Source organism: Coffea eugenioides, chromosome 6 (genome assembly GCF_003713205.1).
Source record: "Coffea eugenioides isolate CCC68of chromosome 6, Ceug_1.0, whole genome shotgun sequence".
Lineage (NCBI taxonomy): Eukaryota > Viridiplantae > Streptophyta > Magnoliopsida > Gentianales > Rubiaceae > Coffea > Coffea eugenioides.
The window spans coordinates 28,107,270-28,236,133 of NC_040040.1; the positions used below are offsets into that span (position 1 = coordinate 28,107,270).

A 128,864-nucleotide genomic window follows, 5' to 3' on the forward strand; every position below is an offset into this window, starting at 1 on the left:
GTAATGAGCACATTTCTGAAGCTCGGTTTTACCCTGCTTTGAAAGCGGTTGATCTGATTGAGAAGAACTTTTTGCAGCATGTTCCTGTGAAGGCACTGAAAGCACTGATAGAGGAGAGGATTCCACTTATTAAATCCCATATTGAGAAGAAGGTGTGCACTCAAGTTAATGAATGGCTAGTTCTTATAAGGAGTAGCGCAAAGGATATTGGTCAAACTGCAATTGGACATGCTGCATCAGCGCGTCAGAGGGATGAAGATATGCTATCTCGTCAAAGGAAAGCTGAGGAGCAGAGTTGTTTGGGACTGGGCGATTTTACCTATACCTTAGATGTTGAAGAAATCAATGAGGATTCTGTGTTGAAGTTTGATCTTACTCCTGTTTATCGGGCATATCACATTCACAATTGTCTTGGAATAGAAGAGCAGTTTCGTGAGTATTACTATAAAAACCGGTTATTACAGCTGAGTTCTGACCTGCAGATATCCTCAGCACAGCCGTTTCTTGAATCACATCAGACCTTTCTGGCTCAAATTGCAGGTTATTTTATCGTTGAGGATCGGGTATTGAGGACGGCAGGTGGCCTGCTGTTACCTAATCAGCTTGATACAATGTGGGAAACAGCTGTGTCTAAAGTGGCTTCTGTCTTGGAGGAACAATTTTCTCACATGGATATTGCAAGCCACCTTCTCTTAGTCAAGGATTATGTGACTCTTCTGGGTGCAACCCTTAGACAATATGGCTATGATGTTGGCCCCATCCTTGAGACCCTTAACAGTAGTCGCAGTAAGTACCATGAGCTTCTTTTAGCAGAGTGCAGGCAACAGATTACTGATGTTCTGATCAATGATAGATATGACCAGATGGTAATGAAAAAGGAGTCAGACTACCAGACAAATGTTTTACTGTTCCATCTTCAGACCTCGGATATAATGCCAGCTTTTCCCTACATTGCTCCATTTTCTTCTATGGTACCTGAATGTTGTCGTATTGTCAGAACTTTTATCAAGGACTCTGTCAATTTCTTGTCTTATGGGTGCCAAATGAACTTCTTTGATTTTGTTAAAGAATACCTGGATAAGCTCTTGATTGATATTTTAAATGAGGTTATACTTAACACGATTCAGAGTGGCTCCACTGGTGTTTCTCAAGCAATGCAGATTGCTGCAAACATAGCTGTGCTGGAAAGAGCTTGTGATTATTTTCTTCAACATGCAGCCCAACAATGTGGGATTCCTGTCCGATCTGTTGAAAGGCCTCAAGGTAGTTTAACTGCCAAGATTGTTCTGAAAACTTCGAGAGATGCTGCTTATCTTGCTCTACTTAGTTTAATAAATGCCAAGTTAGATGAGTATATGGCACTCACGGAGAATGTGAACTGGACAGTGGAAGAAGCACCACAACAAGGCAGTGAGTACATGCATGAGGTGGTTATATACCTTGACACTGTGATGTCCACTGCTCAGCAAATTTTACCTCTAGATGCTTTGTACAAGATAGGGAGTGGTGCTCTGGAACATATTTCTAATTCTATCATGGCAGCCTTTCTTAGTGACAGTGTGAAGAGGTTCAACGTTAATGCAGTTATGGTCATCAATAATGATCTGAAGACGTTGGAATCTTTTGCAGATGAGAGGTTTCATAGTACTGGTTTATCTGAAATATACAAAGAAGGTAGTTTCCGAAGTTGCTTGGTAGAAGCCCGACAGTTAATAAATCTTCTCTTAAGCAGTCAGCCTGAGAACTTCATGAACCCTGTCATAAGGGAGAAAAATTATAATGCTTTGGACTATAAAAAGGTTGCTATTATCTGCGACAAGTATAAGGATTCAGCTGATGGACTCTTTGGAAGCCTCTCAAATAGATCTTCGAAGCAGAGTGCTCGAAAAAAGTCAATGGATGTGCTAAAGAAAAGACTTAGGGATTTTAATTAGTTAGTTTTAAAAGTCTATAAATTGGTAGAGCAGAAATATCTGTCATCAATAGATTCTTTCATTATCGCTCCTGATTCGTCACACCCAAAAGATAATGGTGTACATTGATTTGACTTTTTGCAAATTTGTCTAATTATATTTTCTTATAATCTCTCTCCCTCCCTGTCTATGTGCGGTGCTAGCGTGTGCCTCATTATAACAAAGTGGAATAGGTGTCTATGCTACTGTTTAGGGTAGTCTCAAATTTTTCAGTGGATGAGAGCAGTTATGAAGCAAACCAAAGGATGACAATGGTTAGTATTGAACATATCCCTAGCGGTTCAAATAAATTTCTTGTTCTGACAATATTTTGTGATACTGGTCTCTTGTAAAAGCTAACAAGCTGGCGTCTACTATATTTTGCAAGTAGTTGAAATTTGCATGCTGCCCACAGGAGTTGCAAATGCTTGCTTTGTTCCATAACCTCTAGTTTGATATATATACTTCATTGTAGTTTTTGTTTTGCTCACATATGAAAATCTTTTGTTCTCTGTTAAGTTTTTTGTGTTTTTTTTCTCCTCTTTGACTTCTTTTCTCTCCTTGGGGGTGCTTGATATGAGAAAATCTATAGGAAAAGAAAAACAAAAAAGAATTAGCATTGCTTCTTGAATATGTATTACAACCATTTTGTTTCCTGGGAGTCATATAATGATAGAGGAAAAAAATCCATGATAAAAGATGGGAAAAAGGAATTGAGTTATGCTACATGTTATGGCAACTGGAACTAAATGTTTTTCTTTTCTTCTGTCTTTAAGAGATGCTAAAAATATTTATTCCAAATGTGGGTTGATTATCCTAGTGGTAATGATTACGATTACCATGATTTTCATCTGGCCATTATGGATGCGAATTCATTTTAACTTGTTATTCCTCCAAAAGATTGATCAATGCATGAGACCTTTTCAGAGAAACCATGAGTTTAGTTGTTGATACTCTCAGATGCAGACATGCATTAATTAACAGATGCATTGCCGTCAGCGTTGGAAACAAAGGAAGTTTTCTTCCATCTTTCATGTAGAGTCATCCACGTGATTGTTCATCCTTGCGTGCTCTTTCTGCAGGTGAGAATATATTTGTGCAACCTTCCGATTTAACATTCATCATACACAGTCTTAGCTTAAAAGATATTGAATTTCTATGCCTTCCTACAGAGTCTCTTCCTGTGGAGGATTAATGTTTTGGCAATAATTGCAGACTGAAGTTTGAAGGAACTATGGAAAAGAATGAGGTTTTGTTTTTGTTTCTTCAATAACTCATAATTGAAGTCTAAGTGCTCAATTTCATAAAATGTATTGTGACATACTGGACCTGAATTGTCTAGTCGGTCTTTTAGTCTTTGATTGGATGAAGTCATAATGTGACATGAATTATTATTATGTATTGATTAGTTCAGGCGAATTGAAAGTCATACCATTAATTGAGTATCCAAGATGAGGCATTAAGGCTTAACGACTAAGGAAGTGCTGTTGCTGCTCCTAATGCAAAGAAATACTATGTGATTACCTCTTTACTCTCTTTCAAATTAATCTCTGATTTTTCAGTATGACAGGTATGAATCTCACGTCTCTGTGGCGCATACTCACTTCATACGGTTAGTCATCTGCTTATTCTTCACAATTTGTCTTGCTGCATATGAAGTTGAACAACCCTTGTGTTCTGGTTGTGTCGTTTTAGTGAAATTAAATTCACGCTATGAAAGTACTCACAGAAGGCAAGAGGCATAATGCTGTCATTGTTCCTTTCTGTATCTCTTTTTTTTTTTTTTTTCAAATGCTCCTAGCCATTGATGGCTAAGACTGGCAAACAATTTTCACCCTGGTCAAGTTAATAGCCAAAGCAGTAGAACCTGACACAATATCTTCCATGCCTATAGCTACCAATAAAGAAGGATGTGTTATGTGTGTTATGTGTTAATCAGCGGGGGAAATCTCACTCTATTCTTTTAGTTGCAAGAAGTCATTGGAATGCTTCATGAATGAGTTGTGTCTTCCTTTTGGACTTGGCAAATCAAAAGCTTTGTTGTGGCCTCTTGGTCAAGTACCAGAAGAACTTCCTTGTTAGCAGGCGGCTTTGTAGTGAGGAATGGGAACTTCCAACTAAATGGAAAAAACAAGTATTTATTAGATAGTCTTCTGAATACGGTTGTCCCTATGTCAATTGATGCATATACATGCATATATTCATGTAAGTACGCAAAATCACAGTCTGACTAACATCTGCTTGAAATCATAATCACCATGTTTGAAGTATTTAATGTAAGTTCTGCTACTGATAATGGCTTGTTGTATAGCTAATTGGCAAATTTTTGATTACCACGTTGAATTTGTGCTTGAAATAATAAAACGTGAAAGGCAGAAACAAGTATTTAGTGGTTGATACAGCTGTGGCCATTTTTTTTTCCTTTTTTTGTTTATTATTCAGCTCTGGCTATTTTCGTTTCTTTCCTTTCTCTTTTCTTTTTAGTTCCACCAATCTGAGTTTGGAAAATCATCGCTGGCTTGAATATTTTGGTAGGAATTGCTGGATTAATGTTTTACTAAACTCCTTAACTTTTTGAGAAACCAAACATATGAAATTAGCAACCTGATTGTTTGGATAGCATTTTTCTGAATTACGTTAAGTATTATACAATTCAGGTAGCATTTTTGTACACAATTCAGAAAGCATTTTTTCTGGTGACTTGGGCTTGGTGTAATGATCATATTAAATTAGCAACCTGAGAAACCAGACAAGTTGCTATCTACCAACAAAAAACAGAGGACATGGAGGAAGTAGCAGTAAAAAAGAATAGGCCTATAATGCGGAACTGATGAATGATCCGTCGCATTTATTTGTGTAGTGCCTTTTTTAATTGTAGGTGGAGAATGCCAGCATTTGTTGATATGCTCTTACTTCTGAACATTGCTTTACTTTCTCCTCAAATTCGCATGACTGATTTTAGTTGCTTTAGTTGTAAATGTCTTTGCAGGCCTCTAATTGATTATTTAGTGTCATTGAATGTTATGCAATTAAGCAATTACCACCAGTGGACCAGGATTGAATTACAGGTGCCTTTCTTGTGACTGGTGACAATGAGCCTTGTTTAGAGAAGGCTTTCTCATTTTTCAGGTGCATCATTCACATATAAATGAGCTGAAAATCAACCAGTGCCAAAGTCTACTACTGACCAGATTACTATATCTAACGCAATTATTGTTCTTTTGTGTTTAAGGAGGAACTACGAGGTCTTCTTCCATGTGCTTGTGTGGCAGGGTCATCTTAGCTGTCTTGCTTCCGCCATGGGCGGGCAGTGAATACCAATAACATCACTTTGGTACGTAAGTTAAAAGGAAAAATCATTTTGGCTTTTTCAGGAACTAAGATATCGCATTCCGTAGTCATGCTTACTTTGCTACAAATTGAGAGGTGGGTACGTGAGTTTCTTCCCCGTGTCATTTGTTCTATTCCAACCTGTTAAGCCTAATATATGAGAGTTGATGAATTATTTCCCCACGATCATAATTGTAGATTCTATTGCTCTCCTCTTATATATTTATTATCCTTAACGATATGCTAGGCAGAATAAATTGCCATCAGTTTCATGATATATAAATGCATGAAACAAAGATTCAAGTTTTACTGAACAAGAAAGAGTTGGGTTTTATGTTTTAGACTCTTGAACTTCAGTTGAGAATAGAAATAACTAGAAACTATTATTGGATGACAAATACTTTTGTGTGCTGATCATCTTTCACCTAGTGTGTTTGCTTTTGAGAAACAAATTTGAGTCTTCTGCATGCATTTGTCTGTTTTACCTCTCCACTTTTCTCAATTCTTCTTTCTTAGAATTTCCTGGTGGTACTAGACACGAAGGTTGAGAATTCGATTTTTTATTTGAATGTAGCCTGATGATGGTGGGGGAGCATTGAGCGGGATTTATTTGGGATTAAGGGACTCTTGCGAAAATATACTCATTTATGCTATGGGATTACTTGGTGGGACTAATATGGTTTGGCCCAAATTGGTGCCGCCCAATTCTATGATGTAACATAAAGCCCCATTTGTGGTACTTTGAACACGTGGATATATTTCAGGTCCACCATTCATTTTTTTTCCCTTTTCGAAAGAGGTCCATCTGCTTTTCTGTATTTGAATCCTAATTAATCCTATCTGCATTCATGCAATGAGTCAGTCTCTGGACATTGGTCTGTGATTATTTTCTGTTTGGTTGACCATTGGAAGTTCACTAGAAGTTATTGGAAGGTTGACAGCAGTGGCCATTGCCCAGTTGGTCAGTGAATGGAGAAAAGAAAAGAGAACAGAAAATGTAAAGACAGAAAGGGATAACACACACTAGGCTGTAATAGGAATTCCAATTAATACTTGTTTGCACCCAAAGGCAAATGCAATTTATTTGTCAGATGCCTGAATGGCCAAATCCAATATTGTTCACAACCATCCTGGTCAAATTACTCAAATCCTGACCAGGCATGTTAGAGAAATTGGATTTGGGCATAATTGACAGACACCTCTTAATTCCTAGGCTTGGAGATCCTCGGATTAGTAGGTGCTTCTGTCATTTTACTAGAGATAGAATAGGATATATAGGTCAGATAACTCTTGCAATAGTCATTCGCCGCTTGAGTCTGTGCAGTTATGCTGTAGTTTGACTGGAAAATTCAGGGATTGACGGCTAAACTCAGAGGATTATTGTGTTTATGTTTGTTCTTGAGATTGGACATATTCTCATGCTTCCTATCAAATCCAAATTCATCCATAATATTTTTCATGGGGGCAAGATTCCTCCATAATGTGAGCAATGAGACTCCAACTCATCGGAGCCTTTAGCCTTGAAGTCTATGCACTGGTTTCTGTTATATTACAGCATTCTTTGCCTCTGCTATTTCTACTCTTCTCAGTAACATGTTTGAGCTATGAACTCTGCTGCTGTTTTATGTCTTTCGTCTACTGTTCAGGTAGCATCTAGACCACAGGAGTAACATGAATTTAAATTTATCTATCCTATTAATTTGTGTTTCTAATCAGAGTTACCCGTCAGGGCTTTTTAAGCTGATTATAGATGGGAACTCTGGAATCCTGTCTGTAGCCTTATCATATCTGTGTCATTAAACGTTTTGTGTTTAATGAAGAAATTCAGCTGAAATCAATATGAGAAATATTTATCTGCATTTTAAAAGATGCATTATGAGAAATATTTATCTACAGATAATTATTGCTTCTTAAACAAGCACACCACAAATATAAATTAATCATCAAATTGAATCTCAGGAAACTTTATTTTACCATGGAGAGGTATATTAGCTAAATGGTAATGTGAATTTTCTTGGCTGCTGAGTTCAATTAAAATTTCTCATTTTTTTGTGTTCCAAAATGTTCTTCCATGCAACATAAGTTTATGAGATTCTTATGCCTATATCAAGAAATTCTGTCCTTGGGGAAATGCGAAAAACTAGTTGCTTGCGAGGACAACAATTTGTACTAAACTAGCAAAGAAGAAAAGTTTACATGTTAAAGCAATGAAGTTGAATTTCATTTTGTGTTTACGAATATGATTAAACAGTGGATGGTGCTTTTGCACCCAAAAATTACTAAGCGGTGGAAGAAATTCTTTGTGTGTTCTTTGGTCAATGATACTAGTAAACAAGTTTAACTTGTCTTTTTCTTGGGTTTAATTATAATAGCTCACTTAATGGTTTTGGGACCTACTAGATATTTCGACTAAGATTGGGATATTCAAACATGAAACAATCAATAAGAGACAAAATAAATAAATTAATAAGAGTACAATTTCATTGTCTAAATGAGCACACTTGCTAGGAACAATTTCACCATATTATATTGAAGTTAGTCATCTCTCTTTTATTTTGTTGCAATTGTGGTAATTCAAAGAAATAGATAAATAAAAGTACCGTAAATATAATATCACCCATCGATGAGAGTCTTTTTTCCTAGAAATGTAGGTGAAATATAACGGTAGTTATTCTTAAAATTAGAACAGATCATTTTTTGGTTTTTTTTTTTCAAAAATTATCGTAGCATTTTTATTGGTAAATATAACTTCAAGATAAATAAATGATTGAAACTTTTCAAGAATATATTATCAAAAAAACAATGTGAAACAAAGGAAACCCTAGTGTATGAAAAGAATCATGAACTCATTGTGGGCGTGTCCATAGAGTAATTCACAAGCCAATATCTGGCCAACACATAAACGCACGCATGAACACATAAATCCAAACCAAAAGTTTAGAAACCTGTCCACTTTTTCTCATGATTTTATCATCAAGACAACATTAACTGATTGTGTTATTTCTTGGTTTTTTTTTTTTTTTTGGCCCCATCTTCTGAAAACACATTCTACTCTCTCATACTATCAAGTTAGTAATAATTATGGAACGAAAGGAACATGCTCAATAAAGTGGATAGAAAGGTCTGTCAACTAATCAAATACTGACCACTAAACGTGAAAGATCTGTCAGAATTGCTGGCCTGCCCAGTTCACATTTCAGCAAATTGTGATGTAGAAATCAAGAGATTCAGTTTTTTTTTTTTACAAGAAAACTCGCAACCGCTATCCGAGAGTGCACGTTGGGTAAATCCCGTCCTGTGCAATAGCCCACCAATCAAACGGAGGAGTAAGACGTACTGGGTAAATTCTGTGTAACGGATAGATGTCCCAATAGAGGTTCGAACTCGGATTGGTAGGAAGACGTGACATTAACTCTACTATTTCGACCAAGTCAAGGGACATCAAGAGATTCAGTCTAACACAAAGTGGTCATGAAAACAACCGCACACCTTCATTGTCATCTTGCTGGAAAGTCTCGAAGAAAAACAAGAAGAATTGGTTCAGTGGGGACTTTAGTCCAAATATTCTTTAATTGTGAGACTCACGGGCTATCACAATTGAAGTGGCGGTGTCATCTTTTCCAGCACATGCATCCATGGGCAGAACAGATATGGAGGTTTTGTTCTTTTTTGTTAGGTTATCAATTATTTGTTTCAGTTTTACGTAAGCAATGATGTCATCTGAGTACCTTAATTTCTTCCTCAATCTATTATTGTGTGAGGAAAAGAGACAGACTACTTCTCTAGAAGGAACAGATATAGCTGTTTTATGCATTAAGAAGAAGAAAAAGAAAAACGTCTTTGAAGATGAAAAGTAATTTTTTTGTCAAAAAATAATTGCTTCCATATAAAATTTAACGCCAAATATTGTTTTGAGTTGCTCAATTTTTTTTTTTTTTGGACAAACCCGTATATTGGGGATGAAGGCCAGACTATGTTTTGTTAAAGTCTTGAATAGATAAAAGTTGAATTAGGAGTTGCATGCAAGTTTTGAACTTTCTTTCGGTTGGTTCTACTTTGGGTCTATACACAAATTTCAAAGCTGAAAGAGTTGCTTTAATAAGCAGCACCAAGGTATATTTTAAGGAAACTCGAGTGCCAAATACAGCATTTGCTGAATATCTCTAATTTTAATTGTAATACTACACATTCAACTTTCTAGTACAATTGTACTCATTTTATCAACTTTCTAGTACAATTTTACACAATTCTACTCATTCAGGCTAGTATTATATGAATAAAAAGTAATAATTCGTAACAGGTCAATTTTTTTGTATACACTCACATTTATTGTATCTTGTATTTAAATAGTTTCATGATTTAATGTAGTTTTTCAAATAAACACTATCTAACCAATGGCCATTGGATTCTTTCATCCGCACCTTATATGAAATTTTAAACAATATTGTCCTTTTGAATTTCGCCAATAGTTTTGTTTTGGACAGGAGATTATCTGAAATATTATTTGGAATAATTACTGTATCATTTTTTGTGATGTGATGTATGTGAGATAAAAAGGTGATTGAGAAGATAAAAAGGTGTGTTGAAAATTGCAAACAAATAGTTTTTGACCAAATAATGGCTATCCAAACAAACTTGAGGCTTTGATAGAATGGAAATGTTTTTGTTTGAGTTCTAGAAAATAGAAAACAGACTAAACGGACCATAGTCGAGGTATACACGTAATGCATAGGTTAAATTCAGAGGATCCATCAGAAAAATGCAATTAAGGGAACCCTGCCAAGCTGCCACTTCAGTGTTCATAAATTTGCTCATTCATCTCAATTATTTGCTGCAAGAATTGATTTTTTTTTTTGGGATTTTGTCTTTTTCTTATTGTCCTACCAGTTTTTGAGTGAATTCATTTCCAAGGGTCAATTGAACATTGTTAAAATCTAACTTTGTAGCTTGTCAAGTCAGCACAGAAGAAAGTGACTTCCTTTAGGGAGAACAAGAATCCGTAGGCCAAAGGTAAACAATCCAGGCACATGTAAACAAAGGATCTTAATCTAAGCTAACACAATTAACCAAATCAACCAATAGAAAAATCCTAATTGTAGAGCCTTGTCTTTAACTATCATCTGATTTCTAGTTTAGTCCCTAAATTCTAGATTGGAACAATTTAGTCCCCAAATTATACTTTGATTCCCACGTTGATCTCTAAATTCCGAATCGGGACAATTTAATCGCCTAACTATACTACGATTCTCAATTTGGTCCCTAAACTTATTTGTTCCCTCTAATCTTAGGATTTTCTTTTGGGTTATCGTTTAATCCTTGTTACTGCTCACTTGACTCGTGTTTCGTTAGTTTTGGGAATTCCATTAAATAATTGTCTTTAGTTGGGATGATATATGTAATTTAGAGGCTAAAGTGTCCCAATTTCTAGTCGAGAGACTAAAGTGAAAATTGAGGTATAATTGAAGGATGCAAAACAGAATTAACGCAATCTTTTAGCTCGGAGTTGAATGATTACAATGATCCGACATTGCTGTTGTATTGCACGTGATACATCTGTTCTTGGTAGAAGCTTTTCTTAAGCAATGGATTATTTAATTAATTAACTCATACCAGTCAGTATCAGGAAAGCAACAAAGATAGGGGATTCAAATTAAAGGGGAAAACAACAAAGATGATAACAATTAATGGCACAAATGTCCATAAAAATGACTAATATATTAATCAATAGACAGCTTAGGGAAAAACAAACAAATTAAGGACCGCAAGAGAGAAGAAAAGGGAAAACAAGGCCATTGGAGTTAGTAAATGATTTGAATGATCCAATGTATGTTCTTACAACACTTGGAATAGGTTCCCAATGTTTGGAAATTGAACTATTTTTGTCACTAAAGTTTCACTGAAATATATGTAGTACCCATAATTTTAATTTTGACCAATTAGTATAATTGATGCCATTGTCCTACACCACATCCATTAATAAAACAAGAAAAAGTACGGAATATTGCTAATTTAATTCCCTCAAGTTTTTATCTAAAGTATCTTTATTTTGTGATCTTTTATTTTATCCTATTTAGTCCTTTCACCTTTTTTTTTCTAATGCTAAAATAGTCCTTTATTCACTAAATCCACCAGTGAACTTTTTCCAACTCGAAATCCAGCGTCGTGAAAGGGTGTGATCAAAACTAATAAATGATTCTCTTTCCAAAAAAAAAAAACTTTACTTTCTTCTTATTTGTCTTTTTATATGCTATGTAGTTTCTTTCTTTCTTTTTTTTTTTTTTTTTACTTTCTTCAACTATTTTTGCTACTTTCTTTTGAAACTACATAATTAACGAGTTTAACACACTAACAATGTTATATTATTAAAATGATAAAGTATATTATTTCAAATTTAAAATTTGATGCAAGAGGCTTAAATCTTCCCCTATAGTTTTATTCTTGATGAAAATTACATATTTACCCTTGCATGTGCATGGGGTTGGGTACCTGCGTTCCGGCCTGCTCTCATACTCTATTCAACAACGTGTACGGTTATGATCAAAGCTTCAAATACTCTCTTTTGAAAAATAATAATTCTCAATTATTTTTTTAATATCTCTTCCTTTTCTTTTTTTTTTTGAAAAAAATTTCCTGAACTATTTCTCATAAATGAAGAAATCATATAAAAAAATAAAATGCAAAAGTAGTTGATGAAAGTACCAAAGCAAATTACATAAAAAACAAAAAGATGAGAAGAAAGTAGAATTTATTTTTTTCTTTGAAAGAGAATAGTTGAAGTTTTATTTATACCCTTTAACACCATAGGTTTGGAGGAAAAAGTTTCCGGCCGAGGAGGAACAATTTTGTTACTAGAAATAAAGTGAAAGGACTAAATTGTATACCTGGAACTAAAGCTTCTTTAGATTAAAAAGTGCAAGGACTAATAGAGCTATTTGCACCACTTTTTCTTGTTTTAGTAACATGAGTGTTGGTAGATAAGGTCCAAGTGGAAGCAAATAGCGTCAATTGTCTCAAACTTCTTCAAAAAGAGATATTGTAGGTACTAAATGTGTTTCCAGTGAAACTTTAGATATGAAAATGGCCTAAATCCCAAATATTGGGGGACAAAAAACGTTATTTTCCTAACACATAATTTATTAGAAATTTGTTGCACAAATTTAAAGCATGTTTTTTTTAACCTTGTTTTTGTTACAAGTGTGAGGAAGCGAAGGAATAAAGTAAAGTAATTTACTTTTTCCTTTACGTGTGTTTGTTTTGTAGGAGTCACAAAATTATTTGGCACTTTTCCTCAGTTTCCTTTATTTTCTGTCCTACAAAATTTAAAAGATTTTAAAGGAAAAATGTTACTAGCGAATAAAATTCTCCAATACTGCCACTAACCATCTATTTTCTCTTGTTTCCTTGTCAAACAAACATGAACAGGAAGATATATTTTCTTTCTTTTACCTCACTTTCTCAGGTAGTAATCCATCTAGTCAAAATAGAGTCCATGCTTCGAAAATTTAAAAGCTAGTATTTTCAAAAACACTACAATCAGTGGAGATGTAGAAAATAAAGATCGAAGATGCAAAATTGGTACATTCATAAAACAATTGAGAGGCCACATTAAAATTCTCTTAAGTATCTTATGAAATTATTCAACCATAATTAAAGAAATTCTTTACAACAAATAAGGAAGGAAGTAACTAAACGTCTTGGCAGATATACCCCAACTTAGAACTCAAAATTAAAATAAATAAACTGGTCTATTTTCCCTTTACAATTTTGGTTTTTTCCAGCTTCAAAAAGCCAACAGAAACTGAGGAAACTGGTTGTTGAGAATATCACATAACAAATTGCTCTACACCGCAAGCTAAAACAAGGTTTAAAAAGCTGAGAAGAATTACATGAAATTTTGACATTGAACTTCAGATGTTACATAAAATATCATGCGGTCATCCAAATTTGCTCCATTGCCATGTCTTAGAGCTATAGATATTGGTATCTTTGTCTACGGCTAGTAATAATGGTCTCCGTCACAATTGATTGTGGAGTATTCAAGTCGCATTCATCAACTACAAGGGCCTTTACACTTGGAGAATGGAGGCAGGGCAAGAGAGTTAGGATAGGATGGGGATAGTAGATGCATGCTGAGGATATTTGGTATCACATTTCAATTTACTTTTTCCAATTGTGCATGCTCTTAATAAAGTGAAAATGATAGTAATTATCTGTCCAAAAATTATTTACTTACATCACAAGCACATCGTCCAATACAAAATTTTATTTTTTCAATCACTTTTTTATCTTATATATATTACATTAACAGAAGTACTATAATAATTATTTCAAATAATCTACTATCCAAATAGTAGAAAATCCAACACAACGTGATGGAGTACTATAGGGGAAGGAATTTATACGTTGTCATTGAGTTGCCAAACATGGCTAATTAATTGCCTTGCTAACTGTGTGATTAAGGATGATATAGTGGAAATGACTCCCAAAAGAATTTCTCGAAGAATTTGAGCTAGTCTTTGACTGCATAAAGAACTAAGACATGTTCTAGTAAGTTGCAGTCAAGGACATGTTACTAATTGACAAAGTTCTAGAAAGGCTACTAATTATATACTTGATCCTTCTATAAGATTTTAGGGATTGCTCAAAAAAAAAAAAGAAGGTATTATGTGAAAATTAATTAAATGTGCTTTTAAGAATGACCTAAATGGAATTTCTTCAATGTAAACATCCAACTTATTAACATATTGTACTAATGGACCATTGAACTGCGCAAATCTTTTGTAAATATATTCTAAGATTGTGTCAAGGCTCGCCATTGTAAGTCTACTGCATTAAATACATTAAATAGAGTAAATGGTACGAAAGGTCATTAACTTTTCTAAAATTGCACTATTTGGTCATCAAAAAATTTTCTTTTGTAGCCAAAAAAGACACCGAACTCATAAAAGCATGATTTTTAAGTCACTGCATTGAATTTTAGCATTAAAACAGCCGGACTGTACACACATAATAGTACGCTTAGGTATTTAGGGGTAAAGATCTCTTATAACCTTGAGCGCAAGGTTTTCTCTCACAAACTGTTCTAGAAATGTTAGAAGTAACTTCTTACCTTATTATAAAACCTAATTGGAAGATATAAAGGAGCCTTCTAATTAGGTTTTATAATAAGGTAGCAAATTATTTTTAATTTTATTGATGCAATTTGCGATAGAAAATTCTGCGCTAAAAGTTATAAGACATTTTTGCTCTCGAAAATCTAGGCATGCTTGTAATGTGGATGCATTTCCAAATGTTTCAACACCGAAACGGACAGGATGACCAAAAAATTACTTTTTACAAGTTCAATGACCTTTTTGGTGAAGAAAAAAAAAAACTTCCAAACAGTGCAATATAAAACGTTGAGATATATTTTGAACCATTTACTACTTATGACTTATGACCATTAACCGTTTGAAATGCATCATTAGGTTTTGCAACGTCTTGTTTAATTTGAAACAAAGAATTGCAAATTTCATATGGACCATCACATGTGAATACATATGCGCGCACGTACAGTTTAAAGCTGCCATGCAAAAGTGTGTGTTAAAACAGATGCAGCGGAATGGAAGAATAAACAAGAACAAGCAAGAACAAATTTGGGGAAAATCAGATTTTTATTAGGGTTCGGAATGTATTAGATATTATTTTGCAGAATGGATATAAGGTATATATATACAACCAAATAATCAAAACGGACTGGACCATTAGGCCCAACCCGAATAGCTCAGCAGAGGTCGAAGATCTGATTCAAGACATTTCAAAAGTGTGATTCCAACAGCAAAATAATGGAGTTTACACTACAAGAAGTTAAATCTGGCTATCACAATTGTCACCAATAGCGTCAAGAACCTCGAGACAACCACTGAGCCGGCCACCAAAAAGGGACTAAGTCCCTCTTTGAGCTGTAGGTCGAGGTTCGAACTTCACTTACAGTAAAAAAAATTAAAGAAGGTGTTAGAATATCCCTTTGATCTAGTAAAATTTGTATACTAGTTAGGCTCTTACACAGTCTCTTGAAGCGCTTTTCCTTGTAAAATAGAATAAATTAAATTATACAAATGCTATCGTTATCCCGAAAAAAAAAAGGTTAAGAACCTCGAGAGTCTAGACTCTTAAGATGAAAAATCAAGGTGCGTGCACGGTAAGCATATCACCAACAGAATGATCTGACCGCACTTAGGTTGTTTTATACGGCTCCTTTGGCTTTGGCTTTGGATGGTCTCTAGGATATTCAAGTAAGATCTCAAACAAATGGAGGACTAGCCATAGTAATTCAAGAAGCATGAGATTCACAAAAAAAAAAAAAAATTTCTATTCCAGTTCTCTCATTTGTTGGGATAGCCATTTTGGAGAAATAAAGTTGATTTGGGAAAGTGAGAGACTACCATTTTAAGAGAGCTAGAGGGCTAGAGAGAGGCAATTCCACAATTTTTATTGGTCATGGGAAATTTTCTATATTTATCTCTTATAGATTTGAGACTAATGTAAATATATGCTTAGAAACGCAAGGCTTTCTTATTCTCCTTCAAAAAGTTTCAGAAAAATATGGCTACCAAGAAAGATAAAATTGAAGGAACAACAACTTGTGAGTTTACCACTTAATGCCACTTGATGAGCCAAAAAACTTTTTAGATAGACTCAGCCTGTCAGAAATCTTGATTAAAAAGTTTGTGCCATATAGACTGGAATCATAGATTTTAAAAATTTACAAATACTTTTTTATAGGAACCAACTCATGATGATATGATTCAACATGAATGTTAGCCGGTTTAGGTCTCAGTAGCAACCAGTACGATGTAAATTAAGCCAACCTATTTCTGCTACAAATGATTTAATAAAGTACACTTTTGTCTTGGTTATTCTGATTTCTTTGATTCCACTACATCTTAATGATTCAGATCTTAAGGAATTTATTCACGAAAGGAAAAGAAAAAAGAATGACATGGAAAATGAATCCCTATTCTAACAGTGGATTAATCATTGAATTTGGTCACAGATAAAGAAAGTACTAGTGTTCATCCAATATATAATTAGCAAATATAGCAGTACTAAATTCCTTTGTTTTGAAAAAAAAAAGGAGAGAAACTAATTTATTTTGAAAAGACAAAATTTGAAAAATATGAGACGGCATATCACCAGCCAATCAAGCCAATTTACAGTCCCCACTCCCTGTCTTATTATTTCAGTTCTTTATCATTTGTACGGCCGTGGGATGCATATAAAATAGTGAGTTCCACTCCCACTTAGAACATGGAGAGCAAAATGGAGTTAGACAAGAGAATGAGTGAAAATGGTGAAGAGGAGATGAGAGAAACTACAACAAAAAAGAGGCAACTTGGTGGAATCAAAACCATGCCATTTATCCTTGGTGAGTTTAATTTCTTGATCTTTTATGCTAGAACTTTTTTCTTAATCGTCTTTCACTCAAGGGTTGTGCTACATATGTCTATACATCACAGCAGGCAGATTTGCTTTTAATCAAGCTTCTGATTACTAGAAGATTTATGGTACAAGTCCCAGACACTTTTTTTTTTTTCTTTGTAGTAATTTGGAACTGAGTTTTACATCTTCAGTGTTATCCAAATTATTAGTAACGATATAATAAAGAGTGGGATGGAAATTGTCATAAGAATTCTCTTGGGACATGAATAACGTGATTTCAACATGATATTTGTATTGAATAATTTACTTCTGTTCATACGTTTCTTATAAAACAATAATACATGCAACATCAGTACATATATGGAAACTGGCTGATAATGAGATGGTAACTATAATGGAAGACATCCAGAAAATGGCATCTTGATTTCGAATGTACTCTTTTGATAGGTTAGATCAGAAAACTGATAGTCTATGTTATAGTTTGAGCAAAATTGCTCTACTAAAATTCTATGACATGGAATGGTCCTATACTATTCCATTGTGCTAATATGCACTTATTGTAAAGCTTGGGACCCTTGCCCTTATACTGTATAGTTTTGCTAAAGATATAAAATCTCCTGACATTTTGGTTGAAAAAAAACATAGATGGAAATTGAAATACACTGGAACTAAAAGATTCCTCTTAGATTGAACTGTTTATTAGATATCGAAAAGACAAAAGAATATTGACAACCAAAATGAAATTACATCTTGGCATCTATGTAGACTACGAACATGTTCAGAAATTTGACCTTTATTCATTGAACTGTCCAAATAGATGGGTTATAATTCGAGAATCCAAAGAAAATAGTGAGGCAAATTGACAGAAAACCTTTGTGAGATTCCATTTTAGAGTTCTATAATAATCGTCATATCCCCAAAAAAAAAAAAAACTAAAAACAAAAGGGAAAGCATACTGCGAGAAATTCGTGTTCGCAAAATGAAGCAGTAGATGCAGTTCACTTGGCTTTTTGCAAACTTAAAAAGGGCCTGTTTATCTGTGCAAGGAAAAATTTTCTTTTGAAAGCATTAAATGAACAAAGTAATTTTACAACTTAATAATTTGAAAATTTTACGTAAGTAGATTATTTCACCTATTATCTTGTAAAATATTAACTCAAAATCATCGTGTTGATTGTTAGTTTATGGATTTTTTTGACCAAGAAGAATGAAAAGATTTCATACAAGTAAAACATTTCTACTGATGTGCTTAAGAAATGATGGATTTTACTCACGATGCTATTTCGGAAATAGGTCTTCCTCTACGCAAATTCAATAATTCAACAATATTCTAACTGTTAACCCATAAATATAGGATGAACCTTAACACTTAATTAGAACAAGCTCAAATGCACTGTGATTTGAATTCCAAATCCAATTTCTGCAATATCTACTTTGGTTATTTTACCGCTAGATAAAAGCCAAATATATCATTTAATTTGGATTGCATTTTCTAAATTTTTTTTTAATAAAAAATTGCTATAACTCTTTTGAGAATATATTATATGAGAGGTAAAATAGTATTTAAAAACATGTAAAATAAATATTGATGAAAAACGAAAAATTTATGTCATGCAAATTCAGATGCTAGAGTGGCTAGCTACTATAAATAAAGATAACTGGTATTTTTCTTTTCTTGTCTTTTTTGTTTAAATTTTTTTTTCTACTTTCGGTGCCAGAAAGACTTTCCCATTACCCTGAAATGGGTGTATGATTTGATTCACGGGGACAGTTTAATAATGCATAAACCTACTAAATGACAAAGAAGCAAAAGGTATAAGTCAAGCCGCAAAAAATATGTCCCACCCATCATGTCCTTATGCTCCTTATAATACTCTCTAATTACTAATAATCAGTGGACAAGATTTGACAGCACTGATATCTTCTGATCTTTTGAAGGCTATACTTAGCAGTTTGACAGACATTTGTTAATCTTTTTTAGCATGTAACCATAATTAAGGATTGATTAATTTTATAGTTGCACCAAATAGAGATGGACTGAATGGTTACTAGCCAACTACTAGCTCATTCAGCCACTTTCGATCTCGAACTCTCGTAGAATAATTTAATTCCAAATCCCATTAATTATAATGTCTAAGAAAGCATGAACATGCTATCTTTAATGTGTTTTGATTCAAGAACAAAGCTTGTTAAACATATATTTTGGGCATCCATTTAGAATTCTAAGGCACAAAAATTAGTAGAGCTCTAATTCTAATTCTAATTTTACCACATGATAAAACAATAGTATTTTCATACTATACTATAACTATTCTACGTCCTATATATTACAAAATTCTTTATTATATATAAGATGAACCAAGGTAGCACAAAATTTGTAATCCAATTCAAAACCTCGAAAAGTATGGTGACGAAGACTTTTTTTTTTTTTTTTTGGGGGGGTAAGCTGGTAACGAAGAAGTAAATCTTAGATCAGAATTATTACCTATTTATTCATCCACTCTTGAACCAAAGAATCCGAAAATCCTAATATGCCATGGAGGATAAGACACATAAATAGGTAGAATGTCTATGTCTCAATTATATTAGCTTTAGAATTTTAATTGGGCTCTCTCAATTGGACCAAGTGTAATATGGAATTGATCCAAAAAAACCATTTACGTAGCCCAGCAAGGTCAAAATTTCAGCTTTTCTTTTTAATTTTTTAATTATTTTTTAAATGTTGTAGTTTGGTAATTATGTGAACATAAGATGCAGTGTATTAACCGTCAAAAGGTTTTAAATTAGAAAAATGTCTAATTATAAACTCGCTTGGAACAAGAATTCACAACATAAACTCCATCAAACGAAGCCCGTGACACTGAAACCTCAATCCAATTTAGTCTTAACTCATTGGGAAAAATGGTTTTAAATTAAAAAAATGTCTAATTATAGAGGTCATAAATGCGAGTTCTTAAGCTTAGATGATAAATTGTACCTCAATTAACTAAACTAACTAGCAGTTCCTATTAAGTAACGATTTCCACCAATCTCATTAATAAATTTGTTATCTTTTTCCCTCAAAAAACCAGCAATTTCAGTTGTGAACTGTGTGAATTGAGATGTCAATTGAGGTAATTAATAGCAATTTGTGATTAATCATGGCAGCAAATGAAGCATGTGACAAATTTGCGGCCACTGGTTTTCATGCAAACATGATCACGTACCTGACCAAAGAGCTAAACTTGCCTTTAGTCAAAGCCTCCAATACTCTCACAAACTTTGGTGGAACCTCCAGCTTCACACCCCTTATTGGTGCTCTAATTGCCGACTCCTTTGCTGGCCGATTTTGGACTATCATTGTGGCTTCCATCATTTATGAACTGGTCTTCTTGATCTCTACTCTCTGATATTTTGCTTTTCATCAGTCCGTTTGTAATTTTTTTTTTTTACTCTTATTGAAACTTACAGAAACAAAATTAAAATGGGGTGTTTGTGGAAAACAAATGACAATATAATTAAAAGTGAGACAGGAAGTGAGATAGGAAATGGAATAATAAATTCTTTGCGAGGTGTAGGGGATGATAAAACTTTTAGTTTGGCCGGTAGAGTTTCAAACTTTTACTTTAGCAAGTAGAGTTTTTTTTTTGGTGATAAAATGATAATTTCATTCATAAAAGTTTAAAACTGCACTAACGGGCAAACAAAGTGTATATTCATGCAATAAAAGGTTTAGCCAAATTTAAAGAGGGATTCAAGTGATCCTCGACTCCATTCACTTGGAAATTCTATTTGACAATATATATAAACAATACGGCTGTTTAATTTAAAATTAGGAATGTAAAGGTAATGTGTAGAAAAGGGAGGCGGCAATGGTACGAGTTATGTTAAATTAGTGGTGCATGTAAATACAATTCAAGATAGAATTTTCTGAATTTAATCATTCCTAGCTCCCAAAAAAGGAAATAAGTATTTGTGTAGGAGTATATAATTTTTAAAAATTTCCCTTGATAACTCTTGCATAAAAACAGAAACTTTTGGACAAACAATAACTTTAATACATGAAAGTAATTTTTTTTTTTAATCTTGGGGCAGCTGTCCCTCCAACCATGCAACTGCATCACTGAGCTATGCTTGAATAGGTGTTAGCAAAAAACCACTTCGCTCGTAATTTCACAATTCTTTGTCATGATAGGGTATGGTGTGTATTACTACTTCAGCAGTGCTGCCACAACTACATCCTCCTCCATGTCCGACTCAACAAAACTGCAAAGAGGCCTCAAACACTCAGCTTTGGGTCCTATATATTGCTCTCCTCTTGACATCTTTAGGAACTGGTGGCATTAGGCCCTGTGTTGTTACCTTTGCTGCTGATCAATTTGACATGAGCAAATTCGCAGCTGCATCTAGAAGCTGGAATTTCTTCAATTGGTACTATTTCTGCATGGGAATGGCCACACTATTGGCTCTTACAGTGGTAGTTTATATCCAAGATAATGTTGGTTGGGGCTGGGGTCTTGGAATCCCTACAATTGCCATGGCTTTATCTATTGTAGCTTTTGTTGTTGGCGCCCCTCTTTATAAAAAGGTGCAACCAGGTGGGAGTCCATTGATTAGATTGGCACAGGTAATTGTTGCAGCTTTGAAGAAGAGGAATATCGTGGCACCAAATGACCCTAGTCAACTGTATGAGAACAAGGAGTTAGATGCTACTATCTCCTCCAATGGAAAACTTGTTCACACTAATCAGTTCAGGTGTGCTATACACATTCCCTACTATGGTATTATAGCAATTTATCTGAATACTGAAATCAGCAGTTACATGACACAATATGTTGGAAATGGGAAAAAAAGACTTGGAACACAAAAATGGTGAACAAAGTTATGACTCACTAAATCTTCCTCATATCGGTTTGCAATTTCTTGTACTTTAAAAGAACAAAGTAGTTAATTAGGCTTTCATGGTGTTTTGCATATTTTTTCTTTTATAAAGGAATCGTCTTACTGGTTTTATTTAATTATTTTCGCTCCTTTCTTTTTCGATGGGAGTGGAATTAAGCAAACTACTTTTTGTCTGGATTTGGTATGCTAGAAAACAGCCCATTTTTTATTTAATGTATCTGTTGAAAGTTCAGGCTTCGAGAAAAGAGTGTTAGGAGCTAAAATTTCCATGTAGATTACATTAGGAGCTGGATGCCTGGAGATATTTTATTAGATCAAAGGTAGACTATTTGGAAAATGCACCTGCTAATAGTAATCAGGACTACAGACTTTCTAGGTTAACTACAAGCTTACTGTTAACATACAACTGTAAACCTGTTTAGACTACTCGGTAGAACATATCTTCACTATATTAATTGAATTAATTTCATGCTTAATGGGCTGCTCTGTTAGCAATTGTGTTGGGACATTATGCAAGGGAAAGAAAATTTCAGAAGAGAAGAATATAATTTCTTCCAATCCGATTAGGACCCCTAACTTTAATTGCATACAGAGTTGAAATACTTGGATATACTTTTCATCAATCAAAGCAAGTTAGACACTATAACATACTGATGCTTTGTTGTTGAAGGTTGATCTTCTGAATTAGTTTCTCATGCTGACAGAAAGTACATAATAGTGAACATATTCAGACCAGTCAATTTCTCTGAACCTCATTGTGCCAATTTTCTTGTCTGAGACTAATCTAGATTTCTGTTGATATCTTTCGATGTTCCACAACAATTCTTGGTGCCATTCTGTCCATAATTATATATTGCACTCTATCCCAGGTGGGCTGATCGAGCAGCTGTATTGACTGATGATGACATTGATGAATCGAACCACCCAAAACTATGGAGAATATCAACAGTACATAGAATTGAAGAGCTGAAATCAGTAATTCGAGTTTTGCCTATTTGGGGAGCCGGGATATTACTAGTTACTTCCCACTCACATCTCGGCAGCTTCACCATCCAACAAGCTCGTAGCATGAACCGTCATCTATCCCACTCCTTTGAGATTCCTCCAGCAAGCCTGTCCATCTTCAGTATCATTACTGTGCTAGTTGGTCTTGGTTTATATGAGCGCCTTTTTGTCCCATTTGCTCGTCGATTTACAGAGAATCCTGCGGGGATCACATGCCTACAACGTATGGGAATTGGATTCACGATCAACATCCTTGCTACTATTGTTTCAGCTCTGGTTGAAATGAAGCGAAAGGCTGTGGCAGCAGATCATAATCTCTTAGACAAGCCAACTGCTACTATACCAATAAGTGTCTTTTGGTTGCTTCCACAGTTTTGCCTCCATGGAATTGCAGAGGTTTTCCATTCTGTTGGGCACTTGGAATTTCTTTATGATCAGTCCCCTGAGAGCATGAGAAGCACAATGGTTGCACTATACTCCCTGGCAGCATCATTTGGAAATTATATTGGAACATTTGTGGTTTCAACAGTTCACAAGTATACTGGTATAGAGAGAAATTGGCTACCTGATAGGAATCTCAACAGGGGAAGGTTGGAGAATTATTATTGGCTGGTTACAGGAATACAAGTAGTTAATCTCATATACTATCTCATATGTGCTTGGTGCTATACCTATAAACCATTGGAAGAATTGATTGAAAGCAGTGAAGATATTGATATGGAGCTAGCAAACGATAAGACATCAACACAGGATTCTAAAGTGATTACTAGAGAAACAGAATTAGCAATACAGCAAACATCTTAGGACGGGTTGTATCAATAACTAGTTAGATGTATTTGGTGGAAGCATCAATTACTTGTATGGCTCTGCATTGTACATTTTAGTTCAATCAGTGTAGTTCTTATAAAATGATTCCATCAATTTGCCATAACTAAGATTACTGAAATAGAATCTCTGAAAAAACTGTTTCAGCTAGGCTGTTCTTTGATAGAGTTTCTAATTTCCTTTTAAGTGTTGGGATCTTTCCTTTTGCGAGTTGAGAGAAGGTGCGTATTGTATTCGCGTCACAAAATTCTGATAATTAATTCGTTACAACTTTCAGATGTAAATAATGTACATTATTTAAGGCCATGTTCGGTTAGGAGTTTTGTGTTAACCATTCAATATTTATCACTTGTCTGATATCATCTACATCATGTATCGTATAGTTGTTTGTTATACTTTGTACTTATTTTATAGATCTTACCCATTGTACTCATTTATAGTGTAAATAAAGATGACAACAACCTTCAGAGTGAGCACATTTCTTCTTCATGGTATCACGAGCATTGCCAGTTCCTTGGCTTTTTTTATTTTCTTTTTCTTTCATCAAGAGTTCTCTTATTAAAGATAGTTCAATCTCTCAGTCTACTAAATCATTTCTTCCTTCTCAAGTTCCACAGATCTCCACCATAAAGAACTCCACTTCTCTTGAATTAACCTTCATGAATTTTCTTACTTGGAAGCGTCTTGTTACTACATTTCTGAAAAGCCAAAAGATGTTTGGTATTGTTGATGGATAAAGTCTTTGTCCAAATTCATCAATGATTCATATGATCTCTGGGTTCAATGTGACACAACTGTACATAGTTGGATTGATCCTACATTTTCTCTTAATGTTCTTGAAACACTTCTTAATCATGGGTGTGAAAGTGCATGCATATACTGCATGGAACACTTTGGAACGTCTCTTTCTTGATCATGATGCATCCACTATGATGGATTTGAAACATAAATTTCAAAGCTTCACTAAAGGTGACCTAAAAGTGGAAGACTGTCTTCAACAGTTACACTTATTGGCTTGTTCCTTCATAACTGTCGGAAATTCAGTAAGTTATCTGATGATTAGTTATTCAAACTCTTCAAGAACTTATATATCACAAAATCCTGTGTTCCACTCACGAACAATGCATATTGCACTGCATTATCACTTTGTATATGCAAAAATTGCTCTAGACTATCTTCAGGTCTCTGATATTCCTATTACTCAACAACTTGTTGATATCCTTGCTAAAAACTTCCAGCTGATTAATTTCATGAACTTGCTCTAACAAAAACAACTCGAACGTGGCTTTTGGTTATTTGTTTTCAATTTGCTTAATGTTCGAGCATGTTTGGCTTTATGTTGACAAGGGAATACTCAGTGCATGGAATTATGCTTTCAATCTTGGAATGACATAGATGAAGTTGATTTTATCATTGTATTTTAAATTCTGTGCATGCTGTAGAAAACTTACAGTTGTGTGTGTTGTGTTTGACCTTTTCAAGTTATTGGGGATGACAAAAGGATCGTGCGCCCTACAATTGCCGGTACAGATATTAATAGAAGAAATGTGGATACAAATAATAAATATTAAAAACACCAGAGACTCGTATGTTAGGTGTGGTTAACTGTTTTGTTGAATGGACTGTACAATTGCTGACCAATTGCTCGGTGCATCCATGGAGAAGATGTGTGTAAGTTGATTTTTTTTGTCAACCCACAACATCTACAATATTTTTATTTTAATTTATATTACAAGAGAGTTTTAGTGTCTAACTGAATCAATAGAAATTAGAAGTAAAGCAACCTATTTTCAAACAAAAAGGGTACATTACTACTCACTCTCTACCTCCAGATTTTACTGCAAATGTAAAAAATTAAACGTCGACAGTTTTTAATGAGTACCAAATTTTGTCATGTTTTTACACGGTAGTGTTTTAATATCTGCATTTGTTAAATTAATGCATATATGAGATGGTATTACGGTATTGTCAAAATGGGTATCTGCTTTGGATCCCCCTCCCCCCTAAAATAATTAGCGACCATATTAGCTTGAGCGACATCCTTTCTTTTCATATGATAAGCTGCAAGATTAGCTTGAGTAATAGCAAGGGGACCAAAATAAGACCAGCTAAATGTGAAAATTACAGAATTGGGGTTTTTCCCTTTATGTGTCATGATCCCTTCTGTCTTATCGGCCCTAATGAACACAGAAGTCAAGAATTCCCACTTAGCAGCCTAGGTGACAGAAGGAGGGAGTGAAGTGGATCAGCCTCATACCTGAATTCAAAACAAGTGAGAGACAATTATTTACCAAATTTTAGGCTAGCAGCATAATTTTTTCCTTAAAATACAATGACATGGTTAAATTAACTTTAGAATAGAAATGTGTGCAATCCTAAATTTGGAAAAATGGTTACCCCTAACAATTGTTCTTGCCTTGTACCATGAGCGTAAATGAAGATATTAGGTGGTAAATGCAAATTTCTCTTCTTGCATGTGGTGGTAGGGGCAGAAAAAGAGAAGGATTGCAAGAATGCATGAGACCTTGATTCTAAGGCCTACCAGTGCATGTATTGGTAGGTCGTGTCATGGTTACAAGCATAGTTTGCCGTGCTATTCTCACAAGGATCCACAACTTGAAAAAGCCACAAAGGGGATTAAAAGGTTGATTTTTCCTAGGATGACAATTGATACATTCCCAAACAACAAAAGACATTCTTAATTTCCTTTTAAAGCTAAAATCATTAACTACTAACAAGTGGGCCGTGTCTCTTTGTGCTTTTCTTCTTCTTTTTTTTTAATAAAAAAAAGGTTTGAATAAGTTTGGTTTGATTATCACCACAAATCAGGCATGTACTAGATCATAGATCGCTTATAGGGGTGCTTATAAATTATTCATCAACATAGTTTTCGCATCGATAGCAGAATTCAAATATCGACAGTAAGATTCAAATACATATAATCTTTTATGAGGGAGTAAAGGGCCTCTACAATTGCCATTGTGGAGTCTGGTTTGTGACCTAGATATGGTCATGCTCAATTAGCTCAACCTCAACTATTCGTATAAATATTTAAAAGAAAATTTTCTTTTCAAAATTCACAGCTTGGATTTAAGCCACGTTTAAATCACCTTTATTTGGGCATGAATTGTTCTCTATTATTGGCAAATCACCAGCAATTAATGATACTGGATTGGAGTTGCTACCCTCAAAATAAGTCAACAAAATTCCAAGATCCAACATGTATTGTATACGTACTTTAATCCCTTGATACTTTCAATTTCCTGCAGACAATACTTCAGATATACATAATATTTCCTACACATCCGACAGCTTAAATTTAGAATGTACCACCAAAACCATATCCAATAAAAGGATATCATGAACACCTATAGTACCATTTCCAACTTAAATCACACATGCAACTTTTTCAAGCCGATTTATTCAGTCACAATTGATCATTTCCTAATGTGTATTTCCTCTACAGAGTAAATCGTACCCAATGCTCATAATCAAAACTCTGATAATATTAAAAATCATGAAAATATTTTATTTCCTTTAATCCTGTATTTTTTTTTATCTCATTTCAATACTTAAAATCCCTAATATCTCCAACACTATTTCACATACTTTTAGATCATATGACCTGAGCTCTGGTATTGCTAAAAAGTCAAAGCAATCTCTTATTTCTTTTGATCTGGTTTTCCATTTCCTTTCAATTTTCAAAATCATTAATATCCAAACATCATTTCTCACACTTCCAGATCATAAAACCTAAACTCTGATACCACTAAAAATATCACGCCCCGAGCCCGCACACGCCCGTCACGTGGCATCCGCTGTATCCTCAAGTATCGTTCAAGAATATAAGGCAACATCATACTATACTAAACTTTAAAAGTACTAAATAATATAACTAGGTAAAGTGCGGTACAAATGTCTAAAAAGGTAATCTACGAATATCCAATAAGTTCGTACAATTATCCTCAAATCGAAACAACAGAAACGGATGTAAATAAACTAACAACTAGAAGTAGCTAGCCTGCCAACTTCTATTCATTTAAAGCTAATAAAAGTCGTCCTCAGGGTCTTCTACGTAAACCAACTCATATTCTTCAAAATCTGCAAGGATGGTAAAAAGTGGGTAGAGCGACACTCGCTCAGTAGGTAATATCCACTCCTCTGTTGGACCATGCACTCATAACTTTATAGATACATATATATAGATATAAATCAAAATCATTGGCACATCGTTCACATCCGTAAACATGAAAGCAACGTTGTTTGTAAAACAATCAGGAGTAACGAGTGACAAGTAATTTAAAAGCATCTTATTAATAACTATACATGAAAAATCATAAAATCATAAAACATTTCGTAACAATTCATAAGTCTCTTCATATCAGTTTGTAAATCATTTCATATCATCTCATAACTCATTTCATATTAGCTCATAACAAGTATATGTAATGATCGGCTACTAAGCACTCAACCTAGAGATTAAACCCCTTCTAGGTGGGCGATCAATAGGTTTCATGACTACTGATTGGTCTCATTTCATACATTGGTCAATGGGTCGGATTTTATACCAGACTACCATGACCTTGTCAATCGGTCGGACTTTATATCAGGCTACCATGACTTTGTCAATCGGCCGGACTCTATACCAGGTTACCATGATCTTGTCAATCGGCCGAACTTTATACCAGACTACCATGACGATTAGACAGGACTATAGCCCCTACTGTCTATTCCATGACCATTTTGAGTTTTACTTGTCAAAAATTCATTTCATATGTCACATATATAGATCTTTGATTTCATAAAAGATTTAGCTCGTTTGGTATACAATAATGTATCAAAATATTTCAAATAAGTCACATGGTCCATTTTTGTATAGGAAAATATAACTTTCATAAATATTCAAACAAAGCATTTAATCAAATACATTCCTTGTCCACGCAACAAAATAGTATTAAAAACAAAAAAAAATTCATTTTGCACATTTGAAATCTCAGAAGGGTAAGTACCACATACCTCAAACTCCTCTCTTGAAGAGATTCTTAATGCGCCCTTAAACTTGTTTCAAACCTATAGTCAATAACATATATACCTTAATTAGTTCTCATGTCTTACTCTCAAAAGCACTTATTTCTTTCTTAAGTAACCCTATAAAATATGTTTCGACTTTCTATAAAATATACTTGAATAGCTTCCTGAAAAAAAAAGAATGTTTGCCCCTTCTCGAAAATTTTCTGATTTATAAGGTTTTCCTTTATAGAAAATTTTCTTTCTGTTTAGCCCTGAGTTAAGTCCATCCATTAAAGAGTCTTGTTTATTGGGTTTACAATTTGATTAGGCTCTTAAAAGCGTCATTGGTTCATTTAGTCAAACCTGATTCTTGTAAAATAAATTCTTAGGGATGTCTAGTTAAAATTGGGTCATTGTTATAAATTTGGACTTATCTTTACATTATTGTTTTCGATTAAACTTTGCACCTTTTGTAAAGACTTGGAATTATTCAAAGAAAAGAAATGATTTAGTTAATATTCATTCCTATTATCAAACCTCAGGCCATACTTAATTGTACCAAACTTTAGAAGCTATTCTGTAATTTACCCAAAGAAAACAGTAAACTTTGAAAACTAAAACCAATTCTACAATGTTCTCCTTCCTCCCATCAACTTCTACGATTAATGACCCACCGCCGAGCTGTGATTCAATCATGAGCAGGCCAAAGAAATTTAGTCATGTTTTAGGCGGTTTATCAAAGATGGTTTCTTCTTCTTCTTCTTCCATTTTTTTTTCCTTATCCATGCTTCTATTCTTCGTCAATCCTCCAGCTCTTTTTTTTTTCCCCTCAAAGTTACAATTCCAATAGTCATCATCATGAACAGTCAAATTAAAAGCCGTTAACCATGACTAGCCAAATTTACAAGATTTTGTAGTCCGTGTGGTCTTATCTATGCTTTGAACTTGCTGATCGAATATGTTAGTAGTTCCACTACTTCGGTCAAACATCCTAGCCTCTCTCTTCTTTTCTTTTAGACAGAAAAAGCGAAGTAAAATCCACTGGTTATACTTAACTTGTCCAAACCCGAGGCCTGACTTGAGTAAATGTTAAGCCTTAAAATTTTTGAATCTTACTGTCGATATTTGAATTCTGCTATCGATGCGAAAACTATGTTGATGAATAATTTATAAGCACCCCTATAAGCGATCTATGATCTAGTACATGCCTGATTTGTGGTGATAATCAAACCAAACTTATTCAAACCTTTTTTTTATTAAAAAAAAAGAAGAAGAAAAGCACAAAGAGACACTGCCCACTTGTTAGTAGTTAATGATTTTAGCTTTAAAAGGAAATTAAGAATGTCTTTTGTTGTTTGGGAATGTATCAATTGTCATCCTAGGAAAAATCAACCTTTTAATCCCCTTTGTGGCTTTTTCAAGTTGTGGATCCTTGTGAGAATAGCACGGCAAACTATGCTTGTAACCATGACACGACCTACCAATACATGCACTGGTAGGCCTTAGAATCAAGGTCTCATGCATTCTTGCAATCCTTCTCTTTTTCTGCCCCTACCACCACATGCAAGAAGAGAAATTTGCATTTACCACCTAATATCTTCATTTACGCTCATGGTACAAGGCAAGAACAATTGTTAGGGGTAACCATTTTTCCAAATTTAGGATTGCACACATTTCTATTCTAAAGTTAATTTAACCATGTCATTGTATTTTAAGGAAAAAATTATGCTGCTAGCCTAAAATTTGGTAAATAATTGTCTCTCACTTGTTTTGAATTCAGGTATGAGGCTGATCCACTTCACTCCCTCCTTCTGTCACCTAGGCTGCTAAGTGGGAATTCTTGACTTCTGTGTTCATTAGGGCCGATAAGACAGAAGGGATCATGACACATAAAGGGAAAAACCCCAATTCTGTAATTTTCACATTTAGCTGGTCTTATTTTGGTCCCCTTGCTATTACTCAAGCTAATCTTGCAGCTTATCATATGAAAAGAAAGGATGTCGCTCAAGCTAATATGGTCGCTAATTATTTTAGGGGGGAGGGGGATCCAAAGCAGATACCCATTTTGACAATACCGTAATACCATCTCATATATGCATTAATTTAACAAATGCAGATATTAAAACACTACCGTGTAAAAACATGACAAAATTTGGTACTCATTAAAAACTGTCGACGTTTAATTTTTTACATTTGCAGTAAAATCTGGAGGTAGAGAGTGAGTAGTAATGTACCCTTTTAGTTTGAAAATAGGTTGCTTTACTTCTAATTTCTATTGATTCAGTTAAACACTTAAACTCTCTTATAATATAAATTAGAATAAAAATATTGTAGATATTGTCGATTGACAAAAAAAATCAACTTAAACACATCTTCACCATGGATGCACCGAGCAATTGGTCTGCAATCGTATAGTCCATTCAACAAAACAGTTAGCCACATCTAACATACGAGTCTCTTGTGTTTGTATCCCTTTATCATTTGTATTTCTCTATTCCTTCAAAATGTGTGAGCGAATAAATTTACAGAATTGATAGGTGAGGGGACCGAAACTGCAATTTGCCCATAAGTAGAAGCAATCATCATAACCAGAGAAAACCACCTTTGACTGAAGTTAATGGAAAGTACACTAGCGTAACTAACTGCTGCTCACAGCTATTAAATGGAGGTGTGCCAGAAAGGCAGCAGCTCCACTTCCCATTTCCACCTCAAAACCTCAAATCAAAACAAAGCAGTAGTTCCAATATTCATAATCCTTCCCACTCAAATTAGTTACTACTGCTCCTTTGCTATTGGCAATTAGGAAGATGTCAAGGCGATCTGGGGCGAAGGTATTTTAGCTTTCGAGTTTGGATGGTTGATTAGGAAATAACCTTGTTGATTTTAAAGTGTGGCTAGTACGAACAGTGACAGATCCGAGATCTAACTGTGATTTGTTAATGAAGCATTGTGCAAAGCTTGTCTTCTTGTTCTTTCGTGATTTCTTGTCAAGCCCTTCTCTTTGTTTGCCTGGTTTTTTTATTTGTATTGCAGAGAAACTCCAGAGTCGAAACTGTTGTTTTATTCACATTCTTTCTTTTTGAGCTATTCACAATCTTTCTACTTGATGCTTTTATCTTTTTTCTTGCAGGTTGAGTGCAAAGATGGTTGGTGCAAGTGATCTCTCTTGCCTCTGTCTATCTTTAATTTATCCGCTTGTTTCATTATATATTATTTGAGGTAGATAGATCCACCTGTATAGAGGCTGCAAGATTGGTAGTTTGGGAAGTGATTTGCTGTGCTGCAGTTAATGTTGTTGAGTCTTTTGTGCTGTAAGAACTCTCCTCAGGGCACCCCATGAACTGCGAGTACTAATGCCAATTTGTTTGATTAGTGATGCACAATTGCACAATTGCAGCTGAAGACTTGAGACCTCACATACCAAATGGATAATTAATTCGATGATGAGTTATGGTACCTAATAGATCAATGTTCCAAGTTTACTTGGAAATTCATGTGCAATCAAACTCTGAAGAAAAAGACAATCAAGTTCATAAGTTTTCTAATTTGTGTTTTGACAGATCATCCCCTTTGAATGGCATCGGATGAGAATCAAAGTGCTACCTTATCTTCGTTGTGTTTTTTATGCATTAGAAAAGGGATAATTGCACAAACCTCCCTTGATGTTTCTAAAATTTTCACTTAGCACCCTTTAATTTAAAAAAAAAAAATCATTTGTCTTCCCTATTTTTAACTTTTTGTAACATTGACAACCTTTTACAAAACATAATATTTAAAAACTCAAATTTTGGATAGCGGAGTTATTTTCATTCCAAATGTGCCCTTTGTTGTCTTACTTTTTTTTTTCTTTCAAAATTGAAAGCATGTAATAAAAAGCTAAAAATAAAACAAACGGTACAAATGTGTAAATTTTGATTGATACAGTATAATCTTAGATATTTTAATGTACCAAAAATTTATTTTAATAATATATTCAAAGTGTTTTCAAGTCAAAAAAGATTGTTCCTTTATTATAAAATGCTTTTGGTTAATTTGAGGAGCTTTTCAAAATTTAAAATTTTTTAACAAAATTTCTAAATTCCTTGTCTAGAGTGATGGCTTGTAAATCATAAAAAAGGCAAAATATTTATGTTCGCAAATGCATTTGAGGTTTTCTCAAAGATCGCAAATTATATGAAATTAAGGATTTAAGAATTGTGTACAATTTTTTTTGAATTTTATAATTCTTTGACCAGATCAATGGCTTGAAAACTCGAATAAGATAAATTCTTAACTATAAATTTAAAAACATATTTGAGGTGTTTTGAAGGTGAAAAATGCTATTATTTTCATTGTACAATTCTTAGGCAACTTTTGTGAATTTTCCAAATTACTTAGATTTTCAAATTTTTAGTAGATTTTTTGTGCAGACTAATGACGCAAAAATTATTAATAGGTCTTTCAACCTTGTTAACACTTTGCAATTCCTAATTAAAAAATCACATTGGCCAAGTGTTCAAAAGTTAAGAGATTAACTAGTTTTGTTATGTCAACAAAATGGTTCACAAGAGAAGGGCAAAACACTGAAATGAAATTATATTCTCTATCTACAATTGAGTGTTATGCAAGTGAAGGCAAGTGATTTTTAAAGTTTAAAGGTGCTAAGTGAAATTATCACAAACTCATGGGAAGTTTCTGAATTTATTCCTGAAAAAAATTACGTCGGGTTTGCGGAGACCAATAAGTACTGAGTTTAGTGAGATCTCAAGTTGCCTGAAGGATGGACTATCATTGGCAATCGGCAAATAATGCAGTATGGCAGGGCAGTTGGCTGACATGTTCAGAGCATTGCTGCGAAGTAAATTGAAACGAAGGGAAAACCTTATACGCAGGCAAGAAAGTCATTATCCGTATGAACAATATAATCCAAAAAAGAAAAACCCAAAAAGAGTTAATCCATTTTATTTTTTCTCCAGAAAAAATATTAACCTAAGAGATTATTGTCAAGTCATCATATATATATATATATATATATATATATGCATATTTTGGGGAAGATTTCTCTTGCAATACTTGTCTATCTAAGGAAGAGTCGCGCATTCTTATATGTCCTGCTTCGCCATAGTAAAAAAAGTGATTGTTCATATCAACAATAGAATCTGAAAAAAATGAAAAAGAGTTAATTCTTTTTATATTTTTCTCCAAAAAAATATTAACCTAACATATTATTATCAAAGCCATGTCCTTGTGTGCGTGTGTATATATTTTTTTGGGAAGATGTTGCTTTTTTTTATGTTTCTCTTACAACACTTACCTATCTAAAGGAAGAGCCACGTGTTCTTATTTGTCCAGCTTCGGCCATAGCCAAGAAAGGGATTATCCATACATTAATATAATCCAAAAAACAAAAAAAAAAGTTAGTTTTTTTTTCCTTTTATTATCCAACCATGTCCTTGCCTTATATATATAGATATATATATATATATGTTGCATTTTTCTGTTCCTCTTTACCACACTTGCCAATCTAAGAAAGAGCCACGTGTTCTTGTTTGTCTTCGACCAGAGCCAAGAATGCTCAAAACCAAATTTAAAGCAGAAGAAGACGGAAGGAGCTTTAACTTTTAGGGTGCGTTTGGTTCAACAGAATTGGAATTGAATTGGAATTGGAATTCTATAGAATTAGAATTCCATGAATTGGAATTCCAAAACATTGAAATTCTTTTGTTTGGGAAATGCATAGAATTGATACAGAATTCATTTAGAATTCCAAATTCTTTGTTTGGATGGGAGAAGAATTCATTAAAAATTAGAATTGTTTCCAACTAACATTTCCTTACATAAAAAATTTCTTTTTTTTTACTATATAATAATTTTTTAACATTTAGCTAATTGTTACTAAAGCTTTAAGGAAAAAGCCAATTAGTGCCTTTAATAATTTATTTTTTCTTGCATTTAACTAATTGTTACTAAAGCTTTAAAGAAAAAAAAAACAAATAAGTTCCTTTTCTGCAAAAAAAAAAAAAAAATTCTTGTTTTTTTTAATTAAATTATATTAAATAAAAAATTGCTTCCATTCCCACTTTTCATGCTCGTAACCTTCCATTTCCGTTTCAGGCTGGATAAGATATTGTTTCCCCAATTTTATGATAGCACGTAGAACTATATTAAAGTATCTTCTAACTGTCTCACCTGATCTTATGAAATTAAAATTGACAGTGCGATTCTTAAAGTTATGAGCAAGAACATAGAGAAACATTGCAACTGCTTCTTCAACAGTAATATTTCTAGTATCCCTCAACCCACAATGCTCTCTTAAATTTGTACATAAAATAGTAAAATAATGTTTATTGAGTCGAAATTGCTCTACACAAACTCTATTGTTTCCATAGTAAAGACGCCTTAGATATATTTCATGTGCTACTTTAAAGTCCAAATAAGGCTCCTTTACTATATGTTTCTCATGCCACCAAACTACTAATGTGGCTACTGTTACCATATAATTTGCAACTACCACTTTTCTCTTTTTTGTTTTTTGCTCGTCTCCTTCCTTATCGATGTCAATATCCAAATTCTGCAATTCAAAATCACGACAACAATAAGAAAAGGTAAGTCAAAAGACCAAATTTTAAAAAGTGAGTCTGTGTTAAATTCTACATAGTCAATTGAAGCTAAAATGATAGCTAAATAAACCTCTGACATAATAATCTGCAATAATATTTTTGCCTTTCGTGAAATATTACATTTACAGCTTGTGAATACAACTATTGACAGAAACAAATATATTGGCTTATACACCTTTAATACTTTAGAGATCGCTTAGGAATTAGCTTTAGTATTACAATTTTGTAATTCATTAGTTTGTGCAAGTTGTTGGTAAACATAATTATTAGCTTCTGTGATTCATTGCTATGATCAGGTTAGTGTTTCGATTTGGTACTGCCCACTTTGCCTTGGAAAATAAGCTTGGGAAACTATTACACTCAATTCTGCGCGTTACAAAACAAAAGATTAATTATCTTCCCCTTGAAACTCCTCTATATGTGTGTGTGTGTGAGATAAAGATAGCTATTTACAATTTCCTAACTAGCAATGAATTGCAGGGAAGGCCCAACTGGATAACAAGCACACCAAAGCTTCTTAAAAAAAGCCAGAAACTTTGGTATTATTCCTGCCTATTTTGCTACAAATATGTCAGAGTAAGGCCAGATTGGGAGATTAATTGCACTTCCTACCAATAACGCATTCATGTTACACCACATTAAGAATACTGTGATAACCATAAGCTTTAAAATATGCTTAACAATTGATTATATAGAGAAACATACACCAAAGAACTGCAGGACAACCGTTCTAGTTAGTGTCAAAATTGAACCATTATTACCAGGCTCAATAGTTGAAATATGAAAGCCAGAGATAGAGCTATAATTTTCACATCAAAAAACCTATTCACAGCATTCTAAGCACTTGAAAATAAATACCTTTATAAATACCACACATACAAGGAAGACTGGAGTGACGATCTTCAGCCTTTAAGCATGTCCAACTTCATGTCAGCCCGCAACTTTGCTATCAAGAAGAATGCACCGACCTCACTTTAATGCAGGACAAGGTTAAACAAGCCTTCCTGTAACATATTAGGAACAATCAAACACATTTAAATGTACATTAAGAGAGAGTGTGTGTGAGAATTTATGACAGCATTAAATAGTCCAAAACACACATTCATCACATTCCATGTCCATTGATGAGAAGTTAGCAGCCTTGAGACGAGACATAAAAATTTTTCAGGCCCTGACCCGACAGCAAATTTTTCCTTTAAGAAAAGAAACAACAAGACAACAAGATAAAGTGCTCTATAAATTGAAGACAAGCAACCATTGTAAAGCACAAGTGCAGGCAAGCTTTAGCTAAACATGTCTCTGGCCTTTGTCAGGCAATACAGGAAGTTCAAACAAGGTTTAGAAAGCTTTTATTTTAAGCAATGAACAGATATGAATTATAAAACTTCACCCTAGAATTCTTCAAATTATCTAAAAGACTCCTAGTAGGATGAATTGTTGCTGAGGTAAATGACTCTGTATGATTAATCATACAGAGGAGGCAGGGGAATAAACGTATATATTTTGAAAATTTTGTCAAATAAATTTGTTGCATATGACCTGCAGAGATTGAGCCCCAGAGATCCTGAACTGCCCTGTTGTTCAAGATGGCGTCCCAAATAGCTTTCTGCGGGCAACAGGTTATAGAATTGGTTTCATTATCAACCAAACCAAACCCCCCCTCTCTTCCCTTCCCTTCCCTTCTTGGCTAATCATAATTTTCTTTTTTTTTTAAGCAAAAAATAATTATGTGCTAGAAAGATGCTGGAAAGATTAAAAGATTATTCTGATAGTAGATTATTTTGATGCTGGAAAAATTAAGAAACAACTCTTACCAACTTGGCTTGTTATTTCCTTAATATGATGGGTGTTTAGCTCGAACCACTGGTACTCTATTCGAGGTTGCCATGTGTTAGTACATCTTTAGGCTCAAAGTTCCGCACAGGCCATTTCGATTTGGGGCAATAGTAGCGGCAAAATCTCAGAGACCAAAAGGTGTTCCTCTGCTGTTGGAGGTCAACTTTGCGTTCGCATTATCCTTCCTGGGTGTCTCACAAGCCCTAAATGTGTCTGAAATTTGGGGTGGACGAGTGGTGAGAGTGGCGAAGGATGGAGGAAGTGGCCAGAGAAATGGAAGGCAGGGGGGAAGACGGTGGTGGGAAAGGTAAGATATTAGGGTTGCAGGTGGAAGTGATGGTGGAGAGCAGAGCACTAGCGGCTGAGGAAAATGGTGAGTTAGATAGGTAGAAAGGGGTGCTAATATCCTTTGACCCGATTTTAATTTTTGACCCATACTAGATCCGCGTGTGAACCCATTTAGTTGTGGAATTGGAATTAGAATTCTTTTGATCGAGTAAAGAATTCAATTCATAGAATTGGACTCCTATAGAATTCAGATTCAATTCTAATTATGTGAGGGAAGTAGAATCCAAACAATGGAATTGGAATTAGGACCCCAATTCCAATTCTAAATCCTAATTCCATAGGGAACCAAACATACCCTTAAGAACATTGGCTTGCATTGGAAATAAAATGGCAGTTTCTTAGACGTTGGAACCAGAGCATGACCATTAGTACATTTTTAGTTGTTGGGAGAAATAGGCTTTAGCTTTTTTCCAAGGCTGCACTTGCACCAAATCATTTCAGACTTTTATTAAATTTAATACGCAGAAATTTAATCCCTCTTTCACTAAGTACTCCTGGAAGACAGCAACAAATCACCCAAGTTTTAAAATGTCAGCGACCGTAAAATTCTTCACGGTGACTTAGATAGCAAGTCAATAATGTTGCTACACGAGCCTAGTACGGAGTATATTACAATCCCCAGTACGTAACGTAATTGTACAACATTAGCAACGATAGGTACAATACATATATAGTACATTGTTGTTTGGACTCCTATAGAGCAGGATATTAAAACCGAACAACCCATACCGTCAGCAAACTAATCGAAGTGAAGTCAGCTCCATGAATTTCTGTCTATCTAATGTGATAATTGACCGCACCAGTAAAGTTCCTTACGGGCATTTTCTTTGAACATAAGAAGCTCCATGTTCCTCGAACCTGTTAATCAAGAGACAAAAGACTTAATATGGGGAGAAAAAAGGAGAAAAGTTTGAGTATTGAGAGGTAGAGTGGATGCAAAAGCTTACTCAGATTTTGAAAACCACATTTGCTGAAAGGAACCAAGTGACGCCAATATACTCCCACCTATCCAAACACTGAATGCGACAAGTTAGTCAACGCTTGGTATGCTAACATGAATGCAAAGAAATATCCTCTTCAATCATAAAGCAGAAGCAATTTGGTCCAAACATGCAACTTCGGAGGAAGCACTGAGGCAAGGAATGCAGGAATGAAACAAAAGCATATCTGCCAGTTACCACCATGATTTACCCTCTCCATATGGCGAATTCCTAAGTGACACGTAACATCAATGCTGTAACCTAATGGCTTTTCTATTGAGCCACCTCCCAAAGAGATGCCGATTTATGTAAGAATTCACAATGTTCAACCAGAAAATTTGGTGCTTGAAGAAATGAAAATAACATGGGAAGGAAAGGACAACAGCAATCTACATCCACCCATCAACACAAGCAGAAGATAGAACACATTGATTTCCTTTTTTCATTTTTTTTAATTTTTTTCCCATCAAGCAAGTTAGTCTACCTGAATCTCCTTTCCGTTGCATTTCCACTTGCCAAAACTTTCACTCTAGCTGCTTGAGGAGATTCCTGCAAACGGTAGACCCAGACATAAGAAAAATCTCAAGCATTAACTAAAACCACTGGACAAACTTGAATTTTCACGTTGCAATAAGCTGTGTATTCTCTCAACATTAAGCATTTGATATCAGAAATAACCAAATAGCCGCATGTCTGATCTTTCTTCCTTCCCTTTCTTTCATCTTTTCCTTCATCACACAACTTTGGGCTTCTGAGTTTCCTTTTTATTTTCCCTCTCCTCTTTTAGGGAGAGTACCAGAACAAGGACTTCTTTTTCTTTTAAATACAGAAATCTGACTGAAAAAAACCTACCTCTAGCAAATCTTTCTCCAGACGTTCCTTTAACTGTTGCATGGATGCAGTGCCACCAGCAAGCTGTGTAAGGTTGAAATCAAATCAGATACTATATGATCCACTCTTCTAAGTACAAGATATGTTTCCTAAAGACAACACAAAAGGAAACTATGCAAATACGATGATCTGGGGGACAGAACAGAAACTTGAGTGGAAGGCATCATCTTTAAGAGTCATTGAGCTAAACAAGCTTAAAAAGAAGTTAGCAAAAGCTAAATATAACAGCAGGAATCCTTGATGTGCATCTGCACTGGAAAAAGGACAAAAAATAATATCCTGCTACTATAGGAATATCATCAGAGTGAAAAAGTAGAAATTAAGTGAGATGTCTGAGTTTGTGGAGAGGGGCAAATTTATTGGGACACAGCCAATTTATGCATAAATACTATGAAGAGAATATATGGGAAGCTGGAAATCCAAGGAAAAAGGGGAACAGCTGCAACATGAAGCACTACATACAAGGTTTACCTCACTAAAATTGCAGAGATTTTAGCTAATCAACAGGGGAAAAAATAATTTACTGTCGACAGAAAAAAAAAAGTCTAGATAACAGCCTTATACATTTTGGTGTAATTAAGGTACTTATTCACATTGAAGGGTTGAAAATTTACCAGTATACTGCTGAAGAGTTCTCTCCTAATATCCACATCACACTTATTTATGCTCTCCAAGACCTGAAGAATTTTAGAAGGATATATTGTAAAAGTAAAAAGAGAATAATGGTAGCTAGATCCCCAGCTCATGGATAAAAGTGCAAAATGACAGGAATTACCATTTGTGGCAGGCCACGAACAGAAGAAGCAGTCTCGGCAAAATTCTCCATACCAGGAATAGTCTGACAGATTAGATCATGTCAGTAAATGGAATTTCAAATCAAACCAAAAGCAATCAAGAGAATTCAAAATGCATCATATGTCAAAAAAACTCATCAGCATCATTTGTCAAAATCCATCATTTGTTTCTCTAGTTATTTGATAATTTGAACCAAGACAGTAGATTAGTTAATCTAAACTCATCAGTATAAAGGTCTCTAAAAGTAGCCCATGCAATGAGGCATATGTTTAGGCAATTCCGGCCAGTGCTAAACAAGTCTAATATAGCAGCAAACCTCATCGCCTCTTGTCTTTATAAGCAAGATTTATTGGACAATGAATGTCCCAACAAATGATGAGAAAGACCTCCTAAAGGCCAGAGCAGGAAACTGCCACAAGCCCTTACTTAATTCTTTGCTAGATGTGCATTTTCAGACCATCTTCATTTTCCAATGGCAATTAATAAAGTCCTAAAAGCCTAGCCAAGAAAAGGATATCCATGTTGAGCCAAACAATTTGAGCTATGATTCTCCAACCGTGCATGGTTTACGAGATCTGCATACTTAAGAATATTCTAATGACGCTTAAATTTCAAAGCAGAGAAGAAAGGTAAAAGTTTAACCTGCATACGTTACGACAAGCTCCACATGTTCTGAGAACATGAAAATAACTAAATCCAATTGGAAGAACTTTTAAGGCTGAAAAATATAAAATTACAAATCTAACTATAAGCTTCAACTCTTAGGGCGGAGAATTGGTCAAACAAATTTATAATTTTTAACATGCATATCATTCAAGGATTAGATTATCTTAGTAAGCTCGTGCTGTGCAATATATATAAGTTCAGGATACTCTACTAATTTTATGTGATGTAGATACTTAAACTATTTGTCAAGTCAGTGAAAGACAAACATGATGAAAATCATAGGGGAGAAGGGAGAGTCGAGAGGTGAAGCATAATGCAAAGAAAAATACATTTTTTTCTTTCAATCTGGGATACATGTACGCTATACTTCCCCCTTGAGCAAAAGCACAAAAATCTCTTAATACTAAGCTCAAAATAATAGCACGTAAAAAAAAAAATACTCCAAAAGGCTTGCAGATTATGTAAACCTGAAGAGTCAAATTTGCACTCATGATTATAAATGGAAAAGCGGCATAGGAAAAAGTTTCAAAACCACCTGAGCCAAGGATGGGTTGAAAAGAATATCAGGTGCCTTGAATCTGTCGGCTCCAATTTCTATTGTCCTGGATTAATAAACAATGAACTTAGATGAAAAGGAAGTGCCAGTAAGAAAATAGAAGTACAGAGAAAGCTATGAGATGCGGTAAGACCTAGATTATCAATGGCCTTGTTATATATCACCCCAGGTAAATCATGAAAAAGTTAATGGAACAAGAACAACTCATTAAGATGTGTCACTTACAGATTCTAAAAATGTCTGTATCCTGTAAAAAACTTTCAAGATAGAAACAAGGCTTTAATTACAAAACTTACTGTCCATCAGGAAGCTCATAAGATGTCATTGGTATGTTCGAGTATGAACTATCTGAAAAGAATAAAAGACCAAGATTATTTGTAAGTGTTTTTGTTATTGCACTACAATTAACATGATGAAACCACTATAAATAGGAGCACATCTTACATGATCAACTAATTATAATGCATTAGCAAGATTCCTGAACAAAGATAGGAAGGAAGTCGGCAGTGGGTCTGCCGGATTAAATAATAAAGCAAAAGATTATGGCATGTGCTAAAGAGAAGCATTAGGCTTTTTGTTGGATCATGACGACTTGTAATACAGGAATGTTTAAGTTTGCTCTATCCCTGCCAAATTTTCACAAGTGATATTATTGGTAGCTGCCCTTGTTCATGTAGACTTTCTAAGTGCTCAGACTTGGCTCTTACTGTGTCCAGGCTCTCCCCTGAAAAATAGTATGTACACTTTCTATACTCTTCTATCCTAGGTTATATATATTCCCAATAATGAGTCAATAAATGCAAGATCAAATGAAGTTCAAACAATGCACCAAAGCAGTACTAACCATCATATGGAGTATCAGGAGCTCGACATACACATTCTTTGATATCACTAGCAATTACTCTCTGTTAAAAGAAAGTCACAATTAGTAGCAGAAGAAAAAAGGGTACAAGTACAGAATAAATGTAGATTTTGGTCAGTCAGTAACCTGGCAATAGAGTTTGTAACTCTCAGTTGTATTTGGAAAATCAAGATCTACTGTCTGTATGACTCAATGAACAATCCATACAATGTAGTAAGAACCACAAGCATAGTAATCAGTAAAATCAGTATAATATTAAGCCTTCAGAGAAAAGAAAGTAGAAAGTAATTACATTAGCTTCAGTTTACAACCTTGTTTAGTATTTACTTTAACAGCATTGCCTATGAAATACATGAGCTTGTAAAATAGTAAATATCTGTAATCACTTGATTCCACACTGGAAATGTCAAAAATATAACCAGTAAGCTTTTCCATTGTTTAAGCTTTTAAGAAGACTTGCTATTTAACATCATAAGCGTAGGTTAAAGGTACAGCCACCGCATGCTTGCACTTCATACACCTGTTAAAACTAAAATAAAGGCCACATTTGTGGAGCTTTTTAGAGATAAAAATAAAGCAGATCATTCACTGGAGACCAGATTAGCATTTTGCAAGGCTGTACAATGAAATTGTCGAAGATATTATCTCCTATGATTATGGGAGATATTATCTTCCATAATTATCTCCCATGATTATGAGAGATATTACCTCCCATGATTATGGGATTTTATTGCTTATGATCAATCAGGTTTGAATAGATAGGATATGAGTTGATTATGTAATCCCTAAAATCATGGTTCTATTACCTTAAGTGGTGGCAGAACTATGATAGGGTTGTCCTATAAATGCCTACCTTGTAAGCATATTTAGGGTGTGGGAAAATAAAGAAAAGTAGAGTTTTTTGTTCATTTTTCTTTTCTTTTAAAGTTTACATGGTATCAGAGCTCCGACTCTGTACCAATCCCTGCCATGAACTACCGAGCAGCCATGACTGGATCGACTGCTCACACAAGAGAAGACTCATCCTCATCTTTAGTAGTTATCCAAACTACAGATTACTCCGCTTCAAATTCTTCTTCCCTACAAATAACCGTTCATAAATTAAATGGTTCCAATTATCTGGAATGGGCTCAATCCGTAAAACTGGCTATCGATGGCAGAGGTAAACTCGGCCACCTTACTGGAGAAATTCAACAACCAGCTGCTGAAGATCCCAATTTGAAGAGATGGCATTTAGAGAACTCTCTAGTTATCGCTTGGTTGATAAACTCTATCGATAGGAAAGCCACACTTATTTCTGCCCACAGCCAAGGATGTGTGGGACGCTGTCCGGGATATGTATTCCGATATAGAGAATTCATCTCAAATTTTCAATCTCAAGACGAAATTGTGGAAATCAAGACAAGAAGATAGAGATGTTACAACCTACTACAATCAGATGGTAACTTTATGGCAGGAATTGGATCTTTGTTATGAGGATGAATGGGACTGCCGTGCAGACAGTGTTCGATACAAAAAACGGGAGGAGAACGACAGAGTCTATGTCTTCTTGGCCGGACTAAATCAAGAACTTGATGAGGTGCGAGGTCGTATTTTGGGCAGGAAGCCTCTCCCCTCCATTCGTGAAGTATTTTCTGAGGTCAGAAGAGAAGAATCAAGGCGTAAGGTGATGCTAAAGTCCAAGGCAGAGGATGAAGTTGAGACTTCAGCATTGGTTTCTAAGGGGACAGATTTGGACGGAGATAAAAGAAGGAAGCCTTGGTGTGAACACTGTAAAAAGTCGTGGCACACAAAGGACACGTGCTGGAAATTACATGGGAAACCATCGAATTTCAAGAAGAAAAATGGAGGTGATAGCAAGGTGTTGCAGACTGTGAATGAGGATTCTCAAAAGCAACAAATTGACTCTGAGACACCAGCCTTCACAAAGGAACAATTAAGCCAACTGTACAAACTCTTTAAGTCTCCACAATTTTCAGTCACTGAGCCAAAAAGCTTCACTCCTTTCTGTTCTTTTGCTAAAAATGGTAATCCTTTTACTGTTGCTCTTTCATGTAAAACATCAAATGCATCTTGTCCACGGATTGTATGGGTTATTGATTCTGGGGCCACTGACCATATGACTAGTTTGTCACAATTATTTTCTACCTACAGTCCATGTGCAGGCAATAAAAGGGTCAAGGTTGCTGACGGATCATTATCCGTCATAGCTGGCATAGGTTCCGTTGTCATCTCTCCTACTCTAACACTTCATAGAGTTCTTCATGTTCCAAAGTTATCATGCAATTTGCTGTCCATAAGTAAATTAACTAGGGATCTCATGTGTCGGATTAATTTTTTCCCCTCTTTTTGTGAGTTTCAGGAACTGACCACGGGGAGGATGATTGGATGTGCTAGAGAAAATGGGGGACTTTACTTCCTTGAAGATGGATCAAATATGACAACACCAATCAAAAACACATGTTACGGGTCTGTCTCTATTACTAGTAATAAAGAGATTATGTTATGGCACTTTAGACTAGGACATCCTAGTTTTTATTACATGAAATACTTATTTCCAGATTTGTTTAAGAATAAAGATTCATCTTCCTTTCAATGTGAAATCTGCGAATTGGCTAAACATCATCGGTCTACATTTTCTATACATCCTTATCAACCCTCAAAACCGTTTTTTCTATTACACACTGATGTTTGGGGTCCCTCTAGAATTTCAACTTCATCTGGAAAAAAATGGTTTGTTACATTCATCGATGATCACACAAGAGTTTGTTGGGTGTATTTGTTAAGAGAGAAATCAGAGGTTGCAAGTGTGTTTCAAAAATTCTACAGCATGGTTTTGACACAATTTCAAGAAAAAATCAAAATTGTTCGGAGTGACAATGGAAAAGAATATTTCAATAAAATTTTGGGAAGTTTTTTTCTTGAAAAAGGGATTGTGCATCAAAGCTCCTGCAATGATACCCCACAACAGAATGGGGTAGCTGAAAGAAAAAATAAACATCTTTTAGAAGTGGCGAGGGCATTACTTTTTTTCAAGAAATGTTCCTAAATATCTATGGGGCGAAGCAATTTTAACTGCTACATATCTCATAAACAGAATGCCCTCAAGAACCTTGAATTTCCAAACTCCTCTGAATTTTTTCAAAACAATTTATCCCATGTCTCGATTAGCATATGAAGTCTCATTAAAGGTGTTTGGGTGCATAGCCTTTGTTCACAATCATGAACAAGGTCGAAGTAAGTTAGACCCTCGAGCAAGAAAATGCATTTTTGTTGGATATGCACCCACGCAAAAGGGGTATAAATGCTTTGACCCCATTTCGAAAAAAATGTTTGTAACCATGGATGTAACATTCTTTGAAGATAAACCTTTCTTTGGAGATCCTCTTCAGGGGGGGACTCGGTATGTAGAAGAACCTGTAGAAGATGATGATGTTTTTCGTATTGAAAATCAAATTTCTGATCAAAATTTTGTTGATAGGAGAATTGATTTTTCTGATTTTTTAGAAGAATCTACAGCACAATTTCCTCAACAAGAATCTTTTCAAGATAATAATCCTGAAAAATCAAATGACACTCTTCAATTTGCCCGTCAAAAGAATTTTGAAAAACGTGAAAAAATTGATCAGGGATTAGAAGAGGATCTCTTGTCTTTAGTGCCAATAACAGAGTCGAATTCTCTTAGTGAAAGAGATGGGAATGTAACTGAAAAAACCTTGAAAACCTACGTCAGGAAAAATCATCGAGGAAAAGATAAAGCTCCCCCTTCTCTTCACAACAAGGAATCCGAACCTAGGGCAGTTTTTGATGTTTTTGAGTCATCAAATAAAGTTTCCTCTGATTCAAAGATTGCTGATCTGGATCTTCCTATTGCATTTCGAAAGGGAGTGCGTTCTTGTACCAAACACCCTATGACTAACTATGTCTCTTATGAAAAGTTATCCCCTACCTTCTTGACATTTACTTCACAACTTTCTTCTGTGGAAATTCCAAAGAATGTACAGGAAGCATTACAAGTTCCAGAGTGGAGAAAGGCTATTGAAGAAGAGATGTATGCTCTTGAGAAGAATCAAACATGGGAAATAACAAACCTGCCACAAGGGAAAAAGACGGTAGGGTGTAAATGGGTCTTTACCATCAAGTATAATTTCGATGGGACATTGGAACGGTACAAAGCTCGATTGGTGGCTAAAGGGTTTACTCAAACCTACGGGATCGATTATCTTGAAACTTTTGCTCCAGTGGCAAAATTAAACACTATTAGGGTGCTTCTCTCAATAGCAGTAAACCTTGATTGGCCACTCCAACAACTTGATGTCAAGAATGCATTTTTAAATGGTGATCTGGAGGAAGAGGTGTACATGGATTCTCCCCCTGGATTTGAAGGGAAGTTTCAGTCTAGAGTTTGCAAGCTAAAAAAATCGTTATATGGTCTCAAACAATCTCCTAGGGCCTGGTTTGAAAAATTTACTAGGTCGGTAAAGGATCAAGGCTATATCCAAGCTCAAAGTGATCACACCATGTTTGTTAAACACTCCAAGGACGGGAAGATAGCAGTACTCATTGTGTACGTGGATGATATCATCCTCACAGGAGATGACTTAATTGAGATGGAACGGCTGAAGAAAAGTCTTGCTTCTAGCTTTGAAATCAAAGATTTGGGAACACTACGATATTTCTTAGGGATGGAGGTAGCTTGGTCCAAGAAGGGCATCGTTGTGTCCCAACGCAAGTATGTTTTGGATCTTTTAAAGGAAACAGGGATGAGTGGATGTCGACCTGCAGACACTCCTATGGTCCGTTTGGATTGAGTGTTTTTGCACCCGTTTTTGAAAAATTGTTTTTCACATTCCAAATGCTACAGTAAATGTGTATTTCAAAAACAATTTCAAAAACACCATATCCAAACAATATATAAAAAACAACTCCAAATATATTTCAATTATGTATATTTAATTTGTATATTTTAATAAGTATATTTCAATTTGTATATTTTAATTATGTATTTTAATATGTATATTTCAATTATATTTTAATATATTTTAATATGTATATTTCAATTATGTATATTATATATATTATATTAATATAAATATATTTATTTCAATTATGTATAATATTATATATATTATATCAATTGAAATAAATATTATATATTTATATAAATACATTTATTTATATATATATATTTATAAATATATTTATTCAATTTTGTTTTATAATATATATTAATATGTCTATTTCAATTATGTATATTATACATAAATTATATTAATAATAATGTATATTATATATATTATACATTTCTAATATTATATATTTATACATACATATTATAAATATTTTATTTTATTTATAATATATTTTTATATATTCATAATATATTTACATAAATATTATATGTTATATAAATTATATATAACATAATATATAATCTATTATACATTTATATAAATGTAAATTTATACATAATATATAAATATTTATGTATATTTATATATACATTTATATTATGTATAATATATAATATAATACATTTATACATTTATATTAATATACATAATATTAATACAATTATACATTTATATTAATTATATTAATACATTTCTACATAATATTAATATATTTATAATATATTAATTTATACATTTATATAATATTCATTTATAATTTATACATTTTTAATAATATACACTTATACATTTAAATATACATTTATATTATGTATTATATATAATATAATACATTTATACATTTATATTAATATACATAATTTTAATTTTACATTTATACATAATATCAATACATATATACATTTATATTAATTATATAAATACATTTCTACATAATATTAATATATATTAAAATATATTAATTTATACATTTATAATATTCATTTATAATTTATACATTTATAATAATATATACTTATAATTTATAATATATACTTATAATATTCATTTATAATTTATACATTTATAATAATATACACTTATACATTTATAAATATATTTATATTATGTATTATATATAATATAATACATTTATATATTTTTATATGAATATATAAATATATTTATTTATAAATATCTATAAATGTATTATAAATGCATAAATGCATATTTATATAAAAATATAAAAATTATAATTTATAATTTATACATTTATATAATATTCATTTATAATTTATACATTTATAATAATATACATTTATACATTTGTAAATATAAATGTATTATAAATGCATAAATGTATATTTATATCAAAATATAAAAATTATAATATTCTAAAAATATTCAAAAATATGTTTCAAAAATACCTCTAAAAATAATCCAAAAAAATCTACAGTAAAAGTTTTTCATATAGTTTTTGAAAAACAACCCCAAAAACAACTAATCCAAACGGACTTGTTTTTCAGATTCAAAATGCTACAGTGATGTTTTTGAAAACAAGATGAAATATTGATACCCAACACTAATTAAAACATGATGGACGGCTGAACTAAAATGTCTTAGTGGCAGACACAATTCTAGGTAAATTTCCAATGGAGTTTAGGCTAAAGTAAATTCGTAAAATGCATAAATCAGGAAATTGAGTCAGAGCCTTACTTGTTCAAGGTGTGAAGATGAAAGATTATCCATTTTCAGAAACAGGCGCCTTAGGGTAAAGTCCTTCGCTATCACTGAACCCACCCTGGTGGTCACTTTTGTCTAAGCTTCCACCACCGTTACTCCCAGCACCTCCCTCCCGACAGCTCCATCGCAAGAAAACGTAATCGGCCTCTCTGAAATCATCAATAGGACTCCACTTGAGGTAAGGCTTAAATTTTTTCCGTTTTCTTTAATATGCCTGTATATATATGTCACCGGTGCTTCGAAATATTAATTCTTTTTGCAAGCTTTAAGTCGATATACTTGTTATTGAGCTCTGCAATCGGAAAATCATTATGTTGAATTAGAATTTTGTCTACTACTAGGTTATCTTGTTGGATTTTCACTGGATTTTGAAAATATACTGCTTGATTTCGTCGGCATTATGAACAATATACTGGAAATCTTGACCTTGACACAATTGAGATGCATATCATCCTTATATGGTAGAGATTTTACTTCACTTTTGTGTGGTTCATATGGAGCAGACTCGAAAGGTGTTCTATCAAATGTTTGATTAATCTTTTCTTTTCTAAGATACTAACCGAATTCATTACCGTTTTCGAATTTGAAATTGGTTGCGGAATGAATTCGGTTATGGCCAATTTGAAATTGAAAACGGTTTAGATTTCTATAAGTCGAATAACCGAATTCATTGCACCGAATTACCGATTTTGCACCGAATGCACACCCCTATTGAGGATAAGAAGAGCAATTCTTGCATAACAGATTTACAAAGTTCTTTTATTTTCCACTAAATTGCTAATTTCCAAATGTGTAGAAGTTAAATTTGGGGATTTTAACTTTTTATACCCTGGATGCTGAATTTCTTTCGAAATGAGAATTTGTTGCCTGAGAGCGAGCTAGAATATTCCGCTGAGGGAGCTAGAATGAAGTTGCTAAACCTTATAGAGGGATACTTGTTGGAAAATTCTGTTACTCTCTGCAACTCTGCTCATTTAGTTTTCCTTTATTGTGCAGAGAATAGGACTATATGCTGCACTTCACTGTATAAGGTCTTGTGTCTGGTGAGATAAGAGCCCTAATAAGACTAGATCTAATGACAAAAGTGAAATCTCGCACCATTTGGAGGATTTTTCTTAACAGGCTGTTGATGAGACCTGGGCTTTTGAATCATGACATCACTGAAATATATTTTCTTTTCCTAAATGAAAGAATGTCTAAATTAGGCTCACAATTCTTACTGAATAAACATATTGTTGGTTTTTCCAAGCTGATATATCCACGCAACGCCCTATTTTGGAATTCCTAAAATGATACATTCTGATGTGTTGTGCTAATTCTTGATGAATAAAGTATCAAGTGGTTATTTTGCCTGTCATATGTTTAACTCCGCTTGACCTGATTGGAATTATGACTCGTCTGGAAATTTAGGATTATAAATGAATTCAAGTACCATTTTGCTACTGAACTACTATGAGCCATCTGAACTTCAACTTCTATTTGTTTTTTGGTGGTGCAAACAAGTGTAGAGTTCCCTTTTCTCCTTCTAATATTAGATCAATAGCTGCCCTGCCTTCATTAACATGACAGAAGAAATCCATACAAAAATCTACAGTAACATGACAGATAGGGGTGAGCAGATCCGGTTCGTACCGAATTCATAACGGATTTCAAATTCAATTCGGTAATTTGAAATTGGGTATTTGGTAATTCGGTTCCAATTCGGTGAATACCGAATTCACCGAATTCTAATATGGTATAAAATAGGTAATGAGATTATGAATTTGGTAATAACCGATTTCGAATTCAAAATTCGGTAATTGAAATCGGGTACCGCATTACAGCATTCGAATACCAAATTGATATATAAAATTATATAATATATAGATAAATGCTATTTAGTATTAGTATATACTACTAATACTTTATTATATTATATAGGTAAATGTTATTAATAATAATTACTATATGGTATTATTATCATATCATGTACTTATAATTCTAATAATATATAATGATGTACAATATATTTATATTATTTTAGTATTTATTAATTGTTATATGACTACAATAATGCATAGTAATACATTACAATATAAGATAACTATAATACTTATTATTTTATACATGAGTAACATGGCTAGAATTAGATAATAATTAATACATATATGTATAATACTAAATATTAAACAATAAACATAATTAGTAATTAGAATTTAGATATTGGTAATTTGATACATCATTCATGTTTGAATTATTGAATATTTGAATGCGTAATATATAACTTGCAAGTATTAGTGTACTCTAAATTTACATTACATATTCACAAATCTTAAGGCTTTAAGTATAGATAAGACAACTAAGCAGTGTAAGTGAATGTACATGAATTGCAAATCAATGTATTAGTGTATTGACTTTCACAATAACATATGTAAATAAATAAGTTTAATTTTGATTTGAAATAAATTAAAAGTTTGTAACTAACATAACTTATCACTAATCATTGTAATTTGTAAGTTTGTAACTAATATTACTTATTATTAATCATTGTAAATTATAAATTCATAAATTATTACTAACCATTGTACAGTCTAAGGTTTATTATAGTTTAAATTAATCACTTTTTATGTGTTCCTTAAATCATAGACTAAGGATTGTAGGTATAAGTGATCAAATAAGTTAAAAGTTCATATTATCTATTTACTAATCTTAAAGTTTTAAGTATAGACAAAATAACTAAGCAGTGTAAGTGAATACATGTGAGTTGCAAATCCAGTAATTAAGTTTTATTTTGATTTGAAATAAATTATAAGTTTGTAACTAATGTAACTTATCACTAATCATTGATTCATTGTAATTTGTAAGTTTGTAACTAATATTACTTATGATTAATCATTGTAAATTATAAATTCATTGTAACTACTAACTAAATTAGTTTAAATTAATAACTTTTTATGTGTTTCTTAAATCATATACCAAGGATTTTAGGTATAAGTGATCAAATAAATGCCAATTAAATCACAAAATGATTTGAACATAAATAATGTGTTCAATTATGAATAAATTTGGGGATCAAATTAGTAATAATTTTTAAATCATTGAGGAGCATAATGAATGTATTATAATTTAGGAGCCCTAATTTGTAAATTTAAAATTACAAAATCACTTCATTTGGAAAAAGTCCGATTTCATCTTCAGCTGATGAAAATTGAAAAGTGAGAAAACAACCATTGCAAATTTGCAATATTGCATAGTGCCGTGACTGCCGTCACCTACGGCTTTCACAGCACTAACACTCCCAAGTCCCAAGTCCCAATTCCCAAATCGAAGCTGCTCTCTGCCTCTCCGGCCTCCGCCAGTCCGCCGCGCTCTACGTCTCCTGTTGGCTGTGTCCTGCCGTGCTGGTTCATCTCTGCCGAGTGTCGAAGACGAAGCACCAAGATCTCACTAGTTCATCGCTGGTTCATCACTGCTCATCTCTGGCTCACTTAGGTAAGTGCTCCTCTGTTTTTGGCTCTGTGTCTCTGGCATTAAAATGGGCCAAGATCGACTAGGAAATTTGTTATCCTGAATTGATAAGGGGACGAAATCTGAGCTTCCAATTGCAAACTCTAACTGTTGTAGTAGTTTAGATTAGGTGTTATATAACATAAGCTTTGTAGTTTATACACAAGAAGCTCTCTCCAGTTGTGCAGCCTTTAAAAGTTAAGGCCTTGGGGAAAAATTCCACCTTTTACCCGTTAGAAAAATTAAAAAGGAAAAAACTTGCTAAAATGAAAATTTTACCTCCTTGTCCGTGGAGATTCTCAATCTCTGGTGCACATCTAGTGAAAGTACGGCTCCAGAAGTTGTACCTAGGATTCTGGATATGAATTTTCTGCAATGTGTAAAAGAGAAACATCTAATGGCTTGCGGGGGTTGGTAGTTGCTGAACTATAAAGATTGGTTTATATATTCTCTTAATTTGCTGCAGGTTTTTTTTTAAATAATAGATGAATTCGGTTAGACCGAATTCATTACCGTTTTCGAATTTGAAATCGGGTACCGCATGAATTCGGTAATGCCCAATTCGAAATTGAAAACGGTTTAGATTTCTATAGGTGCAATAACCGAAAAAACCGAATTCAGCGCACCGATTTACCGCATTTGCACCGAATGCTCACCCCTAATGACAGATGAAAGTTTTCAAAATGTTAACCTTGTCAAGTTGATCAACTTCTGTTTTCCCATTGAATAGAGGCTGCTTCGCTGAGCCAGATAAAAGATTTTAATTATCTCAAGTAAAAAATACAATAGTGCATAAAACTACGCTCACCTGTACCACAAAGTAACCACCAAGTTAGTATATGGTTTCAAAGGACGTGCTAATCCAAAGTCACAGATCTTCAACTCACCACAATTATTTAAAAGCATATTTGATGTCTTTAAATCTCTGTGCAAAACCCAGTTATTGTGAAGATACTTAACACCCTCAAGGAATGCACAAGGCTTTGGGAATTAACTCCACTCTAGCTAAACGGTTGTTTCATTGTCTCCATTAACCCCTTTAGATCTTTTGGTGACAGTTTCAGTTCCCAAATACGAATAGTTTAGACAATTGGACATGTAAGTTTGATAACTATGTTAACTGTGTGTGTGTTAATTGTTGGATATTGCTCTTATGTTAATTGTGGTTTACCATTTATATCTTATTCTGTGCATAGGTGTGTGTGTCTTCTATATATAGAACGAAGCTCCGAAAACAAAGAAAGCAAAGACCAAACTCCCCAACCAAATCGGAACTCCGCCCAATTTAGCCTTGCAACCATGTACGGCGGAGGTAGTATCGTTCTATCTTTCTCTTTCACGTAGAACACACACTTACAGGCTCAGGCACTCGCTAGCACAGACTTCACTATGTACCAGTTTAAATTTGTTTAATTTATGTGCGTTTTTCTCTGCTATGTATAAAAAAAATAGATGAGGTATCAGCTATAGTGGTGGACTTAGGCTCACACACTTGCAAAGCTGGTTATGCTGGCGAAGATGCTCCCAAAGCCGTCTTTCCTTCGGTAAGCCATTGCTAGTAGTCTATTTCAGCTCAATATATTTGCGAATTTACTGCATTTATTATCATGATTTTGCAATGTGGCTAGAATTTTACTGTTCTGGAGCTGAATTTTTCTCCAAGTTTGAATTTTTTGTTTTACCTTCTTTTGCACCTGATTTATGTTAATCTCATTCGAGTTTCTTCTCAATTTAACCATTAAAGTTTGATTTTGATAGTCGTCGTTCTTCTTTTTCTTTTGGTCCTCGTTTGTCAGATGTGAACTTCTTACACTGGGAGATTTTAAAGGTTGGAACGTGGAATCATGGTTACAAGGAACTGAACCTACAGTTTAAGAAAAAAGAACTAACTATAGGACAGACCAACCTAAGAAGTTGATTGTGAACATATACAGGGGGATTAAGTTGTTGTGTTGTTTTACTTTTGCCATTGTGGATAGTGCTAATTTTTCTTCAATTTACTTTCTTTTGCCTCTTTAAGGAGAATTTTTTTTGACAAGGCAGTCGAATAAAATGGATTTTATGCATGGAAGGAAAATTGAAGTGCCAACTTGCTATAGATTGCAAGGGGATCTATGCTAAAGATTGAAGCTTTAAATGCCGCCCATATGGCAGAATTATGGACTTCACTTTTCTGATATTCACCATATTGCTACACGAGGGGTCTTTGAAGGATAAGGGTCTTGTTTTGGTAAAATGATGCATCAACTATTTGATCATTTATCAGGTTGTTACATTGGTTCTAGAATCTTAATGAAGACTTCTCTTTATCGTGAATGTGAAGCTTGATGTAGATTAAATACAGGATAACTGATGCTTCTAAAACATACTGGTGAATGTGGCGTCTAATGGATGCACAGTAAACAGCTGACATAAGATTTGTATTGTTTAAGGTTGTTGGATCAATTGATCAAATGGAAGTTGATGAGCCGGATAATCCAGACAAGAATTCTGGATCTGTTCCAGATTCTAAATCCAAGGCTAAGCGAAAGTTATACGTAGGATCCCAAGCCTTGGGATTCCGCCGGGATCACATGGAGGTCAGTCAGAAGAACATCTTTTAGATAGGTTTTGGCTTGCACATTCAACCTCTTTTCTTATTGAGCTTGTGATATTCTATTTTCTCAGGTCCTATCTCCAATTAAGGATGGGATAGTTGCTGATTGGGAAATTGTTGAAAGCATATGGGATCATGCCTTCAAGTAATCAAATTTGCATATTCATTTTGGTTCAAATTGTATACTAAGCATATGGAATCTCTGTGCTGCATCACCTGCTTAGTAGTTACAAGGGATGCAACAATGGTTTGCTTACTAAATGGATCAGACCTTAGCAATAGGGAAAATTCATGAATATCATGTTGGCAGGGAGTAATAGCCAATTCAACTTAAATAATTTCAACGCATCCAGCTCTGTTCAAATCTTTAATAGTTTGGTTCTCATCTTGCAGGTCATAGATAACATATGTAACTAATCTTGTACTTCTTCTCATCGTCAGAGTGTCAGACTGATACCACTTTAGTGCAATAATTGTGCAATAATTGTTTTCCGATTCTAGAATTCTTTTAGATTTACTAGAAGACAGGAGAAAAGGGGAGCTTTTATGTGCTGGTGTATTGTCTTCAGCTATGGATAAATACATCCCATCCTTTCCATTGTCATGCACTGTTTGTGGAAAAATGTGTTTTTCCTTTTTTCCCTTAATTGTGCATCTCCGCATTGTTTTTGAATGGTACAGCCATCTCTACCATTCAATGAATATTATAATTCATAATTCATACTATTACTTGCTTTGTCATTTGTAGGGAATGCCTCTTGATTGATCCTAAGGAGCATCCCATGCTGCTTGCTGAGCCATGTGCTAATTCTCAACAGCAGAGAGAAAAGTGAGATGATAATCAGAAATTCAGAATCCCTTAATGGATCCTTCTTTAGTCCTTTATATGCCTATATGTTTTATTACTTGCATGACATCTCTCATACATATGACCTGGAAGGTCCTTTTGCTTCTTGCTCCAAAAGATTAGTGTTACTAATTTTCTAATATAGGGGTGATGCTTGATTTATAAGTTAAAATTTTCTCATATAATTTTGGGGGTTATGGGTGGATAAGTCTGTCTTTGCAAGGTAAGCTCTGGTTATTTTTGTCTCTCTTCTTTTGAGATTTCAGTTATTTGAGATGTAAGTACTTTTCTTCCATTTCCCATAATTTTGAGAGACATAAGAAAGGAGGTGGTGGTATTCCATGTGGCTGTCTAAACAAGAATGCTTTTCTTCTTGGGTTTGTAGCACCCAAGTAGAATGCTCTTCTAAACAAGAATGCTCTCCTTTTTCCATGTTCTTGTATGCAATACTATGTTTTGTGTTTTTTTTTAAAAGTGATTTTAGATTATTTGGTGTCCCTGTGTTACTTCTATGAGTTGGCTTTTGGAAAAGTTATGTCCAATCTCTGGCACTAAAGAAACTGACTAGGCATCTGACAGGTCAGCAGAGATTATGTTTGAAAAGTACCAGGTTCCGGCATTGTTCTTGGCTAAAAATGCAGTGAGTTCCTCTATTCAGTTTCCAACTAGCACTTGTAGCTATTTATGTCAATCTGTGATGAAGTATGCTACAGCCAGTGTTTCCCTTCATATACTTCCAAGAAATAAATTTGTCTATGTTTTGCTAATTATTGGCTGCTATTTTCAAATGCCTGGTTTCCCTTCATATGCTTTTAAAAAATCATTTTGTCTGTGTTTTGCTAGTTATTCACTGCAATTTTCAAATGCCAGGTTCTTACGTCCTTTGCATCTGGACGTGCAACCTCTTTAGTTGTTGATAGGTAAGAGTTTTCTTATGCATGCCAACTACTATTACTGTCCGTTCAATGCAGTATTTTAAATTCTAGTTTGTGTTATAACCGCACTATCCTACTATGTTCCATGTTAAATTTGTTTACCCATTTCCAAGACGTTGCTTCTATATTTTGGCATGCATACTTCTTTCACCTTATTCTCGTCCTTTTCTATGACTCCTGGAGTTCGTAAAAAGATGCAGACATCAGATATTGGTGTGACAAGTAGTGGTATCTCAGGTGGTTTTGTTAGAAATTGTCTTCAACAAGCACAACCTCTTGATCTATAAATCATTCTTGTCTAGTATTTAGGATCATTTTGAGAAGCGTCATGCAGAGTTTGCTTGAAAAGAATAAGATGTGAACCTTCACTTTCTCTGTTAAATGTTTGCTGGGGAAGCACAAATACCAGAAAAACAGTCCCATGGTAATTTCAGCATGCAATTCAATCCTAGCTCTGTAAAACTCCTGAGGAATAATTTCTTACTTTAATTTTTTCATGCATTTGTAGTCCTTAGAGTGTTTTGCGGAAAACAAAAGAACAATCCCTTGATCTTGTGTTTTCTTTTCTCTTTACTACTGTGCTGGATCATATTTTGTTTTCTACCATAATGAAGTTGCCTTTTGTCTTATTTTTTCTTGTCGATCAATTAAATTTTATGCTTATTTGACCTTGATTAAAATGGGCACTTATTGGTTGTGCTAATTGATTCAGTGGCGGAGGATCAACTACAGTTGCTCCCGTACATGATGGATATGTACTTCAAAAGGTACTCCTGTTGATCTATGTAGAAACTGCAGATGGATACTAGCACTGACTTTGACCTTACTATGTTGGAGGTTTTTGGTAGTGAGATCATTGTATATCCAACTCCAGTGATCCTCTTTTAATTTTGTTAATGTGTTAATCCATGTCTTTTGTAGCTTTTTTTTGAGCTACTTCTTGTGGAACAACTTGGATTTTTAATTGACTAATACCTTTTTGTCCTGAGTTTCATATTCTGTTGTCCAGTTGTTGTCTCGGAAATTCCCAAAAGGTGTGATGTTTTAAAATTAATTCCCAAAAGGTGGTGTTTTTCAAACCTCTTCCCAAAGGGTGAAAAACATACTTAGTGAATGTGTTGTTTCCTTAAAAGATGCATTCGCATAATACACTCTTTTATTTGTTTATGCATTTTTTCCCTGGAAGAATACATTTATTGAATGCATTGTTTAAAAGACGCATTCAGTGAATGCGTTGCTTCAGAACTCTCACTATTTGAGAAATCTTCTTCAAAACTACCACAATTTGGAAATTTACTTGGTCGTTGTCTAGTTGTACTGTTGATTGATATGCACATGGTAACCATTGCAAATGTGAAGGATCCTGATGGTATTGCAACAAATTTAGTTTTTTTGATGCTTGAAGCCTTATTGCAGTACATGGTTTGATTTCTGAGTTCCAAAGGTGAAATAGCATTAATACAGGTGGAGCTCTGAGATGAGATATATTGTAGTCAAAGAACTACTGGTCAGTAAAAAGTGGAGAATTGAAGTTCATTTTTGGGGGGTTGTTTGTAGGCAAAGTCTGAAGAATTGAAATTTTGTGATTCACGTAGCAATAGGGGCATATCTTGCATGCTAGTGGGCATAAGACATACACATTCATATGTTTCTGCTGTTTGAATAAACCTGTAAAGCCTTCCCTACACTGTTTGCTCAAGGCTTGTCTGCTTTCAATTTGTTTCTAGTGGATGTTCAATGGTTATACTGAATGAAGTACACATCTGGATATCTAAATTCATTAGACTATTGCAAACAATTAATATGAGCATTTATTTGGATGGAGTATTCCTTTCTAATTTACACCTTCCCAATTCTTGTGAAGATAGCCCAGTTTATAGTTTTCTTCGTCTTTTAGAGATATTTTCTAAGTTTCTATTTTTTTGCATAGGCCGTGGCAACATCTCCTATTGGCGGAGAATTCCTTACTGATTGCTTGATGAAAAGTTTGGAAAGCAAAGGCATTACTGTGAGTTCTTTCACTGAATGAATAATACTTTACGCTCTTAAATATCTGATCATGATTATCTGACTATTCTTTCCTTGTACAATCTCTTGGTTCTCCTATTTTCATTTCAGATAAAACCTCGCTACGCATTCAAAAGAAAGGACATTCGGCCTGGAGAATTTCAGGTGATTTTTCCTGTTATATTATGAATGTTTTTTAATATTTTACCTCCCTATTTTAAGAATTCATTCTTTTTTGTATATCACTACCACAATTGTAGTCATTATTCTGGTCCTGGAGAAATTGTTTGGAAATTTCTCTTTCTAACCATCTCTTCAAGCCCCTTCCACCTTCTGCAGTAGGTAACTAAATAAGTTGATAGTCTGTACCTAAAATTAACAATAATGTTGCTTTACGTGCTCTCTCTTCCCCTTTCTTTGAAGTGATCATCACAATGAACTCCACCTCAAGCCATACTAAATGTTGTCTTATAGTGTCTTTATTTCATTGTACAGCCTTGCAAAATGCTAATCTGGTCTCCAGTGAACGATCTGCTTTATTTTTATCTTTAAAAAGCTCCACAAATGTGGCCTTTATTTTAGTTTTAACAGGTGTATGAAGTGCAAGCATGCGGTGGCTGTACCTTTAACCTACGCTTATGATGTTAAATAGCAAGTCTTCTTAAAAGCTTAAACAATGGAAAAGCTTACTGGTTATATTTTTGACATTTCCAGTGTGGAATCAAGTGATTACAGATATTTACTATTTTACAAGCTCATGTATTTCATAGGCAATGCTGTTAAAGTAAATACTAAACAAGGTTGTAAACTGAAGCTAATGTAATTACTTTCTACTTTCTTTTCTCTGAAGGCTTAATATTGTACTGATTTTACTGATTACTATGCTTGTGGTTCTTATTACATTGTATGGATTGTTCATTGAGTCATACAGACAGTAGATCTTGATTTTCCAAATACAACTGAGAGTTACAAACTCTATTGCCAGGTTACTGACTGACCAAAATCTACATTTATTCTGTACTTGTACCCTTTTTTCTTCTGCTACTAATTGTGACTTTCTTTTAACAGAGAGTAATTGCTAGTGATATCAAAGAATGTGTATGTCGAGCTCCTGATACTCCATATGATGGTTAGTACTGCTTTGGTGCATTGTTTGAACTTCATTTGATCTTGCATTTATTGACTCATTATTGGGAATATATATAACCTAGGATAGAAGAGTATAGAAAGTGTACATACTATTTTTCAGGGGAGAGCCTGGACACAGTAAGAGCCAAGTCTGAGCACTTAGAAAGTCTACATGAACAAGGGCAGCTACCAATAATATCACTTGTGAAAATTTGGCAGGGATAGAGCAAACTTAAACATTCCTGTATTACAAGTCGTCATGATCCAACAAAAAGCCTAATGCTTCTCTTTAGCACATGCCATAATCTTTTGCTTTATTATTTAATCCGGCAGACCCACTGCCGACTTCCTTCCTATCTTTGTTCAGGAATCTTGCTAATGCATTATAATTAGTTGATCATGTAAGATGTGCTCCTATTTATAGTGGTTTCATCATGTTAATTGTAGTGCAATAACAAAAACACTTACAAATAATCTTGGTCTTTTATTCTTTTCAGATAGTTCATACTCGAACATACCAATGACATCTTATGAGCTTCCTGATGGACAGTAAGTTTTGTAATTAAAGCCTTGTTTCTATCTTGAAAGTTTTTTACAGGATACAGACATTTTTAGAATCTGTAAGTGACACATCTTAATGAGTTGTTCTTGTTCCATTAACTTTTTCATGATTTACCTGGGGTGATATATAACAAGGCCATTGATAATCTAGGTCTTACCGCATCTCATAGCTTTCTCTGTACTTCTATTTTCTTACTGGCACTTCCTTTTCATCTAAGTTCATTGTTTATTAATCCAGGACAATAGAAATTGGAGCCGACAGATTCAAGGCACCTGATATTCTTTTCAACCCATCCTTGGCTCAGGTGGTTTTGAAACTTTTTCCTATGCCGCTTTTCCATTTATAATCATGAGTGCAAATTTGACTCTTCAGGTTTACATAATCTGCAAGCCTTTTGGAGTATTTTTTTTTACGTGCTATTATTTTGAGCTTAGTATTAAGAGATTTTTGTGCTTTTGCTCAAGGGGGAAGTATAGCGTACATGTATCCCAGATTGAAAGAAAAAAATGTATTTTTCTTTGCATTATGCTTCACCTCTCGACTCTCCCTTCTCCCCTATGATTTTCATCATGTTTGTCTTTCACTGACTTGACAAATAGTTTAAGTATCTACATCACATAAAATTAGTAGAGTATCCTGAACTTATATATATTGCACAGCACGAGCTTACTAAGATAATCTAATCCTTGAATGATATGCATGTTAAAAATTATAAATTTGTTTGACCAATTCTCCGCCCTAAGAGTTGAAGCTTATAGTTAGATTTGTAATTTTATATTTTTCAGCCTTAAAAGTTCTTCCAATTGGATTTAGTTATTTTCATGTTCTCAGAACATGTGGAGCTTGTCGTAACGTATGCAGGTTAAACTTTTACCTTTCTTCTCTGCTTTGAAATTTAAGCGTCATTAGAATATTCTTAAGTATGCAGATCTCGTAAACCATGCACGGTTGGAGAATCATAGCTCAAATTGTTTGGCTCAACATGGATATCCTTTTCTTGGCTAGGCTTTTAGGACTTTATTAATTGCCATTGGAAAATGAAGATGGTCTGAAAATGCACATCTAGCAAAGAATTAAGTAAGGGCTTGTGGCAGTTTCCTGCTCTGGCCTTTAGGAGGTCTTTCTCATCATTTGTTGGGACATTCATTGTCCAATAAATCTTGCTTATAAAGACAAGAGGCGATGAGGTTTGCTGCTATATTAGACTTGTTTAGCACTGGCCGGAATTGCCTAAACATATGCCTCATTGCATGGGCTACTTTTAGAGACCTTTATACTGATGAGTTTAGATTAACTAATCTACTGTCTTGGTTCAAATTATCAAATAACTAGAGAAACAAATGATGGATTTTGACAAATGATGCTGATGAGTTTTTTTGACATATGATGCATTTTGAATTCTCTTGATTGCTTTTGGTTTGATTTGAAATTCCATTTACTGACATGATCTAATCTGTCAGACTATTCCTGGTATGGAGAATTTTGCCGAGACTGCTTCTTCTGTTCGTGGCCTGCCACAAATGGTAATTCCTGTCATTTTGCACTTTTATCCATGAGCTGGGGATCTAGCTACCATTATTCTCTTTTTACTTTTACAATATATCCTTCTAAAATTCTTCAGGTCTTGGAGAGCATAAATAAGTGTGATGTGGATATTAGGAGAGAACTCTTCAGCAGTATACTGGTAAATTTTCAACCCTTCAATGTGAATAAGTACCTTAATTACACCAAAATGTATAAGGCTGTTATCTAGACTTTTTTTTTTCTGTCGACAGTAAATTATTTTTTCCCCTGTTGATTAGCTAAAATCTCTGCAATTTTAGTGAGGTAAACCTTGTATGTAGTGCTTCATGTTGCAGCTGTTCCCCTTTTTCCTTGGATTTCCAGCTTCCCATATATTCTCTTCATAGTATTTATGCATAAATTGGCTGTGTCCCAATAAATTTGCCCCTCTCCACAAACTCAGACATCTCACTTAATTTCTACTTTTTCACTCTGATGATATTCCTATAGTAGCAGGATATTATTTTTTGTCCTTTTTCCAGTGCAGATGCACATCAAGGATTCCTGCTGTTATATTTAGCTTTTGCTAACTTCTTTTTAAGCTTGTTTAGCTCAATGACTCTTAAAGATGATGCCTTCCACTCAAGTTTCTGTTCTGTCCCCCAGATCATCGTATTTGCATAGTTTCCTTTTGTGTTGTCTTTAGGAAACATATCTTGTACTTAGAAGAGTGGATCATATAGTATCTGATTTGATTTCAACCTTACACAGCTTGCTGGTGGCACTGCATCCATGCAACAGTTAAAGGAACGTCTGGAGAAAGATTTGCTAGAGGTAGGTTTTTTTCAGTCAGATTTCTGTATTTAAAAGAAAAAGAAGTCCTTGTTCTGGTACTCTCCCTAAAAGAGGAGAGGGAAAATAAAAAGGAAACTCAGAAGCCCAAAGTTGTGTGATGAAGGAAAAGATGAAAGAAAGGGAAGGAAGAAAGATCAGACATGCGGCTATTTGGTTATTTCTGATATCAAATGCTTAATGTTGAGAGAATACACAGCTTATTGCAACGTGAAAATTCAAGTTTGTCCAGTGGTTTTAGTTAATGCTTGAGATTTTTCTTATGTCTGGGTCTACCGTTTGCAGGAATCTCCTCAAGCAGCTAGAGTGAAAGTTTTGGCAAGTGGAAATGCAACGGAAAGGAGATTCAGGTAGACTAACTTGCTTGATGGGAAAAAAATTAAAAAAAATGAAAAAAGGAAATCAATGTGTTCTATCTTCTGCTTGTGTTGATGGGTGGATGTAGATTGCTGTTGTCCTTTCCTTCCCATGTTATTTTCATTTCTTCAAGCACCAAATTTTCTGGTTGAACATTGTGAATTCTTACATAAATCGGCATCTCTTTGGGAGGTGGCTCAATAGAAAAGCCATTAGGTTACAGCATTGATGTTACGTGTCACTTAGGAATTCGCCATATGGAGAGGGTAAATCATGGTGGTAACTGGCAGATATGCTTTTGTTTCATTCCTGCATTCCTTGCCTCAGTGCTTCCTCCGAAGTTGCATGTTTGGACCAAATTGCTTCTGCTTTATGATTGAAGAGGATATTTCTTTGCATTCATGTTAGCATACCAAGCGTTGACTAACTTGTCGCATTCAGTGTTTGGATAGGTGGGAGTATATTGGCGTCACTTGGTTCCTTTCAGCAAATGTGGTTTTCAAAATCTGAGTAAGCTTTTGCATCCACTCTACCTCTCAATACTCAAACTTTTCTCCTTTTTTCTCCCCATATTAAGTCTTTTGTCTCTTGATTAACAGGTTCGAGGAACATGGAGCTTCTTATGTTCAAAGAAAATGCCCGTAAGGAACTTTACTGGTGCGGTCAATTATCACATTAGATAGACAGAAATTCATGGAGCTGACTTCACTTCGATTAGTTTGCTGACGGTATGGGTTGTTCGGTTTTAATATCCTGCTCTATAGGAGTCCAAACAACAATGTACTATATATGTATTGTACCTATCGTTGCTAATGTTGTACAATTACGTTACGTACTGGGGATTGTAATATACTCCGTACTAGGCTCGTGTAGCAACATTATTGACTTGCTATCTAAGTCACCGTGAAGAATTTTACGATCGCTGACATTTTAAAACTTGGGTGATTTGTTGCTGTCTTCCAGGAGTACTTAGTGAAAGAGGGATTAAATTTCTGCGTGTTAAATTTAATAAAAGTCTGAAATGATTTGGTGCAAGTGCAGCCTTGGAAAAAAGCTAAAGCCTATTTCTCCCAACAACTAAAAATGTACTAATGGTCATGCTCTGGTTCCAACGTCTAAGCAACTGCCATTTTATTTCCAATGCAAGCCAATGTTCTCAAATTTGGTTTTGAGCCAATGTTAAAGCTCCTTCCGTCTTCTTCTGCTTTAAATTTGGTTTTGAGCATTCTTGGCTCTGGTCGAAGACAAACAAGAACACGTGGCTCTTTCTTAGATTGGCAAGTGTGGTAAAGAGGAACAGAAAAATGCAACATATATATATATATATCTATATATATAAGGCAAGGACATGGTTGGATAATAAAAGGAAAAAAAAACTAACTTTTTTTTTTGTTTTTTGGATTATATTAATGTATGGATAATCCCTTTCTTGGCTATGGCCGAAGCTGGACAAATAAGAACACGTGGCTCTTCCTTTAGATAGGTAAGTGTTGTAAGAGAAACATAAAAAAAAGCAACATCTTCCCAAAAAAATATATACACACGCACACAAGGACATGGCTTTGATAATAATATGTTAGGTTAATATTTTTTTGGAGAAAAATATAAAAAGAATTAACTCTTTTTCATTTTTTTCAGATTCTATTGTTGATATGAACAATCACTTTTTTTACTATGGCGAAGCAGGACATATAAGAATGCGCGACTCTTCCTTAGATAGACAAGTATTGCAAGAGAAATCTTCCCCAAAATATGCATATATATATATATATATATATATATATGATGACTTGACAATAATCTCTTAGGTTAATATTTTTTCTGGAGAAAAAATAAAATGGATTAACTCTTTTTGGGTTTTTCTTTTTTGGATTATATTGTTCATACGGATAATGACTTTCTTGCCTGCGTATAAGGTTTTCCCTTCGTTTCAATTTACTTCGCAGCAATGCTCTGAACATGTCAGCCAACTGCCCTGCCATACTGCATTATTTGCCGATTGCCAATGATAGTCCATCCTTCAGGCAACTTGAGATCTCACTAAACTCAGTACTTATTGGTCTCCGCAAACCCGACGTAATTTTTTTCAGGAATAAATTCAGAAACTTCCCATGAGTTTGTGATAATTTCACTTAGCACCTTTAAACTTTAAAAATCACTTGCCTTCACTTGCATAACACTCAATTGTAGATAGAGAATATAATTTCATTTCAGTGTTTTGCCCTTCTCTTGTGAACCATTTTGTTGACATAACAAAACTAGTTAATCTCTTAACTTTTGAACACTTGGCCAATGTGATTTTTTAATTAGGAATTGCAAAGTGTTAACAAGGTTGAAAGACCTATTAATAATTTTTGCGTCATTAGTCTGCACAAAAAATCTACTAAAAATTTGAAAATCTAAGTAATTTGGAAAATTCACAAAAGTTGCCTAAGAATTGTACAATGAAAATAATAGCATTTTTCACCTTCAAAACACCTCAAATATGTTTTTAAATTTATAGTTAAGAATTTATCTTATTCGAGTTTTCAAGCCATTGATCTGGTCAAAGAATTATAAAATTCAAAAAAAATTGTACACAATTCTTAAATCCTTAATTTCATATAATTTGCGATCTTTGAGAAAACCTCAAATGCATTTGCGAACATAAATATTTTGCCTTTTTTATGATTTACAAGCCATCACTCTAGACAAGGAATTTAGAAATTTTGTTAAAAAATTTTAAATTTTGAAAAGCTCCTCAAATTAACCAAAAGCATTTTATAATAAAGGAACAATCTTTTTTGACTTGAAAACACTTTGAATATATTATTAAAATAAATTTTTGGTACATTAAAATATCTAAGATTATACTGTATCAATCAAAATTTACACATTTGTACCGTTTGTTTTATTTTTAGCTTTTTATTACATGCTTTCAATTTTGAAAAAAAAAAAAAGTAAGACAACAAAGGGCACATTTGGAATGAAAATATCTCCGCTATCCAAAATTTGAGTTTTTAAATATTATGTTTTGTAATAGGTTGTCAATGTTACAAAAAGTTAAAAATAGGGAAGACAAATGATTTTTTTTTAAATTAAAGGGTGCTAAGTGAAAATTTTAGAAACATCAAGGGAGGTTTGTGCAATTATCCCTTTTCTAATGCACAAAAAAACAACGAAGGTAAGGTAGCACTTTGATTCTCATCCGATGCCATTCAAAGGGGATGATCTATCAAAACATAAATTAGAAACTTATGAACATGATTGTCTTTTTCTTCAGAGTTTGATTGCACATGAATTTCCAAGTAAACTTGGAACATTGATCTATTAGGTACCATAATTTATCATCGAATTATCCATTTGGTATGTGAGGTCTCAAGTCTTCAGCTGCAATTGTGCATCACTAGTCAAACAAATTGGCATTAGTACTCGCAGTTCATGGGGTGCCCTGAGGAGAGCTCTTACAGCACAAAAGACTCAACAACATTAACTGCAGTACAGCAAATCACTTCCCAAACTACCAATCTTGCAGCCTCTATACAGGTGGATCTATCTACCTCAAATATATAATGAAACAAAAGTAGTTAGAGAGTCAGTTTCCTCCGAAACTAAATGAACCATTGCTCTAGGGGCAAATTGCACATTCACTAAAACCTCTCGTGGCTTCAGAGAACTCACATCACCATCATTTAAACAAGAGGATAAATTAAAGATAGACAGAGGCAAGAGAGATCACTTGCACCAACCATCTTTGCACTCAACCTGCAAGAAAAAAGATAAATGCATGAAGTAGAAGGATTGTGAATAGCTCAAAAAGAAAGAATGTGAATAAAACAACAGTTTCGACTCTGGAGTTTCTCTGCAATACAAATAAAAAAACCAGGCAAACAAAGAGAAGGGCTTGACAAGAAATCACGAAAGAACAAGAAGACAAGCTTTGCACAATGCTTCATTAACAAATCACAGTTAGATCTCGGATCTGTCACTGTTCGTACTAGCCACACTTTAAAATCAACAAGGTTATTTCCTAATCAACCATCCAAACTCGAAAGCTAAAATACCTTCGCCCCATTTTGATTGTTCTGTTTTCTTTTTTCGTTTGTTCCAAATTATAATCCACTCTCTATTTGAGGGATATAATTATCTTTTAATTTCTCTAAAATATCCTTATTCAATGTAGGTTGTTATTAGTATAAACTACCTAATTTAATATAGATTGTTATTAGATATAACCTACTCCATTTAATGTAAAATGAGAATTGATTCTTTCTTGATCATTAATTCAAGGGAAAATGACATGTTTCATCCCTCACATTTCACAAAAATATTCTTTTCGTCCTTTACTTTTGATATGAAACAATTTCGTCCCTGACATTTAAAAATTAAAGCTATTACATCCCTGAACCTAATTTTCAATCTGAATCAAACCATCCAATAACCCAGTAATAAATTTCAGAGATAGAATTGATAGGTCATTCGGTCAATTTCATCATATTCACGTGACATTTATCAAACCAAAAATATAAAAATTATAACATAAAGACCATTATTTGTCTTGGAATAATAGGATTTTTTTTGGGTAAATCTTTTCGTGCACCATTAGTATATTCGCTTGCGAGTCTAGATGCGTATCATAAATACACAATTTGGTGTTTAAATTTAAATTGAAATGATATGGTAGGTACATAAAACCCTCACTGTATACAATGACAATATAGGAAAGATTAATCTTTCTTTTATATGTTACAATGACAATATAGGTTCATTAAATTTCACATGAATATCACTTTGAGGTAACCAAGAGATCTACCAATTACACCTCTAAAATTTGTAATCAGGTTAGATAGGTGATTTGATTCATATTGAAAATTAGGTTCAGGTTATATGAAACCCGCCTCGACCGCTTTCGGAGCCCTGGTACTCTCAATCGGAGCTTCGTTCTCAACCAAGTGATACTAACCCGCCTCTGCTCCATGGGTCATGCATCCCATTGGAAAATATGATATTACTGCCAAATCTTTTCGGCACCAGGTTAATCCTCTGTACCAAAGAACATGATGAGTGAGAAAATGCTCGAATTTTTTTTTTTGTAAAAAAAAAAAAACTTGAAGATTTCTTAGTTCTTACCAGCAGCAAGAATTTTTTAACAGAACATCAATCATTCACTTGCTTAAGTAATGGGACAAAGTTATTATCTAGTGATGACTCACCATGCCACCGAATTCAGTGGTGATCCAATGTTCCCGAGGCCATACTCCAAATTGTTTGTTGCAATCATCAGCAAACTCCTTGTAGCTGTAGGGAGATGGGGGAAACATGCTACAAAGGGGATTAAAAGGTTGATTTTTCCTAGGATGACAATTGATACATTCCCAAACAACAAAAGACATTCTTAATTTCTTTTTAAAGCTAAGATCATTAATTACTAGCAAGTAGGTTGTGTCTCTATGTGCTTTTCTTTTTTTTTTTAATACAATAAAGGTTTAAATAAGTTTGGATTCGATTATCACCGCGAATCAGACATGTACCGAGATCATTGGTCGCTTATAGTAATGCTTATAAATTATCCACCAACACAATTTTTGTATCCGCAGTGAATTTCAAATATCGACAGTAAGATTCGAATACATAATGTTATACGAGTAAGTAAAGGTCTCTACAATTGCCATTATGGAGTCTGATTTGTGACCTAGATATGGTCATGCTAAATTAGTTCGACCTCAACTATTCGTATAAACATTTAAAAGAAAATATTCTTTTCAAAATTCACAGCTTGGATTTAAGCCACGTTTAAATCACCTTTATTTGGGCATGAATTGTTCTCTATTATTGGCAAATCACCAGCAATTAATGATACTGGATTGGAGTTACTACCCTCACAATTATAAAAACAAGTTCAATTCATTCCAAAAATTAAAAAAAAAAAAAAAAAGTTCAATTGATTCTGGTGCCTCATTCTAATTCAAGAACATCCAGTTAACGTTGTATGGTCCTTCTGCCCAACAAATCACTCCTTTGGAGTATTTCTTTTGAGCCAAACATCTTTAGGATGAAGTGCATCTCTCCAATAACCAAAATTTAGACATGACAATATGTTGCTTTATCCCCAGAACTCTATATCTAGTCTTGCTTGCTGTCTGCCTAATACTCCTGTAACCACTTTTGGATAATCTCCACTTCTTGCCTCCTTTGGTCGATGAGCCACTCTGGATCTTTGTTTGTTGCAGACCTAAAATCAACATGGTGTGCTCCTGATTTCAAGATACAATGGCAACAGTCAAGCGATCAGTCATGGCTAGAAGTTAGAACCCTTTAAGTAACTGGTTCTTGATTTACCTTTCTCAGTTTCTAATGCCACAATGCTGGATGATATGTTCTTCAGCACACTGAAAAAGTAATCGCAATCAAATTGCATTCAGCAGATGTCCTCAGGTACTAATATTAACAACAAGATGGCAAAGGAGTCGTTGAACAGTTTGTCTTACACATTTGAGAGTTTAAAATATCAATTTACCAGGAACAAAAAAACAGTAAGGTGCTTTGTCTACTTGATTATTCTCAGGATGTAGAATTGATAAAATTTCCAGATAATGGGCAGTAAACCAAGTGATACTAACCCGCCTCTGCTCCATGGATCTTGCATCCCATTGGAAAATATGATATTACTGCCAAATCTTTTCAGCACCAGGTTAATCCTCTGTACCAAAGAACATGATGAATGAGAAAATTTTCGATTTTAAAAAAAACAAAAAAAAATGAAGATTTCTTAGTTCTTACCAGCAGCAAGAATTTTTTAACAGAACATCAATCATTCACTTGCACAAGTAATAGGACAAAGTTATTATCTAGTGATGACTCACCAAGCCACCGAATTCAGTGGTGATCCAATGTTCCCGAGGCCATACTCCAAATTGTCTGTTGCAATCATCGGCAAACTGTAGGGAGATGGGGGAAACATGCTTCCATTGGAGCATGTCATTGGCATAACCATTTCTGTAAGTTTTTCATGAGTTACTTCAAACTACAAGAACGCTCCAGTAGGTTAGCATTGTATTTTGTCTATTGCCTTAATTTGTAACAAACCCTCAACCTTTACTCACACGCCCACCTCTACCCTGGCGTGAGCTGGTCAAAGAGATGGCAGCAACAAAAATATGCTGCAAAAGGTTAAATTTTTGGATTGATAAGCATCTGACTGGAATTGTATTGTGAGCAGAAATTTTGATCAAGAGTTTCAGCAGGCAAGCTCCCTTCTCCACACAAATACAAATATACCACTCCAAATTAAAGCAGGCTGAGACTGTTGAAGGTAAACGGCAAGATGAAAGTCAGCAGAGGAAGTTTAGGTTAATGGAGGATAATGCCAACGAAATACAAATGCTCATTTAACTCAGGATCTACCGAGTCACATTTTCTTGGCCATTTCCATTTAGATACCTGATACTCGATTAGTATATGGAGATAAGTTGGAAAGCAAAGAGCTGGAGGAAACACCAATCTAGTGAGAGGAGTCATATTTGGTTTTGATCACTTATTGTGTTGCTTAGACACCCATGACAACTCTCATCCACTAAAAATGCACAGAAAACTACCTCTGATAGCCATGTAAGCATGTAATAGACAAATCCCTTAATTTCTTATAGTTCAAAGCAGTCAAGTCGTTCAACGAAATCAAGCGAGAGTGACAGACAAGAATAAGGAGAAGCTTATAAAAGGTTTGATTAACCTGCAAGTGCACCATGAAGGAAACATAAATGGAAGCTTCTCGTTGCAACCACTTTCAAGAATTGAGGTAGGCTTTACCTTTGGATAATCAAATTTATGATACCAACAATCATGGCATCAAAACTCAAAAGTTTTCTTGTGTTTTATTTGGTTTACCACACTGGACCAATTTACTTTCTGGTAGATTAAAATCTAACCCACAAGGGGAAAGGACAATCAATTGCAACAGGTGAATCACTTTCCTGTAATTGACTGAATGTGCTCAATATCTATTGCATCACAACCTAAGGTCCCAATATCATCTTGAGATTTAGTGAGGCTTCCAATCTTTTCCTTCATGGTATTAGAGCTGGTCAATCAAGCATCAAACTAACTTTTGTAAACCAGACTTCCTCTGACTTCTTTTTCCTAAATTTCATATATTATATAACTGCCCCATTAATGAAGTACCTCAACAAAGAAACTTAGTTACATCTTCACTATTATACAGCTTTCAACAGCTAACAACAAACTTTCAATTCTCCATCAAGCTTAAACATGAAGATTTTATCCTGAATAAAAAAAGAGACAAACAGAAAGAACTCTAGTATGTCACGGCATTCTTTTCAAAAGAGAAGCAGCATAATTATATCTATTTCCCTAATCACTCGAGCCATGTAGAAAATCTATTTCTCATGCAGAAAAATAGGATCTTTACCTGCAACTAATGCTGAAAAAAATACTAAACCCCACAAATCCAAACTGATCTTATACTCTGGAATAAAAAGCGTAAAGCAAGACACAAAAGGGTGCATTCCATTCAAAGTATGACCTTAGCAACTGGATTTGCATGTGATTGATAATAGTTTTGAGCTCCAGAGTCACGATACATAAATATGCCACTTTACAAACCTGTTTGCTTCCTGCATAAACCATGCAACTACATCCTAACTATTGCATGTAAAGGCCCTGCATAGTGACTCCTCAAGATAGTTGCATGTGCACCAAAAGCATGGGGCTATGCCACTATGGTACCAAAAGTAAGGAGCCCCCACGTTTTTGGTGCACATGGCAGCCATCTGGGTGGGACTCCTAAGTAAGAATCTCCCCTATTGCATAAGGCAAGATATGGTCAGGCTGCTCAATTCCGGAATGAGTGTGGATTTTTTGCTAACGCAAGCAGAGAAGGGATGCATCTGCATTCTGCCAATGTAGATGGATACTGCTTGGAAGCAGCCAGAAAACATCGTATAGGGCAATATAAAAACCATGCACCTAACTCCTAGATTCCCACGCAAAAGCCTAGTACACCGTCACGACCAACCACCCAACACCCCCCCCCCCCCCCCAACCAAAAAACAAAAAAAAAGTTTTGCTTTTTTTTTGTTTTGGTTTTTGGTCTGGGGTGGTTGGGGCCTTGGGGGGGGGGGGGGGGGTTGGGGTTGGGGTTGGAATGGGCATGAACTGCACCGACATTACATTATGAACGCTCAACGAGGGTAAACTGTTCTTGCAAATATCGATCTCAACCCACAAAAAATATTGCGGGCATTAAGAAATCTAGAACAAATTTTAAAGCCCTCTAATTTTCAGCCCAGATAAACATGCAAGATTTCCATTCAATTCGAATAAACACAAGACTATCCCGAATAAAGACAAAAAGAAAATCAGAAGCGATCTAAGGTGTCCCAATTCCACAGTTCTTCAGATATTAAAAAAATGTGACAAATGCTAGCTCAAATCCACAAAATATCAAATTTGGTCATGAAATCATACAGGCGTGACGAACAAAAAGGAAAAATTATTCCAAAGCTTGAAACTTCGACCAATAAATAGCATACCAGGAGCAATCTTGAGAAGGGAAGGAGGAGGGGCGCAATCACAAATACAAGGACTGCAAGAATTCAACGATGCAGTTTTCAAGCTGAGACTTTTCTTGAATTTCCAGTAAATTGCAGGCCCAGATACACAGAGCTGAAACCACTGCAAATACAACCAAACAGCACCTTCCACAGTTCCCAGATCGCCTTGACATCTTCCTAATTGCCAATTGCAAAGGAGCAGTAGTAACTAATTTGAGTGGGAAGGATTATGAATATTGGATCTACTGCTTTGTTTTGATTTGAGGTGGAAATGGGAAGTGGAGCTGCTGCCTTTCTGGCACACCTCCATCAATGTTTTCAGAACCGGACCGGACTGGCCGGTTCAACCGGTTGGACCGCGAACCGGCCATGTCACCGGTCCGGTCTAATGCTAAAGCCGGAAGTTCATGGAAAACCGTTGAAACCCGGATGAACCGGATGAACCGTGCGAACCGTTAAGTACCGTGAACCGGCGATTTTTTAAATTTTTCAACAAAATATCAAGAATGGTGTAGCTAAGATTTGAGCCTTGGTCTCCAAGTTTAAATATGACAATCTTACCGCTAGACTGTAATTAAGTTTGTTGAGAATTCTACTTGACTAAAAAATATATTAAAACATCAAGTTATTCTCTTATATTTTTTTTTTCAATGTTTTCTTCTTAACCATTTTTAGCCCAAATATCCACAACAAGATTTTGTCAAGTCTTCACCATTATTATCAGGTTATTATCTTTAGCAGATTGTAAACAAGTTGAAAATTTCAACTTTTCTTGTTTTCCAACATTTTAGTAAGTTTAATTTTTTTCTTTTCAAGGTTTTTTTTCTATATTATTATCTTTAGTTGATTTTTTGCATTTTCTTCTTTTTCCCCTCAATTTTCATATGTTTCCCTCATTTTTGTTTTATTTTTATTCGATTAATTAAGAATGAAATTTTTTCAAAAGTAGTGCACATCCGTGTAGGAATTTGGTAGGAATTACAAATAATAACATTGGGCTGGTCAAAAATATGGTAGTTGGCACATAATCGAAGCTATTGATAATTGAATTTAAAATAATTAATGGTATAGGATCATTGAATTTAATATAACATGTTAATTAGTAATGTTTAGTAGCAATTAATTTTTTATGTGTTTAACTGTATATTTGTTTTTCAAAAATTTTTAGTTTTTTTTAGTTTGAGCAATTAGATTTATATTTTTATAATAAAATTTTAACTTTTTCAACTTAAGTTGATGACATTGTGAAGATGGTGTGGTTGCTTATCATGCCACTGATAAAAGTTTGCTATTCAAATAGTTTGTCTTAACTTGAACTCTTTTATGAATTTTTTTAAGGGTTGTAAAAGAATTTCAATATTTAATTTATTTATTATTTGTGTTTTTATTTATGATAATTGGTGAACATTTGGATTGTATCTATTTATGTTTATAATGAATTTATGAAAACTTGTGGTGAATTATGATATTTTAATTATATTTATCATTCCATGTTTTGTGTATAACTTTTAGAAAATTTATTATTATCATAACTTAAATTAAGTTATGTTAGTAAAGTTCAAGTGTAGAATGAAACCTGCTTAATACTTAACACTAAAAAAAAAAAAAAAAAAAAAAAAACCTTTGAACCGGTCGGTTGGACCGGTCGAACCGCGAACCGCCACCTCTCCGGTTCACTGACCGGTCCGAGTTTAAAAACATTGAATAAATGTAGTCGTCAACACAATAACATTTAAAAACACAATAATTTCTTTCACTAGCTGACAGTTACGCAAAAACTTGTGCGAGTATCTACATATATATATATATATATATATATATATATATATATGTATTTTCATAGTGTGTAAAGTGCAGCTGGCAATTGTACAGTCCCCTAATCTGTGACAAAATTGTCATAAAAGTGCGTGATGGGGATATTTTCACACTGGAAAAAGAAAGGTCTACATTGGTGGCAGGGTTGACTATGTTGACCGATGTAATGCTGACACGTTTTTCTACAGGGAAATTGGTTGCAACCCAACATTTTCTACTAGTATCTTGAACCTGGAACAGGTTTCAACAAGTCGGGAGAATTAAGGAAAGGAACTTGGTAGCAAACGAACATTTTCCTATTAATATCTTGAACTTGGAAGTGATTTGAACAGCGAATTGTGTGAATTAAAAGGAGGGAGACAGTGATATTAGATCATTTTGCAGATATAAACTGAAGGAAGTTTATTGTCATTGTAACTTGTAAGTCCATGACTTTACATGACCTCCAGCAGGATAACAAAACAGGCCTAGCAGTTTGATAGATTTCTTGGACAGGACTGGAGCTATAATTGGTGGTGGTGGTTGTGTGGAAAAGCAAAGTGGTGGTACAAGTGGGGTAGGATCTGTTAGAGAAAAGAAACCATTTTATTTCTTAACTTGAGTGCACTACCGGGGAACCAGAAGTTGGCATTGTTATCCAAAGTGAGCATAGAGTAAAATCAATAGTTTTGGGGGGAAGGGAGGGGGGAGGGGGGGCCGAGTGGTGATAGTGAGAGTCAACGTGATAGTGATTATAGTGGTGACAAATTTGACGACAATGATGAATATGGAAACGATGATGAACTATTTGACGAATTCATTGATAAGGATACTAGTCAAAATGATGGTGGGCATAAAGAGGAGCTCAATTTGGGGAAAGATAATGAAGATGATGAGGATGAGGGTTACTTGAATATGCTTGATGATGATGACTTGAGTGAGGAGCTGCAAAGAAATTTTGGCTCCTCAGACGATGTAAATCCACATTTTGGTGTAAAATCTGCGGAGTTTATAGCTGATGAAGAAATAAAATAGCAGCATTTTAAGCTAGGAGTGAAGTTCTTAGATTCTGATGAGTTTAGGGCAGGAATAAAACTCTATACTAAGTGGCAAACCAATTGACTTTTACGTTAGTGAAAAGAAGAGAATGAGAACAAAGTCTAAAGAAACATGCAAGTGGAGTAATTGTTGTATGTTGCTACTCAAATCTGGGCACCAGTGAACTTGTTATTAAGCCCATGTATCTGGAACAAACTAATTGCAGTTAGGAATGAAAGACCAAGCACATGACTGCTGATTGTCTGGCTAAAAGGTACATAGATAATATTAGAACACATATTGTTAGGATCCAAGCGCAGAACAAACAACTATTGAGATATTAAATACACAACAATTTAATAGCAAACAAGTCACAAGCATGAAAGATAAACGACACACAATATTTAACGTGATTGGTTCCACCATTGAGTCTACGTCCACAGAGAGAAACCTGTTCTTTATTATGAGAGGAAAACCTTATACAAAAATACAACTTGAACCCAAGTCCAACCCTTGTATACCATCTCTCATCTCTCAAGAACTCTCTTTCACCACCCTATGTATAAGGCTACATGTCGCCTTTATATGTCTTTGTGTAGTATGTATAGGGAACATTATTTGGTCAAAACCCAAATAACAACGGAAAACCAATTCTAATTTCTAAACTTGCATAGAATAGGAAATAACTTCTAATCCTAAACTAAATAGGAAATTTCTTGGTTACTACTTCAAGTAACTAAAACCAATTAGGAAACTAGTTACTTTCATACAAGACAAGAAACCTGCCTAAAAAAAATTAAACCAATTTCATAACAAATTTTCACCTTGACGAAAATTTCTTTTAACAACTATTTGGTTTCAACTACCAAATAATATGGTACCAAACTACACATCCGAATCAATACAATTCTGATACCAAATTGATTCAATCGGCAAATGAACATGTGTAGTTACCCCGAGTCTAACCTCCAATTGACTCGTGAGAAAGTGTTTCAATTCACCGTCTCCTTTTGCAGGATTTTTTCTCACCACCACTTGTCACCCGGGATCCCCTTCTATGATCTTTAACTCTAACTATTGAGGCAACGAAGTGGTAAAATCACCATATTTCTTCCCATTCTCAGGATTGTCTCACCACATATGGTTCCCAAAATTTTACCTAAAATGAAAAACTTGTAACTGTTAGAGTCTTCTGGCGCATGAAAATTAGATCTCTTTATTTCTTTGGGACACGAGCCATACCACTCAAAAAACATAACCAAAATCTAAAATCTACCGGAATAAAATATCAACTGTTGGAGGTGTGAGAAAGTCTCCACCGATTCACGTCCAAAATCAATATTGGACTCCACCTTTTTTTTTACCTTTGAATCACCTGCCTAGATTCACCATCAAGTGTCTCTATACTTTTTGACTTTCCATCCTTCACTTTCAATGTTTCTTACCAAACTCTTAAAACAAGGATACCATCTATTAAATTGTTCAATTGGTAACAGTTACTAATCCGCTTGATCTCAATAGTTAACCAGGATCCAATCACGAACCTTGCTCTCTTGCCTGTGAGTAGTCTAGTCTCGCAACCAATAGTTAGGATCTAAGCGCGGAACAAACAACTATTGAACTATCAAGTACACAACAATTTAATGGCAAACAAGTTACAAGCATGAAAAATAAACGACACACAATATTAAACATGGTTCGGTTCCACCATTGAATCTATGTTTACGGACAGAAACCCGTTCTTTATTATGAGAGGAAAATCCTATACAAGAATATAATTTGAATCCAAAGCCAACCCTTGTGTATCATCTCTCATTTCCCAAGAACCCTCTCTCACCACCCTATGTATAAGGCTACATGTTGCCCTTGTGTGCTCTTGTGTGCCTTTGTGTAGTATGCCAACCCACTTATTTATAGGGAATATTATTTGGCCAAAATCCAAATAACAATAAGAAACCAATTCTAATTCCAAGATTTGCATAGAATAGGAAATAACTTCTAATCCTAAACTAAATAGAAAATTTCTTGGCTACTATTTCAAGTAATTAAATTAATTAGGAACTAGTTACTTCCATATAAGACAAGAAACCTGTTTAAAAGAAATTAAACTAATTTTCTAACACATATAAATACACCAATTAATGAATTGAGACAAATTTTGGTGAAAAGTACCATGCAAAGGTTGGTAGGTCCAATGCATACAGAGCTTGGGCAAAGATAGTTGCATTAATGATTAATCAAGAAATCGGATGAGTTGCAATAAACAAAGGTGTGGGAGTATTGTGCAGAATTGGAGAGATCTCATCCAAAGCACAGCCTTCAAGATTGAGTTTGCTTTTACGGAAAGTGGAAAGAGTCCAAGACTTTTGAGAATGCATTGCTACTTTTTTCTTTTTGGGGTCAAAGAGAATGTATTGCTACTCGAGACACCTAAAAGATGGCTTCTTAGTGGCACGTAAACCATTAATTGGAGTTATGGATGCCATATCAAGGGTCCCTATTGTTGGAATGTATGCCCTAAAACAATGATTTTTTGTTTAATACATTCCTTATTTTGTTTTGTATTTTAATAACTTCTTCTTTATCTGTTAAATGCTAGATATAACCGATAAAGTCCTTAGAATACTTACTAATGTGATGGTGGTCACAAGTATTGATGACTATGAGACATCAATCACATTTATAGTAATATTCTTAAATTTTTCTCGTCATAGTACTAATGAGATAGGACATCATTAGTACGGAAAGACTAGTACACAATTAGTCTCTACTTAATGTAAGTAGTGGTTGTTCTCATCAACCATGATACCTAGGTTAATGTGTAAATGATTTGAAAAGTACAAATACATTGGAATGATCCGCTTAGAGATCCCATTAGGATATCTATCTAGTGCCAATGGTTGTATCGCTTGTGGTAAGTTATGTAAATGATTCTATGACTTGAGATCACCATAGTATCTTGAGTGTGAATCACTATATTTTGACTTTATTGCTTGTTACTCATTAAGAGTGACTTATAGCATAGAGATTGGGTGTAGTGTGAAGCACGAAAAGGTAATGAGTGATCAAAATAGGATTTACCACTCCGATAGTAGGAGTCGATATCCGGATGGCCACTAGTAAGAAATTAACCCTAAAAGGTCGACTACATTAAGTTAATTGAAGGATATTTTCAAGTTAACCTAATCTAGGGTTAATTCTGAAAACTAGTAAATTTAATTAGCCATTAAGGAATTGGCACTTATTCCTTATTCCTTGACTAATTGGATATCGGTGGTGAAAGGATAATAATTACGTGGTAAGGTTAGATCAAAATTTTCTTGACTAATTCTGGGTACTTGGGTGGTCATGATGTGTTGCTAGACACCGCTCATGATTTATAGTTATGAATTAATTAATTATTATAATTAATGATAAAATAAAGTTTTTTATTTTATCTAATTCCTTTTGGGAATTATAAGTCATAATTATTGTCAATGTATTTGGAGCCTATTGGATCACACGTATTAGAGTTTTGATTTTGGATTAAAATTATGTGTCCAAGTGAAGACTTGAAAATAAAGTATTAGATACTTTCGAGATTTAATTACAAAAGAAAATAAATTCCAGACCTATTTGAGCATATAGGAGAAAATAGTTATCTCCTATATATCATATAGTTGAAGGATAGAGTTTGTTATAGGATAAGAAACCTATCTCTTCCTTTTTCTTTCTGCAAATCCTATCTCTATTAGAACAATGAAAAACCTATGACTCTCTCAAGGGAGAAATAGGGTTTTGGCACACATAGAGAGTAGAGGAAAAATGTGTGTAAGACATACATAGAGAGAAAAATATAGACAAGGAAAAGTGAAAAGAAAGGCTGGCAACTTTCATCACTTTCACACATATATCGTAGAGACGATCCAGATATCACTCTCGCGTGGATTTCGATAGAGGCAGGACATTTGGACTGCTCAAGGGGCTGTTCGCCTTCTCCAATTTGACAGAGGAACATCACACGGATTAAGGTAATCCATTTTCCCTCTCTTCTTGAACCATACGCAAAATCTAGGGTGATCCTTGAGTGGATTTTTGGAAAAAAATTTTAATTTCCGCTGCCTTTCTGTCCCAAAAACCCAACAGTGGTATCAGAGCCATCCCTAGTATTTTTCGTATGACTTTATGTGTTTTTTTGTTCATGGATTGTTGGGTTTAAGAATATGAAATATTCTGGTTCAAAATTTTGGTGAGTTTTGTGTCTTTTATTAACCTATAAAACCTGGAAAAAGTTTGGGGTTTTGATGATTAAAGATTGCACAAAAATCTGCTGTTAGTTCTTTGATGCATTAGCTGAAAAATTCATGAATGACTTGGCATGCTATAATCTGATTGTAACGTCATTACGGGTTTGATTTTATGGAGTTTTGAAGCTTCTCAGTAACATTTAAAATCTGGAATAGTTGCAGGTTTCATCGGTTCATTATTGAATAAGAACTTGAAAGATTAATCATCATTTTGCTGGATACTTGCTATTCAAGCTGTCAAACGTGATAGTCAGGCTTTCCTTTTCTTTTTAAGATGAAACCAGACCTTGAATCCCTGTTGATGATCTGCAAGACTTGCTGGTCTGTTAGTTTTTATGAAAAAAAAAATTTTGCAGCCACAGTGCAGCAGTTTTGCTGCTGCCAGCGATCTTCCAAGGGCTGCTGCCGGTTGTTGCTACTATGTGAGGCCATGGGAGGCTTCCTTGGTGGTGGTGGGAGGTTGTTATAGCTCTTGGTGGTTGCTGGGTAAGTAAATCAAGAGTTTTAAGGCACGAGAATGCATCAAAAGTGCAGCAAGTTGCAGCAGCAACCTATGCAAAAAAAAAAAAATTGCAGCAAGTTGCTGCAGTAGCTGAGAACCATTGCTGCCTGCGACCATCTGGGAGCTACTGTTGGGAGCTGTTGCCACTGGTGGTTAGTGAAGAACCCAGTGGTGGTGGCTGGAGAGGTGGTGCTTTGTGGTGGTTGTCGGTGTTGCTAGAAAACAAATGCAAGAGTAGTTTAAGAAACTAATGTTTTTGAAAATTCGAAGTTTTGAACTTTTGGCAATTTTTGAATTTGATTCCAGATTTAATTGTTAAAATGTGTTATGGAATTTAATATTTCATGTTTTATTAGGTTGGGAATTAATTCAAAATTAATTTGATTAATCGGAATTATTTCCCCAGTTATTTTCCTAATTTGGTTAGGAATAATGATGACCTAATAAGAGTATTTTTCACCAAAAATTTCTAGCTTGTATTTAGTCCCCAAATTTGTTTGGGAGCTTGACAAATTAGATCTAAACAATCCATGAATGAATGATTACGATATTTACATGCTTTCTTTAAAGTTGTTTAAATTGCAAGAATGCATGGTGGATGGTTGTGGATATAAAACCCAATTTGATTGTGGATTTATCATTGAATGGTTGTATTTATTTTAAATAGAGTCTGCGTACCCTGTCTCTCTTAATTTCTGGTTGTAATTTCTCTTCTCATCTAAGTCTCCCGAATATAACTCGGGGTTTCTTCTATACTATTTGTAATATATATTAGATAGAAAATAGATGACAGGAAATTGTATAATTAGCATAGAAATTTTAACTTGAAGATGAAGAAGAGGAGCCATGCAACAAAGAGGGGATTTTCTTGTGGTTTTCGATTAAACCCTAGTCGATCACTAATTTCCCTAATGGCTGGGGAAATTAGTTTAGAAGTACCACAACCATCCACGTTTTAATTTCATGCTTATATATGTTTTTGAAATGTTTATATGCATGTCTATTGATGAGACCAGCAAACAAATTTTTCAAAACTTTAATTACAAAAATGTTTTGGAGACAAATCCCTCAAATGCAATATTAAATCACTAATAAAAGTTGCCTTCCATCATTATAGTATAAAATCAGAGTAGTTATTAAGTGCTAGCTTGTTGGGATTCACCCAAGCTTGCCTTACTTACTACATGTTTTTTCTATGAGAAATGTTCTCAAGAATGATGGGTACGATTTAACTAAAATTATGGTTTGTTGGGATTCACTCAAGACCATTGATTTTAGAGGCAATGGTTGGGTTAATACATAAAGATATAAAATCAAAAGTTGATACCTGACTTATCTAGAAATTACAATTAATTTGTAATTGGTAAAGTACCTACCTTTCAAAATTAATTTTGATTTGTAGGGATTCACCCAAGGTCGAAAAAAAATTGAGATGGGATTCTAGCCACTATGGATTTTAAGAAAATCCCGAGTCAATTTAAGAGGGTAATTGATTCGAAAAAAAATAGTGGAAATAAAATCATAATTTTGAAGTTTTTATGATTTTATTAAACAAAATTTTTCTCTCTAACAAACTCTATTTCTGTTGTAGAATGAGTAATAATTTGAGCCTTCGTACCATTCTCACTGATTGCAAACTTAACGACACAAACTTTCTCGATTGGCATCGCAATGTCCTACTCATTCTTACTCATGTAAAAATTGAATATGTGCTTGATGGGCCCATGCCCCAGGAACCTGAACCAAATGCTCCTGCTGTTGCTCGAAATGCTTACAAGAAGCATAAGGATGACAATAGGGAAGCTTCATGTATCATGGTAGCCTCCATGATTCCTCAGCTTCAGCAGCAGCACATGAACATGGGGGCATATGATATTGTACAACACCTGAGAGAGCTATTTGAACAACAATCAAGGACGGTGAGATATGATACCTCCAAAGAATTGTTCAGGTGCAAGATGGCAGAGGGAGCACCTGTTGCTCCACACGTCTTAAAAATAATTGGGCTAATTAAAAAATTGGCCGAATTAGGCTTTAAGATGGACCAGGAGCTGAATGTTGATTTAGTGCTCTAATCTCTGCTAGATTCTTTCTCACAGTTTGTTATGAACTATCAAATAAATAATCTACAGCACACTCTGCCTCAATTGTTGAATGTGCTAAAAACTACTGAGAAAAAAATAAAGAAAGGGAAGGGTCCCACTAATGTGCTTGTTGTTTCCACCTCTAAGAAGAGGAAGAAGCAAGGAAAAAGGGTTTAAGAAACCCACAAACAAGCCTGTCAAGAAGCCCAAGAAGGCCAAGGCAGATCAGTCTAAAGCAATCTGCTTCTATTATGGACAAACTGGACATTAGAAGAGGAATTGCAAGGCATATCTGGAGAGCCTAAAGCAGAAGAAGCTTGCTGAAGTTTCATCACCTGGTACATATATGATTGAGATTAATGTATCCACTTCTGAATCAGACTATTGGGAATAGATACCGGATGTGGTTCTCATATTTGCACATCTTTGCAGGGTCTAAAGGACAGTAGACAACTGGGAAAAGGTGAAGTCACTCTACGTGTTGGCAATCGAGCAAAAGTTGCTGCTCTAGCTGTGGGGACTTATTATATTGCTTTACCCAGTGGACTGATTTTAGAATTATCAAATTGTTATTATATTCCAGCACTCACTACGAACATCATTTCTATTTCCTGTTTGGATTTAAATGGGTTTAGAATAACCCAGGAGAATAAATGTTGTTCTTTCTTCAAAAATGATGTGTTTTATGGTTCTGAAAATTGGAATAACAGTTTATATATTCTAAATCTGGATAACCAAATTTTCAATGTAAATAAAAAGAGAATGAGATTAGATAAACTAAACAAAACCTACCTCTGGCACTGTACACTTTGTCATGTAAATGAGAAACGCATTTCCAAGTTACACAAAGGTGGATACTTAGACTCATTTGATTATGAATCATATGATATATGTGAAGCTTGTTTACTTGAAAAAATGACAAAAAAATCCTTGACTGGAAAGGGAGAATGGGCTAGTGATTTACTTGGGTTAGTGCATACTGATGTATGTGGTCCAATGTCAATTACAGCTAGAGGTGGATTTTCATACTTCATTACCTTCATTGATGATCATTCTAGATATAGTTATGTGTATTTAATGAAATACAAATCTGAATCTTTTGAAAAGTTTAAAGAATTTAGAAATGAAGTAGAGAAACAAACAGGTAAAAGTATTATGACACTACGATCTAATCGTGGTGGAGAATACTTAAGTGATGAGTTTCAAGTTTATTTGAAAGATAATAGAATAGTTCCACAATGGACTCCTCCAGGTACACCACAACTAAATGGTGTATCTGAAAGGAGCAACCGAACCCTATTAGATATGGTACGGTCCATGATGAGCCACTTGAGTGTCCCAAAATCATTTTGGGGATATGCATTGGATACTGCCTCCCATACTCTTAACAGAGTACCCACAAAGGTTGTTGATTCAACTCCATATGAAATATGGAAAGGAAAGAAACCAAATCTATCCTACATGAAGGTTTGGGCTGCCCAACTTATGTAAAGAAGGCAGAATCGGATAAGCTTGATGCTAGATCTGACAAGTATTTGTTTGTAGGGTATCCAAGAGAGTCTATAGGATACTATTTCTACAACCCAATTGAGTAAAAAGTATTTGTCTCAAAACATGCTCTTTTTTTAGAAAAAGAGTTTATTCTAGAAAGAGACAGTGGGAGTAGAATAGATCTTGAAGAAATTCAAGATCATCAAACAAACATTGAACAACCTGTTGAAGAACAACTTCAGCCACATAATAATGATACGCATACAGAAGCTGTGGATATACAAGGGCCTCGTAGGTCAGTAAGGGTACGCTCAGCTCCCAAGAGATATGAATTTCTTATGAGCCAAAGTAATGATATACTAGTCATTCAAGATGATGAAGCTACTACCTACCAAGAAGTGTTGGATAGTCCAAACTCCTCCAAATGGTTGGAAGCCATGAATTCCGAAATGAATTCCATGTACGACAACAATGTATGGATCTTGGTTGATCCACCTGAAGGGATAAAACCTATAGGGTGTAAATGGGTCTTCAAAAAGAAGACAAACATGAAAGGAAATGTGATTACCTATAAAGCTAGACTGGTAGCCAAAGGCTACAAGCAGAAAGAGGGAATTGATTATGATGAAACTTCTCACCAGTAGCAATGCTTAAGTCCATTCGAATATTACTTGCAATAGCGGCATATCATGACTATGAGATTTGGTAGATGTAAAAACTGCATTCCTTAATGGGAATTTACAGGAAGATGTGTACATGACACAATCTGAAGGTTTTACATCTTCAAATCCTAGTCAAATATGTAAGCTACAAAGGTCTATTTATGGACTTAAGCAGGCATCTAGGAGTTGGAACATCCGATTCGATGAGACAATCAAAGAATTTGGATTCTCAAGAATCCAGATAAACCTTGTGTATACAAGAAGGTTAGTGGGAGTTCAATCGTTTTCCTTATACTATATGTGGATGACATATTAATAATAGGAAACGATTTACCAATGTTACAATGGGTAAAGGGCTAGTTGCCAAAGAATTTTTCATGAAAGATTTAGGAGAAACAACTTATATATTGGGCATTAAAATCTATAGAGATAGATCTAAAAGGCTACTTGGTCTTTCACAATCTACATACATAGATAAAGTGTTAAAGAGGTTTAGCATGGATCAGTCCAAGAAGGGCTTTGTACCTATGACTCATGGTATAAGCCTTTCTAAGAGCATGTGTCCTAAGACACAAATTGAGACTAATAAAATGTGTACTGTTCCATATGCTTCGGCAATTGGATCAATTATGTATGCTATGTTGTGCACAAGACCTGATGTCTCCTATGCTGTGAGTGTTACAAGCAGATACCAGGTTAATCCAGGTGAGGGTCACTGGACAGCCGTTAAGAACATTCTTAAGTATTTGAGAAGGACTAAAGATTTGTTCTTAGTATATGGAAAATGTGAGTTGGAACTTAAGGGCTATACTGATGCGAGTTTTCAGTCTGATAAAGATGACTATAAGTCGCAGTTAGGTTTCATTTTTACTCTTAATGGAGGTGTTGTATGTTGGAAAAGTTCCAAATAGGACACCACAACAAATTCTACAACAGAGGCTGAATACATTGCAGCCTCGGAAGCAGCTAAGGAAGCCGATTCGATTAAAAAGTTCGTGATAGAACTTGGTGTGGTTCCAACTATTGTTGATCCAGTTACTCTGTACTGTGATAACAATGGAGCTATTGCTCAAGCAAAGGAACCTAGGTCTCATCAGCGATCCCAACATGTACTTAGAAGATTTCACTTAATTAGAGAAATCATTGCTAGAAATGACGTAAAGATAGAGAGAGTCCCCACAGAGGATAACATAGCTGATCCTTTCACTAAAGTTCTTTCTCAAAAGGAACATGAAAGTTATGTATTATCATTTGGACTGAATGTCATGAATGAAGTGTTTTAGTGCAAATGGGAGATTGTTGGAATGTATGCTCTAAAACAATGATTTTTTGTTTAATACATTCCTTATTATGTTTTATATTTTAATAACTTCTTCTTTATCTGTTAAATACTAGATATAACTGATAAAGTCCTTAGAATATTTACTAATATGATAGTGGTCACAAGTATTAATAACTATGAGACATCAATCACATTTATAGTAATATTCTTAAATTTCCCTCGTCATAGTACTAATGAGATAGAACATCATTAGTACGAAAAGACTAGTACACAATTAGTCTCTATTCAATGTAAGTAGTGGTTATTCTCATCAACCATGGTATATAGATACCTAGGTTAATGTGTAAATGATTTGAAAAGTACAAATATATTGGAATGATCCGCTTAGAGATCCCATTAGGATATCTATCTAGTGCCAATGGTTGTATCGCTTGTGGTAAGTTATGTAAATGATTCTATGACTTGAGATCACCATAGTATCTTGAGTGTGAATCACTATATTTTTACTCTATTGCTTGTTACTCATTAAGAGTGACTTATAGAACAGAGATTGGGTGTAGTGTGAAGCACGGAAAGGTAATGAGTGATCAAGATAGGATTCACCACTCCGATAGTAGGAGTTGATATCCGGGTGGCCACTAGTAAGAAATTAACCTTAAAAGGTCGACTGCATTAGGTTAATTGAAAGATATTTTCAAGTTAACCTAATCTAGGGTTAATTTTGGAAACTAGTAAATTTAATTAGCCATTAAGGAATTGGCACTTATTCCTTATTCCTTGACTAATTGGATATCGATGGTGAAAGGATAATAATTACATGGTAACTTCTCATGGAAAGGTTAGGTCAAAATTTCCTTGACTAATTCCGAGTACTTGGGTGGTCATGATGTGTTGCTAGACACCGCTCATGATTTATAATTATGAATTAATTAATTATTATAATTAATGATAAAATAAAGTTGTTTATTTTATCTAATTCCTTTTGGGAATTATAAGTCATAATTATTGCCAATGTATTTGGAGCCTATTGGATCACACACATTAGAGTTTTGATTTTGGATTAAAATTATGTGTCTAAGTGAAGACTTGAAAATAAAGTATAAGATACTTTCTGGATTTAATTACAAAAGAAAATAAATTCCAGACCTATTTGAATATATAGGAGAAAATAGTTATCTCGTATCTAGCAGATAGCTGAAGGATAGAGTTTGTTATGGGATAAGAAACCTATCTCTTCCTTTTTCTTTCTGCGAATCCTATCTCTATTAGAATAATGGAAAACCTATGACTCTCTCAAGAGAGAAATAGGGTTTTAGCATACATAGAGAGTAGAGGAAAAAGGTGTGTAAGACATACATAGAGAGAAAAATATAGACAAGGAAAAGTGAAAAGAAAGGCTGGCAACTTTCATCACTTTCACACATATATCGTAGAGACGATCCAGATATCACTCTCGCGTGCATTTCGGTAGAGGCAGGACATCTGGACCGCTCAAGGCTGTTCGTCTTCTCCAATTCGATAGAGGAACGTCACACAGATTAAGGTAATCCGTTTTTCCCTCTCTTCTTGAACTATACGCAAAATCTAGGGTGATCCTTGAGTGGATTTTTGGAAAAAATTTTAATTTCCGCTGCATTTCTGTCCCAAAAACCTAACACCTATCATGGACAGTTCAACTGTAGGAAGTGATCATGTGACAAATGGCTTTATGCCAACTGCCTATGTTGTTGTGGAGGGAGAGGCTACAAAGCAATGGAAGTGATTCTTAGAACTTCTCAAAGATGATTTGTGAAGTATGAGGAGTGCCCTGACAAAACAATAAACACCATGCTTTGGAGGACGCTCATAACCACAATACCTTGGTAGATGCTGATAATAGGCTTTAGTTTAATCATTAAAAATAAACTGATGCATTACAGGAGCTGAGGAGTACGAGGAAAACGGTCATAATTGGGTAACTAAAGCCAAACAAGTTAGGCATTGATAAGTAATTATATTTGATAAGCGTATATTTTACGTGTTTTTAGTGTGTTTTATTAGTTAGTTTTGGTGTGTTTTAACTTAATTAATTAGGATTCTAGTGAAAATATGTATTTGTGGTTTAAGTGTGAAAAATTGCATTTCTATGGATTTTAATGGTGAAAACTTCATGTTTTTGTAGGTTTAAGGATTCAACCATCAAATGACATGAATTGAGAAGATAATGGGATGATTGATGATGGTTTGAAGTGATAAAAAGAGAATATGAAGTGCAAGAGAGGAAATGCAATCAAGAACAAAAGAAGAAAAGTTTTACAGCTTTGATACCTTGTGGCATTTCGACTATATCTTGAGCTACACATATCTGATTGAGGTGATTCTTATACCATTTTGAATCTAAGAGATAGGTCTACATTTGGTATGAAGATATCAAAGTCTAATTCAGTGGTTTTCCTTGTCAAAAAGTCAAAATACAGAAGTGCAACTCTATTGTCGAAAGTTGAAGTAGAGTTCTGACCAGTTGAGGGTATTTTGGTCGTTTGTATCTAAATTGGATGATTCTTGATGAATTGGAAAGATAACTTAAAGGGTTACAACTTTCATGTTTTACACAAGGGCTAGTTTGGCCTCTAACATTGAGAAAATATCAGTTGAAGTTGGACAAAAAATAGAGCAAGGATGAATTTTGCCCAGAAAGTGCAAACCTGCAAAAGGAATCCATGGGTAGGCAATACGCGACCTAAGGTCGCGTTTTCAAGTCACGTATGCTAGTTTTTTTGCTGCAACTTGCTCTACAACTTGTTCTTTGTTCACACAACCTTTCCAGCTCATCTAGAACTCATAATTTCGGCTATATCTGACTAAGAAGAGTGTGGAAACTTGGAGAATAACTCTTTGTGAGTTCAAAAGCCAATTTTGCCAACCAATAAACAACTCACCTTGAGCTTGAATCTCTCTATAAAGAGCAGTCTTTGAAGGCCATTTTCATAACTTTGGAAGGCTAGAGAAACTCCACAAAAATATAGACTTTCACTAGTTTTTCTTAGTTCATTAGTTAGAGTAATATAATATAGTTAGTGTAGAATTTTCTTCTTGTATTTGTAGCTAGACTTGGATGAAGATTTGAAGAGCAAAGATAGAGAGTTAGAGCTCATGTGACAAGGTTGATTTCTCTTCTTTCACTTTCTCTTTTGTATTTAACTTCATGTTTAACTCTAATACAAGTTTGGATCTTGTTTTTCATGTTTAGTTAAAGTTTATGCTTAGAGTTATGGATGAACTCGCTATATCTTGTTAGTGATGTTTATTTGGTTATTTGATGATATTATTTTGAGCAAGTTATTTATCACTTTTGCTTTTCTAATTATGATTAACCGGTCATTAGTTGTGATTATCTAAAGGTATTAATTGGAGTTTAACACTGATTCAAGGAAGTGATAAATTTGGGAAGTTCATTCACGAGAGTAGAGGAGCACCTTTGTGGCTTTAGTGACTTGTTTCATGTAATTTCATAGAAAAAATGAGCTTGTAGTTAATTTATAATTTTATAACCACGAGAGTAAGTATGTTTTAGCTACAAGTATAGTTGATTTACTACGAGAGTAGGTTTCACATACATTAGGAAATTACACAATAACTAGTCAGGAAAATAGCATTCACTTAATTGGTAACTTTACTTGCAAGAATAGTAAGGAATTTCATACCTCTAGGAGGTTTCTATTATATTTTTGCTACTTTTATAGTGTAGATTTAATTTCTTGCACTTGTGATAATTTAAATAATAAAGGAGTTAAAAAAACACCGGTAATTGAAAATCTTCCCTGTGGAATCGACACCTAATACCCCTATACTCAATAAACGACTCGTATACTTGCGAACAATCGTGTGTGTGGTATCTAGGATTTTGTAAATGTAAACTTTGATTGTGGATGAGCTAATTGATATATGTATACCCCGCACTTATCAATATTGTGTACTCTTGTGTGTTTTAGTGTGTTTTTAATCATTTTAGGGTTAAATAATTAGGTTTATAATCAAAACTTACATTTTGTAAGAAATTTGCATTTCTATGGTGCTAAGTGAAGAAAACTTCATGTTTTTGTAGGTTTTAATGTTTCAAATATCAAATGAAGTTACAGATGGAGTATTTGTATAAAACTTGATGATTTGAAGTTAATTTGAAGTTGACATGATGTGCAAATGATGATATAATGAAGAAATAAGAAGGAAAAAGAATTGGAGGACATGACACATTTCAGTAATTTAGCCATAATATGAGTTACAAAGATCAAATTGAGATGATGCTTGATTCATTTTGAATGTAGGACAATTTTATACAATTCTTATGAAGGCATCAAAATCTAGTTCTCATGATTTCATATCCAAATATCTAAATTACTAAAGCCAGCTTCTGCTGCAATGCTCATCCAACCAGTGTCAATATTTTGATCATATCTCAATATTCACACCTCCAACTGACCTAATTCTCATATCATTGGAAAGTTAATTCAAGGAGTTACAACTTTCATGCTTAATACAAATGTTGATTTGGCTGTTTCCATGGATTAAAATACAAAGGAAGAAACCATTTATGACCAGAAATGGTTTGAGTAGCAGTATAGAGGTAGAATGGTTTTTGAAGTTGATTGAAATTTCTTGCCGAAGAAGAAACCAGTTCTCCAAGCTAGTTCTTGTCCAAGGTGCAGTTTCAAGGTCCGGTTTCTCATCCAAAGAGCTTCTATGCAACTTGCACAACTTGATCCATGTTGATGCATCTTTCTTCATTTCACTTTTGAGCTGAAAGGATCAACTTGATGGCAAGGTTCAAAGCTCAAGACAGTCACTTTTTCAATGTTTAACAACTTTCATCAATTGGAATCAACTTTTAGCAACTTTTATGGACTTTTTGGAAATTCTTTGTCAAGCTTTCACATTGGAGATGAAGACTTTTTGGTGTCTTGGAGAAATGAAGTTTTGGAAGTTTGTAGAGAATTTTCTCTGTAAATAGAGGCTTGTTGCTTCATTTGGGAGCTAAGTTTGGAGGTGTGAAGAAAATTCTTCACTTCAAGATGTTGTTCTTATACTTTAGATAGTGTGGCATAGTTTAGGTCAGTTAGTTTATCCTTTCTTATTTATTAGTTAGGCAAGATGAAAAAGGAGATGAACTCTTCTAACAAGGGTTACATTTCTTTCCAAACTCTGTCTTTTTGTATTGGATTCTATTGTTTAGTTATTATAAAAGTTTGGATTTTATGTTCAATGTTTGTTGCTAAAGTTATGCTTAGAGTTATGAATTTTCTATATTTTATTTGTGATGTTTACTTGGCTATTTGATCATATGACTTTGAGCAAGGTATGTAGCACTTTTGTGGCTTTGGTGGCATTATTCCATGTAATTTCATAGAAGAAATAAACTTGTAGTTAATTTCATAACCATGAGAGTAAATATGATTTAGCTATAAGTGTCGTTAATTTCACATATATTAGAAAATTATGCCATGCGTTGCCAAGATAATAACAATTCAATTAATTGGTAAATTACTTGTAAGAATAGTAAGAAATTTCATAATTCTAAGAGCTTTTTAATATCATTTTTACTTCATTTAATTTCATGATTGTAGTTTAGATTTACTTGCTTTAACTTGTGGTCGTCTAAATAATAAAGGAGTTTGAAAATTATCGAATTTTGACAATCTTTTTTTATAGGATCGATACCTAATATTCCCTATGCTCGATCAATGATCTATATACTTGTAAAAAGTTAGGTATCTAGATTTTTAAAATTTGGTGTGAAGTAAAAATCTCGATTTTTTAGGTATCTAGATTTTTAAAATTTGGTCTGAAGTAAAAATCTCGTCAGGCATCGGTGTAATGCATACTTTTCACAACATACCAAAAGTGACATGCTTGTGAATGATATCACCAAGTCATTTAGTAGTTGTCCTAGAATTAGCGAAGTCATTCATGAGCATTTAGTTTCTCCTAGTTGAGGTCATTCTTATCAACTGAAACGTCCTAGTGGTGTCCAATATGTAATTGATATGAACGACAACACTTGTAGTTGTGGGTTGGGCAATTGAGTGGAACCTTATGTGCATTCTATCCTCTCAATCCATGCGAGAGGCCTCTACCCGCATGTGTCGGTGGATAATTACTAATTACTACACTGCTCAAAATTGTGCCCTCTTGTGTGTGTGTTCACATGCTCCAACCCCTACCAAAAAAAAAAAAAAAAAAAAAAAAAAAAAACCTCCAACCCCGCAAAGGAACTACATTACGATTAGGCATGTAAATGAGTAGGTTTTGGGTTGAATCCCTTTGATCTACATCCAAATCCATTAGATTTAATTAGACCCAAACCAGATTTAGACCCTTCTGAATCTGAAAAATGATGTCTAGACCAAAACCCTTATGGATCTGGGTATCCAATGGGTATTCATTATATTTTTTTAAACATACTAAAGTAAAAAAATATTAAAAAATATAGAGTTCAAGTATAACATAAATGCCATCCAATGTTTATTTTGAAATAATGAAATTAATATTCAAGAAGTTGAATGCAATATTATGAACTCCTAAAAAGAACTATTATCGACTGCTTCTATTTATTTTCAAAGTTTCAACTATATCCACGTCCAATGTTTCATTTATTTGCCTTTATTTTTTCTCTTTTTCCCAAAAAAGGTTTGTACCAATTACAATAACAACTAGGATTAGTTTGAAAAAGAAAACAATCATAAAATCTTACTATATTCGATCCAATGACCATAAAATATTTGATTGTTTTATAAATTTACTAATATATATACATATATGCATGGATGCATGCATAAATACGTAAATATATATATGTATATACATATATACATATACATACATATATATATATGTGTGTGTGTGTGTGTAATTTAATTATATATACATGGGTTTAGGTAGGGTTTGAATTTGAGAAATTAAATTCAAATCCTATCCAAGTATATTGGGTCTGTGTTAGATCGGAGTAAGATCCGACCTATTGGCATACTTAATTGTGATCCAATAGCAATCCACCTTTATTTTAACCCACCCAAACTAAACTTAAATTTGAAGTAGGACACGCACTCATAAAGTTATACTACTTTTTCACCTTGCACTGTAAATTTTAATATTAGACTCTTTGAACCCTAAACTGTCAATTTTGGTCATTTTACACTTTAAACTCTCAAGGTGTACTATTTAAGTCCAATTAATGACAGCGCTCATTGAGATCATACAAAACAATGGCAATGTACTAAAAGTAATAAAAAAGAGCCAAGAGATTGCAGTTAGAACAAAATGATCATTATCATTAATTTGCACCATTTTTGTCTCATTAATTTTGCTAGCATTGTCAATGATTTTATTTAAATAGGACAAACTTAAGAGTGAGAAAGTAATACAAGTTTAAAATTTAAAATTTGAAATACAAAGTGAGAAAGTAATACAAGTTTAGAGGTGCAAAGTAGAGTTAGGCCTCATTTGCAATTGTGGTGCTTTTGATTAAAAAACACTTTTAGATGCTAAAAGTACTTTTGAACCATTTGGTAAATATTATCCCACAAAATTAGGAGCAGAGTTTTTGAAGTTAAAAACACTTTTAGCAAAAGATCAAATTTGGTGCAATTAGAGTAGCTTTTATGTTTTAAAAAATAAAACATTGAATTTAATCATTTTATCCTATTATGAACTAAACAAAGAGATAAATATATTTAAAAAATTTTAAATTATGTATTATTTAATACAATAAGCACTTATTGAATTATGTGTCCAACAATATTATTAAAAGCACTTAAACACTGAACAAGTACTTTTATTTAAAAATTTTTTATATGAAGTTCCTTTAAATAAGCTACCGTGACCCAAATGGGTCCTTAGTTCATTTAAGTATATAAAGTATTTAGAGAAGAACAATGTCTTATAACTTAATTTTTTTATTTAAGAAAAGTAGATATATTTTTGGAACGGAGTAAAAAACCAAGTGATGTTTGAGTTATATGAGTAGGTCCACTTGTCCACATATCAACTTGTGGATACTGATGGACCTTTAAGACCATTCATGCTGAATAGGGAGTCGTTCCTCACCCTCCCCGTGCTTATGTTTGCGCCATGCGCGATGGGTTTTCAATAATCATTGGCAATACTTTCTATTATTATTTTTTTTTTGGGAATTATCATTAGGATGACTTGCATGAGACAATGTAAAGATTCCATTGTAATTGTGGATACTATAAGAGGTACCGTTCATTCGTCAGACTGATCAACTCAGTTTTTGAAATTTGTCCAAGTTTTAATATCAACGACGCAATCACATTGTCTACGACAATTGTTGTGAAACTCATCCAGTGCTGTGTGAGTGTACATAAAGATTGCAATTTCCCAAATATGGAAAATTTTATTCAAATGAAGGTTTTCAGTCTGCAACATAAAGGGGCGAATCAACCGTTTTGGAGAAAAATTATTTATAGCATTTCAAGGTTTTGATTTTAATGCGACTACTACGTGCTCCAACACAACCTTTTTGACACGTCATACTGTTCCCATTATAGTAAAATAATATAGCACAAAATAAAAAAGACAATAAGTATAAGGGTTTTCCTAACAGGTACCCTATATATACATATTAATAATTATTACTTTTTCTTGTATTTATATACTTTCTCTATTTAATCTTACCTACCATTCATTGTATTTATTTATTTTTTCTAATTAATCTTACATTTTGAAAAATATGATACTTGAAATATATCTTAACGAATGTTAGACATATCCAATAAGTGTTTTTCCAACGGGTGTCCTAGATATATATATATACTAACAATTGTTATCTTTCCTTGTATTTATATACTTTCTCTATTTAATCTTATCCTTGTATTTACATTTTCAAAAATATGACAGTTGAAATATATTTTAATAAAGGGAGAATTGTAATTTTGGTCCCCAATCTATAGTGTATGCGCGGAATTATCCCCAATCTATTTCGAAAATCAATTTTGATCCCCAATCTATTCAATTTTACGCTAAAGTGGACAATTGACGGAATCTCTTCAATTTCAATCGGAACTAAGTCACGTGAGATCACGTGCGAGCACCTAAAACCCCTTTTTCAATTTTTTTATTTCTAAAACACGCTTTTTCTAGTGGCTTAGCTTTTGGCATGGGCACTCCTATTCCTTCAGCCAGATCAATTTCCTCCTCGCCAATTCTTTTCCAATCAAAACTCTGAATTAGAGATCCCAAGACCAAACCCACCACCCGCTGTGCTAGGCCAGAACCAGGGCAAGATCTCCTTCCCATCCCAAATGGAATCAGCTTTGATGGCTGAACCTGCAAGCCTTTGAATCTCTCTGGCTTGAAGCTTGTTGGATTATCCCATACGTTTGGGTCCCTGTGAACTGTCCATGCATTAACTAGCAAAATTGTGTCTCGCAGAATATTGTATCCCCCAATTTTATAGTCATCGGACGACTCATGTGGCACTAGCATTGGTGCTGCTGGGTACAACTGAAGTGTTTCTAAAATAATGTTATGAAGATAAGGAAGATTGGATAGATCATGTTCGTCGACCAATCGATTAGTCCCTACTTGAGCATCGAATTTAGCTCGAGCTTTCTCTAGCATCTCGGGTGGTTGAGCAAAAGAGACAAGGCTCATTCTATAGTCACCGATGAAGTGTCGGTTCTAGCTGTAAGCATGACCTACCAATAATATACTAGTGGTTCAATTGAATGCTCATTCCAGTTCAACGGTGAAGAATGACTAATAGGGAAAGAATATACTTACCAGTATAATCCCTTTGATCATTTGGTCCGTATAATCCCATTGATTTCCAATTATTATCATCTGCTCTTCTCTCTCAGCTGCTTGCTTGCTTGCTTATGAAGTAGTACTGCTACTGCTGCTCCTGTTGTTTGTGCAGGAGAGTTGAACTAGGTCCGTCTCTGGCGTTGATTGCAGATTATCTCCATTACTAATGGAGGCAGGAACGAGACTTAGACTTGGAGGCCAAGCTGAGCTTCTTACTTGTGCTGTGGGTTTTGGGGGTTTGAAGGCAGCGGCCAACAAGAGGAGTAATTTAGATTGTGAGATTAACCTTTGCATGTCTTTGTTTAATAAAGTTGAAAATATTAAAAAACGTGATTTAGAAATTAAAAAATTGAAAAAGGGGTTTTAGGTGCCGGCATGTGATCTCACGTGACTTAGTTCCGATTGAAATTGAAGAGATTTCGTCAATTGTCCACTTTAGCACAAAATTGAATAGATTGGGGACCAAAATTGATTTTCGAAATAGATTGGGGATAATTTCGCACATGCACTATAGATTGGGGACTAAAATTACAATTTTCCCTTTAATAAATGCCTATAGAACACGTGAACAGACCCTAAGAATAATACATATGATAATGTGAATGAAGAAAAAACATATGATCCTTACGATTTAAACTATGGATAAGTTTTTATTTTCTTGCAAAATTAGAAAATGGTCAGTAAGTATCATATCATTTTCACGCACTTCTAAAGTGGTTGTGTCGTCATTTTCATAAATTTTCTTCTAAAGATTCCACTGGAATATTAGCAAGTGGGTTGGACGTACCTATGTTTCCAAATAAAAGAAGCCAATTTAGAGAATATTAGAAATTGAAAGCTCCACAAATCCCTTTGCGTAGATAAGAAAGCAATCTTTATCAACTTTGACATAAAAATTAAACTAATACTCCAATGTAAACGTCCTAGGCTCACATGGCACTAAAATCAAATTTCAGTTATCACCTGCCTACATATATAGTTTCAGTTCTTCTAAAGTAGCATTCTAATTTCAGTATTCTGCTCAACTGTCAAGTTGGATATGGAGAACAAGATGGAGTTAGAGAAAAAGATGAGTGAAAGTGGAGAAGAGCATGGAGAGTCCAAAACAAAAAAGAGGCAACTTGGTGGAATCAAAACTTTGCCAATTATCCTTGGTGAGTCCTTTTTCATGGAGTCAGTTCATTTCCATTTTTTGGTTAAAGACCATTGTCTTAATTCTTGAATTTTGTTATCTTTAATTAAATGTGAATTGTATCTTTAAACTAATAGGTTATGATGATAAATGTCTTATAAGTTGGTTAGCTTGGTATCCCAACTGCCACTTAACTGAAAAATCATAAAATAAATAATGATTCCTAAACACAAATTTTGATATTCAAGTCTAAAATGGTACTTATACAATAAGTAACCTCACTTTTGATGCCAAAAATGGTAGTGTTCATGGTCGAACCTCCACTTTATCCCTCTTTCCACAAGAAAAAAAAAGCTTTGTTTCATCTTCGCAAAATGATTCTTATTTACAAGTACTTTAAATTTCGTTTCAAGCTGATTTTTGCTCAAATTGTGGAACCCAAACCGCCCCCCACACACACCTCCCCCCAAAAAAATTTCAGTAATGCTGACTGCTGATTTTTCGTGTTACTTCCTTATTCTACACCGCCTCCCTCCAAAGAAGAGGAAAAACATAGAGGAGAACATGTTCCACACCCATAAACTGGCAATATTTTAGACCACCCGTGAAGCTGCACTTAAGATGCTGAGTTCTTGAACAGAAGTTTGGATTCAGCTGTTAAAACAACACAAGCATAAAATTGCCAGTTTCAAAAATGGTGAAAATTGTGGTGGGAATAAATAATAGACAAATACGTAAAGACAAAAAAGTAATCACGCAGGTCGTTTTAGCTTGAAATAATTGCAATTAGTTAGGGAGCTGTCGTTATCGATTGAATTGTATAACAAATGGTACTTCAAACTGTTATTACAAGGATATCAGGTTTTGAAGTTTATATTGTCTTCCGCCTTATTTTTTAATTCATTTCTTACAATAGACCAAGAAATATTTGTAGCTCTTCTTCATTTTTTTTTTTACGGAAGCGTTAGAACTTGTATTGAAATCAAAGCAAACTATACAACTTGAGCAACGGCCCATGCAGAGCTTTACAATTGTATCATTCGACACTGAGGACTTAGATATTCCTCATCTTGTACTAAAGTAGTAGCATACATGCTAATTCTTCTACCTAAACCATTTGTAGCTCTTCTTCGCAAATGAAATTTTGGTAATTTGTGTTGATGGCTTTGATCCATTTTGTTTCCATTACGTTAGGCATACCTAAATGCTTCTTTTGCGTGGAGCATTGAGAGGTTGAATACTTGTACACAATTTTTATTTTTATTTTTCCTGCAGTTCCTGATGCCCCTCTTGATACAGTCACACATTTTCTGAACTGTACGTAATATTACTCCAGATTAGCTGGAGATAGCCATTCTGCCATAACAAGTATTAAGGAAAAATATAACATTAAGCCAGATTTAGATCGAAAAGAATAATGACAAGCCAATAGTTCCTTGGCCTAGTGTAAAATAACTGAGATTGAGGTCCTGACTACTTTCAAGAAATGTGAGTTTATTCCAAGTATAGGTCAATGTTCATTCTAAAACTTAATCGTTATTGGCTGTAATCCCTAGGCATTAATTTCATAATTATAAGTGACTTGTATTCAGCTATTCATGTTAAGAAAAAGAATAATCCCAAATTAGTTACATACTGTTGTAGGACCAACGTAACATTTGATTATTAGCTGGTGGCTTTGGATTTTGGTGTTTTGAGCAAGAGCATATTGACTATAGAACAAAATGAAAACTATTGTTTTTTTTTTTTGTTTTTTTTTTGTTTTAACTATAGAACAAAATGAAAACCATTGCCTTTTTTTTTTTTGTTTTATTTTTGATTTGACAGCAAACGAAGCATGTGACAAGTTTGCATCCACTGGCTTCCATGCAAACATGATAATATATTTGACCAAAGTGCTAAACTTGCCACTGGTGAAGGCCTCCAACATCCTCACCAACTTCAATGGAACGGCCAACTTCACTCCTCTGATTGGTGCTCTAATTGCTGACTCTTTTGCTGGCCGATTCTGGACAATAATTTTTGGATCCATCATCTATACACTGGTCCTTTTCTATAACTTTTGCTCTATCAATTCCCCCCCCCCCCTCCTCCCTTCTTAAGTAAATAATTAGATTTAAATATTCAAATATATGAGGCAGGATTATTTATCAGTGAAGCACATAATTATAGCGAGTTTTTGTCGATTTATATGCTGCACCTCACAATAATAATATTCACGTTACAGGTAGCAAAAAAATATAGATTTATATGTAGAAAAGTTCAAAGAACCTAATGATGGCTTTTGTGCAGGTGAAGTCTAACGAGCCGAGTCGAGGTCAAACACTAAAAGAGTTCACCTGCAAAGTAGGGAGTGACCGGGGCTAAATTCCCTTGGATCACTTCGATGCTTAAGACAGTAGTGGTTGGGAGTTATATTGGGTGAGATGAAGTGTATACCTTTCAAGTGAGCAATGAGTTGATACTTCTACTAATGGAGTTAGGGAGTAGAATGATGAGATCTATCCGTAGCGCAACCTTGTAGAATAAGATAAGACAACCAATCAACCTATAATTCAACCCTACTTCTGACACCACCATCATACCTTATCCTACGAGGTCAAGCTACGGATAAACCTCATCATTTTGCTTCCTAACTCCACCATTATAAGTACCAACTCATTGCTCACTTGAGAGATGTGCACATCAACTTACCCAATATAACTCCCGACCATTACAGACTTAAGTATCGGAGTAATCCCGGAAAATTAAGTCCCAGTCACTTCCTATTTTACAAGTGAGCTAGTCTGGTGCTTGACCTCGGCTAAGCTTGTTATACCTCGCCAGCATAGCTTTCAAATGATGAAAGTAATAAACTTTAACAAAAAAAATTACTTCAGTGGAAAACAAGCCTTCAAGAAATGTACTTTTATAAACAATTGCTGCTAAATTATCATAATAAGCATGTGTATGTATTTTTTAACAAATCAATGGAGACTACATAAAATTTGTAAATTTGCATGCCCAAATCACTGTCAATTATTACATTTGGATTGCTATCATTAACAAAAAATTATTCGTTTGCATTATAAGTATTTTTTTAAATCAACTTTTTTTTAACTTTTCAAATATCATTTTATCTCACATACGTCATATCATAAATAATATTATAATAATTATTTCAAATAATATTTTAAATAATCTCCTATCCAAACACAGTAATTTTTCTCTGTGGTGCTTGGATCGATTATTACTCTATATAGGACCTAGAACCACCTTAGTTGAGTTTACACAACATAATACCTCATTAGAAGAATTTTTTAATCTGCATGGTAATTTATCAATTTCTGGTACATGTGCTGAATAACAATCAAATTATACGTTGATTGTAGAACAATATTGGACATACGCCTAAGTAAATTTTTTTTAAAAAATATATAGTGAACATAGGCATAAAAAACTGTTCGACAAAATAAAATAGCTTGCATTTAAGCAAACAATAATGTAACTGAATATTTTTACACCTCTATAAATTGGTAACATCACAAACATTTTCCGGAAAAAATGCTCATAGCTTATACTTTATTAGTCCTCCACATTTAAAATAGTTCATTTTAGTCCGAAACATATTCAATACATAGCAATTTGATCCAAATTTTGCTTTCAGCTGCATTTTGCATTAGAAAGTCACAATAGGATAGGACTACATGTTAATAATAATGTAATAGGTAACTAAAAAACCTACACCACTTGTATTGAAAAATAAAAGTATATGTATTTCAAAGCTCTTTTAGAAAGTCAGAGCAAAAGTTAAAAAAGGTAACTTTTTCTGTTGATTTCAATCACAATGTCCAATTTCAGTACATACTAAATGATGGTAGTAAAACTGGTATGAATTTTTTAACAGGGAATGGTGACCATTACAGTTTTTGCTTTCGTACCATCACTACATCCTCCACCATGTCCAACACAACAAAACTGCAATGAAGCCTCAAGCCTACAGCTGTGGATCCTCTACATATCTCTTCTTCTACAAGCCATAGGAACCGGTGGCGTTAGGCCTTGTGTTGTTACCTTTGCTGCTGACCAATTCGACATGACCAAATCGAAAGTCGAAGCTCGAAAATGGAATCTCTTCAACTGGTATTATATATGCATGGGAGTTGCAACTATTCTTGCTTTAACTGTGGTTGTGTATGTCCAAGACAGTGTTGATTGGGGCTGGGGTCTTGGAATTCCTACCATTGCTCTAGGTTTATCAACTATGGCCTTCATTGGGGGATCCCCTCTTTATAGGAAAGTAAAACCAGGAGGAAGTCCATTGGTTAGATTGACACAGGTGATCGTTGCAGCATTCAAGAAGAGAAATGTTGTAGCACCAGCTGACTCAAGTCTTTTGTATAAGAACAAGGTTCTTGATGCTGGAATTTCGTCCAGTGGCATGCTTCTACACACAAATCATCTAAGGTAATGTCTACTTTATATGAATCATTATAGTAAGTTGTTTTTCCTACTTAAGCCGAAACTTTTATTGCTTTAATCAGCATTGGCGCACATCATAAAGTTCAGAAAATTGTAAATAATACTACCTCCATTCCACTAGCCTTGTTATTTTTGTTGATTTGAGTGTCCAATATCATTGTCATTTTTCCAAAAAGTCAAATTGTGCTATTTACTTTCGAATCTTACCCTACATCAGTAAAAATTAAACACTCATTTTTTTTCTCTAATTTTTTAGTGTACAATAATTATGTAAGACGTGCGTAGAGTGGAAAACGACTGTCTACATTGTTAGGGTGGTTATCTAAATCTAACCACTGGTGAAAACCATCACCTTTGAACCCAAGATCTATATGGCGATTATTAAGAAATACATTAACTGTAAAATAGCGGAAGCGTACCTGAATCCATATTGATAAACTTGATACTTGAATCCCTAGAGATTTGGGGTGGCCTTCCAGGTCAACAGGTATTCACCGATCCTTTGAGAGAGGCCTTTAGTTTCTCTCTGGTATCTTTCCTGACGATGGGATGTCAGGGAAGGGGTATTTTGTGGTATTAGGAAATACGACAACTAAAACGATACCTGTGACCTGGGGACCATAACCCTATTTATAGGTAACATTCCTGTTACCTTTGGAGCCCTATTTCAGCCCATCATTGAAATAGGAGCCCATAAGTTTCTACACATAAAAGGGCCCACATCCTATTAGATACATTAAACCCAAACTATATTTGATCACTTTAATTGGGTTTAACCTTAATTGACAGTTTGCAATACATAATTATTCACATATAAGTCCAATGTTGGATTAAGGATCCAACAATCTCCCACTTGGACTATATGTGTAACCTTATAATTATATTTTGCAATTAACCGTATGAGCTCAACTTTACTGTCATTATCACAATGTATCTGCAACCAATTCGGTCCATCAATTACACCAATATAGGATCAAAGCGGCCTTTGTTACAATTTCGTAACTCGACCCATCAATGGTCACATATATCAATGCAATTGAATGACATGAATTATGATGTGGATGTGTAGCATGAAAATTTCATGTAATGTGACCAAAACATGCCTATTTCCAACTGGTCCACCTTAAATTTTATGAGATCAAACCATACCAAAATTAGAGTGCAAATAAATCCAAACTTTATTTATGCATAAAATATCCTTAAATCCTTAATAACTGAAAAATATCATAAGAGCATTTAAAATAACAAACTCCCACAAAAACTATACATCATTTAACACGACACCCATATGAGCAGTATGCTCATGAAACATTTTGGGTGGCAATCCCTTAGTAAGCGGATCCGCAACCATGGAGTTTGTCCCGATGTGCTCTATTGATAACTGTCCATTCTGCACTCTTTCTTTAACAGTCAGGAACTTGATATCTATATGTTTAGATTTGGTCGAGCTCCTATTGTTATTGGAATATAAGACTGCTGACTTATTGTCACAGAATAATTTGAGTGGTCTTTCAATGCCATCCACTACACGTAATCCTGTGACGAAATTTCGCAGCCAAATTCCCTGATTGGATGCCTCATAACAAGCTATAAACTCTGCAGCCATAGTGGAAGATGCTATGAGGGACTGTTTAGCACTCTTCCAGGATATGGCACCTCCAGCCAACAAGTAGACATAGCCTGACGTTGACTTCATAGTATCTTTGCATCCAGCATAATCGGAATCAGTATACCCAATGATCTCCAACTCATCTGACTTCCGATACGTGAGCATGTAGTCTTTTGTTTTCTGTAGATACCGTAAGACCCGTTTGGTTGCTTTCCAATGATCTAATCCAGGATTACTCAAATATCTACCCAACATTCCAGTAATGTATGCAATATCCGGACGCGTACATACTTGAGCATACATTAGACTCCCTACTGCTGAGGCATAAGGAATCTTTTGCATCTCTCTTTCCTCAAAAGCATTCTTGGGACACTGCTCAAGACTAAATTTGTCTCCTTTAGCCACAGGGGTGTCACCTGGTTTACAATTTTGCATGCCATACCTTTTAAGGACCTTTTCGATATAGCCCTTTTGTGATAGTCCTAAAATACCCCGAGAGCGATCACGGTGTATCTGTATGCCTAACACAAAAGATGCATCACCAAGATCTTTCATCTCAAAATTCTTAGTTAGAAATTTCTTGGTTTCATGCAATAGACCAATATCGTTGCTGGCAAGCAAAATGTCATCAACATACAATACCAGAAAAATATATTTGCTCCCACAGAACTTATGGTATATACAATCATCCACTAAATTCATCTCAAAACCAAATGAGATGATCACCTGATGAAATTTGAAATACCATTGTCGAGACGCTTGTTTGAGCCCATAGATGGATTTTTTAAGTTTGCAAACCATATTCTTTGGATCTCCTGATACAAAGTTTTCTGGTTGCACCATATAAATCGTCTCATCAATGTTACCATTGAGAAACGCTGTCTTTACATCCATCTGATGTAACTCAAGATCAAAATGTGCCACTAATGCCATAATAACTCTAAAGGAGTCCTTTGAAGAGACTGGAGAGAAGGTTTCTTTATAGTCGATACCTTCTTTTTGTGTAAATCCCTTAGCGACAAGACGAGCTTTGAATCTTTCCACATTGCCTTTCGAATCCCTTTTGATTTTAAATATCCATTTACAACCAATGGGTTTCGCACCTTCTGGCAATGGGACAAGATCCCAAACATCATTGTCCTTCATGGATTTAATCTCCTCATTCATGGCATCGATCCACTTTTGAGAATTTGAACTTTCCATGGCTTGACGGAAGTTGATTGGATCATCTTCCATCAATCCAGAGTCATCCTCATGTTCTTGGAGAAAAACAATGTAATCATCTGGCACTGCACTTCTCCTTTCTCTAGTGGATCTTCTTAATGGCACTGGTTCTTGAAGAGGAAGAGTTTGTTCTTCTATAACAGTTTGCTCTTCGACATTGTCTTGATTTGTTGTATCATGATCAAATTCAGGAATAGGGTCCTGAGCAAGAGTAATGACACCTGTGGGAATATTAATATATTCCTCTTTAAAGACAATGTCCCTTACTGTATGTTCTCCCCCAAACTCGACATCCTCAAAGAACCGGGCATTTCCTGTCTCAAAAATTGATTTGGCTGTGGGATCATAAAACTTGTAACCTCTGGATCTTTCAGAATATCCAATAAAATAACAACTAATCGTTCTTGAATCCAGTTTCTTTTCATTTGGCCTGTAAGGCCTTGCCTCAGCTGGACACCCCCAAACATGCAGATGCTTTAAACTGGGCTTTTTCCCTGTCCAAAGCTCATAAGGGGTTTTGATAGTTGCTTTAGTTGGAACTCTGTTAAGAATATATGCTGCAGTCTTAAGTGCTTCTCCCCAGAGTGACTCTGGTAAGGTGGAATGACATATCATACTCCTTACCATGTCTTTAAGCGTTCTATTTCGTCTTTCAGCTACACCATTCATAGTGGGTGAACCCGGCATAGTGTACTGTGGAACGATACCGCATTCCTCTAGGTATTTAGCAAATGGTCCTGGACGTTGTTCACCTGAACCGTCATATCTACCATAGTACTCACCACCACGGTCAGATCTGACGCTTTTAATTCTTTTGTTGAGTTGATTCTCAACTTCAGCTTTAAAATTTTTGAACACGTCCAGTGACTGTGACTTTTCAGAAATGAGATATATGTAGCCATATCTTGAAAAATCGTCTATGAACGTTATAAAATATTGTTGACCATTCCATGCAGATGTAGGAAATGGTCCACAAATATCTGTATGTATAAGTTCTAAGACGTCTGAGGACCTATTGGCTTCAAATCTCCTTTGATTGGTTTGTTTCCCTTTTATACAGTTAATGCAATCATCAAAATCTGTAAAATTCAAGGGACCGAGAATTTCATTTGACACAAGCCTTTCCATTCTCCGTTTGGAGATATGTCCCAATCTCTTGTGCCATAATGCAGCTGAATTCTCATTGGCTAATTTTCTTTTAACTCCTCTAGTACTCAAATGCAGAGATTCATTAAATGAGGTAATTGTGTCAATTAAATATAGATTATCGTAGTGCATTAAAGAACCAGAACCAACCAATTTTGAATCATGAAACAATTCAAATTTTCCATTTCCAAATGAACAAAAATAACCAAATTTGTCCAAAGCAGAAATAGAAATTAAATTCCGTCTAAAAGACGGTACAACAAATGTCTCATTGAGATCCAAATAAAATCCGGTCTTTAACAATAATCTAAAAACTCCAATTGCCTCAACTTGAACTGTTTTGCCATCGCCCACGTAGATATATCTTTCACTATCATTAGGCTTTCGGCAATTCAGGCAACCCTGCATAGACACACTGATGTGAGTTGTTGCACCAGAATCTAACCACCATGTGTGTCTAGGTACCGAAGTTAAATTAACCTCAGAACAAACCAAATTACTATATTTCATTGAAACAAGGCGTGTCAAGAGCGTACTAACTTCAGCCTTTTCGTTCTTGACAAACCTTTTTTCAATGTCCTGAAGGAACTCTTTAGCGGTTACAGTCGTTTCTGACATTGTTCCCCTGAATGCTTCTGGAACGGCCTTTTTAATGATCATCAGACACAAGCGATTTGATCTCTCCCACCTCTCATTATTTCTCTTTTCATCAGAGGTACTCTGATCTGTAAGAGGTGGGGGTGAATCATTCCTTAACGCAAGGTCGAGATCCATTACTCCAAGTACTATCAAGAGATTTTCTTTCCAGGACTTGAAATTTGTGCCATTCAGCATAGGAATATTATTGATATTGGAAGTAATATTCGTAAGATCATTCGCAACTGAACAGAAAACATAACATAATTAAAACAAGCTCACATAAATCAAAACAATAATAAATTTAAATAATGGTAGTCCCATCTCAAGATACCGATATTCCATTAATATTTCGTCTTTGGACAAAAATATTAACTAGTGAGTGATATCTTGGTGCAGTAATAAATGCTGATAATAATAACATGTCGAAAATAAATTTTCCTTTGGGCCAATTTATAAATCACATGTAAAATTCAAATAATTATCACGCATTTATTACCACAAGTACACATGTAATTTCATTAAATATTGACCTTCCTTTGGGCCGATCAATATTCATAAAATTACTAGTACCCAACTAATTATATTTTAAAATAAATTAATTTCCATAATAGAGGTCACTTTGGTGGCATATTATTTCAATTAATTTATTCCAAAATATATATAATCATACCAATATTCAAATTTAAAATTATCCAAATAAAACAAAAATTTTGATCAAAGTCAACTTTGGTCAACTTTGGTCAAAACGTGGTCAAACATGGTCAAATTAATTAAATTAAATCATGACTTATTCGACCAAAGGTCCATATCCATAATTTGACCCAAAATTAACATCCAAGCCCAAAATTTTTCTTGAAATCCATAAGTACTTTATAAAAATTACACATTTAATGGGCCATACATATGGATTTTATAGGGCTTAAATGTCCTATTTAACTTTATTAGGGTTTACTTAAATTGAAGAAAACCCTAATTTCCTTAACATACATATATATGGAAATCTATTCTTAAACAAGGAATCAAGCCAAACAAAACAAAAATAACAACCAAAGTCCAAATATAGCCACATATATATATTTCAACAAATTTGCTCAGAATAAGTCCGAACAATACTTATCCCATTAGCCAAGAATCAGGCATGAATTGTTAATATAATCTTCAAAACTCAAAAGTCAAAGTAGGGGACAACAACTGTGAACTAAAAATTGTTAACATGAAATAAAAACTAACTTGTCCATAATGGTGGAGGAAAGGACAAAGGACTTCCCGTGGCCAGAAGACAAATTAGCTTACATCATCACTTGATTCATGTTTTAAGTAAACAATTTCAAACAATCGTATGAAGACTTATGTCTCAAAAGCATTGAGATTGTTGGAAGAATTTGACCGAAGGCCAAAAGCATCACAGTTCTGACCATGAATTTGACCGAAGACACAAGCACATAAATTGCATCAGACTAGCAGTTCATGCCTATTGATTACGCAAGCATTCATGAACATAAAAACCGTATGAAGACTCATCCAACATGGGAGCAGAACCCACGGATTCCCTTTTTTTTTTTTTTTAATGAATCAGAGGCCGAAAAACCAAAAGCATGCGTGGGTTCTCAATCAGCCGTCGGCAATTATAAAAGGGATCCAATTATCAACCATCAGCAACCAAGGCTTGCAAATCACTAAATCAGCCGTACAAATTTACTGTAAATAACTAAATCCAAATTATTTCCTAATAATCAACCATATGGGCTCTGATACCACTTGTTAGGGTGGTTATCTAAATCTAACCACTGGTGAAAACCATCACCTTTGAACCCAAGATCTATATGGCGATTATTAAGAAATACATTAACTGTAAAATAGCGGAAGCGTACCTGAATCCATATTGATAAACTTGATACTTGAATCCCTAGAGATTTGGGGTGGCCTTCCAGGTCAACAGGTATTCACCGATCCTTTGAGAGAGGCCTTTAGTTTCTCTCTGGTATCTTTCCTGACGATGGGATGTCAGGGAAGGGGTATTTTGTGGTATTAGGAAATACGACAACTAAAACGATACCTGTGACCTGGGGACCATAACCCTATTTATAGGTAACATTCCTGTTACCTTTGGAGCCCTATTTCAGCCCATCATTGAAATAGGAGCCCATAAGTTTCTACACATAAAAGGGCCCACATCCTATTAGATACATTAAACCCAAACTATATTTGATCACTTTAATTGGGTTTAACCTTAATTGACAGTTTGCAATACATAATTATTCACATATAAGTCCAATGTTGGATTAAGGATCCAACATACATTTCCTATAACCCTTGTCAACACATTTATATAAGACTCATTGGATCCCCAATATCCAATTTACAATTCCCCCTATATTGTTTGACATGATATTTTCATGACATTTTATGGTTCTTTTAAAGTATCCGTTGATTTTTTATGTGTCACTCATTGATTTTGATATGCTACGCTGATTTTGAAGGTGGCTGGATCAAGCTGCCATAGTGACTGATAGGGACATAGATGAGTCAAACCAACCAAACCTATGGAGATTATCCACTGTCCATAGAGTTGAAGAGCTGAAATCCATGATAAGAATTTTGCCCATTTGGGCAGCAGCAATTTTACTAATCACTTCATATTCAAATCAGCACAGCTTCACCATCCAACAGGCTCGTACCATGGATCGCCACCTATCCCCTTCCTTTGCGATTCCTCCAGCAAGCTTAGCCATCTTCAGTGTCAGCACTTTGGTCATTGGTCTTGCAATTTACGAGCGCCTTTTTGTCCCTTTTGCTCGACGAATCACTGGCAATCCAACAGGCATCACATACCTACAAAGAATAGGTATAGGGTTTGTAGTTAACATTCTTGCCACTATTGTATCAGCCCTCGTGGAAATCAAGCGAAAACAGGTAGCTACAAACCATAATCTCCTGGACAAGCCTACTGCTGTCATTCCCATAAGTGTCTTTTGGTTAGCTCCACAGTTTTGCCTCCATGGAATTGGTGAAGTTTTCATGTCTGTTGGACTACTGGAATTTCTCTACGATCAATCCCCGGAGAGCATGAAAAGTATTGCGGTTGCGCTTTCTTCGATTTCAATGTCATTGGGGGATTACTTTGGCACAATCTTAGTCACTTCGGTTCATAAATACAGTGGTAAAGAAAGAAATTGGCTGCCTGATAGGAATCTCAATCGCGGAAGATTGGAGAATTACTACTGGCTGATAACTGGAATACAAGTAGTGAATGTGATTTATTATCTAATATGTGCTTGGTTTTATACATATAAACCATTGGATTTGGCTACTGAAAGCAGGGATGTAATGGATTTGGAGTTAGCAAAGGAGAGAATTTTGCCTGTCGATTCTAGAGTAAAGGCAGAAACAGAACAAGAAAGAATTGGAACATGTTAGAATTGCCTGTATATTAGTTGATGATGTGCTTGCACCTTTTTATGACTGCTTCCTACAGTTCACTGGATTGAAAGTTGAAATATATATGGTGGGGGAAACATGAATTTGTTCCTTTTATTGTGCTCTGCTGGGGCACTATAATTAGATTCTCAGTGCCAAGTTCTCAGTTACTTTCCACTGCCAACTCCAAGATCTTGCTCTCCAACTTACTTTTTTGTTAAACCTTTGATGTTCTCAAATTTGTGATGCATATAGTGATACTGATTCTGAAATTTTAAATGAACGGCTCATAAGATTCTTAATCAGTATGTGACAGTCTTGACAAAAATGTAAAGAGCAAATTGCCCTCATTAAGGTTTAAATCATATCCTCGGAGCCAAGCTTTTCCACATTCCAATATAGATAACTAGGCAAAAAACGTAATCAAGTTCTATAACGTTCCTGTCAAATATCATCAGTTGCTCGAAAAAACACTACTTATTGTAACGTAATCCCTTCAAAAAGTAAATCTCAGCCTGCCCTTCAACCTTAAACCACATAACAACTAATGCCTCCACCACTACTTAGTAGTGGATTTTGTTGCCATCTCGGGTAGCATTTCCACTCCTTGCTGCTTGATCATTAGCACTTCGGGTAGCAATTCCAGTACCTCTTCCTGCTTGATAACTAGCACTTGCGGCAGGTATGTTTGAGGGTGGATTTGGTGGTGGTGGGCAAGGAACTCCGCCGCTTGGCCCGTACAAATAGCTGGAGCAATTTCCATATTCAAACCAACACAGCTCGGCTTTCTTTTTGCAATTCCAAATCGTCCTTAAGAGCTCCGTGGGATGACACATTCCTGATAGTATCATTGTTCCGTCTTGTTCCCCTTTATAATTGCGAACTGATGGTGTAGAGAAGAGAAATGAATCCATGCCAAGATTTAGCCAAACAAATTAAGCATTTAGATTCAGTCAGTCCATAATTTCTGGAATATAAATTATATGCGTTGAAGGCTCAAAACTAACCACTGAAAATTCTGGATAATTAATTAAGAAAAACTAAAGCACTTTTCTCAGCCACTCTAAAATGCAAGACTTGTGAATTACAAGGACACTTCAGTAATATGCGAAACAAATTCGACATTTTTTTTGTTAGCAATAATAGCAATACTTTTTGTTTGGACTAGGGGCAGTGATTCCGTGTGATTCACTCTAGTTGTTGTATTTATTATCTTATTTGGTATAGAGTTGGTGTATTATTATATTCGTGAAAAAAGTGACGCATATAAATAAATATTTCACATGTATTCATTACAGCATTATAACGATTAATGTGATTGCAAATAAAAATTTTCAGCGTATACAATAACTGAATTGAATCACACACAACACAACTGTATTATACCTATTTCTTTTTAATCATATAGCAAAACATCAATACACACAGGTGTTGAAGGGAAAATCCCTTAATTTTCTGTGACCAAGACTATTCTACTTACAACTAAATCAGAGACAGCGACGTATGCGAAGTGATGAAACAATAGAGGAAAAAAGAAAATGAATAAAGAGGGAACAACAAAGTGAAATTTTAACAATACCTTGGATACAATCAATTATTTGTATTCTTGCCTTTTGCCACCCCTTTTGAAGCCTATTCATTTTTATAACACAATTCTGAAGAAAGTAAAATGAAATACAGAAACCAATTAAATGAGTGAGAGATTAAGCATTGAGAAATTAATTATCTAAATTTAACTTTTGATGAAAAGGAAATTGTAGTAGAATATACCATGAACATCAACTCCTCTTGCTCGACTTGAGGAGGTATTTCAACTTGTCGTTTCCGAGCAAAGAAATTGAAACCAAGGAACTTCATGGCAAATCGTTGTTGCTGTAGAGGATGTGATGAAAAACAAAATGAGAAATCAATAATTAGCCTAGTGATATTGATGAGGAGCAGAATTGATGAGAAAGATCACGTATTGCAAACTGAAACAGTGTACTATAACTTTTGGGTACTTTTTCCTTAAATATGCCTAACAATGCTAGTCCAAGTCTTTTCATGGTGTAAAAATTATATTCTAGACAAATGCTTTTTTTTTTTTAAGACAAATGCTATTGACTCCTGTATATATTATAGCACTGGAATAGATGCATGCCAATTATTTGAATTTCAATTATGCTCTTAATTTTCTAATTATCAGTTACTTTTTTAGTTTTTTTTTCCTTCTTTTAACAAAGAAATTTGCAATTGAGCATTTTTTATGATGCACATATCCCTCGAAAAACCCAGTCAAATCTCCTTCACAAACTTCATACCGATGTATACAACAACAATTACAAAAATCGAAAATAAGAAAAAAAATTTAATAAGCAACAAATATAATTGAAAGACTGAAAAGTCTAAAATAATCAGATAAAATAAATGCTCAGATACGCATGTGCATTCTTAGAAACATTGCAACAATCATAGATTCGCTATCAAATTAAATATGCTTTGGTACTCAAATAAAATAGTATTAAAGACGACATTATTGAATAACGTACCTGGAACTCAAGAAATCGATCTACTATAGCCACTTTCTTGTGAAGAAGACTATAAAGCTTAGGGTTTTATAGTTTCTTCCTTTCGTGGGTGAGGGGAAAAGGTTGAAGGGAATAGAAGTTTGATTCACAATTATAAGACAAGACATTTCCTTTTTTTTGCAGAAGAAAATGAAAGGGAATAATTGTTTCCTTAAGGAATCTAGAGGAAATTAGCAAAAAAGGATACACAATGTAGAAGGAAGTGCTGACTCAAAAACACAAGAGAAACCATGTTTAAACTTAGTAACTTCAAGTTAGCGCTTTTGACTGATCACGGAAACCAGTTTTTTGGAGAAGGGAAAGTAAATCAAGAAAGTGTATAAATAGGGAGAGCAATCAATACAGATTTCTGCATTTATGTGGTAATTTAGGTGTGCTGGCCATTGTTTCTTGTCCGTCTAAAAATTCTCTATTATTATTACTATTAGTAATATATTTTTTATTATTATTTGTAACAAATCATGGTAATTATTATTTTTGTTATTTGTACTTCATAATTTACTACCTATTTGAAATAACATAGCCAGAATCAGAATCGTATCATTGATACGCTCAGCTGTATTTTTTGATTTATTTTATACATCCTCAGTCCTTACTACTAAAAGCGCGAGCTGGACTTGCCACAGTGCCCATGGACCGGTTATACTGTACTTTTAGGTAACTTCAATGGCATTTCAGAAGCAAGATTGAAGCGGTCAGTGGACCGACTCATTCTTGTTCTCCAATTCATCGGACAAAACTCACTCTCGTCTCAGACATTTCAGACATTCATTCCCTAGAATCATTAATCAACATTTCTTTCTACACAAAATCCCTTCACAATCTTCAAATCATCCACCTAAATAAACAGAAGAAATCGAGGAAAAAAGAAAAGAAAAGCAAATCCAAAGTCAGAACTAAACAGGGAATTCGAGGAATAGGGAGGAGTCATTGTTTGCCGACCAGACTTCGCCACCACTATTGTCGTGGCTGAATTTCTTCATCAGAAAAGCACGGTGAAGTTTCTTTGGTTTTTTTTTTTTTTGGTTTTTTTCAGCCCACCACCGCTATCACCATCGCCATCGCTATCGCCGTATTGTCATTATCTGAAATTCAAATTTTGTGCTCCAATTTTAAATGCTTTTCATGACCTTACTTTCTTGTTTGTGCTCCAATAATGGTAGCTTATTTGTTGGGTTCTCTTAATTTTTGTGTTGCTGAAACATCGGTTGTGAGTTCGGACAGGTTAGAAATAAATTTGAAAGAAAAAGTTCGGTTTTCTCTAATGCCCAAAACGTATTTGTAAAAATGACAAAGCAAACGAATTTCCGAAACGTATTTCCTAATTGCTCAAGTTGGGAAGGTTTTCTGGATATGCATTTCAAATTTATGGATTACTCTTAGTTGCAAATTTTATTTCAGCATAATTCGTAGAATTTTTTGCATCTCTTTGGTTTCTGCAAAAAAGAAGCATGAAAGTTGTACTTCGGTTGAAATACTTCAGAACTCATACAGAGTCTTTTCCTGTGGAGGATTAATGTTTTGGCAATAATCGCAGACTGAAGCTTGAAGGAACTATGGAAAAGAATGAGGCTTTGTTTTTGTTTCTTCAATAACTCATAATTGAAGCCTAAGTGCTTAATTTTGTAAAATGCATTGTGGCATACTGGATCTGAATTGTCTAGTCAGTCTTTTAGTCTTTGATCGGATCTAGTCATAATTTGACACGAATTATTATTATGTATTGATTAGTTCAGGCAAATTGAAAGCCATACCATTACTTGAGTATCGAAGATGAAGTATTAAGGCTTGAGGACTAAGGAAGTGCTGTTGTTGTTCCTAATCCAAAGAAATACTATGTGATTAACTCTTTACTCTCTGTCAAATTAATCTCTGATTTTTCAGCATGACAGGCATGGATCTCACGTCTCAGTGGCGCATACTCGCTTCATACGGTTAGTCATTTGCTTATTCTTCACAATTTGTCTTGCTGCATATGAAGTTGAACAACCCTTGTGTTCTGGTTGTGTCGTCATCTTTAAATTTCATCCATGACTAGCCATAAATAAAATATTATTCTCAGACATTTACATATAATCAGGCATATCATGGTTGGTTGTTATTTATTTGTAAATAGAATAAGGTTCATGCAAAATATGTACAATAAATTATCAAATATGTAATGTTGCTGGCAGAAGGATGGAGTCAATTTTTAAATTGACTTAAGTACGCATCATCAGTTTTAGTGAAATTAAATTCACGCTATGAAAGTACTCACAGAAGGCAAAAGGCATAATGCTGTCATTGTTCCTTCCTGTATCTCTTTTTTTTTTTTCAAATTTTTTTTTTTTCAAATGCTCCTCGGCATTCATGGCTAAGACTGGCAAACAATTTTCAACCTGGTCAAGTTAATAGACAAAGCAGTAGAATCTGCCACAATATCTTCCATGCCTATAGCTACTAATAAAGAAGGATGTGTTATGTGTGTTTTGTGTTAATGAGCGGGGGAAATCTCACTCTATTCTTTAAGTTCCAAGAAGTCATTGGAATGCTTCATGAATGAGTTATGTGTCTTCCTTTTGGACTTGGCAAATCAAAAGCTTTGTTGTGGCCCCGCGGTCAAGTACCAGAAGAATTTCCTTGTTAGCAGGCGTCTTTGTAGTGAGGAATGAGAACTTCCAAATAAATGGAGAAAACAAGTATTTGTTAGATAGTCTTCTGAATACTGTCGTCCCTATGTCAATTGATGCATATATTGATGTAAGTACGTAAAATCACAGTCTGACTAACATCTACTTGAAATCATAATCACTATGTTTGAAGTACTTAATGTAAGTTCTGCTACTGATAATGGCTTGTTGTATAGCTAATTGGCAAATCTTTGATTACCACGTTGAATTTGTGCTTGAAATAATGAAACGTGAAAAGCAGAAACAAGTAGTTAGTGGTTGATTCAGCTGTGGCTATTTTTCTTTTTTCCTTTTTTTGTCTATTATTCAGTTCTGGCTATTTTCGTTTCTTTCCTTTCTCTTTTCTTTTTAGTTCCACCAATCTGAGTTTGTAAAATCATCACTGGCTTGAATATTTTGGTAGGAATTGCTGGGTTAATGTTTTATTAAACTCCTTAACTTTTTGAAAAATCAAACATATGAAATTAGCAACCTGATTGTTTGGATGGCATTTTTTTGAATTGTGTTAAGTATTATACAATTCAGATAGCATTTTTGTACACAATTCAGAAAGCATTTTTTCTGGTGACTTGGGCTTGGTGTAATAATCATATTAACATAGCAACCTGAGAAACCAGACAAGTTGCTATCTACCAACAAAAAACAGAGGACATGGAGGAAGTAGTAGTAAAAAGGAATAGGCATATAATGTGGAACTGATGATTGATCGATTGCATATATATGTGTAGTGCCTTTTTTAATTGTAGGTGGAGAATGCCAGCATTTGTTGATATGCTCTTACTTCTAAACATTGCTTTACTTTGTCCTCAAATTCACATGACTGATTTTAATTGCTTTAGTTGTAAATGTCTTTGCAGGCCTCTAATTGATTATTTAGTGTCATTGAATGTTATGCAATTAAGCAATTACTACCAGTGGACAAGGTTTGAATTATTTGTGGCTTTCTTGTGACTGGCAACAATGAGCCTTGGTTAGAGAAGGCTTTCTCGTCTTTCAGGTGCATCATTCACATATAAATGAGTTGAAAATCAACCAGTGCCAAAGTCTACTGACCAGATTACTATATCTAATGCAATTATTGTTCTTTTGTGTTTAAGGAGGAACTACGAGGTCTTCTTCCATGTGCTTGTGTGGCAGGGTCATCTTAGCTGTCTTGCTTCCACCATGGGCTGGCAGTGAATACCAATAACATCACTTTGGTACGTAAGTTAAAAGGAAAAATCATTTTGGCTTTTTCAGGAACTAAGATATTGCATTCCGTATCATGCTTACTTTGCTACAAATTGAGAGGTGGGTACGTGAGTTTCTTCCTTGTGTCATTTGTTCTATTCCAACCTGTTAAGCCTAATACATGAGAGTTGATGAATTATTTCCCCACGATCACAATTGTAGATTCTATTGCTCTCCTCTTATATATTTATTATCCTTAACGATATGCTAAGCAGATTAAATTGCCATCAGTTTCATGATATATAAATGCATGAAACAAGGATTCAAGTTTTACCGAACAAGAAAGAGTTGGGATTTATGTTTTAGATTCTTGAACTTCAGTTGAGAATAGAAATAACTAGAAACTGTTATTGGATGACAAATTCTTTTGTGTGCTGATCATATTTCACCTAGTGTGATCGCTTTTGAGAAACAAATTTGAGTCTTCTGCAAGCATTTGTCTGTTTTGCCTCTCCACTTTTCTCAATTTTTCTTTCTTAGAATTTCCTGGTGGTACTAGAAAAAAAGGTTGAGAATTCGATTTTTTATTTAAGTGCAGCCTGATGATGGTGGGGGAGCATTGAGTGGGATTTATTTGGGATTAAGGGGCTCTTGCGAAAATATACTCAGTTATGCTATGGGATTACTTGGGGGGACTAATATGGTCTAGCCCAAATTGGTGCCGCCCAATTCTATGATGTAACATAAAGCCCCATTTGTGGTACTTTGAACACATGGATATATTTCAGGTCCACCATTTTTTTTTTCGAAAGAGGTCCATCTTAGTCTCTTCAGTTCATAAATACAGTGGTAAAGAAAGAAATTGGCTGCCTGATAGGAATCTCAATCACGGAAGATTGGAGAATTACTACTGGCTGATAACTGGAATACAAGTAGTAAATGTGATTTATTATCTAATATGTGCTTGGTTTTATACCCATGAACCATAGGATTTGGCTGCTGAAAGCAGGGATGCAATGGATTTGGAGTTAGCGAAGGAGAGAATTTTACCTGTTGATTCTAGTGTAAAGGCAGAAACAGAACAAGAAAGAATTGGAACATGTTAGAATTGCCCGTATATTAGTTGATGATGTGCTTGCACCTTTTTATGACTGCTTCCTGCAGTTCAGTGGATTGAAAGTTGAAATATATATGGTGGGGGAAACATGAATTTGTTCCTTTTATTGTGCTGTGCTAGGGCACTTTAATTAGATTCTCAGTGCCAAGTTCCCAGTTACTTTCAACTGCCACTTCCAAGATCTTGCTCTCTCACTTACTTTTTTGGTTACGCCTTTCATGCTCTACAATTTGTGATGCATATAGTGATAGTGATTCTGAAATTTTAAACAAACGGCTCATAAGATTCTTAATCAATATGCGGTAGTCTTGACAAAAAAGTAAAGAGCAAATTCCCCTCATTCCAATATAGATAAATAGGCAAAAAACGTAATCAAGTTCTATAACGTTCCTGTCAAATATCATCAGTTGCTCGAAAAAACACTACTTATTGTAACGTAATCCCTTCAAAAAGTAAATCTCAGCCTGCCCTTCAACCTTAAACCACATAACAACTAATGCCTCCACCACTACTTAGTAGTGGATTTTGTTGCCATCTCGGGTAGCATTTCCACTCCTTGCTGCTTGATCATTAGCACTTCGGGTAGCAATTCCAGTACCTCTTCCTGCTTGATAACTAGCACTTGCGGCAGGTATGTTTGAAGGTTGATTTGGCGGTGGTGGGCAAGGAACTCCGCTGCTTGGCCCGTACAAATAGCTAGAGCAATTTCCATATTCAAACCAACACAGCTCGGCTTTCTTTTTGCAATTCCAAATCGTCCTTAAGAGCTCCGTGGGATGACACATTCCTGATAGTATCATTGTTCCGTCTTGTTCCCCTTTATAATTGCGAACTGATGGTGTAGAGAAGAGAAATGAATCCATGCCAAGATTTAGCCAAACAAATTAAGCATTTAGATTCAGTCAGTCCATAATTTCTGGAGTATAAATTATATGCGTTGAAGGCTCAAAACTAACCACTGAAAATTCTGGATAATTAATTAAGAAAAACTAAAGCACTTTTCTCAGCCACTCTAAAATGCATGACTTGCGAAGTACAAGGACACTTAAGTAATATGGGAAACAAATTCGACATTTTTTTTGTTAGCAATAATAGCAATACTTTTTGTTTGGACTAGGGGCAGTGATTCTGTGTGATTCACTCTAGTTGTTGTATTTATTATCTTATTTGGTATAGAGTTGGTGTATTATTATATTCGTGAAAAAAGTGACGCATATAAATAAATATTTCACATGTATTCATTACAACATTATAACGATTAATGTGATTGCAAATAAAAATTTTCAGCGTATACAATAACTGAATTGAATCACACACAACACAACTGTATTATATCTATTTCTTTTTAATCATATAGCAAAACATCAATACACACAGGTGTTGAAGGGAAAATCCCTTAATTTTCTGTGACCAAGACTATTCTACTTACAACTAAATCAGAGACAGCAACGTATGCGAAGTGATGAAACAATAGAGGAAAAAAGAAAATGAATAAAGAGGGAACAACAAAGTGAAATTTTAACAATACCTTGGATACAATCAATTATTTGTATTCTTGCCTTTTGCCACCCCTTTTGAAGCCTATTCATTTTTATAACACAATTCTGAAGAAAGTAAAATGAAATACAGAAACCAATTAAATGAGTGAGAGATTAAGCATTGAGAAATTAATTATCTAAATTTAACTTTTGATGAAAAGGAAATTGTAGTAGAATATACCATGAACATCAACTCCTCTTGCTCGACTTGAGGAGGTATTTCAACTTGTCGTTTCCGAGCAAAGAAACTGAAACCAAGGAACTTCATGGCAAATCGTTGTTGCTGTAGTGGATGTGATGAAAAAAAAAATGAGAAATAAATAATTAGCCTAGTGATATTGATGAGGAGCAGAATTGATGAGAAAGATCACGTATTGCAAATAGAAATAGTGTACTATAACTTTTGGGTACTCTTTTCCTTAAATATGCCTAACAAAGCTAATCCAAGTCTTTTCATGGTGTAAAAATTATATTCTAGACAAATGCTTTTTTTAAGACAAATGCTATTGTCTCCTGTATATATTATAGCACTGGAATAGATACATGCCAATTATTTGAATTTCAATTAAGCTCTTAATTTTCTGATTGTCAGTTACTTTTCTAGTTCGTTTTCCTTTTTTTTAACAACCAAATTTGCAGTTGAGCATTTTTATGTTGCACATATCCCTCAAAAAATCCAGTCGAATCTCCTTCACAGACTTCATACCGATGTATACAACAACATTTACAAAAATCGAAAATAATAAAAGAAAAAAAATGCAATAAGCAACAAATATAATTGAAAGTCCGAAAAGTCTAAAATAATCAGATAAGATAAATGCTCAGATACGCATGTGCATTCTTGCATCCAGAAACATTGAAAAAATCGTAGAATCATTATCAAATTAAATATGCTTTGATACTCAAATAAAATAGTATTAAGGACGACATTATTGAATAATATACCTGGAACTCAAGAAATCGTTCTACTGTGGCTACTTTATTGTGAAGAAGACTATAAGGTTTAGGGTTTTATAGTTTCTTCCTTTCGTGGGCGAGGGAAAAAGGTTGAAGAGAATAGAAGTTAGATTCACAATTATAAGACGAAACATTTCCTTTTTGCAGAAGAAAATGAAAGGGAATAATTGTTTCCTTAAGGAATCAAGAGGAAATTAGCAAAAAAGGAGACACAATGTAGAAGGAAGTGCTGACTCAGAAACACAAGAGGAACCATGTTTAAATTTAGTAACTTCGAGTTAGCTCTTTTGACTGATTAAGCAAAACGAGTTTTTTTGGAACAGAGAAAGTAAATCAAGAAAGTGTATAAATAGGGAGAGCAATCAATATAAATTTCCGCATTTATGTGGTAATTATGTGTTCTAGCCACTGTTTCTTGTCCTCCTAAAAATTCTATTATTATTATTTGTTACTAATTATGGTAATTATTATTTTTGTTATTTGTACTTCATAATATACGACATATTTGAAGCAACATTAGCAGAATCAGAATCGTATGATTGATACGCTTAGCTGTTTTTTTTATTTATTTTATACATAAACTGAAATTTACTTCATATATTCAAGACAGACAAAAAAAGAAAAGAATACATTCCATGTAATGCTAATAACGTAGGTTTCAGTCGTCCACTTATTGTTATTTCTGGTCCTTGTGGGTGCCTTTATGCATCTTGTCTCTCTTCTTTTTTCCCCCCACAACTGGTACGAAAAAAATTTACATTAGTTTTTCTTCCGTTTAATTTTCCTTAAGTTCAGTTTTGGCTGGATACTATGGCTTGGTTAAAATATTTTTGTGTTCTCATGATGGATAAACAACTTCCTTTAGCCAACATGTCTCTGCTTTATAAGTTTCTTTCTATTCGTACATCCCGTACATGTTTTGGCACAAAAATTAGTTTGAACTCTGGGGCAAAATACTTGGCAATACTGTTTTAGTAGAAGTTGGTAAGCTTTCAACTTGGCTTTGGTTTTGGTTCTAATTCACTTCCATTGATTTTCATAAATTTTGTCAAGTGTCCGAACGTTTTTAAGGATCTAGTTGTTCTTAGTATTTTACGGCTAAGTTTTTCTTTCTTTTTTATTTTTTTTGTGTAAGGGTTACGGATAAGATCTTGATAGTTAAGTACCCATGATTTGAATGAACCTATAGAGCCAGAGACAATTAATTGGACACTTTTTGCCTTTTATGACTAAAGGGATACAATTCTGAACTGTACATAGAGATTTTCAGAGTCTAATTAAGGTCTAAAATTAGGCAACATAAAGCTGGAATTCGTATTATATGGCATGTCTCTTGATTGAACTACATCAGTGGAGAGGAGCTATGTGAAAGTGTTTATTGTTGGAAGTACAGGGAAAAGGATTCAAAGGGTTAACTTAACTGGAACTAATCATACAACGAAAAAAAATCTCAATTACATTCGTCTTGTTGCTTTAGTTATTTTGATCATGAACTTATACTATATGAAAATGCAATGCTACCTATGGTATAATGCTGATGCTACCGATGTTTGTGGTGTTGGATGGTGGAAACTTCAATTTTCTCTTGAATTACCAAAGCTTGGATTATATATAATTGCCTTTTTGCAATGCTGCTTAAATATTAAAGTAGTTGTCATGCTCTTTTTTTTTCCCTCCCCCATGTAACAAGGCTTGGACAATGAAAAATCGCACTCTTGATCCGGTAAGTGCCAGTTGTCCTCATGTTTTCTGTAATTTATGGTCTGAAATTGTGGTTATTAGCTTTCTTGATCAATCAAACTATTTCAGATTATTGTAGTAAGAGTCAAAACTGGGTGCTGCGAAGAATGTCATGAAAAAGTGCACAAAGGTTTGCGAGCAATCGAAGGTCTGTTAATGAATACTATATGTGCTAGTCATTGATTGATTTTAAGTTTTGCTTATATTTTATACTGTTTTGGCCTTCCCTGTTAGGTATTCATGAATTGTCTATAGATCCAGAAAAGAATCTGGTATTAATTAGAGGCAATATAGACCCTTTCTTGCTAGTTAAGGAGATTGGCAGAACTGGAAAACCAGTTGAACTTATATTTTATGACAAGGAGCCCAAAATTGAAGAGGACAAGCGCCAGTACCATTACGAAAGGAGTGGAAATTGTTGCAAAGAAAAGCATCCTAACCATGATGATGATCATGGCAATCCAAAGCCTTGGCAAAATGGTAGAGAAAAGCATCCCAACTTTTGCTGCCGCGATGATGATCTGCATCCACCCAAGGAAGATAACAATGACGAGGTTCACAAGGATCACGAAGCACCCAGAAAAGAAAAGGATGATGAAGAGGATATATTCAAGCATCCATACTTCCGATTCCAAAGAAATGCAAGTACCAATCCAGGTGTGCCTTCATGGGTGGGGAAACAAATGTTTGGGAATCATGCAGATTATCAGAAACAGGCGCATTTTGACTCATATAGTTCAAGATATGAGACTTGGAACCCACAATGCTCACGGTTCTTTGGTGGTGAATCAGCTTCATATGATCATTATCACTCGAGAATGCCGCGGCCACCACCACCATCATATCCATATGATTTTGGGGATTTTGAGAATTTCACTCACTACTTCAATGATTACAATACAAGTGATTGCATTGTTATGTAGGATATGGGAGAACATTATTACATGTGAAGGAGTAGAAGACATCATCTTTTGTCTCCATATATAGTCAAAAAATTGACTCTATGAGTTATTCTTTTGAATTTTAGATATTTGACATTTCCTTTCTTGCAAGTGCTTAAACTGTTTAGGATGTTGAAATTGATTCACCTTCTCTGTTAGTTGTGATTGTTTGGTTATTGAATTTATTCTGTGAGCTTTGTTGATTGTCTGATTTTGAAGTTAATTATACCTTTTAGATCCATCTGGATGTGTATTTGGATATGAATAGTAGAATTTGAAATGAATGGATTGCAAATATCCTTTAAACTACTTTGTGTGGCTAACTCTTCCATAAAAAGAATTTTGCTAATCAGTGAAAGATGTTTGGTAGAGAAAAAATTAATTAGTTCAAGGGTTAATTATTGAAATTACATTTTCCTTTCTCCTTCAAAATTGAGAAGTACTATACTTTAAATTTATTAAGAGCGCCACTTCTCCATTGCTCTCCCAATAAAGTGTCGACATTTCTATCTCACAGTCATTAATTGCATACTACTTTGGGGTGTTATCACAATGAACAAAAAATAATTGGAGTAACAAAGACATCGTTTATTCACCATTTTCACCTTTTTGTGATTTCTTCTCGTAGTTTTGTTTTAAAAGTCGAAAGCGACTAGATAGTTTAAGCAGTCAAAATGCATTCTAGCCATAGCACTAGTCCAATTCACTTGTCAATTTAGAAAATCAATTGAACCAATCAAATTCGGTCTAGAACTAGCCAAATTGGTCAAAATTTATAAAATTTAGATTTTTGAGCTGATTCATACAAAATTTTCTTTGAAAAAGAAAATTTAAAGTCATCCAATTTATATGATAATTAAAAAATAAAAATAGAAAAACATTTGGATTGGGTTGAACCACTTTGAACTGTAAACCAACATTCCTTCAGTTCACTTAGCGATCCAAGTTTAAAAACATTGTTTATAGTATATAATATTGTTGACTAAAGCATACTCTTCCAATATACTCACGCAACAATCCAAGCTTATTGGATAGATTGAGGAAGTGTGAGTGAGTGATTTGAAATACATTTTACTTTGAGTTCATTTGAATAAAAAAAAATCCATCCCAATTGATGATGGATAAGAAATCTAAACTCCCTCTAGCAACAAAAATAACATTAGGATATGGGTGGCAATATCTGATACAACATGAAAAAAATTTAAATAAAACACGGTATGAATAATTTGTGTCAAAAATGAGTCGACATGAACATGATGACATAGAAATAGAATGGGTCATAGTGGATCAATGGTCAACCCCAGGATTGACATGATTAATTTTTTACCGGCATGTTAAAATATTTTTTAAAAATTGTTACTCAGGTTTCCTCTTAAAACAAAACCAAAATATAGGCACTTTTGTTTCTAAATTTAAAGTTTAAGAATTAAACTAATACAACTAACTTCCTATAGGTTTATATGCAAAGCACGCATTGAAATCCAAACTCCACAAATCCACATATACAACTCTTGTAATTTTAATTTTTTCACTTTTCACCTTCATTCTTTTTTTTTTTGGCCAGAATTGACCAACATATACAACTTCTAAGATTTTTAAGATTTTCTTTCCCATTTCAATCTTTAGCCTTAAATTGCCAAATACTTACCATTTGATCGGATAGTGCTTATCTATTCTTCCTTCTTTTGTGATTACTTATTCTTTTTCAGGCTAACTTCAGCACTCTTCTACAAATTTTTTGCTATTTTTGTCTCAATTTTTTGAATACCTTGTTGCTTATACTGCTTCTCTCTTGCATAGTTCTATCCATTCTTTTCTCTAAAAGTTTTCTATTTTTGTGAAACAAAAACAAAACTAACTTTTTTTGTGAATTGTTAATGACATGATAATACATTCAGGAGTTATATACATAATATATAATGAAAATTTACAACGGAAAAAGATTAAGTGAACATCACTTATTTTCTTCAAAGACACTCATGTTTCACTCTTTTGCAATGATTTGCGTATAATTTTGGTCTACTGCATTTAACCCAAAATTTTGGTTTTACATAAAGTTCAAATATTGGCATAAACTTATACGATAATGTATTGCCATTGACTTTTTCACATAACCCTCTTATCATTTCAATATCTATTCGAATCCTCTCGTGCCTTAGATTAAAGTGTCAAAATAATAGCTATAGTTTTCCTAACAAGTTATGGCCTAACAAGCTTGATAAGTGACTAATTTACGTAATAATTGAATGACATTTTATGTTATTTTTAGTCACTTTGGTTATATTATTGGAAGAAAATGAATCATTTTGGCTATAATTGGTGAAAAATGTTCTTAAGTGATTAAATGAGGTTTTATCACTTTTTACTTGTATTTTGTGCATTTTTGACAGCTTTGACACATTTTCGTATTTTGGCTATAACTTGAGCTACAGTGATCGGATTGTGGTCAGAAAAGGCTGCTCTTTATGCGGACAACTAGATTTCACCTCCAACAAGTCACATGTAAGGCTAGACATGTGACAACCACTTTGCAGCTGTAAAAGGGAGGTGTAAACCTCATTCCTTGACCACCTTTTACCTTTATATAGCCAAAACCATTACAAGATTGAAGGGGAGAGACACACGGGAGAAAACTTGGGAGTGCAGAAATGTGGCTCTTACATCTTCTGAGTGTTAGATTAGTTTAGTGTAGAGTAGTATAGTTCATCCAATCTTGTATATTGGCTAGATTAGGATGAAGATGGAGATGAAGAAGGAGGAGTTGAAGCTCAAGTGACATGGGTTATCTCTTCTCCAACTCTTTATCTTTTGTATTGGATTCTTAAGTATGGTTAATATGCAAGTTCTGGATTTTGTGTTTATTATGTATCTTTAAAGTTTATGCCTTAGGTTTGGTTGAACTATCTATGATTGTGAGTGTTTATTATTTGGTTATTCGAAGCTATTATTTGAGTAAGTTATTTAGCACTTTAGCTCTTTAAATCATAATTAATCTGGTACCATTGATTGTGATTATCTAAGGTGTTGTTTTTGCAATGAAAATTGTGATTTAACACTGGTTCAAGAAGTGCTAAACATAGGGAGTACACTCACGAGAGAAGAGGTGCACCTATGTGGTTTTAGTGATTAATTTCATGTAATTTCATTGAAAAAATGAACTTGTAACTGATTTCATAACCATGAGAATAAGTATGGATTAGTTATGAGTATAATTGATTCACTACGAAAGTAGGATTCATATGCATAAGGAAATTACACCAAAGTTAGCCTAGATAGTAGTACTCAATGATCCAAATATAGCACTTGCACGAGTAGTTAGGGATACCACAACCTAAGGAGCTTTCAATTGTTATTTTGCATAAGTTCAGTAGGTTTCATATCTTATAATTCATTGATAGTCTAAATAATAGAGAAGTTTTAGTAGTGCCGGTAATTGCAATCTTCCCTGTGGGATCGACCCTTAATACCATATACTCGCTCACGATTCGTATACTTACGATAAATCGCGTGTGGGGTATTTAGGAGTTTATAAATGTAAAACTTGATTGGAATGAGCTTAATGTTATATGTATACCCCGTGCATGTCAAGTTTTTTGGCGCCGTTGCCGGGGAAGATTTGGCAATATCGGTGTGAAGAGCAACTTTATTAGTTTAGACATTTTATTAGTTATAGTGTGAATGTTATTTTCTATTATTTTAGTATTTTATGTGTGTATGTATTTTATCACCTATTCTTCTTATTAATTTTGCTCTTAAGTTGTTTAAAAGCAATTTTAGGTAATGAGGAGGGTAGGTCAATTTGGAGGACAATGCTTGAGAAGTGGAAGATTGGCAATGGATGGTTACCAAGTGCAAAGCTCCTTCAATAGAGGTAACCAAGAAATTACTGAAGGTATGTCTTTTGAAAATGGTTTGAAGTGCTTAAAGGCAAAATTTGATATAATTAAGTTACAAGTTCAAATGGACACAATTATGCATGAAATTGAGCAAGGGAGGAATGCTAATGTTTTTAACTCTTATCATGTGATTTGTGACTTGTGTGGAAGTTATCATGTTACTAATACATGTATGCAAGCACAAAATATGGATTACTATGATGAATTAGAGCATTACAATCCTTGTTTTGATCAATATAGTGCTAATTGGAGCAATTCTCCTGCTTATGGTTGGGATAATAAATGTACTTATAGTAATTCTTCATATTTTTACGATTACCAACCTGAATGTGTCCAATATGAATCAAAACCATCTTGGGAGTTGGCAATAGAAAGGGTAGCTAATGATTCTAAGCCATCTTGAGAATTAGCTATAAAAAAATTAGCTAATGTGACTTCCGACAATTTTGATAGGATTGAGGAAAAAATAGATGAATTAACTTCTCACTTTGGTAGAATACATGAGCAGTTCAATCTATTGTGTGAAGTTATTTCTTTTAATAATTCGCAAAATGATCCTAGCATGAATGGTGGGAATGTTATATGTGAAAATGGATTGCATTTTGATGAAAATGATGAATCTCAATTGTGTTTCAATGAGCAAATATCCATTTCACCTGATAATATCTTTGGAACTAACTTCGAACCTCAAGAGGTGAGTTTTAATGACTCATTTTTCGCCCCTCTTGAGGAGTGCATTGAAAGTATAGGTTCTAAAGGTATTATTGCCCAAGATATCCTCATGGTATTTCCTTCGGTGAGTTCTCAAGTGGTGCATATTCAAGGTCATATCTATGAAACATTTGGGATAGGTAAGTCACTTCCATTTCTCATATCATTAGATCATGTGGCTTTTGCTATAAAGTCACCTTTTAATGATCCACCATGGCCTAAAATGGTGGATTATTCGTTAACTAAACCTCCTTGAAAAATGAGGTGATATAGTCAAGCTAATGACTATAAAGAAACGCTTGTTGGGAGGCAACCCAACGATTTCTTGTTTTTAGTAGCTTTTAAGTTGTTTAAACTAGTGTTTTTGTGTGTTTTATAGGTGGCAATGGCAAGGTTAATGCAAATTATTTCAAGTGCAAAAGAGTTTATAAGGAGTGGAGACCGATGTGAAAAAGGGAAGCTTAACCTTTATTTTTGAGTTTACAATGCTTAATTTCATGATATGAGGTTAAGTCAGTCTTTTGCAGGAAGTTGAAGTGCATTCAAGTGTTTAAATGTGTTCATGACCTATTTGCAATCTTTTGACCATTTGAGCACCATCATATGCATTGGAAGTGTCGAGGGGACTATTTGATCCAAGAACCTCAACCCTCAATTTGCATTCTACATGTTTTTGATTTGTTTGGAGGTGTTGAGATTCATGTTTAAGTCACTTTCCATGTGTGTAAAGTGTTGAATTGTTAAAAATTTCATTGTAGAGTACGAATTGGAGAGTGTGTTTCAAATTGGGGTCAAACTGAAAATTGCAGAAACTTGTGCAATAAGTGCAGATTCAATGGATCCGAGCTCGGATCCATATGGATTCGAGGCCTCGGATCTACTTCTGCAATTAGAAGATTTTTTGCAGCAAAATCCGGCTAGAAATCCGGCCAAATTTTGGCCGGATTCATGGCCGGATTAATAGGAAAGGACAAAAAAAAAAAAAATTTTCTGGCTCACTGGCCAGAATCCCTCCAATTTCTGGCCGGATATGAACAGTAACCAGCATAAGAGGAATCCGTGAACGGATTTCTCACATTTTTCCTTCCTTTCTTCTTCAACCTATATACACACTCACACCTAAAACACACACTACTCACTAAACTCACTCTTTTCACCATCCAATCTTCAAACCAACTATACCAAAACACTCCCCTTTCACTTGAGAGATGATTTCACAGCTAAAACTTTTTCAAAAACAAGTCTAAATTCGGATTTGAGTTTGGCAAGAACAAGGGTTTCAAATTTTTGAACTCTCCATTTGAGGCCGAATTGGAATGAGATTTTTGGGGGTTTCTTCACTATTTGCATCCATAATCATCAACAAACAAGTTTGAGGTAACAAATCTTCACCAAATGTTGTCATTTGAATTTTGCCATTTATCAATTTTTTCTAATTTTTGTGTAATTTTGAATTTTTTTTCATTTTGTGAAGTTTGGTGCTTTACATTGTGCTTATTGAGCTTATTGACGATTATTGGTGATGTTTAACTCATGGGTTTGTGATTATTTGGTGAATTTTTGCTAATTTTATGCTTAATTTGACTTGGTGACAAAGTTGTATATTAAGTGGCCAATATAGCATTTTAATTAGTTTTGTGGGAATTTATGATATTCATGTGAGTAATTTAGATTACCTAATGAATGCAAAGGTGCTTGGTTGAATGGTTTCTTGAATTCTTAGGTAATTCTAAAAGAAGAGGTGAATTGAAGATGGCCTTAATTGATGAAATTCATAAATGCACTTATAATCCTTGTGGTTCAATGGTTTTTCGTATTTCATGAGTTCTCAAGAAGGTCATTTATATTTTGACTTGGTGTGTTTGCCTCCATTTTGAGATTACTTTTGTATTTGAGGGGACTTGATCATTGATGACAAAATCTATAAATGAGACTTACTTTGTTCATGATGGTGGTCTTATTTTGTGAAATTAGCTTCCCTTTGTTTTGGATACTAATGCATAAATTTGATTAGCAAAGATTAGCTCATTTCATATTTTTATTCCTTGAACATTGTATGGTTCCACATGCTTGATCATTTTTCCTTTTTCTTTGAATTGCATGTTTTCTTATTGTTGATTGCAACCTTTTATTTTTAAGAAGTTGATTTTGTCTTTTTCAGGGTGCAATAATTGAACTCTCTATTCTTTCTCAAATAAGATTGGAAATTCATCACTTGGCCATAGATTTGGATAGCGCAAGTCATAAGAGGAGTATTTTCTTTTACTCTTTATTTATTTTCCTTTCTTACATTGAGGACAATGTGAAGTTTAAGTGTGGGGGAGGGAAATATTTGAACTTGCATTTTAATGCTATGTGATGATATTTTGTGGATTTAAATGCGCTTAGAAATGTTGGAATTGTGTTTGAAAATTTTGCCATGTAGATAATTTGTTTGAAAATGAGTTTGTTGGCAGGGAGTTTCGTCCATTTATAAGGAAAAACTCTGTCAAAATTTTTCTAAAATCTTATCCAATATTTCAATATGGCCCAAAAATTCCTCAAATTTTTGCACTTTTATTTAAAAAGGGCCAATTT

At 34.3% G+C, this 128,864-nt stretch overlaps 7 protein-coding genes and 3 long non-coding RNA genes across 18 annotated transcripts in view; 6 read left to right on the forward strand and 4 right to left on the reverse strand.

Annotated features, from left to right (window-relative positions):
• The window catches only part of LOC113776260 (exocyst complex component SEC15A), a 3,396-nt gene extending 1,081 nt beyond the window's left edge, over positions 1 to 2,315 (forward strand). Inside the window, exon 2 of one of the 2 annotated variants that reach the window (XM_027321377.1) lies at positions 1 to 2,315. This exon is cut by the window's left edge and continues 454 nt beyond it. In XM_027321377.1, the coding sequence (XP_027177178.1) occupies positions 1 to 1,934 (1,934 nt within the window). In that variant the 3' untranslated portion in view covers positions 1,935 to 2,315. The other variant, XM_027321378.1, reaches the window with a different exon arrangement.
• Positions 2,316 to 5,184: 2,869 nt separating this feature from the next.
• LOC113776316 lies at positions 5,185 to 6,065 on the forward strand. The gene is made up of 2 exons (XR_003468993.1): positions 5,185 to 5,286; positions 5,857 to 6,065. It is a non-coding gene; the product is annotated as an uncharacterized LOC113776316 (long non-coding RNA).
• A 10,500-nt stretch (positions 6,066 to 16,565) lies between these two features.
• On the forward strand, positions 16,566 to 23,572 carry LOC113776154 (protein NRT1/ PTR FAMILY 3.1-like). The gene is made up of 4 exons (XM_027321254.1): positions 16,566 to 16,689; positions 19,851 to 20,068; positions 20,878 to 21,437; positions 22,454 to 23,572. The coding sequence occupies exons 1-4, from the start codon at positions 16,572 to 16,574 to the stop codon at positions 23,391 to 23,393; spliced, it is 1,836 nt and encodes a 611-aa protein (XP_027177055.1). The 5' UTR covers positions 16,566 to 16,571; the 3' UTR covers positions 23,394 to 23,572.
• Positions 23,573 to 34,593: 11,021 nt separating this feature from the next.
• Positions 34,594 to 37,215, reverse strand: LOC113776128. The gene is made up of 3 exons (XR_003468978.1): positions 36,838 to 37,215; positions 35,882 to 36,027; positions 34,594 to 34,974 (listed from the first exon to the last, which is right to left on the reverse strand). It is a non-coding gene; the product is annotated as an uncharacterized LOC113776128 (long non-coding RNA).
• Positions 37,216 to 37,728: 513 nt separating this feature from the next.
• LOC113774010 (actin-related protein 4-like) lies at positions 37,729 to 42,392 on the reverse strand. Its single transcript, XM_027318590.1, has 11 exons — positions 42,269 to 42,392; positions 42,084 to 42,145; positions 41,940 to 42,000; positions 41,392 to 41,443; positions 41,075 to 41,141; positions 39,854 to 39,916; positions 39,693 to 39,755; positions 39,040 to 39,102; positions 38,672 to 38,736; positions 38,155 to 38,223; positions 37,729 to 38,065 (listed from the first exon to the last, which is right to left on the reverse strand). The coding sequence occupies exons 1-11, from the start codon at positions 42,390 to 42,392 to the stop codon at positions 38,020 to 38,022; spliced, it is 735 nt and encodes a 244-aa protein (XP_027174391.1). The 3' UTR covers positions 37,729 to 38,019.
• A 6,218-nt stretch (positions 42,393 to 48,610) lies between these two features.
• On the forward strand, positions 48,611 to 63,803 carry LOC113774820 (actin-related protein 4-like). Of its 2 annotated transcripts, none has more exons than XM_027319450.1 (21): positions 48,611 to 48,770; positions 53,275 to 53,390; positions 53,531 to 53,622; positions 54,511 to 54,657; positions 54,746 to 54,819; positions 55,423 to 55,503; positions 56,101 to 56,161; positions 56,392 to 56,441; positions 57,169 to 57,223; positions 58,387 to 58,464; positions 58,575 to 58,628; positions 59,395 to 59,448; positions 59,532 to 59,592; positions 60,089 to 60,140; positions 60,391 to 60,457; positions 61,614 to 61,676; positions 61,775 to 61,837; positions 62,428 to 62,490; positions 62,794 to 62,858; positions 63,307 to 63,375; positions 63,465 to 63,803. In XM_027319450.1, the coding sequence occupies exons 2-21, from the start codon at positions 53,378 to 53,380 to the stop codon at positions 63,508 to 63,510; spliced, it is 1,308 nt and encodes a 435-aa protein (XP_027175251.1). In that variant the 5' UTR covers positions 48,611 to 48,770; positions 53,275 to 53,377; the 3' UTR covers positions 63,511 to 63,803. The 2 variants fall into 2 exon arrangements, with proteins under 2 accessions (XP_027175251.1, XP_027175250.1); XM_027319449.1 differs by lacking the exon at positions 48,611 to 48,770 and adding an exon at positions 51,794 to 52,063.
• A 4,854-nt stretch (positions 63,804 to 68,657) lies between these two features.
• Positions 68,658 to 72,672, reverse strand: LOC113772988 (lysosomal Pro-X carboxypeptidase-like). 4 transcript variants are annotated; one of them, XM_027317504.1, is made up of 5 exons: positions 72,393 to 72,672; positions 69,708 to 69,840; positions 69,465 to 69,544; positions 69,184 to 69,233; positions 68,658 to 69,098 (listed from the first exon to the last, which is right to left on the reverse strand). In XM_027317504.1, the coding sequence occupies exons 2-5, from the start codon at positions 69,819 to 69,821 to the stop codon at positions 68,989 to 68,991; spliced, it is 354 nt and encodes a 117-aa protein (XP_027173305.1). In that variant the 5' UTR covers positions 69,822 to 69,840; positions 72,393 to 72,672; the 3' UTR covers positions 68,658 to 68,988. The 4 variants fall into 4 exon arrangements, with proteins under 4 accessions (XP_027173305.1, XP_027173304.1, XP_027173303.1 ...); XM_027317503.1 differs by having other exon boundaries at positions 69,708 to 70,004; XM_027317502.1 differs by having other exon boundaries at positions 69,708 to 70,147.
• A 21,952-nt stretch (positions 72,673 to 94,624) lies between these two features.
• LOC113774012 (cytochrome P450 81D1-like) lies at positions 94,625 to 95,200 on the reverse strand. The gene has a single exon (XM_027318591.1). The coding sequence runs from the start codon at positions 95,198 to 95,200 to the stop codon at positions 94,625 to 94,627; it is 576 nt and encodes a 191-aa protein (XP_027174392.1).
• A 1,105-nt stretch (positions 95,201 to 96,305) lies between these two features.
• Positions 96,306 to 109,133, forward strand: LOC113773134 (protein NRT1/ PTR FAMILY 3.1-like). Its single transcript, XM_027317682.1, has 4 exons — positions 96,306 to 96,507; positions 98,313 to 98,530; positions 100,372 to 100,931; positions 108,045 to 109,133. The coding sequence occupies exons 1-4, from the start codon at positions 96,393 to 96,395 to the stop codon at positions 108,979 to 108,981; spliced, it is 1,830 nt and encodes a 609-aa protein (XP_027173483.1). The 5' UTR covers positions 96,306 to 96,392; the 3' UTR covers positions 108,982 to 109,133.
• A 3,061-nt stretch (positions 109,134 to 112,194) lies between these two features.
• On the forward strand, positions 112,195 to 116,193 carry LOC113773003. 4 transcript variants are annotated; one of them, XR_003468736.1, is made up of 4 exons: positions 112,195 to 112,543; positions 113,433 to 113,482; positions 115,075 to 115,416; positions 115,986 to 116,193. It is a non-coding gene; the product is annotated as an uncharacterized LOC113773003 (long non-coding RNA). The 4 variants fall into 4 exon arrangements; XR_003468737.1 differs by having other exon boundaries at positions 113,441 to 113,482; XR_003468735.1 differs by lacking the exon at positions 112,195 to 112,543 and having other exon boundaries at positions 112,552 to 113,482; positions 115,075 to 115,214; positions 115,315 to 115,416.
• Positions 116,194 to 128,864: the final 12,671 nt, after the last annotated feature.

Coding starts and splice junctions, on each gene's coding strand:
- LOC113776154 (XM_027321254.1), top strand. CDS start 16,572: ATGGAGAGCAAAATGGAGTTAGACAAGAGAATGAGTGAAAATGGTGAA. Junction 16,690..19,850: donor AACCATGCCATTTATCCTTG/GTGAGTTTAATT, acceptor TAATCATGGCAG/CAAATGAAGCATGTGACAAA. Junction 20,069..20,877: donor CTTCCATCATTTATGAACTG/GTCTTCTTGATC, acceptor TTGTCATGATAG/GGTATGGTGTGTATTACTAC.
- LOC113774010 (XM_027318590.1), bottom strand. CDS start 42,392: ATGGAAAAGCTTACTGGTTATATTTTTGACATTTCCAGTGTGGAATCA. Junction 39,756..39,853: donor TTCGTGGCCTGCCACAAATG/GTAATTCCTGTC, acceptor AAAATTCTTCAG/GTCTTGGAGAGCATAAATAA. Junction 38,066..38,154: donor ATGTGGTTTTCAAAATCTGA/GTAAGCTTTTGC, acceptor CTTGATTAACAG/GTTCGAGGAACATGGAGCTT.
- LOC113774820 (XM_027319450.1), top strand. Junction 56,442..57,168: donor ACCTCTTTAGTTGTTGATAG/GTAAGAGTTTTC, acceptor TAATTGATTCAG/TGGCGGAGGATCAACTACAG. Junction 61,838..62,427: donor AACTCTTCAGCAGTATACTG/GTAAATTTTCAA, acceptor AACCTTACACAG/CTTGCTGGTGGCACTGCATC.
- LOC113772988 (XM_027317504.1), bottom strand. CDS start 69,821: ATGCTCCAATGGAAGCATGTTTCCCCCATCTCCCTACAGTTTGCCGAT. Junction 69,545..69,707: donor CCACTGAATTCGGTGGCTTG/GTGAGTCATCAC, acceptor TCTTTGGTACAG/AGGATTAACCTGGTGCTGAA. Junction 69,234..69,464: donor GATCCATGGAGCAGAGGCGG/GTTAGTATCACT, acceptor TTACTTTTTCAG/TGTGCTGAAGAACATATCAT.
- LOC113774012 (XM_027318591.1), bottom strand. CDS start 95,200: ATGAGCCTTGTCTCTTTTGCTCAACCACCCGAGATGCTAGAGAAAGCT.
- LOC113773134 (XM_027317682.1), top strand. CDS start 96,393: ATGGAGAACAAGATGGAGTTAGAGAAAAAGATGAGTGAAAGTGGAGAA. Junction 98,531..100,371: donor GATCCATCATCTATACACTG/GTCCTTTTCTAT, acceptor ATTTTTTAACAG/GGAATGGTGACCATTACAGT. Junction 100,932..108,044: donor CTACACACAAATCATCTAAG/GTAATGTCTACT, acceptor CTGATTTTGAAG/GTGGCTGGATCAAGCTGCCA.